This window comes from Tasmannia lanceolata, unplaced genomic scaffold, assembly GCF_043159265.1.
Source record: "Tasmannia lanceolata isolate RefF3 unplaced genomic scaffold, GAP_Taslan_0.1 ptg000007l, whole genome shotgun sequence".
NCBI lineage: Eukaryota > Viridiplantae > Streptophyta > Magnoliopsida > Canellales > Winteraceae > Tasmannia > Tasmannia lanceolata.
This window is the reverse complement of record NW_027518684.1, coordinates 5,972,828-6,105,633: the sequence shown is the minus strand read 5'-3', so window position 1 is coordinate 6,105,633 and position 132,806 is coordinate 5,972,828. Positions and strand designations below refer to the sequence as shown.

General features: G+C 38.9%; 10 protein-coding genes, 1 long non-coding RNA gene and 1 pseudogene across 17 annotated transcripts; 5 read left to right on the top strand and 7 right to left on the bottom strand.

Annotated features, from left to right (window-relative positions):
• Positions 1-2,175: 2,175 nt before the first annotated feature.
• On the top strand, positions 2,176-12,651 carry LOC143881608 (uncharacterized). The gene is made up of 8 exons (XM_077384791.1): positions 2,176-2,556; positions 9,175-9,322; positions 9,412-9,562; positions 10,782-10,907; positions 10,999-11,079; positions 11,191-11,383; positions 11,510-11,777; positions 12,261-12,651. The coding sequence occupies exons 1-8, from the start codon at positions 2,338-2,340 to the stop codon at positions 12,494-12,496; spliced, it is 1,422 nt and encodes a 473-aa protein (XP_077240906.1). The 5' UTR covers positions 2,176-2,337; the 3' UTR covers positions 12,497-12,651.
• A 172-nt stretch (positions 12,652-12,823) lies between these two features.
• On the bottom strand, positions 12,824-13,913 carry LOC143881609 (trihelix transcription factor ASIL2-like). The gene has a single exon (XM_077384792.1). It carries the CDS (start codon positions 13,833-13,835, stop codon positions 13,002-13,004), a length of 834 nt encoding a protein of 277 aa, XP_077240907.1. The 5' UTR covers positions 13,836-13,913; the 3' UTR covers positions 12,824-13,001.
• Positions 13,914-20,580: 6,667 nt separating this feature from the next.
• LOC143880860 (uncharacterized) lies at positions 20,581-24,777 on the bottom strand. The gene is made up of 3 exons (XM_077383835.1): positions 24,596-24,777; positions 22,814-23,343; positions 20,581-20,949 (listed from the first exon to the last, which is right to left on the bottom strand). Exons 2-3 carry the CDS (start codon positions 23,256-23,258, stop codon positions 20,879-20,881), a joined length of 516 nt encoding a protein of 171 aa, XP_077239950.1. The 5' UTR covers positions 23,259-23,343; positions 24,596-24,777; the 3' UTR covers positions 20,581-20,878.
• A 2,809-nt stretch (positions 24,778-27,586) lies between these two features.
• On the bottom strand, positions 27,587-29,863 carry LOC143881281 (pectinesterase PPME1 pseudogene; annotated as a pseudogene). Its single transcript, XR_013251916.1, has 3 exons — positions 29,375-29,863; positions 28,860-29,066; positions 27,587-27,877 (listed from the first exon to the last, which is right to left on the bottom strand). The product of XR_013251916.1 is annotated as a pectinesterase PPME1 pseudogene (transcript).
• Positions 29,864-32,668: 2,805 nt separating this feature from the next.
• On the bottom strand, positions 32,669-35,845 carry LOC143880859 (putative pectinesterase 63). The gene is made up of 4 exons (XM_077383833.1): positions 35,264-35,845; positions 34,775-34,981; positions 33,652-33,887; positions 32,669-32,984 (listed from the first exon to the last, which is right to left on the bottom strand). The coding sequence occupies exons 1-4, from the start codon at positions 35,744-35,746 to the stop codon at positions 32,819-32,821; spliced, it is 1,092 nt and encodes a 363-aa protein (XP_077239948.1). The 5' UTR covers positions 35,747-35,845; the 3' UTR covers positions 32,669-32,818.
• An 11,379-nt stretch (positions 35,846-47,224) lies between these two features.
• Positions 47,225-59,192, top strand: LOC143881606 (phosphoinositide phosphatase SAC2-like). 3 transcript variants are annotated; one of them, XM_077384790.1, is made up of 17 exons: positions 47,225-47,595; positions 48,174-48,585; positions 49,588-49,792; positions 49,896-50,061; positions 50,715-50,937; positions 52,105-52,181; positions 52,353-52,540; positions 52,626-52,723; positions 52,954-53,087; positions 53,182-53,310; positions 55,086-55,431; positions 56,628-56,749; positions 56,919-57,008; positions 57,437-57,565; positions 57,721-57,903; positions 58,060-58,162; positions 58,704-59,192. In XM_077384790.1, exons 3-17 carry the CDS (start codon positions 49,597-49,599, stop codon positions 58,791-58,793), a joined length of 2,274 nt encoding a protein of 757 aa, XP_077240905.1. In that variant the 5' UTR covers positions 47,225-47,595; positions 48,174-48,585; positions 49,588-49,596; the 3' UTR covers positions 58,794-59,192. The 3 variants fall into 3 exon arrangements, with proteins under 3 accessions (XP_077240905.1, XP_077240903.1, XP_077240904.1); XM_077384788.1 differs by lacking the exon at positions 48,174-48,585; XM_077384789.1 differs by lacking the exons at positions 48,174-48,585; positions 53,182-53,310.
• A 2,113-nt stretch (positions 59,193-61,305) lies between these two features.
• LOC143881605 (small ribosomal subunit protein uS2-like) lies at positions 61,306-67,098 on the bottom strand. Its single transcript, XM_077384787.1, has 5 exons — positions 66,832-67,098; positions 63,514-63,776; positions 63,226-63,423; positions 62,070-62,277; positions 61,306-61,689 (listed from the first exon to the last, which is right to left on the bottom strand). Exons 1-5 carry the CDS (start codon positions 66,956-66,958, stop codon positions 61,586-61,588), a joined length of 900 nt encoding a protein of 299 aa, XP_077240902.1. The 5' UTR covers positions 66,959-67,098; the 3' UTR covers positions 61,306-61,585.
• Positions 67,099-73,443: 6,345 nt separating this feature from the next.
• EDA25 (CCAAT-binding factor) lies at positions 73,444-99,976 on the top strand. The gene is made up of 16 exons (XM_077384786.1): positions 73,444-74,251; positions 76,246-76,321; positions 76,679-76,798; positions 78,273-78,348; positions 80,176-80,244; positions 80,498-80,578; positions 80,942-81,013; positions 82,897-82,989; positions 87,517-87,672; positions 89,379-89,462; positions 90,153-90,296; positions 92,596-92,685; positions 94,877-94,959; positions 95,116-95,502; positions 96,614-96,851; positions 98,978-99,976. The coding sequence occupies exons 1-16, from the start codon at positions 73,522-73,524 to the stop codon at positions 99,695-99,697; spliced, it is 3,219 nt and encodes a 1,072-aa protein (XP_077240901.1). The 5' UTR covers positions 73,444-73,521; the 3' UTR covers positions 99,698-99,976.
• Positions 99,977-101,890: 1,914 nt separating this feature from the next.
• On the top strand, positions 101,891-103,850 carry LOC143880858 (uncharacterized). Its single transcript, XR_013251802.1, has 3 exons — positions 101,891-102,925; positions 103,050-103,066; positions 103,232-103,850. It is a non-coding gene; the product is annotated as an uncharacterized LOC143880858 (long non-coding RNA).
• Positions 103,851-109,178: 5,328 nt separating this feature from the next.
• LOC143881603 (ethylene-responsive transcription factor RAP2-12-like) lies at positions 109,179-114,497 on the bottom strand. 2 transcript variants are annotated; one of them, XM_077384785.1, is made up of 3 exons: positions 114,118-114,497; positions 109,698-110,546; positions 109,179-109,515 (listed from the first exon to the last, which is right to left on the bottom strand). In XM_077384785.1, the coding sequence occupies exons 1-3, from the start codon at positions 114,353-114,355 to the stop codon at positions 109,508-109,510; spliced, it is 1,095 nt and encodes a 364-aa protein (XP_077240900.1). In that variant the 5' UTR covers positions 114,356-114,497; the 3' UTR covers positions 109,179-109,507. The 2 variants fall into 2 exon arrangements, with proteins under 2 accessions (XP_077240900.1, XP_077240899.1); XM_077384784.1 differs by having other exon boundaries at positions 109,638-110,546; positions 114,118-114,493.
• Positions 114,498-118,359: 3,862 nt separating this feature from the next.
• LOC143881601 (uncharacterized) lies at positions 118,360-126,186 on the top strand. Of its 3 annotated transcripts, none has more exons than XM_077384779.1 (8): positions 118,360-118,510; positions 120,800-121,782; positions 121,888-121,971; positions 122,314-122,478; positions 122,593-122,658; positions 123,893-123,958; positions 124,043-124,111; positions 125,424-126,186. In XM_077384779.1, exons 2-8 carry the CDS (start codon positions 121,072-121,074, stop codon positions 125,874-125,876), a joined length of 1,614 nt encoding a protein of 537 aa, XP_077240894.1. In that variant the 5' UTR covers positions 118,360-118,510; positions 120,800-121,071; the 3' UTR covers positions 125,877-126,186. The 3 variants fall into 3 exon arrangements, with proteins under 3 accessions (XP_077240894.1, XP_077240897.1, XP_077240895.1); XM_077384782.1 differs by having other exon boundaries at positions 118,444-118,510; positions 120,804-121,782; XM_077384780.1 differs by lacking the exon at positions 118,360-118,510 and adding an exon at positions 118,945-119,031.
• A 431-nt stretch (positions 126,187-126,617) lies between these two features.
• On the bottom strand, positions 126,618-129,292 carry LOC143881602 (E3 ubiquitin-protein ligase RSL1-like). The gene is made up of 2 exons (XM_077384783.1): positions 128,305-129,292; positions 126,618-127,019 (listed from the first exon to the last, which is right to left on the bottom strand). Exons 1-2 carry the CDS (start codon positions 129,099-129,101, stop codon positions 126,950-126,952), a joined length of 867 nt encoding a protein of 288 aa, XP_077240898.1. The 5' UTR covers positions 129,102-129,292; the 3' UTR covers positions 126,618-126,949.
• Between the last annotated feature and the right edge of the window lie 3,514 nt (positions 129,293-132,806).

The following is a 132,806-nucleotide window of genomic DNA, read 5'->3' as shown; positions in this document are numbered from 1 at the left end:
AACTCAGACACCATGGAAAATCAGAAGGAGGAGATTTTGAAGCGATTTCTTTTGCAAGTTGCTAACTCAACGTCCATTTTGGTCTTTGCTTTGCTCAGCAGGCACGTAAACCCCCTAGTTCCCGTGGATTCCAAGCGAATGAGAAATTACTGAAACTCTGGTTCATCTGGGTCCTCCCCCACCCCTCTCAAGAGCAATACTAACCGTTAGATCTCGTAATTGAATTTGGGTAAATAATCGAAGTTTTTACCTGCCCGAATTCAGGCCACCAAGGTAGAATTGGGATCATTGCATGGGTGTAACTTTTAGGCCAAGCATCTCTAAATGGCCCCCGCTAGGTAAATGGTCCACATCATACATAATCGATATCCCATGGTAGGCCTGTCTCATAAAAGACATCATTCTCTTGTTAAAAAACAAGCTCCTTTCCAATGTCATACTAAGATGATGAATGCTACCCACCTTAAAATGAGAGCCCGAGTTAGTTGTGTTGATGTTTTCTTTGTTTAGGATTGTTGGATCCGTTTAGATTGCGAGAATTGGAATCGACATCCTAATTTTATTCCTATTCTGGCCAAGTAAGGTGTGCTTTCTCAACTAATCCATGCACTACATGGTGCCAAAACAAGCTGCCGTCCGTTCTGTCATGGCATTGTGCCCATGGCCTTTTTCCTATTCCGATTCTCATGGAAATATAATAGAAAAATAAAAAATTTAATTCAAAAAATAGAATAAAAATCACATTCTGACTGAATTCTTATATCTTGGCCGGCGGCAAACATTCTGGCATTTCCCCTTTAATTCCGCTACGTCATCAAAAAGTTTACTTTTTGCAGATTTTCCTATTTTTTAGGGCATGGGCTTATGTCACTTTGATGTTTGCTGGGGAAAACCCATCTGTTATGTCCCCTTCTCGGTCGTACTCTCGGTCTCCCTAGCATTAGTCAAGCCAAAATCGAGTGAAATTCGAATAGAACGTGGATTCTAGCGCCAAAATCGAGTGAAATTCGAATAGAACGTGGATTCTAGCGCTTAATTCCGGCAACCCAAATACATCTATTTCGATCTAGGAAAAATAAATTTATGGATAATAATTTTTTTTATAAAATTTATGGAAAATAAAATTTAGGAAAAATCCACAACTCACACTCTGTCCTAGGCATGATAGAAACCCTGAAGCAAGGGACATCCCACATCGAAGAAGGAAATAAGAACATGGAAGTTCCATCCTTCCATTTGGATTCCAATCCCACTGAAGAAGGCTCATGGCAAAATATCCAAGGGAAAAAGAAAAAAAAAGGAAACCGTACCATCCTCTTCTTCATATCTTAGTCGACAAGTGGGCCATCTTATCAACCCCCAATCGCTCAGGAGTTGAGGAAAAGCTAGAGAATAAGGAAATATAGCCAGAAGATTATAGGTCTCTTGGATCACAGTAAACAAGTCTTCACCTAAGTGTGGAATCCTACTCTAGGGATCACATGTCCACATCATGTATTTTCTCTTCTCTTGATTGTTTTGAGTTTGTCTCCAAAGGTATTATGTCCTTGTTGTTCTGACCTTTCCCTTAGACATTATTCTAAAAATTAGGCAGTGGTCTTCTTCCTCCTATTATATCATCTTTCTTTCTTTAATATACTAGTATGGGTCCGCCAAACCCCGGCTTACCATTCAAAAATAAAATTAAGGGTTCAGTAAATTAAATCAACAATGAAATCACCCTTGATCAAGCGGCTACAATCAAAATGATTAGAGATTTTTATAAAAAAAAGCAGATTTTTCGTTCACGAACGAAGGAAAATCAACAATGTCTCATGATAATTCACAAGATCAAGAAAATATTCACAACACTTTCAGTAGCGCTTAAAAGATTAGCAAAATTAAAAGTGATTAGCTAGGGTCCACGATGCATCCCGAGCACATTTAGCAAAATTAAAAGGGATTAGATAGGTAATTTAACACAAATCCATTTCGCGGCTCACTTTTGCAGGAGAGAACAACCACACAGGCTCACTTTTAAGCAGATTTTGTCTTACTATTTAATTCATACGAGGTGGCTATTCTCACCTGCAAAAGTGAACCGCGAAATTGCTTTCCGCGATATTGCTTTCACCAATGGGCCAAAATATTGGACCAACAGCGATACATACATATCGGTTATATCGGACTTTGCAAACCTTGACCAAACCCCAAGACAATGCTTTTATCCCTCGCTTTCATATACTCCAACCGTGAGCGGTGAAAAAAACTCCTGTTCTTCTCCTAATGGGAGAGGAAAAAAAACCCTAACCTTTTTTTTCCCTCCTTGTTCTTGATTTCTCCCTTTGGCGAGACAAAATGGAGAACAAGAAATCTCTTCTCCGTCTTCGTCTACGTGTGACCGCTAGGAAACGAGGGCATGAAATAAAACCCAACAGTTCCGTGAAGAAGCTTCGAGAGAGCGATTGCTGTAACTCCGTTAAGAAGCTTCTAAATCGTGAGATTGGGGGAATGAGGAAGATGGGCAATGGATCCTCCTCTATTGCTCCAGAGAAGTTCAGAAATTTCCAACTCCAGGTTAGGGTTTTAATTTGTTTCAGTTTTTTCAGTACCTCCCTTTTTGGCGATTTCTAGGGTTTGTGGTGAATTTGGGCGTACACTTGAATTTCGATTAGGGTAAATTTGTGTCTTTCTAGATTGAATTCATGTGTAAATTGGAACCTAAAAAAAGGCCCAATGTTACAAATTTGTGTTTTGTAGAAAGATTTGCAGAATTTGGGTCTTAGGGGTTGGTCTTCAGGTAGAGCTTTGGCTAACGTTTTTTTTGAAGAGCTAGGGTTTTGATTGCGGTTTTGAATTTTCTTAACCCTGGATAATCTGTGAAACTTGTTCTCTCTTTAATTTCCCATAGGGTTCCTTAATTTGAAAGCACTTGTATTTGTTGTTAGGGTGGAATTGTTGATAAGAGTCTTATTTAGTGGTGTAATTAGGGTTTTGGATTGAAGGTTAGTGTTGATTTTGACTAGCATTATAATCAGGGATTGCAATTATACTGAACATTTGTAGCCAAGCGTTGAATGCACAATTCATTGCTTGTATGAAACATTAACACGAGCTCCGAGTGCATGAATTGCGTGTTGACTTGGCTCCCAAATTGCAATTGGGTTGCACGCCCAAACTGACCATTTGGTTTTTTTATATCAGGAAGAAACAAACCTAGTTGTGCTGTGATTTGAATGAATAGATTGATGTGAGCTTTTTGGTGCCAAGTGTATTAATGTGAAGTTTGTAACAGAATGTTCAAATGTATCTATCTGGACTTATATTAGCAGTTCATGGTAGTTTAATTGAATCAGGTGATAGCCATTGTTTTTACCCGCTAGCAATTCAACTCGGTTTGGATTATGCTATGAAGTTGTAGATGAATTCATTTTCTTCCTTTTTTTCTCTTTTATTCTATGCAGTTCCCATTTTTGTTAGTTAAGAAAATATGTTTGCAGATGTTGGAAATTGAAACCAACATGCTGGAGCTCATATCAGAAGTGGGGTGAATAGGTTATTCTCTTCAGTTGAATTATTCTGATTTGTCAAGCCAGTTTCTAATTTTTAATTGCAGTTTTACATTATTGTCGAAAATGTGATGCTTTTTTTACATACTAAAGCGATTTCAGAGTTGTTTCGTGTCTGGTATATCAAATACGCAAAGTGTTAATTGTGCCTCTATTACTTTATTCATCATTTCGGATTTAGAGATTCCACACATCGATTGACTTATGTGATCATCATCAGTTGGAGAGTGTTAGCAATTAGTGAATGTTAATAATCTTTTGGGACTCCATTTATGAAAATTCAAGAGAAATGGCCATCAAGTATCTATCTTAGCATTATGAAAAGAAGAGAGAGTTTTCTCATGGTTTACTTTGAATTTTGTGATATTGACAGCTTTTGCCTTTCAGTATTTGGGAACTTATACACTAAATAAGTGGATGGTAAAAAAGATGGTCACAGAAAGAATAAGAAGAGGAAGGAAAGAAAAGGGAAAGAGAGAATATGTTCTTGGTGTCTTGTGTCTCATGTCTTTCACCCATAGACAGATGGGAATACGAGAGTAGTGAACCGAAGTTTAGGAAGTCTACTACATTGCTTAGTTGGAGATCTTGAGTATGAAATAATGCATTGCCTATGGGAGAGTTTGCTTACAACAATTCCATCAACCTTTCTACAGGAAGGAGCTGATTCAAGATAGTTCGTAGTGTGTAACCCAAGAAGCCAATTGATTGGTTCCATTACCTCCAGGTGCTAGGCCAAGTGTCGAAGCTGCAGGATTTTCTAAGCATATGCAAGAGTTACATGGTGAAGTAAGAAGGAAAATAACTTTGAGTAATAAATCTTACAAAGCTAGAGCTGATCTACACTGCAAATTCATTGAATTCCAAGTGGAAGATACGGTGATGGTTTGTATCTGGTCGGAAAGGTTTCCTAAAGGTGCGCCCAAGTACTTACACTCAAGGAGTGCCCTTACAAGATCATCAAGAAGATTAATGCAAATGATTATGTTCTAGGGTTTCCGAGTGACATGGGTATTAGTTCTAATTTCAATGTGGACTACTTGACTTTCTACCATGGAACAGATACAGATATTGTGGATGCCGAACAAACTCTTCACATTCCAGCAGTCTAAAACTCAGAGAAGACATTAAAGATGTAATCGATGATCAAATTTTGTCTACTGTAGGGCCCTGTTTGTTTCAGATTGTTGCAGCCAATTGTGGACCCCAAATCGATTAATGGACTCCAAACTAAACGTAATTTGGAGTCCAATAGTCCAATAATCAGTTCAGGGCCCACAATCGGTTGCCACAATCTGAAATGAACAGGGCCTAAGTGAAGGCTACCATAAGTATCTTGTTCATTGGAAAGGTTGACCATTTTCGAATTGCACGTAATCATTGCTATAGAATTCCATCAGAGTAATCTCAGTCTCTATGACTGCGCTACCAACTGATTTATTCAGCATACTCGAATTCTTTTAAGTCGGGGAGAGATGGTAGGGATAAAATCAAAAGATACATTAGAAGGCAGCAGAAAAGGCAAAATAGTCATCTATAGGGCTTAGAAAGTCAAAAGAGCCAACCCCAAGCTTTAGTTGGAGTGTAAAGATGGATGAGCCCTATCTGGGAGTTAGAGGGTAGCTAGAATGTGAGTTATGTCTTTTTAGGTCAATAGGGGTATTCGTATCTTTTTTTAAGTTCACTGAAGTCACTAAGTCACTTTTGTAACTTCGAAAAGAGGATGGGCTCCATTACTTCCTTGACTTGTTTAAGTTTGGGGAAGCCTTATTTTTTAGTTTTTGGGTTTTTTTTTTTGTGGGTTTAAAAATGTGAGGAGCTTTTTAGAGTTTAGGGTTTTGAGTCGAGAGGGCTCGCATGTGAGTTTTGAGTTGTAAGAGAGGTTTAGAAGTCTCAAGGGGAAAATTCTATATATACATTATAGAGCCATAGGGCTATAACACGATGCTTGTGATATGAATACAAACTTCTTGCTTTGCAAAAGATATAGAACTTCTCCTGGGCGATCTTGGCTTGGTGCTTTGATCCAACCTAAGGTGTGGGAGATCTTGGCTTGATGCCTTGATCCAACCTAAGGTGTGGGAGATCTTGGCTTGATGCCTTGATCCAACCTAAGGTGTGATGCCCTGGAAGTTATACCATTTCTTCCTCTCGTTTAAGATATTCTTCAACTTTTCTGTACTTTTTTACTTGTTGGAAACTTGAAATCCTCTTTCTTGTTATGATTTTAAGATTCAGAAGTAATTGTGGGGCATTGTCTTAGACTGCGAACATCCTAAAGATTCGAGTGATCAAATCTGATCTTTTATTTTTTTGAATGGCAATGATCAAATCTGATTTTGAATCCCATAGATTTGGTTAATCTCAACCTTCAGATTTATTTATTGACTTGATCTTAAATCCAATGAATGGATTTGAGTAATTTTTGTTTTGGACTCTAGTGCTTGATGCCATCCTTGAAATCACCGACTAGATATGCTGATGTAAATGAAAACAATCCATACTCTAGCAATCAATTGAATTTTATTGGATTTTTCTTACAATCGAATTGTTTGGATCTTTACTCGCGCTTTAGTTTTGCACCGAATCAAATTTCTTTAATGTAAAGAATGATATTTGGTAGGCAACATCATTCGACTGCATGACAAAGTAACCGTATCCTATGCATAAGATGTCAGATTGGCATAAGACCAACATCACCTCGTAACTCTATGTGGTATTGACGTAGAGTTGGGGTTATTGAAGGGATGAATGGTTGTTGTACTTTCTTATAATTCATTACATTGTACTTCTTTATTGACTTTACTGTTCCAGACATGTGCAACAATGCATGTCACTAGATGTTTGATGTGATCAAGCCATTATGGATGACTTTCTTGCTTATGTGTTGGTTTCTAAGTATGTATTTGCACCTATTCTATCATTTCTCGAAGTTTCATCTTAAAATTTCATAATTTGCATATGTTTCAATGATTTTTACAAGATTGCCACCAAAATTTCCAACCAAAACCAAAATGTTTCTATTTCCGTGTCGACCAAAACCGAAATTTATAACCTTGTTTCTAAATAGGATAATGTGAAGTTGCAATAGCTAGTGGTGAATCTTAAATTCTTATAATATAACATGTGAATTCAGAAATCTGGATATGCTGTTAGCGTGAAACCAAAAACTACAACTATGATATTTGAAAGGGGAGTGATAAATCGACCTTCATCTATCTTAAATCGACTGCCTATGTGTGTCTCTCTCTCTCTAACCCAGAGGAGAGAGAAAGACACATAGGGAGTCGATTTATCACTGCCCTATTTGAAATTAAAGCTATTTGTAGTTAACAGTATCATAAAAAATATTTCCTTGAACAATTAAGGAATCCTCATTTTTGTGTAACAATAATAGTTCTACTTCCACATATATAGTAACTGAAGTTGTCCCTGGCATTTTTTTTTCTTCTTAATAAAAAGAGTTGTCTGCAGTTGCTTTGAGAAAAAGCAGGCATGTTGGTTGTGAAGCTTATTTGAATTTCTCAAACTAGGCATGGGGAGCATGCTCTGAACCACAATTAGCCTTTTCTTATTGTACACATTATCTGGTTAGGTTCTGATGGAGAATCAAGGAATATTTGTACTTCTTGAGTTTGCAAGGAACCGCATTCTTTCTATTCAGTTGGAGACAGTCATTCCTGGTCACACCAATAGTGATGATGATACGATACATATGGTAGACCCAACTTGGGTACCAGACCAAATGTCTGCAGATGCATTTTCTTTGGATATTCTTTTGTGACAGGAGGTTATCCTCCAAGAGCAATAGGCAAAAATCAAAATCCAAATGCAAGTTTTTAGGCAACACCATTCAAAGGCGTTCCCTATTCTTAGACACCTATCCAGGGTTCTAATGCATTGGCGAGACCCACATAACCTTTCAAATCGTAGGTGCTCCTGCTCAAGGGGACTGTCTAGAGCCTGGGTAGTCAGCCTTGAATTGGAGCGGTAAATACTAACTGTTTGGTAACTATTTAAGAAGATTTTGTTAATGGTTTCTTGAAGCGTGATTTGATGCTTTGGTTATCTATAACTTTTTAGTCTACTCTTTTCGGTCCAAGTCTGTTTCTTCCAATTGTCTTATTTGGTAAATATATAGACATTTAATTATTGAGAAAACGGTTCCTACACATATGTGTAGATAAGCTATCTACACACTAGCTTAAAATACAGTGGGGGCCACATTATTTGGGTGATCCAAACCATTCATTTTTAAGGCCCTTACATAGATAGGGTGTCCACAAAAAATCAGATCCATAGGATCATCCTAACCATTCGAACTGTGGAGGCAAAAAATGCACTAATTTGTGAAGGTTTAAAGACATCCATTTTACCGCCACAAATCGTAGGGTTGGGATGATCCTATGGATCTGATTTTTTTGTAGACACCCTATCTATGTGAGGGCCTTTAAAATGGATGGCTTGGATCACCCAAACAATGTGGGCCCCCGCTGTATTTTAGGCTAGTGTGTAGAGAACTCTCTACACATATGTGTAGGAACCGTTTTCTCTTAATTATTATTCAATATATATATATATAATTTTCTATAACTATTTTCTCATTTTCACTCATCCATGAAGATTCACAAGAATGTTGAACCGATGCAACTATCCATATTGCACAAAACTGCTTAGCGTGGACAGTTGCGTGCTTGCGAAAATGATATATATATATATATATATATATATATATATATATATATATATATATATATATATATATATATATAGAGAGAGAGAGAGAGAGAGAGAGAGAGAGAGAGAGAGAGAGAGAGAGGAGAGTGTTTCTAAGCACATGCTTAGAAACACATGTGGCCCACATTTTTTGGGGGATCCAAAGCATTCATTTGGAAGGCCCTTCCATGGATAGGGTGTGTACAAAAAATCAGCCCTATGGGATCATCCTAACCCTGCCATTTGTGGAGGAGAAAATGGACAGAAACATGGACACACAGTGTCTGTCCATTTTCCACTCCAACTTTGATTGGGTTAGGATGATCCTATGGGGCTGATTTTTGTTACACACCCTATCCATAGAAGGGCCTTCTAAATGAATGCTTTGGATCCCCCAAAAAATGTGGGCCACATGTGTTTTTCAGCATGTGCTTAGATAAGTTTATGTAAGCACGTGCTTAGAAACACTTTTCTCATATATATATATATATATATATATATATATATGCAAAGATGAGTGTCTTTCCCCTTATATATACTAGAACATTTTTTTTTGCATTTGGACTCCTTTTACCTACGTCCCTACTGCCTATGGAGGGCTGTTTTCTAAGGTCACCCATGGGCACATGGTTTGTAATTCCCTGGGAACTCACAAGCTGGGACAGCAAAAAATTTAGAGGGCAGGAAAAACTGTATGAAATGTTTATAATTGGATTTCTCATTGGACATCTATGCCTAAATTTTTGCATTCCAGGATGTTACTTGTGTGGTGTTGTGGTCTGTTATGTATTTTGAGATTTAATGAAGATTTAAGCCATGCTCATCTTCATTGCCAATCATAATCCTCCATTAATCAAATGATGTCAGTTATGCCATGACCTACTAAACCTTTTTTCACCTTACCCTCCAGGAAGAGTTTGATACATATGACCCAAAAGCTCATTGGTTTCTAAGGTTACAATTTCTTAAGAAGAGATCCAAAATTATAGAGATTGTTGCAGCAAAGGATGTTATATTTGCTTTGGCACAATCAGGACTCTGTGCCGCTTTTAGTCGGAGTAAGGATTTGTTTTTTAGATCTGCAATCTATTGATTAAAGTTTGCATGGAGACTAACTGCATTGGCATCCTGTTCTTTGATGTTGCAGCAACTAACAAGCGTATATGTTTCCTGAACATAAGTCCCGATGAAGTGATTAGAAGTCTTTTCTACAATAAGAACAATGATTCACTCATCACAGTATCAGTTTATGCCTCGGATCACTTCAGCTCCTTGAAGTGTAGAACTACTCCTATAGAGTAAGAACCTCTACTCTCACTCAAGCGTGATATGATGGATGGAACAGTGATCTACTGTAGTTTGATAGTTGCAAGGTTTTAAATGTCGGTTTTGGTGTAGGCCGAAATATTTTGGTTTTGGCAGAAATTTCTGCTGAAATCATGTAAAATAAAAAATAAAAAAAATTCAGTTTTTCTAAAATTTCGGTGTTCCATCGAAATTTCAGAAATTTCTTCGATGATTTCGGTTGAATTTTTGGTAAAAGGGGTAAATTCTGAAATATCAACTGAAATTTTGGCGAAATTTCTTCGGCAAAATTTTGCCTAAATCTTGTCAAATTCCGATTTACTGTGAATTTCGTTTCAGACGAAATTTAAAACCATATATAGATGAACCTGTGATCTCTTGATTGAGTTTATGAATAATGTTAGAACCAAGGAAGAAGGATTCTTCCCTGGGAGCGGGGAACCGCGATTCCCCCGTTCGCGAATCCGAAACGGGAATCTTCTCGAATCCCTAAAAACTGGGAATCCCGGTTCGGATTCGCCGGAACGTGGCTTATGATTCTCCGGAAACCCGATTCCCACTTTTGGGAACCGCGGTTTAATGTTATGTGAAATGCGATTTTCCGGCGATTACCCGAAGATTCCTAGGCGATTCCCAACTCCCCGACGATTCCCGGCGAATCTCCGACGACTCGCTGGCGACTTCGCGATTCTCGCTTCCAACCATTCCAGGAGCCTTCGATTCCCGCTTTCGATTCCCGCTCTGGCAACCTTGGTTATTACATCTCTCCCAGCAAGCTGTTGGCTAGCCTGCTTTGGAGCAAAACTAGATGTGAAGTGATGGCTAAGTGAAAAAGCTAATTAAAGTGGTCAAAATTGGCTCCTTTCAGTAGATCAAAAGCCATCACTATATCCAGATTTCCAAAGTGGGGCTGGTCTTTCCACCCATAAAATTAGGTGTGCAACTCATTAATTTTTCTTATTTGGAAAAAAGAAGTATATCAAAGAGGCCAGACTAATTCTTTCAAATTGCCTAAACTTATGAGTTCCAATACCAGGTCTACTTTTCTAAATGTTCTAGATCTTTTTTTATAAAACTAAAATAATAGATTGGTTTGTATTTGGCCTGATTGCAGCAACCTGAACTGGTTTCCCAATCCTGACCAGCTAGCCTTTTCTGATTGATAAAAGATTTTTAAACTTTCGCCTTGACGTTACTATATAACTCTGGCAGGTATATTAGGAGGAATCAATTGGATGCTGGGTTCCCTCTTTTTGAAACGGAATCGCTAAAATGGCCTGGTTTTGTCGAATTTGATGATGTGAATGGAAAAGTACTAACGTATTCCGCACAGGATGGGTAAGCAATTCCTTGAACTCATTCACTTTGTGATTCAGATACCTAGTTTAGCAAATACTGATTAGAAATGTTTCTATATCAACTCTTGCAGAATTTACAAAGTCTTTGATCTAAAGAACTATTCTTTCCTCTACTCAATATCTGATATAGATGTTTCAGAGATTAAAATAAGGTTCAATACTCTCTCCCTCGCTCTCTGTTAAAAAGTTTGGTCATTATTTATTGTTTTTTATGGTAAACTTCCATCATAACATCTGATTTTGAGAATATCTTGTGATGACAGCCCAGGAATTATGCTGTTAATATTTCAAAGAGCCCCTGGTTACGTTCCTCTCAAGATACTTTCCATTGAAGATGGAACTGTGTTGAAATCTTTCAATCATTTACTACATCGTAACAAGAAGGTTGATTTCATTGAGCAGTTTAATGAGAAGCTTTTGGTCAAGCAAGAAAATGAGAACCTGCAAATTCTCGATGTAAGCATCTTTTATTTTATTTTTTATTTGTTTTTGAATGGTATGTAAGCATATGTTGCTTCCATTTGCCTTCCCTTCTCTTTCTTGTTTCTTTCATATGGTAATGAGATCTGACATTTTGATCAGGTTAGGAACTCTGAGTTGACTGAAGTGAACAGGACAGAGTTTATGACTCCGTCGGCCTTCATCTTCCTTTATGAGAATCACCTCTTCTTGACATTCCGGAACAGCACTGTTGCCGTATGGAATTTCCGAGGAGAGCTGGTTACTTCTTTTGAAGATCACTTGTTATGGCATCCTGACTGCAATACAAACAACATCTATATAACCACTGATCAGGACCTTATAATCTCCTACTGCAAAGCCGAAGAGGGAACAGAAGAAGATGGAGAAGGTCTGAATAATCGTTGCTTTTCTCTATCATTCATTTAATTTGGGCTATTTTGGCTCTGCAATCTAACATTTCGTGTCCATTAATTACAATTTTATTGTGATCACCCTCACGGGATTGTTTATTAGTCGCCTCATGCGAAGCACTATCATCATGGGGATCATTTTCTCCTCAAAATCAGTTTGTGGTTCAACAGGTCAAATAGTGGCTCAATTAGGTCTAATAGTGGTTTTACAAGTGAAATAGTGGCTCAAATTGATATAATAGTGGTTGAACGGGTGAAATAGTGGCTCAGGTTAACTTTGCAACCTGATTTATCAACAAACCCATTATATTATACTCTCAAACTTGTCCTTTTGTGTTCCTGATACATGTTTTATGGTTTATATTAATTCTTAGAATCAATGTTTTAGTACAAATCATTTCCATTAGCAAGTCCATGACTTTCTTTTCGTCTGCCAACTTTTGTTCCCATGGTTCTTGCAGTTTGTGCAGTTGGATCCATCAATATGAGCAACATCTTAACAGGAAAGTGCATTGCGAAGATATGTTCGAGTGACCCGCGTCTTCAGATTAGCCCTCGGGGCAGAACGGGGCGATCTTGGATTCGAAGTACTGTCCGAGAAGCGCTTGAAGACGTAACTGCCCTCTTCTATGATGAGGATAGGAACGAAATATACACTGGCAACAAACAAGGTCTGATCCATGTGTGGTCAAATTAGATGTAAATTAATTACAAATTATATGGGTGGGAATTTGCCCCCCATGATTAGCTGAGCTTGTAACATATCTCTATCTTCTGACTTAAGTACACTTATGTATTAAACTGGTAGTCTTTAATTCCATGATCAGATATGCTTTGTGTGGTTTAGTTTAAGCTTGACCAGTTCTCCTTAAAAAAGAATCTTCTTTTGAGTTGCAGTGTTCCCAAAGCTTTTTTTAATCTCATCTGGCTGTTGACTGCAGTCATTAAACTGTTATTTAGTATTTCTCACATCATACAGAAAAATCTAACAAATTAACCAGATCATGATTTCATGTTCAACCCATTTCTTAAGGAAACAGAGATCTATCCATAATTTTATATCTACTTGAAATCTCTTTTACAAATTCCCATCTGGGTTACAACAAGGACGTCTACAATTCCTCTCCACTAACACCACCTACAGAAGCCAAATTATTAAAAAAAAAACACAAAAAAACTAATCTCTGTTATGACTGTTATTCCTATTCCCAACCTTCATGCTTCAACTGACTAAGCTCCAACTGGGTCTTCATGAAGAACTGCATTCTCTGCAATTCAAGCTCTCTGGTAAACCCCATCCGCCGCTTCTCCAACTCGATCACCTGTTCCAGCTTCGAACTCTCTGCACGCTCATAAAGCTCTCCGAATTTCAGAATCGCCCGAGTCAAGTCTCTCAGGGAATTTGCAGCACCGCGGACTCCATTCTTCGAATTCCGCCGCCTCTTCCCATTTACAGTCTCCGGCGGCAAACTATCCGTCGAATCACGCGATGCTGAATCCAAGCTAACAGAGTCCAGCAGCGGCGGAGGCCGGAATTGATGGATAGGGAATTTGGAAGCAGAAGGTTGTGATGGCCCACCAATAATGTTGTTCTTGACGGATGGTCCGATGAGCTGATCGAGCTTATGGAAGAAAACCCATTTACTGGGTTCTCCGGCCCCGGATAAGATCTTGGATTTCTCAAGCTTGTACTTCTTCTTGAGGGTGTCAATTCGATTTTTACATTGAACATCAGTTTTGGGTGGCTTGGTGTAATGATCACGGCTACTTACTGCGTCGGCTACTTCCTGCCAATGCTTTTGTTTGAGGTTTCCGCGGCTCAGCTCCACATATCGCTCCCCCCAGGCCGCGATCAGGGTCTCCGTTGCCCCCTCGCTCCAGCAATCCTCGCGCCCCCCGCCGCCACCGGCGACCGGAATTCTCTTCGGTGGCGGCTTCTGAATTGGCAGAGCTAGGGTTACTGTGTGTTCTGGCGGCGGTGCCGCTACCATCTCCGGCGAGTTGTTGGCTGATTGGGTGTCTTGTTCGTCTTCCATGAGAGGAGAAGGAAGAGGTGGGAAAGTTATGTTTTTTTGTTCTGTTGACCGACGGGAGTTTTGACGGGTTTTGTATTTTTTTGGTTTCCTTAGTGAAGGAAAACGAGATCCCGGTCAGATTCGACACGTGCCGTGGTTTCATTGGTTGGGTAGCTAAACTGTTTACCAGTGCGGGTGGCCGAGATGCCGTTACCGTGGGCAGCCGGCTTTTGCAGGTTTGGGATAGTTAGTAATTTTTATTGGGCAATGATAAATTCGCACCCCTGTAGGATAATTCACACAACTTGAACGTTAAAAAGCGTTAAAGTCTGCCGCTACTTTAACGTTACGGGGGTGCGAATTATACTACAGGGGGTGCGAATTTATCATTGCCCTTTTTATTCGCTTAAATTTTCACACGTGACTGTAATGACAAAACTGCCCCTTGACTTCTGCTGACTGACTGGGAGTTCACAACGCTCACACAAAATTAAAGTGAGCCCCAGATATTTTGGTAATCGAAACCGGTCATTCGTTGTTTCACGAGCGTAGATAGGTCGTATCCTAAAAAAATTTCTTAGGATATTCTATTTCGGAGCAATGATACAGAGCCCTCCCTTTATGCAAGGGCTAAAGAAGGGCCATTGAATATATCCACGCCATTAAGTGTGATGGGGTCCAAAATCTGCAACCAATCGGATGTTGACACGTGGCCCTCAAAGGGACCACTGCAAAGCCAACACCTGTCCCTGCTAGGTGTGACATCTGGACCAATCAGGGACTTCCACCTGCCCCTCCTAGGTATGAAACCTGGTCCATACAGGGGCTACCACCTGTCCTGGACAGGTGGCTCAGGATCACTATAAATAGCCCTCATTTGTGCTAAGGTGAGGGATCTGAGATAAAAACCTTAAGCTTTTTGCTCTGACATTGCTCTGCACTCCTGCTCATACTGACTTGAGTGTTGAAGCTCCCGTCCGGAGCACCACTCCGGGTTGGTCTTCTGACCCTTTGTATCCTTGTCTGTGCTTGTGCAGCGCAGGACTCCATTAGCTCTTCAGCTGTGGCTTGCCAGATCAGCTCGTCCGGCCCTACCATAACCTGTTACCAATTTTAGACCTAACAGATTTGGCGCCATCCGTGGGACTCCGGAACAAAAAGCTGTTCGGAACCTCACTCAAGCAATGGTAGGAAAAAACGGAAAGCATGTGCCAACCTCCCGGACGACCAGGGCTACGGCCCCCCGCGAAGGAAGAAGCGAGCGACTGGCCTCGCAGATAGAGGCCGGGGCGGTCGGGGAGCAAAGTCCGACTCGCTCGGACCGCTCAGACCCTACCCCGACCCCAAGGGAGATGCGGGCCCTTTTCCAAGAAATGACTGCTGTGATTGCGCAGTTCAGGACTCCGGCCCCCGCACTGCAGCAGCACCCAGTCGAGGCTTCTCAGCCCACCCAGAGGAGGGGAAGCTCCCGCAGAGAGCACACGCCCCTGCCCTGGGAACAGACTCGTCACTCCACAAGACGAGATCACCTCTCCCGGGACAAGCATGTGCGCCCCGAGCCTCGCCTACATCACCGGTCACGATCTCCTTCCGTACAAAAGCATGGTAGCAGGAGAGACCCCATGCACGGAGAAGGATCGCGGCACCGGCGAGGGAGTCCGGCCAGTCAGTCCGGCTCTGCTATGAGCCCGCCGGCAAGAAGAGAGAGGCCCGTCCACCGGGCAGAGAAGAGAGACGACCCGATGTTACTAAGGATCCAGCAGATCAACCACCAGATTGAAGAGCTCGCCAGAGAGCAGGGCCGGCCTGTCTCCCGGATCTTCACAAGCACTCCCCCATTCTCGGACAGAGTGCTCGGCGCGGCAGCCCCCGCGGGCTGGAAGATACCGCAGATTTCGCAGTATGACGGGACCACCGACCCCGTGGATCACTTGGAGACTTTCAGGACTACAATGCTCCTCCACGGGGCGTCGGATGGATTCCTTTGCCGGGCATTCCCCACCACATTGACTGGAGCCGCGAGGGACTAGTACTCGCGGCTCAAACCCAGGTCCGTGGACAATTTCGATGACTTTGGGGACGACCTGGCCCGTCACTTTATGAGCAGCAGAAGACCCAGGAAGACGACGGCTTCGCTGATGGCCCTCAGGCAGGGAGATGATGAGGCCTTGAAAGTGTTCGTTGGTCGCTTTAATAGGGAAGCCCTTCAGGTTCTCAACCTGGATCCCTCCGCGGCCACGAATGCCCTTCTGGCCGGCGCCCGATCAACTGACTTCAGACGAGCAGTGGCCCAGCGCAATCCGCAGTCCCTCGTAGACCTGATGGCCGGGGCAGAGGAGTACATCTCGATGGAGGAAACTCTCGCCGCCCTGGACTCTGCTAGCAGGAGAAGGCCTGAGGAGAAGAACCCTACCAAGCAGCGTAGGGACGATAAATCTCAGAAGAAGGAGAGAAGCCCTTCCCGAAAGGGGAGAAGCCCCACCCGAGAGAGCATTACACGCGGCTGACCGCGTCCAGAGCACAGATCCTGGCAGCCATTCGGGAAGAGGATTTCATCCGGTGGCCGGAGAGGCAAACCTCGACGGGGAAAAGAAACATGTCCCAATACTGCAGGTTCCACAAGGACCACGGCCATGACACCACGCGTGCCTTCATTTGAAGGAGGAGATCGAGCAGCTGATCAGCAGAAGGTACCTCAGAAGGTACTTAAAAAATAATGACAACAGAAGAGAGCGCAAGGACAAGCCGAGGACCAGAGGCAGAAGCCCCCGGGGCGCTCAACCTCTGGGCGACCGCATCCAAGCTCCTGCCCCGGCCAGCCCCCCTCCTCAGGTACCTCAACCTCAACCTCATGGTGTTATTGGTACCATTTCAAGAGGGCCGACCGCATGAGGAACCTCTTCATCAGCCCGCAGGACTTATGCCCGGCAGGTCAACGCCGTCCATACCTGCAGCAAGAAGGCCAGGCTAGAGAACGAGATATCCTTTTCAGATGCAGATCTCGACGGCCTGATCCTCCCGCATGATGATGCCCTGGTCATCACCATGCTGGTGGCGACTTTAAAAATGACATGGATCTATTCAAGGGCCCTTCTCCAGCCCTTGCATAAAGAGGGCCCCTTGCATCTATCATTCCTCTCCATTTCTTTGATTTGTGTTGGTTTCCATTTTTTTTCATTTTTCAATTTTTGAGCCCAAGCCAAATGTATAGTTGAGGTGGGGCTCATCATAGCCTACCTCCATGGTGGGTGCAACCAAATGAATAGTTTAGATCATCAAAACAGGTGGACCCTACTTTTTGTTTATTTGCATTTACTCTTGAATAGACTCTCAACGTATAATATAAAATCTTATTTACATTCTGAGCCGTACAGCATGACTAGCCTCACAGCTGTCTTATAAGACTTTTCCTTTAACTTGGTAGGAATTTTACGGTCGCACAGAACTCCTGAGGCAAGCTTCCACTTCAACCAACCGGCTCTTATTCTATGGTTAGCATCCTCTTCAATCTCTCCTTATATAGAATTGAACCAAGATAGCGAAAGATATCCCTCTTAGGTACCTCATGTCCAGTCATATTTACTACTTCCTCGTCCCACCTCCTTACATTACTAAAGTTGCATTCTATATATTCTGTCTTAGTACTTCTCAGTCTAAAACCTTTAGATTCCAAAGTAGGAGAATTTATATGATGAGTGGCCGTGAAAATACGTGAAGTCTAAAAAAGTAGGTACGGCCCACTTTTTTTTAATGATCCAAACTGTTCATCTGTTTGGGCACAACACGTAAATATGTTGTGCCCAGAAAATCATTTCCATAGGATGATCCTAACCCTCCGATCTGAACTGATTTGAATATGGAGATTTCCAAAAATCATTTATGGAATCTTCTACAGATCGGAGGGTTAGGATCATCTTTTGGAAATGATTTTTTGGCCACAACCTATTTACATTGTGCCCAAATAGATGAACGGTTTGGATCATCAAAAAAGGTTGGCCATACCTACTTTTTTTAGACTTCACGTGTTTTCACGGCCACCCATCATATAAATTCTCCTAAAGTAGTTCTCCATAGCTCTAATTTAGCATTTACTCCTGCTTTGATTTTGTCGATTAATACTATGTCATCTGCAAATAACATACACCACGGCACCTCATCCTGAATACTCTCCGTAATCTCATCCATAACTAGTGTAAAAAGATAAGGGCTTAGAACTGATCCTTGGTGGAATCCTATTGTAATTGGAAACTCACTAGACGTACCATCCGTGGTTCTGACGCTAGTTATTGCTCCATCATACATATCCTTAATCGCATCAACATATTTAGTAGGCACTTTTTTCTTTCAAGGACCCACCACGTAACACTCCTAGGAACCCTAGCATACGCTTTCTCCAAATCAATGAAAACCATATGAAGGTCTTTTTTATTTTCTCTAAATCTCTCTATTAGCCGCCTAATCAAGAAAATAGATTCCATAGTCAATCGTCTGCTCATGAAGGCAAACTGATTATCTAACACATTAGTCTATTTCCTTAGTCTATGCTCAATTACCCTCTCCCAAAGCTTCATGGTGTGACTCATTAGCTTAATTCCCCGATAATTGGCGCAACTCTGAATATCCTCTTTATTCTTATAAATAGGTACAAATGTACTCTTCTTCCACTCATCAGGCATCTTCTTAGTCTTCAAAATATTGTTAAATAATCTAGTTAACCAAAAAAACCCACATCATCCAAGCATCTCCAAGTCTCAATAGGAATATTGTCAGGCCTCCTAGCCTTACCTAATTTCATATTTTTCATAGTTACTCTTACCCCTGATGTTCGGATTCTACGAACAAACCTCCGATTTGTATCATCAAAAGCATTATCAAGTTCTCCCAAATTCACTAATGGTTCTCCATTAAACAACTTATCGAAGTAACTTCTCCACCTTTCTTTAACCTTGTTTTCTTTTACTAACAATCTTTGATTCTCGTCACCATATGTCTTTAGACGGCGGCCCACTTTCTCTAGATGCTCCAAGTACCCCCTGGCCACTTTCTTGATATAACTAAACATCCCATTCCACATAATATCAGTCTCCTCGTCAAGACTCCAAGGTCCTTCTTTAAGCAGTCTATCCTTAAACATCTTTAGTTTTTTCCCTTTGAGATCCCACCACCTAATACTCGGATGTCTAACATCTTTATCTTTTCTCCTCAAACGTTTGATGCATATATCCAATACCACCAACCTATGTTGTGTGACTAAACACTCTCCGGGTATGACTTTACAATCTTTACATGCAGCTCTGTCCTCTCTCCCAGTGAGGATAAAATCTATCTGGCACAGTTGTTGCCACTACTAAAAGTTATCAAGTGTGAATTTATTTTCTTAAAAAAAGCATTTGTTAACATCAAATCATATGCCACTGCAAACCCTAAAATATCCTCTCCAGCCTCATTCCTATTGCGAAAACCCAATCCTCCATGAACCCTCTCAAAACCTCCACTAGTTCTTCCCACATGACCATTTAAATCTCCTCCTATAAACAACTTCTCTCCATGTGGTATTCATTGGACTGCTTCATACATATCGTCCCAAAATTGCCTCTTGACATAATCATTTAATCTTATTTGAGGGGCATACGCACTAATAACGTTAATCTTCTCTTCACCTAATACTAATTTAATTAGAATAATTCTATCACCCTTCATTTTAACATTTACAACCTCATCTCTTAGGCTCTTATCTATTATGATCCCTACACCATTTCTATTCAACTCTTTCCCTGTATACCATAACTTGAAACCCGTATTTTCTATTTCCCTAGCTTTTTCTCCTACCCATTTAGTCTCCTGAAGACAAGCTATATTAACTCTCCTTCTACTCAATGTATCAACCAATTCCCTCAACTTACCTGTTAGTGAACCTATGTTCTAACTGGCTAAACGAATCATACTCTCTTGGACTAGCTTCCTCGCCTCCCGCACCCGTCCAGTAGAGTGCGAGGATCCTTGCCCATTTTCCACGACGCCCGGGCGCCGATGTGGAGCGTCACTAAGGGAGTGACAGGGCAGGACTCGCCTCCTCACCCCCCGCACCCGCCCATGAAGGAAGGACCCTTGCTCATTTAATTCTACATCCAGGTGCCGATGTAGCATGTCGCTAAGAGGGTTATGCCCCAACAAATTTTCTAAAGGATTCATTTCATAGAAGAGTGGCAAAGTTTTTCGGCCGGCTGCCACCTCCTTTATCCTAGCTTGGGACAGGCTGTGAAAAACACAGGTGGAGTTACAGGGGTCATGCATATAAAATCAAGACAGTTGATCTTGTAGAAGATAATGGGGCAAGCAACATGGTCTAGATCCCATCCCAAATAGACATCCCATAATGTATTAGGTACCTAACGAATACGCCAAAATCTCCAGAGGTGATGGACGCATTAAGCTGGGCCGCCTTTTAAACCTCTCCCATAGCAGGATGGGTCCCACCTAGTCCCATACTAAGGTAGACACCTACTCGGGACCCTTATGCCTCTCTCTCTCTCTCTCTCATGCAAGAAAACCAAAAGAATTAAAGAAGATATGCAATTTAGCCTTTATATAATTAAAGAAGATATGCAATTTAGCCTTTATATATGTAACAACTGACGACGATTAGTTTGTTAATAATTTTTCCAGCGTTTGTCAACGAAACCAATTGAACCATCTGCGTTGGTCAACCCATATTTAAAAAAAAAAGGACACAAAAAGAAAAGAAAAAAAGGAAAATTCACATAACTAGCCAACAAGAGCATTGCTAAAGCTTAATTAATAATCAAGCTCACATGTTAACAGAATCTTTAGTCAAAAGCATCCAATTAACATCTCATGATTCCCGATACACCATATGTGGGTCAGGTTCCCTCAAATACGACAGAAGGAACTGTTTATACTGCTCTTTTTACCCTTTAGCATTAGCCTGCTCCGAGTAATACGCCATATTCTGGGCAAATTAACCCACAGAAAAACTTCCTAACTAAGCTCCCTAATTTTAGCCAGATGATTAACAACTGGATTACCAGGCCGCATTTAGATACTCAACTCTTAAAATTTGTATCTCTAGACAAATCCATGTCTGATTCGTCGTCTAAGGTTGAAGGATTTCCATCTGCAAAAAAAAGAAAAAAGAAATATATATATATATATATATAGAGAGAGAGATTAGTAGGATTCTGGATGATAAAAAAAAAAAGAAAAAACAAAGGGAAATGATATCAGCACAACCATGCTTTAATAATTGCACAAACCTATCTCATTTTTTCTTTTTCGCCTGTGAGAGTTTTTTGGGAATTGTAATAACCATTGACATCTTGTTCGATGTTTTTTGGGAAATGATTTCAACTCAAACATTATGTTTTGATACAAAACGCTCATGTTTCTTGTCTTGTAGTATTTAAAGAGCTGGAAAGGGTTTTTACGGTTACCAAGAAGCACTTACATGACAATTAAATGCTAAAAGACAAGATACATGAGCGTATGTATCAAAACATAGTTGTGCTGAAATCATTTCCCTTTTTTTTAGGGCGCTGATATTTCTCCTCCCCCCGACTGCTGGCTAATGTTAAACGTTATGAGTTAACGTATATGTCACTTTCCCACCATTTGACCGGTCTCTCTCTCTCTCTCTCTCTCTCTCTCTCTCTCTCTCCACACACACACACAACAGGAATAGTTGGTGGGCCCAACAGAACCCTTAGTGGAATGGTGGGCCCATCTTTGAACATCTTAGGCCCCGCCCATACCACATCATAGGATAATCCAAACCGTCCATTTGATGGGCCACAAACATAAATAGGTTGCGTCCCAAAATATCATTTCCATAGGCTGATCCTAGCCCTCCGATCTAAATAGAAACTACATCTTATGCAACCTCTATAGATTGTAGGGTTGTGATCATCCTATGTAAATGATTTTTGGGGCACAACCTATTTACATTGTGGCCCATCAAATGAATGGTTTCGATCATTCTATGGAGTTGGTCGTAAAGTAACATTAAGGCCCGTCCACAACATAGGACGATCCAAGCCATCCATGGTTTGGATAATCCTATGGAGTTGGTCGTACAGTAACATTAAGGCCCAATCGTAGACCCCACCGATATTTTTTCAAATTGAAGCGTACTGTCCACAACATAGGATGATCCAAGCCGTCCATGGTTTGGATCATCCTATGGTGTGGTTCATATAGTAACATTAAGGCCCAATTTAGGCCCCACCCATATTTTTGAAAATGAAGTGTACCGTCCAGACCATAGGTTGTGCCCAAAAAATCATTTCATTAGGATGATCACAACCCTACAATCTATAGAGGTTGCATAAGATGTAGTTTCTATTTAGATCGGAGGGCTAGCTAGGATCAGTCTATGGAAATAATATATTTTGGGACGCAACCTATTTACGTTTATGGCCCATCAAATGGACGGTTTGGATTATCCTATGGTGTGGTATGGGTGGGGCCTACGTTGTTCAAAGATGGGCCCACCATTCAACAAATGGTTTTTGTTGGGCCCACCAACTGTTCCTGTTGTGTGTGTGTAGAGAGAGAGAGAGAGAGAGACCGGTCAAATGGTGGGAAAACGTTAGCCAGCCGCCGGGGGGGGTTGTGATATCAGCGCCTTTTTTTTATGTTAAACATTTTTACTTGCAAAATATTTAACATAAAAAGAGGGTTATACCAATTTTTAAAAATAAAAAATAAAAACAAACCCAAGCCCATGTAGTTTATCCTCTAATGTACCAAATCAATGCCACTTCCTAAGTTCCCATATGTATATAATGGAAATAATATTTCCACGCCCTTTCTCACCATCCCACACCCAATTTCGTTTGTCTTTTCCTAAAATGATTTTATTTCCATGAAACGACAACCCAAAGTAGGTAGAAAATTGGAAACACAGCCAATTATAGAAGAAAAACAACAACAGAGAGGTAAAAAAAAATCATGTCAGGTTAGGAAACTGAGAAATTAATTACCATGATCTTCTTGCAGCAGGCCCTTGTTGTGCTTAATGCACTGAAGAATGTACTTGAAAGTCTCAATTTCACAAGGGAGTGTGAGCCCTCCTTTATGTTCAAAACCAAACTCTTCTTCAGCTTTTTCCAGCAACACCTTGAACACAGGTAGACTCAGATAGGTTGTGGGAATAATAAATCTCCTAAGCTCTGGCCCCACGTAAACCGCAAGATACCCTTTTGGGACATCCGGTGGAGGCTCCGGGCTCTGGCACGTCTCCTCGTCGGAATCACACACGTAGTATGAACTCCTCACCCGCTTTTCCACCGCCGGAGGAATGCCGGAGCTTTTCTCGTCGGGACTCTCTCTCGAACTAATCGTCATAGATTGCCATTTTTGGATCATTTCTCTCAGTCGAACTATTTGCCGGATTCCGGTCACCCTCGTACCATCTTCGTCTTTCATTTTATATAGTGTCAATATCAGATTTAGAGGTGGGACTGATAACCTTTGATTTGTGATGGGTTTTTCTCATCAGATCTTCCACCAGCTGCGTAAAAAAAAAACAACTGATTGTTAATTTTACCCCTTGTTTTCGGATCTTCTACTGGTTCTTGTCTTTACTTAGAAATACATAGCGTTTTACAATTCTAATAAGCTAGGGAAAAGGGCAAAACAATTACGTGGTGCATCTAAAAGATTAAAAAAAAAAACATGTGAGTGTCGTTATTAATAACTAGGGGTATTTCTGTCATTTCCATAGAGAAATCAGGGGTATATCCGACTTAGCAGTGTATCTATGCTCCACTTACCACGTCACAACCGTTCATTGGAATCATTATAACTTAGTGTTAAATTTTTCAATAAATTAGGGAAGGTGAAATTAAGGCTCACCTGTATTGGTAAATACACACCCTCTATTTTTTATTTGGCTGGTATAGAGAAATAGAACATTAGATGATCCGATAAATATGAGGACAGCTAATGGTGCGTTGCAGCTACGAAAATGAGGGGTATCCGTTCCTTTTTAAAGCAAGCAAGGAATGAAAGACAGCTAATAACGCATGTTGAAATCTCAACATCCTCCGTTATAGCTAGAGAAAAGCATGCAATGAATGTGAGAAGAATTCCCGTTTGGAATGCTTCATAAAAGCCGGAAAATTTCGGTACAAGTAACAGATTTCGCCCAAAAAATAACTTTTTCAAACGTAAACCGATCAAATAATCTGCACCATTGGAAGAGTATAAAATAATAAAAGCCAAAAATAAATTAAAATCCTACTTCCTCCTTTAATAATAAAAGGGAACTGATATTATATTCCCCCCCCCTCTGACGGATAAAATCCCCCCCTTTAACGTTATCTGTTAATTTTCAAAAGGCAAAGAAAACCGTTAAAGGGGGTGAATTTATCCTCAAGCAGTAAACCATTCTCACAGAAGCCCTTAAGAGAGAGAGAGGGGGGGAATGTATTTCCCTAATAAAATAAAAAAGAAAGAGCTCCTAAACAATGGTAAGATCCATAAAACTTGAAACACCTAGAGTGCACCTCTAGTGCTCGATTAGTAGATCAAACTCTAGGGAAGACATCTACAATTTCAGTCAGATCGGATACTTCCTAATTGAGAAACAAACCGATATTGATGAATATTTGAGACGATAAATCCATCAAAAATATTTTTAAAAAAAATTATTTTCATTTTCAACAATAGGAACAGAAAGATCAGATCCAGATCGGGAGAGAGAGAGAGAGAGAGAGAAGAAACAAAATGTAAGAGGAAAATGTGATTTTAAATTATAGTACCTGGAACGGCAAGGGAAATGTCGTCAACAGCTAGAAGGGAGTAGAAACGAGCATTAGAGCTCCTGAAGCTTTAGAGAGAGCTCTGGAGATTCAATTCAGAGATGTTTCAATTGGGAGAGATGTCTTCATTTCCCAAAAAGGCACCCACAAAATACATTTATTCGCTTCTCCGCATATTTCTCTTTTGATGCTCCCGTCGGTTCCGGATCCAATGGAGGTATATTTATACCGCTGGCTTAGTCAATTTAACACGTGTCAACTCATGTGAACGTTCCCAAAGCAACACCCAACGGTCTCCCTTTCAACGTGACTATCTTAACTCCTCTTTTAAGGCAATATATGGGAACTGGGAAGGGTGTATGTATAATGTATGTGAAGCCTTAATATCACAACTGAGAAGCTCAATCCACACCCTACATTCGGTAGGCTCCAACGGTGACGATGACATGATTAGGAAATCCCACTCATCCCACTTTTTTTAATGATGTAGGGTGTCCCCACCCCACTTTGTAGAGTGGGACTAATTCCCTCCGGATACGCGCAATCTGATACCCACCTATTTCAAATTCTAGCTCTACTTAAAACTCTAAGTCCGCCCCCACTTTCCTAACCAGACCTCCGTTTGGCTCCACTTTTTCATACCCACATCCACTTAAAAAAGTCAATTATTCTCCGCTTTTCAATTACTAAGCCTAATCTTTCCATTACTCATTTTTGTAGAGATTTTCCAGTAGCAAGACCTCCATTGAAGCTCGTGTGTTTAACGGAAAGTGCAACCTCATATGCCCCATACTTTCTCCATGTTTTGAAGTTTTCTTCTTTCTATGGTTCTTATCTCGGATGTTGTTATGTGATCGGATCCATCTTTTTTGGTGTATTTTCTTCTACTTTGGTTGTGGATCTTGGCAAGTGTAAACTTCAGTTTTACTATTTGAGAAGCCACCCTTTTCGATTTAGGAGCTCCATAGTATTTGGTTACAATCCAAACACTTTTGGACCTTAGGATATGGATCCAATAGACAGACAGATCCAGGTGTTGTGCTCAGATCCTATCCATTAACGAATCCTTTTGGGTACATCCGACCTTATGGGTCCATTGACAGCCCTGCAACTGAGTACGATGTTGCCACACCAATTATCTTATATCTATATTATATTTGCAATTATAAAATGAACCAGAAAGGACCTATGGTCAGCAAGGGGGATTGAAGATTTGGTGATCGTCTCTCAAGTCTCAACCACAAAATAAGGGTCTTTCCGTCAGAAAAAAATTACATAGTTTATTATTTGGGTAAAACACCTGCATTGGGATTAAAAGTTGAGATGTGATCTTCCAATCCAAATAGGGCCTAAGATTTGATAGGCCTCGGGTTTCTGTGTGCGATCTTGTCATTACTTCTCTTTTTGTTATGCACATTGCTTCATTTGGGATTGGAGCTGGCCTTCTCTAGGGAGTTTACAACAGGAGAACTCGCAATACTTGGCACGTGAAAGGTTCATATTAATCATGGTGTGACTGTGCCTCGTAGTAATACGATTTATCAAGGGTGCATTTGGGTTTTTTTAGTAAACCGTAGCCTTTGATTATGATCTGATCAGTTGATCCTAATTGGACGGTCTGATCATATAAGAACGCATCATGATTGGATGAGGTCGATCACGAATGGGTGAGTTCTGAACCATAGCATCACGTTCATATATTAAAACTCTAGTAAATTTAATTTATTTACTAGAGTTTTGTGACTGTTACAAGAGATCTCCATTTGAAGGATAAAAACGAGGGAACAAACAAAGAAGAGAAGCAGAGAATCACTTCCATTTGCATTACACTGTTACATTTTATATCATTGCTGGAAGTGTGTTGTATGAGCCATGGGCGCATTTAGCAGTTAGGCCTATTAATGAAGCGTGGGTAGGGGAAGAAGCCACTTGTCGGCCCGGATGTAGGACATGCTCAAGAAGGGTTGAACTTGTCTTTCCTTTAGAAGCTTCCCAAAACTCACACGGTCTTTAGTGCTTGCCCCTGGTCCCTTGCATTCATACTCTCCATAGAAAACAGTCCTACAAAACAAGAGGTAAATAATTTCAAGTGAACTCTACAAATCCATCAGCAAAAGTGGAAGAAATAATAGCACTGCTAATGAAAGAGAGACCATAGAACTAACTTTTTTGGGCAAAAGTTGGCCTTCTTATGAACACAAAAAAGCCATTGAAAATACTTAGAATTCGTCCTTATGGCTCTGTTCACTTGCGTTCCCGGGAAAGCAAATCCCTGAAAAACAGCCTCTTTTTTCCTCGACAAGACAGAATTCTGGTGTTCACTTGCTTTCCTGAGATAGTAACAAGCCTAGGTGGAAAACGTCAAATAATGACATGGAAATTGCCAAAAATAATGTGGAAATGTCTCTTTTCTCACAAGTGTGGGAAACCAAATCCCACTATTTTGGTCGAATTTACTTCCAGGGAAAACTAGTGGAAAAAGGTGGGCAAGCAATTTCTCGGGAAACCTTTTCCTGCACAGTTCCTACGCACGTGAGCAGGCGCGGGAAATGTTTTCCTACACATTTTCCTTGGATTTCTTTTCCTAATGCCACGTCAGATTTCTAGGAAACCTTTTCTTTTCCTTTCCCGGCCTTTTCTTTTCCTTTCCCGGGAAAACAAGTGAACATAGCTTATTAGGAAAATAAGGCTCTTTTTATCTTGGGAGCTGCATGCTTGTGGGACTAAAACTGATTGTTCATAAAAAAAAATACGATTAATTTTGAGTCCAGTAAATTGTTTTGGACTCAAAATCAGTTCTAAAAATCCAAAACAAACATGGCCTTATAAGTAAGAAATGAGAATAGAAGATTACACTTCACACAAATTCCAAAATCTCTACCCCTTTCGTCGTATCTTTTCCTTAAAAAGATTGGTATTTCCAACACCTTTTGATCTTTTCTTAAAAAATGAAATTATCTTCAAGAAAGACAAACAAAAGGAGGCAGAATATCATTTCAAGTAAATAATAGTAGTAGTAACAAGGAGCAAAGAAGGATGGGTATACCGGTCACGGTCGAGAAAGCCCTTGTCATCCCAACCTCCAGGGTGGACAACGGTGTCCAAGTAAGAGTAGGCAAACACCACCCTTGAGCTTGGCATCCACGCCCGGCTAAGGTAGGATTTCCCGCTACCTGTAATATTGCAATGGACGAAGGAGAACCCGCTCTTATCTGCCACACTTGTCCTCCCTTGTGCTGTGATCGCTGTAACACCTTCTGCTACTGAATGCAGCACACAGTTCTGCAACCACACATACATACATTACTTTAACGAGCCAAACTCTACCATCATGCAACCTGTATTGTGTTTTTTTTTCTACTAAGATATGACAAAGTGACTATGTTCAATTAGATGTGAAAGTTGTGGTGATACAATTAACTAATTCAACTCATTTTAAACTATTTTAGCGTAAAAATGTGGTGAAGTAAAAATGATTAAATAATACCAACTCGAATAGCTTAAGCTTTTAGAATAATTTGTTGTTTCAAATGGTATCAAAGCTACTGCCTCGAGCTCAAAACCCAACAACTCCTTGATATTAAAAATCAGTGTGTGTAGCCAACCCAAAATGGGTGGGGGAGGGGTAGGAGAGAGGCTTCAGAGGCACGATTGAGATAAACATGCTAAAAGTCAAGAAAGAGTTGATCCTATTTTGAGAAGAGTTTTTTGTTTCTTGATTTTAGCCTCTCATCACTTGGAGACACTAGTTTCCCGATTTTAGCCACTCCGCCCTCGTCTCTGCTTGGAGACACCGATCTATCATGAAAAACCGATTTATCATGAAAAAAAGAAATTGATTGTAGCCAAGCGTGCCCTAAATGATTAAAAAACACTTACACTTACAGCAAAAGGTTTTGGGGTAATTGGTTGCTTCACAAAATGATTGTAAAGTAGAGACAATTTTTTGTATCTATGTGATTAATTATGTCTTCACTTGTGAGAAGGGTCCATTAATCTGTGGACCCTGTCCATTTCACTTTGTGGTCCCGTTCTCCTATTTTGAAATTTCTGACTCATATCTTTACCCTCTTATTTCAACCTAAGATGGGCATAAAACAAAATTGTATGCCCTTTTTGGTGGAAAAATGGGCGTAAAATATGTTTCACTCCCATTTTAATTTGAAAGAAAAAAACCTAAAAGCTTGCATGTCTAAAACTAATGGAGAAAAGCTGAGAGAGAGAGAGAGAGAGAGAGAGAGAGAGAGAGAGAGAGAGAGAGAACCAGGTAGATACTCCTCCCATTGCCAAAGACGAAATCAACAGTGCCCTTAATGTAGCAATCCTTGAAGAAATGCTTGCCCAATTGATCAAGAAGTGTATCTTGAAATCCAAGAAACCTACAGTTATAAAAGGCTGCTTTATCACCTGCAATTCTCAAAGCAACTGCCTGACCATCTGGTACTCCAACAATCGGCATCGGAGCTGTGTTCTACACAATCAAAACACAACAAATAAATAAAATATTTGGAATGCTAAATTGAAGCGCTACTTTTCAAAAACCAGTGGGGTGAGCGCTCCATTAGATTCATGCAATCAAAGTGCATTTATAATAGCACAAAACAATCCCTAACTCGGAACATGCGAAGGGAGAACCAAGGCTCAGCACATATGCGTGAAAAACACTAAGCCTAAGAGATCTAAATAGAAAAACCTCTCGACACAAACAAAGAAAAGAAAAGGAAAGAAAAGGAAAGGAAAGAAAGAAAACAAATCCATTTCAAAAAAAAACAAACGAACCTTGAAAATGATATTGACAGCCATGAAGTGAGTAGAATCGATGCCAACGGTGGCGCTATTGAACGTGCCACCGCTGTTGGCCGCGGTATCCCCCCAAGATATAGTCGGCATCGCGTCAGGATTTCCGTTGAATGTAACGAACGGTTTCCATCTATCCACGATCACCTTCTCCGTGTAAACCCCCGGACCGATCATTATAATCGTACGCCTCTTATTCCCCGACGGAATGCTGTTAACGGCGTCAGTCACCGTCTTGAAATCTCCCGTTCCGTCTTTTCTCACCCTTATAACCTTTTGCCTTTTCTCGGCAGCAACGAGTCTGGGGTCGAGCCGGGCCGTTTCCGATAGGGTTTCGGAGAACCAGCGGTGAAGATCCGCCGAGTTGGCGGGAATGGACACTTGGCTGCTGAAGACGAGGTGGAATCCGAGGATGAATGTGACAAGAATCGATATCACAGTAGCCTGAGTAAGATTTCGGGCCATTTTCGGTTAATCGGAGCTGAAGAAAGGACAGTGATGGGTCCGAACGGGGGCTCCCGGTGGGGTTTTAAGGTGCGTATGGATATGCCAAAAAAAGGTACGTACAGATTGTTTCCGTTTTTTCAGTTTGAATCTAACGCGAAGATAGCCTTGATTTTTATGTAAATATCGAGGATGGCATTATCTGTTATTTCACAGTTGTGTGTGTTGGTTGAGAGAGAGAGAGAGAATAAACAGACTTTGGTTACAATGCACTTACCACGTGTACAATTGTCCATATTTGTCCAAATTTGTTCTTTAAGAGGCCGATTCACATGCGTGTCGCCACAGAGCGCTAATCCGTTCGTGGCCCATCTCATGGCCGTAGGATTGTTTGAACGGAGGAGATTAAATGTCTTAAAGCACACTTGAACCTGATTACTGGTTCTGACGCCTCCTTCGCTGGCGGTGGCTGATAGAAGAAACTAAAATGTTTTCCTCGCTCGTCCCAGGGCTGGGTTTTATTAGGGCTGCAACTCGAGCCGGGTTTTACCCGACCCGCATCGACCCGACCCGAAAATAGCCTGGGTTGGGTTCAGGTTTCATGGGTTTCGGGTCGAGCCGGGTTGAGCATTCAAAAGCCCGCATGAATCTCGGGTCGAGCCGGGTTTGAAGGGGCCCGACCCGACCCGACCCGACCCGAGTTACATAAGTTATAGTATGTACATTTTTTCTATTGTTAGTTAAAAGTTAAAAGTGAAAACCCACGCACCCACTGTCATTGTATGTGAGTGTAATTTCTGCTTCTATGAGTTGAGTTGATTCAAGTGTTTGATTGTAATTACAACATTATTTGATTCAAGTGTAATGTGAGTGTAATTACATCATTGTTTGATTCAAGTGTAATGTGAGTGTAATTTCTACTTCTATGAGTTGAGTTGCCTTGCCAAACAAGAACTTTCCTTAAAAAATTGCGTCAACGTGAAAAAACCCAACCCGACCCGAGATTTATCATGGGTAGGGCCGGGTTTGGGAATCGTGGGTTTTCCGAAAGAAAACCCGACCCGACCCGACCCGAGATATTTCTCGGGTAGGGTTGGGTTCTCCAAAACCCGACCCGCCCGACCCCCAAGTTGCAGCCCTAGGTTTTATGAATGTATTCGATTATGAAATTTGAATGTCGATTTAGCCATTAATTTGCAAGCTATTGATCTGATAGCGTGGGGAAAATCATCCATAAGTATGATTCTCTCATCATGTCATCTCCTTAATAGGGCAGGCCTACCAAATGAAGGGTCCGGATCATGTCAATTTCATGCGGGTAGGCCCCAATTTAAGCTTTTCATATTATTTAATTAAAAAATGAGGTCATTTAAGAAGCGTATAACTGAGCTACGACTGCCTACGCGAGGGACAAAAATCTTCGGTGATTTCGGCCTAAGGTTAATGAAGATGAAAATTTGAGTTAATTTCTGATCCTAATTTCCTAATGCGATCCAACGGGATTTTTTTATGAGAAAACTTTTTATTTCAATGATTCAGAGGGAGATTATGGTGATATTAAGGGATATACTCATAAAGTCAAAGTCTCTCCAAATCAAAATTGAATAGGATTGGTTCAAGTTATCTCATTTCGTGTGTTAAAAAAAGGATAGGAAACTTTAGGAATATTTTCCTTTCCAAACTTTTCCAAAAAATTCAAGGGCGGCTAAAGGAATGGTTAATTAAGAAAATTTGACAAGAAATTTATTCAATTTCTCTTATCGAAATTGCTGGAATAGAGTTAATTTGATGTTATGTCATCTACTTGTTGGGCCCACTGGATGAAGGATCCATATCATTTTGAAATCATGAGTATTGATGTGCTGCATTTGCCAAACAAAGTGGATATCCAAAGTGGATCGGATCCACATATGTCTTGGTCGATTATGATCTCGTAGAGGAGGAATTATATGGTGCCCGACCATGTGGACGGTATGTTAAAGGTTCCTCTTGCGTTTCTTCTCGGGGTTATTCTCTTGGGTTATCTTTCGAGGTTTTCTCCTGGATTTTTCTTGTGTACGTTCTTGGGTGAGAGAAGCAAGGAAAGGGCTGCGGGTTGTGGGTATTGAGTTTAATCTATTGTAGTTCTTGTATATTGTTTTTCACATAGTGGGAGATCGTTTTTCTTACCTGTGGAAGTAGGCTTGGCCAAACCAACTAACTCTCGGTGTTCATCATGTAGCTTGTTTTATTTTTTTACTTTTCCGTTTAATTTGTGCATGATCAGATCAATTTGCCTGGTGAATTTTCTCAACAGACAAGCCTAGGGTTTTCGTGTGTGATCTTGTGTTTACTTCTCTTTTTGCAATGCACATTGCTTCATTTGGGAATGGAGCTGGCCTTCTCTTGGGAGTTTCAACTGGAGAACTCTCAACAGGTGGCATGCGAAAGGTTCATATAATCAAGGTGTCCCCCTTAGTAATACGATTTATCTAGGGTGCATTTGGGTCTTTTAGTTATATATGATCTGAGTTGATCCTAATCGGATGGTCTGATCATATAAGAATGCACCATGATTGGATGAGGTCGATCACGAATGGGTGAGTTCTGAACCATAGGATCACGTTCATATGTGTACCGATGGCTGGGATTCGAACAAGTGCAATCTTGACCTCAAGATCATTACCAGACATCTACCAATTAATGATCAATAGCAATCTGAACCGCAGATTCACGATCTCTATTTGTATGAGAAAGCACTATATATCATTTTCACACAACATTTGAAGCTCTTGCTCGAAAAAATTAATTTATATTAAAAAAATTAATTTATTTAATAAAGTTTACGGATTGTTACAAGAGATCTCCACTTCAAGGGTACAAACGAAGCAGCAAACAAAGAAGAGAACCACAGAATCACTTCCATTTGCATTTCACTGTTACATTTTATATCATTGCTGGAAGTGTGTTGTATGAGCCATGGGGGCAGCTCAGCAGTTAGGTCTATTTGTTAAGCATGGGTGGGGGAAGAAGCCACTTGTTGGCCTGGATGTAGGACATGCTTAAGAAGGGTTGAACTTGTCTTTCCTTTAGTAGCTTCCCAAAACTCACACGGTCTTTAGTGCTTGCTCCTGGTCCCTTGCATTCATACTCTCCATAGAAAACAGTCCTACAAAACAAGAGGTAAATAATTTCAAGTGAACTCAACAAATCCATCAGCAAAAGTGGAAGAAACAATAGCACTGTTAATGAAAGAGAGATCATAGAACTAACTTTTTTTGTCAAAAGTTTTCTTTTCCTTCTTATGAACCCAAAAATGCCATTGGAAATACTTAGAATTCGTCCTTATTAGGAAAATAAGGAGTCAAAGCGAACAGTTTGACCCTAGATAATAATAATAATAATAATAATGACTGATTATTACACTACAAGAAAAGCCACATTTAGTGACACCTAATGAGAGAGATACAACATAGAGAGATACCAAAAGTGATTATTCATCTAAAAAACATTCGTTTAATTTTGAGTCTAGTAAATAGTTTTGGACTCATAATCAGTTCTCAAAATCCAAAACAAACATGGCCTCATAAGTATGAAATGAGAATAGAAGATTACATTTCACCCAAATTCCAAAATCTCTACCCATTTCGTCGTGTCTTTTCCTTAAAGAGATTGGTATTTCCAACACTTTTTTATCTTTTCTTAAAAAATGAAATTATCTTCAAGAAAGAAAAACAAAAGGGGGCAGAATATCATTTCCCATGATAGTAAATAATAATAATAATAGTAGCAGCAGCAGCAGCAAGCAGAGAAAGAGCCAAGAAGGATGAGTATACCTGTCGCGGTCGAGAAAGCCCTTGTCATCCCAACCTCCAGGGTGGACAACGGTGTCCAAGTAAGAGTAGGCAAACACCACCCTTGAGCTTGGCATCCACGCCCGGCTAAGGTAGGATTTCCCGCTACCTGTAATATTGCAATGGACGAAGGAGAACCCACTCTTATCTGCCACACTTGTCCTCCCTTGTGCTGTGATCGCTGTAACACCTTCTGCTACTGAATGCAGCACACAGTTCTGCAACCACACATACATACATTACTTTAACGAGCCAAACTCTACCATCATGCAACCTATATTTTTTTTTTCTACTAAGATATGACAAAGTGACTGTGTTCAATTAGATGTGAAAGTTGTGGTGATACAATTAACTAATTCAACTCATTTTAAACTATTTTAGCGTAAAAATGTGGCGAAGTAAAAATGATTAAATAATACCAACTCGAATAGCTTAAGCTTTTAGAATAATTTGTTGTTTCAAAGGTATCAAAACTACTTCCTCGAACTCAAAAATCAGTGTGTGTAGCCAACCCAAAATGGGTGGGGGAGGGGTAGGAGAGAGGCTTCAGAGGCACGATTGACATAAACATGCTAAAAATCAAGAAAGAGTTGATCCTATTTTGAGAAGAGTTTTTTGTTTCTTGATTTTAGCCTCTCATCACTTGGAGACACTAGCTTCCTGATTTTTAGCCACTCCACCCTCGTCTCTGCTTGGAGACACCGATCTATCATGAAAAATAAAGATCATTGTAGCCAAGTGTGCCCTAAATGATTAAAAAACACTAACACTAACAGCAAAAGGTTTTGGGGTAATTGGTTGCTTCACAAAATGATTGTAAAGTAGAGACAATTTTTTGTCTTCACTCGTGAGAAGGGTCCATTAATCTGTGGACCCTGTCCATTTCACTTTGTGGTCCCGTTCTCCTATTTTTAAATTTCTGACTCATATCTTTACCATCTTATTTCAACCTAAAATGGGCATAAAACAAAATTGTATGCCCTTTTTGGTGGAAAAGTGGGCGTAAAATATGTTTCACTCCCATTTTAATTTGAAAGAAAAAAACCTAAAAGCTTGCATGTCTAAAACTAATGGGGAAAAGCTTAGAGAGAGAGAGAGAGAGAACCAGGTAGATACTCCTCCCATTGCCAAAGACGAAATCAACAGTGCCCTTAATGTAGCAATCCTTGAAGAAATGCTTGCCCAATTGATCAAGAAGTGTATCTTGAAATCCAAGAAACCTACAGTTATAAAAGGCTGCTTTATCACCTGCGATCCTCAAAGCAACTGCCTGACCATCTGGTACTCCAACAATCGGCATCGGAGCTGTGTTCTACACAATCAAAACACAACAAATCAATAAAATAGAGGAATGCTAAACTGAAGTGCGACTTTTCAAAAACCAGTGGCATGAGCGTCCCATTAGATTCATGCAATCAAAGTGCATTTATAATAGCACAAAGCCATCGCTAACTCAGAACATGCGAGAGGGGCGAACCAAGGCTCAGCACATATGCGCGACAAACACTAAACCTAAGAGATCAAAATAGAAAAACCTTTTTGACACAAACAAAGAAAAGAAAGGAAAGAAAGAAAGAACGAAAAAGAAACGAACCTCGAAAATGATATTTACAGCTATGAAGTGAGTAGAATCGATGCCAACGGTGGCACTATAGAACGTGCCACCACTGTTGGCCGCGGTATCCCCCCAAGATATAGTCGGCATCGCGTCAGGATTTCCGTAGAACGTAATGAACGGTTTCCATCTATCCACTATCACCTTCTCCGTGTAAACTCCCGGACCGATCATTATAATTGTACGCCTCTTATTCCCCGACGGAATGCTGTTAACAGCATCAGTCACCGTCTTGAAATCTCCCGTTCCGTCTTTGTTCACCGTTATAATCTTTTTCCCTTTCTCGGCAGCAACGAGTCTGGGTTCGAGCCCTGCCGTTTCCGATAGGGTTTCGGAGAACCAACGGTCAAGATCCGCCGAGTTGGCGGGAATGGACACGTGGCTGCTGCAGACGAGGTGGAATCCGAGGTTGAATGTGACAAGAATGGATAGCACAGTGGCCTGAGTCAGATTTCGGGCCATTTTCGGGTAGTGGGAGCTGAATAAAGGACAGTGATGGGTCCGAACAGGGGCTCCCGGTGGGGTTTTAAGGTGCGTATGGATGCCAAAAAAAGGTACGTACAGATTGTTTCCGTTTTTTTCAGTTTGAATCTAACGCGAAGATAGCCTTCATTTTTATGTAAATATCGAGGATGGCATTATCTGTTATTTCACGGTTGTGTGTGTTGGTTGAGAGAGAGAATAAACAGAGTTTAGTTACAATGCACTTCCCACGTGTACAATTGTCCATATTTGTCCAAATTAGTTTAAACTGTACTCAGCCGTTAATCAAACTCTAATGGGTTTTCGTTATTTAATTAAAAAAATGAGGCCATTTCGGAAGCGTGGGACGAAGAATCTTCGGTGGCATGGAACGATTTCGGCCTAAGATTAGTTTTTTTGTTCATACTTTGGGCCCGTTTGGATATTACTGATGCTAATCCAATCCAACTAAGCCGGAACAGGATTTTTTGTCTATTATTGGGGCAAGTTTGGCAAACCTTCAAATTTGGATTTGGATTTGACACTAGGAAATTTTTGGATTGGAAATCCACACCTACCAAATCCACAATCGTTTAGATGATCCCATGCTATTCCTTGGATTTACAATGGCTAACTGACAATACATAATACCCTAATTTTGACAAACTTGGTATTTTTAAAGAGAAAACGGTTCCTACACATATGTGTAGATAAGTTATCTACACACTAGCTTAAAATACAGTGGGGGCCACATTATTTGGGTGATCCAAACCATTCATTTTTAAGGCCCTCACATAGATAGGGTGTCCACAAAAAATCAGATCCATAGGATCATCCTAACCATTCGAACTGTGGAGGCAAAAAATGGACTAATTTGTGAAGGTTTAAAGACATCCATTTTACCTCCACAAATCGTAGGGTTGGGATGATCCTATGGATCTGATTTTTTGTAGACACCCTATCTATGTGAGGGCCTTTAAAATAGATGGATTGGATCACCCAAACAATGTGGGCCCCCACTGTATTTTAAGCTAGTGTGTAGAAAACTCTCTACACATATGTGTAGGGACCGTTTTCTCATTTTTAAATTTCACAATCTTCTTAATTTCAATCTATCTACCTCCTTGCTTCATCTTCTTCATCCTCAAGTGGCATTTCTACGCTTCGTACCCTAGGGATCATAATAAAAGAAGAGGAACAAACGATCATAGGCGATCTAAATTCTTCTAACATTAGAGAGAGAAACTAGGGGAAACAGGAAAACAATTGGTTTCCAAAGATCCAATATATGCTGTGGATGTAGCTTAATACTCAATGGATGGGTGTTGAGTTACATAATCAGCTAGCTTGATGGGTGCATGTTGGGATCTTTGGAAATGTCTTTGGCAAGGAATGCGCAGGCATTTATTCTTTAGGACCTTCTACCGTGGTTCACTTTCATGCTTCTTTCGAACCTCTTGCCATGGCTTTATTGGGATCGCTATGATCTGTCGGGACATATTTGTCTTGTGCCATCTCAGCCTCATCGGAAGAGCCTGAAGCATTACTATTTACCTCAGATATAGTCTCCCCTTTTCCCTGGGAGAATGTTTAACAATCGATTGAACCATCTTCATTGTTGGATTGGCTTTCACTAACAGAGTCTACCTCATTTACTAGTTGATTGTCCGGGATGGAGAACCTAGTTGCTTCGATGGAAGGGTATTGTACCTCCTACCTTTTCTGTTCATGCTTTCGTTTTTCACTTCATTTGTTTGCTACGCTTGTTATATTTTGTTCAAGCGGCTTGGGTTCCAATGCCCATTTTTTATTAAATCGCTTACTAGAGCATGGTCCGGGAGACCTATTTCCACTAGAACAGTGACCTCTTACCTGTAGCTGATCGGGCCATTTCTAAGCCAGGGACAATGCTACAAAATGAGTTTAAAGGTGAGTGAAAGTGAGACCTCTAGATATCTCTCAAAAAATTACATTGGGCCACGTTGTGAAAGTCACTTAACCGTTAAGTTGGGGATACATGTAGAGCCACGTAAAAGTAGAAATAGGGTATGCTTATGGGCCCTCATGAATGTACTCGTAAAGTCTACACATGTGTAAACTGTAAGTGGACTCATGTTGTGTTAAGTGGACTCATGTTGTGGGGCAACATATAAGTACAACTAAGACGTATTAATTGAGGGTGGGCAGGAGAGGGGAGACATGAAAATAATAGTGGGGCTTACTTATGTGGTCACATGAGTATAAATGGGGCCTGATTGTGAGCCCACGTATAAGGCCCACTCATGAAATCAGGTGGAGTATTAGTAGATCTTATTTTTCTATTTAAAAACACCCTCCATCCTCCATCCTCCATCCTCCATCCTCCATCCTGGTAAAGGTGCAGTCCTCTACGAAAAGACATAAATACCCCTTCCTTAGTTAAGCCGTCCTTTTCTCCAGGGTGACGATTAGGACGTCCCTTCCCAAGCTCGACGCAAGGATGACCAAGGATAAAAATATGTTCATTTTATTTTAGGCTGCCCAGCAAAAATGAAATCCGTTTTGGAAAAAAAAAAAAAACTGAATTTCCTGTCGTGACACTTGCGTAAAAAACAGAGTAAAGAGCCCGAATCTCAAAAAAGCAAAATACTAAAATGGCCAAATTAGTGGTCATTTTCACTTTCTCCTTTATTTTGAGAGCGGAGACCGTTTTCAAAGAGTTTTCAATTCTTGGAGAATTTATATGATGAGTGTTGGATCAAATATCAAGGGTCTACGCCCCACAAGTGTACGTGCACACCTTCTTTCTATTCTTGTAGGGAAATGATATCTGCTACACGACAAACAAGTGGAGCGCATGTTTATCAAAACACTTGGCGCAGATATCATTTCCCTTCTTGTATTATGAACTGTTGAAACCTTCAAGAACACAATAATAAAGAATGAAAGTTTGCTAGGTTGCCGATGATTAGTCAATTTTTGTCGGCTAAAGTAAAGTAAGCATCTCTAATAAGCCAATCATTAACAATGGCGATAATTAAATTCATTGCTTTTAGGTTTCGGTTTTCAACACGAAATGTTAAAAAATTTAGGGCATGTTTGGCGAATAGGCGCTTTAGAAAATCTTACTCTAGAAAATGGGTTTTAATTCCAAGGATTGGTAATATGCCCTTATAACATTAATAAAAACACTTTAAAACGGAATCCATTTCAACCAAAGTCCGCCAATGCTTGCAATGGACCTAAGATTAAATTATGGAAAATGATTGCAATAAAGTTACTTTTATGCTCCTTACTAAAAGGCAATTATTGGGCTGCACTTGATAAGTACAATGTAAGCCCAATGGTTTCCACCTTGGCATTCCCATCTTATTTTGATGATTCCAATACACAAGTGATTTATGATCATTAATGTGTTTGATTGTCTAAGTTGTAGATCACATTGGTGCTAAGACAACATTGCTTGGATTGAGGTCAAGAAGATCTCATTGGACCACATCATAAAGGCCAAAGACATCGTAGTCCAAGACATATGAAGACTTGAACAATCCATTGAAGATCAAAGTCATATTTGAATGTATAAGATTCAATCTTAGTTTTAGATTTTAAGAGGCATAATTAAGTAAATAAACACACACCCTAAATGTATAAGAGATTGTCCTTGTGGTGTTCCAACAATGTGGAACCCTCATAACAATCTAAACTTGGTGTAAAGTTGGAAGCCCAAAAACAAGAAGTGAAAATCTGCTCAACATAGGCTTCTCGGAACTCCGAGAGAATTCTCAGAGCTCCGAGCTCGGAACTCCGAGAAATGGTCCGAAAGATTCCTCAGAGCTCTAAGAAATGGTCCAGTAACATTTTTCTCACTTCTGTTTGTATTCCCAGAACTCCGAGATTTTTTCTCGGAACTCCGAGAACACTATAACAGTCGAATTTTTAGCCGTTGGGAATTTTCCAAGAATTACCACAATGCCACTGAACGGTCATATTTTGGTTTTCCTATATATATGGGCATTCTAAACTTCAAGGCCATCAATCCTAACACTCTTAAACTCTATTTGAACATCCAAAGAGTGAATCAAACTTGATTATGCCTCTCATCCTCTAAAGATTAGGATTTGGATCATAGGCTCAATTTGTACATCTTCTACAATTCTTGTAAACCCTTGTGAGGGATTTTTTGTTCTTTCTTTCTTACTCAAAAAACTTGTATTGGGCGAGTGTTCGGAGAAGCGTAGCCCACTCTCCGTGGTGAAGATTGCCACCAAGGTTAAAGGTGATCGAAATTGTAATCGGCACCGATCTTCGCCGAAGTTAAGAAGATCACATAGTGAAGCCATCAACGGGTTTGGTTGGTGGAGTGGAGTAGGCCTCGTGTTTTGAGGACCGAACCACTTTAAATCTCGGGTGCACTCTTTCTTGAACTCTTGCTCTTTATTTTGCATTGCACCTTTAGATTTAACTTGTGTGCTTGAATTTCATTGTTAATCTCTTAATTTTCAAATTGGGTTTGAGTTTTTAAAAGGATTAAAACTTGCTAGAAACCTAATTAATATTCACTCCTCATAGTTGCCGTACTCGGGACCACCCTTGGAATTTCATGCAAGTTCAAAAAATGGCAGTGCTAATATTGGTGGCCTAAAATAAATAGCAAAACATCTGAAGAAAAACAGATATATGGCAAGAAAAATAAATTAATCAGCCAAAAATGAAGAAAATTCATAGTAACAAGGATATTAATAAAATTTGAGTATGAGGATTTAATCAGCCAAAAATGAAGATTTAATCAGCCGAAATGGAAGATATATTGGCGGAATCATATATTGAGTTGATTCATGTTAGAAGGTCTGGTAACGAGAAGGCGGATGCGTTGGCTAGAAGAGGGGTGGTATGCAACTCGATGAATTGGTCTGATCAATTTCCTATTTGATGTCCTATTTATTGTGCAATTAGTTTTTTATTTTTTGTTCTGTAGCTTTGGGTATTCCCTTTCGGGTGTCCCTTCTGATTCTTTTATAAACTTTGCCATTTCAAAAAAAAATTTAATAAAATTTGAGTAAAGAAAAGGAAAAAAAAATACCAAGTGCCATACTATGCCCATCATGGCTCTCTAAGATTAGCCTTCTAATCAAGTGGGTTAATCCTCATTCACCCTCCAAAGGGAGTCTTTTTCCTCTTTTCCTAAACTACCCTCACATGAAAATTATTTTCTTACCCCTCCCTAAATTTACAATTCTACTACGTAACAAGTAAACATTAGTAAACAACAAATGACCCCCTCTGTGATCCTTAATTTGCCGGGAAGAATTCAACAGGCATACAATCCGGCGAGCTCGTGGAGAGATTCCGGAGGTGGGTCGGCATTCTCGAGCATCCAGAGTAGGTGCTCGAAGAGCACGACCTCACACCCGACCGTCATTCCGGTGGACTCACCAGAGGACTTGTCGATGAGGACGTGGTCTGTGAGTGGGAGCTTATGAGGTATCTCCGGCGAGATTTCCCGACGCAGACCGCCCGCATTTCTCTGGGACTTTATGGCCGGGAATTGACTTCGGTTGCCACGTGTTATCGCAAGGATTAGCCGCGATGGTGTGGGTCCCGTTTGTTCGGCCAAGCTTTGCTCGCTCATTGCCATTTCTTTATCATGCATCTTAGCTTACCAAAGTTTGGAGAGGTGAAAGATGGCTATTTTGATTCTTGGGGCACAAGAACGGGGTCCACAAAAAGTATCGGCGGGATAAATTCAGAAAAATCCAGACGGAATTTATTCTAACATCAAGGAGGAGCTCTTCGAATGGTCTAGCTTTTGTGTAAATTAGCGAAAGTGCCACTCTGCCAAATTATTTTGTACAATAGTGTCTAAATTTGGGCTATGTGACCCGAGTTAAAAAAATTTACTACACCCAAATTTGGTGTACGGACTACAAAACACCTCTAATGTCCAAAAATTAGGGCGCTGATATCCCCTCCGAAACGGATAAAATCCCCTCTTTAACGGTTTCTGTGAGAGTGGTTCACAGTTCTAGGATAAATTCACTCCTTTAACGTTTTTCTTTTGCCTTTAAAACCTAACGAATAACGTTATGGGGGAATATCATTTCCCAAAAATTATACATGTCTTTGATCTGGAGCGCCTGACTGTGTGGGCCAATCCACGGATTTTGGTTTTCCTTTGCCAATGATTTTCATCCATTGTGAAAAAGTAGCCTATTTATTTAGGGGAAACGATATCCCCCCCCCCCCCCCCCCCAAAAAAAATCTATATACTATATAGTAGAAGAGAAAAGAAGAGAATTTTTTTAAAATTCTATGAGAATTACACATCACTTTTTTTGACTTTTTTAACAAATGCACCCATTCAACCCACATATTTTCAATCTTACCCCCTCCTTTATGCCTTTTAACAAAGGCACCCATTAAAGCCACATAATTTCAATCTTACCCCCCTCCTTTATGCTTTTTTAATAAAAAAATCTATAGGGTGATCTTAACCATTCGATTGAAGAGGAATTATAGAAATCTCTATAGATTAGAGGGCTAGGATCAGCCTATGGAAATGATTTTTGGGGCACAACCTATTTATGGTGTGTTCCATCACATGGACGGTTTAGATCAACCTATGATGTGGTCTATACAATTCTTTGTCGGCCCATGCATCGCACGGGGTTTTTTGCTAGTATATATATATATATATATATATATATATATATATATATATATATATATATATATATATATATATATACATTCGTTAAGTTTTAAAGGCAAAGGAAAACGTTAAAGGGGGTGAATTTATCCTCAAGCAACTATTTATGGTCTGTTTTGGGGGGGGGGTGGAGATATTATTTCCCTTATTTAGTGAATCACTTGGAAGTTGCTGTGTCACGAAGTATAAATGATTAAACAACACCGACTCTAACACCTTAAGCTTTGGGATTAATTGGTTGTTTCACATGGTATCAAAGCAAAGGTCCCTAGTTTAAAACTAATTAATATTAAAATCCACAAGTGATGGCCAACCCAAAAGAGGAGCCATGTGTAGGCCAATCCTAAAAAGAAGGGCCACACTTGGGGATGTCTTAAGCTGTTGGAGTAATTGGTAGTTTCGCATAATATCACAACTATTGCCTCTTGGCTTAGTGTTTGTAGCGCATATGTGTTGAGCCTTAGTTCTCCCCTCTAGCATGTTATGAGTTAGGGATGGTTTTGTACTTTTATTGTATCATCTTTCTCTTTATCTAATAAATCAGTAGAGGTCCCCGTTAAAACCCAGCTTACCCATCCAGAGAGTGAAAGAGAGAGGCTACATGTGAGGGGGAGTGTTGAGGTATAAATTATTAAATAACACCAACTCTAACAGCTTGTTCAGTTTTTTTACTATGTATTGGACGGTCTGGATTGATTGGGATTTGCGCCTAACAGTAGGGTCCACCCGAAAATTAAGCCACACGTTGATGGGTAGATCAGAGTGAATTTGGGAAGTTCTATTACGACAGTAATCCTGGAACATGAAGGTGTTTTGGTCATTTACAAAATTGATGGTAAATTAGTAATATCGGACGAAGTAAAGGGTGTCCCCATCGTAGTTAGGTCGCTAATACGCAGCTAATAACCTGTCATAAGTCATTAATTATAGTTTTTGTAATGAAAGGGACAGACTGTGCGAAGCTCTCCAGCCCATTATGAGACGAGTATCAGAAGCCTAATCCAATCCCCACCCACATGACACTAACGTAATCCAGACCTTTCATTTGTATACTTGGTCGTGGAAATTACATATCCTAAAAGATCACACTTATCAAATGTTCTTAATTTCCCGGTTGCAAATGGGTCACATTCAAATCTTTAATGGAATGGTCAGAAATGACCGTTAAAGAGAGATTTTAGTGAGCTTCTATAGTAATAGTATTATTCCCTCACGCTTGCCAAGATTTCCTTGGCCGCGTCTCCAAGGTTCAAATCTAAGAAGAAATATTTTAAATATCATATTTCTATAAGGGCCTGTTTGTATTTGGATTTGGAATTGAGTTTTGAATACAAATTGAATAGATCCGATAGAGAGGGAAGGGGGGTACTTCCTAGTGGAGGGGAGAGGTTGAGGAGCAAAGAGGGAGAAGGAAACTGCCACATCTGTGGATTTCCTATTTCTTATTTCCACAGCAAGTTTAGAAATCTGATTGTTTTCACTGTCAGTTGCTAAATTAGAAATCCAAGAATTTGATCCGATCCAAACGGGCTAAATCAAAAGGGCTACAAATGTGAGAAATCCAAATCAAAATCTTCTCAGCATCCAAACGGGCCATAAGGGAATTGCTAGTGTCCATCGCAAAAGGCATTTTGTGGCTGGTCTGTCGCATGTCAGACCAACCGCCTCGTGAATGGAGACAAAAGCTGTTGTCTCCATTCGCGAGGTAGCTGGTCTGGCATGCAACAGAGCAGCTGCGAAATGCCTTTTGCAATGGATCCTAGCAAATCCTTTTCTATACAAGATTTTTTATATGCAAAATTGTCCAGCTGTAGAATCACTTCATATACATACAATACATACCTAATTTTAGGAATGTTTTTTCTAGAATAAGAAAAGCGTAACCTTTTTCCAGCATCTCAATGACCACTTGTTTGTCTTTGTAGTAACTAGTAAAATGGCTGCATTCCCAGTTTAATTTTATTTTTACTTTTTTGTCTTTGACTGAACCTTAAGTTATTTTCATAAAAAAAAAAAATACAAACAAAAGGGAGTAGAAATGCTGAGAAAGGCGGTAGAACTGTCATTTCCTAAGGCCCTATTTCTGATGGATTTTTTTCTCCCTGGAATTTTTTCTTCTTCCCATAATTTAGAGGGAAATCATATGATTATAGTTAATTTAGAGGAAGAGGAAAGTTAAACCGAAGGACGCCCTTGCAGAAATTGGATGAAAAGGCGCCCCATTGGTTGAATGCTATTAAAATACATTTATAATATGTAAAAGTCAAAGAACATGAATGGCAATTTGGTGACGTTCAACCAATGGGGCGCCCATTCGAAGGTCCTTTAAAAAAATATATGAAATAGAGTTGTTCAAATTATATTTTTTGGATTCGGGTATGGGCCCACATTATTTGGATGATCCAAAGCGTTCATTTGATGGGTCCTGACATAGATAGGGTGTGCCCAAAAAATCAGCTCCATCGGATCATCCTAACCCTTCAATCTATGGACGAACCTTCAGCTGAGGGGGCAAACCTTAAACAAATTGAAACTACAGGGGTGTATTTGTCACTTTTTAAACTATAGGGGTGGAAGTGGATGTGTCAGAAACTAGAGGGGGTGTAAATGTAATTATCCCTTTATTTTATTTAATCTATTTTTTTACAAAATGTTGTTGGGTAACTTGGGTTTCAATTTTTTATAGGGATGGAAAAGTTCAGGGAGGATCTAATATATGAATTTCTTTGCCAAGAATAAAGGGTGGTTACATAATTACATATCAGAAATACGATAAAATAAACAGAAAGTAAGATGTTTTTTTCATTTATTTACTTCACATAATAAAGTTAGTGAAGATTCTCTTACGTCCTAATCTAAACAATACTTTACATTTTTTTTTTCCACGAGGAAAGTGTTCCTAAGCTATAGCTTATCTAAGCTATAGCTCAAAAACACATGTGGCCCCACATTTTTTGGGGGATCCAAAGCATTCATTTGGAAGGCCCTTCCATGGATAAGGTGTGTACAAAAAATCAGCCATATAGGATTATCCTAACCCAATCAAAGATGGAGTGGAAAATGGACAGACACTGTGTGTTCACGTTTCTACCCATTTTTTCCCTCAACGGATAGCAGGGCTAGGATGATCTTATAAGGCTGATTTTTTTTACACACCCTATCCATGGAATGGCCTTCCAAAATGAATGCTTTGTATCCCAAAAAATGTGAGGCCACACGTGTTTTTGAGCTATAGCTTAGATAAGCTATAGCTTAGGAACACTAAGTTCCTCTTTTTTTGCTTTTGTATTTTACTGTAAAAGAGAGACGAAGCTCGGCCTGTCGAAATCAAGGACAGATGTTATTTTTGTATTGTAATGCAAATTGATTTGCTTGAACAGAAACCAACAACACGACCAATCATGGTCATCTTTCTATCTCTAGATAGGATTTTTAGAGGGGAAAGCATGCTCTTTGAGGATATGGTTTAGAGTTACATGTCAGGTGCTTGAACTGATGATTGCTCCCCCATGTGTGTTGAAAGCGAAAATATGTATAATCATTCCTTCAATCACCTGACAAGGAACTGTGGCTACACTGATGATTCCTCTCTCTCAGGTGGGTTTTATACGGAAAAATATGTAGTGTCCAATTCAATCACCTCACATGGGAGTTTGGCTGAGCAATCTCCTTCGGCACATGTTGGAGGCAGTAGAAATCTTACATGTAGATTTAGCTTAATATATATATAGCCCTTTGGAGTAGGGGACCTAGGGGTGTAACTTGGGTTGGGCCCAACCTGAACCGGACTGGTTTTAGGTTCCTCTTCCCTCGAGTTGGGTTGGATTAGGGTTGGGAAAAGCCAACACGATTTAATTCTAGGTTGGGTTTCGGTTGAGGCCTTGGACAACCCTACCAGACTCCAAACCCAACATCATCCCCCTAATTATATCATAATTTTGTTCGACCTGACCTTGAACCCAATATCCTTTTTTTAGTTTTTGCTCTACACAAATGACAGAGTGGATTGAACGCATTGAATCTTTGATACCAAATAAAGGAGTTGCTTAACGAGAGCAACTTTTGATCAAGAAACTAAAGGGTTTAAGGAACAAATTGGTGATTCTAATAGTATCTATCCCTAAGGGTGCAACTCGGGTCGGCTTGGGTCGGGTTGAGGCCAACCCGACCCAACCCGAGGAACCCATTTTGCCAACCCGACCCGACCCAACCCGATTTCTAACCCCGCCCAACCCAACCCGATTTGCAATTGGGTCAACCCGACCCAACCCGATTTCCAATTTATTCACATGTTTTTTATGGGCCCTACTGTTTGTTTTTTTTGCTCACATTCCCACACAGGCATCCACCATATAAAAACTAACTGAAGGATAAATTTATGTTGAAATTTAAGCACATTTCTAGCTTCAATGGGAAATGTGTTCAGTTGAAATCGGGTTTTAAGCATATATCGGAATTGGAAATCGGGTTTCGGGTTGGGTCGGGTTGCCCGACACCCCAATCCGACCCGACCCGATTTCCAATTCGGGTTGATTTTTCCCAACCCAACTCGATTTTGAAAAAAACCCAACCCAACCCAACCCAAATTCGGGTTCAACCCGTCGGGTTCGAGTTCAACCCGACCCAAGTTGCACCCCTATAATGACAATTAGGGATTTTTGTCAAAAATCCCTAATATCCCTATATTTTTGTCAAAAATCCCTAATTTAAATGCATTACCATACAAGACCCTATTAACATGTTTTTACCTTCTATTTATGAGTGTCCAATCGTCCACGTTTTACTCCTCTCCTATCTCTTTCCCATTCCAGCTTTCCTGTCTTTTTTAACCGCGACTTTTCTAATGTCTATTATATTCTTCAGTAAAGAGAGATCCAGTTTCCCAATTCGTGTTTGTTTTGGATTCAAGCTTGTTTCTAGCTTTCCGTGCAGCCTTTTAGGAGATCAATCACGAGCCTTGCTATGTGAAAGAGCGAACAAAAAAAAACAAAGAGCTTGTCTTCTTATTTGTAATGAAAGAGGAGGAGTTCAAGTGAGGGATTTGGTGATCTCTCTGTGTGATTTTCTCCTGAGCTTGAGGCTCGGGATCCGAACCATGAATACAGAGGCTCGGATCGAGGGGCCGTTCTACTTGAAGAAATTCAAGCTCTACGAAACTAGATCGGTGAGCTCATTTCTCTGTTTTCTCGCTTTTTCTTCTGTTTATCTGCCTATATGCGAATGAATGTCTAATATTTAGTTTTGAATTTTTTTTTTTTTTTCCTTATCCGTAGACGAGTTGAATGATGTATTCTTCTTCTTTTTTTCTGTGTTCTTTCTAAAGTTATGTGTTTTTATTGCTGATTTGTTTCGGATTCTTTATCTGTTTCTGAAATTTCTGAATTCCTTTGTTATTGTGCTTAAATTTGTTATTTATTTCAATTATTCGTTATTTATCGTTGAAGATTTCTTTTGGTCTCTTCTGTTCAAATTTTCTGTCTTCTGTCTATCTTTTATTTTATGCAGATGTGAATTTTACAGTTTTATGCTTGATTTTGTGGGTAGAATTATATTAAAACCAGGTTGTCTGCTAATAGCTTACAATTTTCATTTATCAAACCATATTTCACATGGTAAGATGGTTCTCTTGTCCAATTTCTGAGAAGTTTCATACCATTCATGGCATCTGTGTATATGCTAAGTATTGTTTGGTTACATATGTTCGGCAACCATTAAAAAAAATGGTTTCCACTGATTTTGTAGGTGCGGAAATGAGAAAAGCAATAAAATCCCGAACATCTTGTTCAGGAGCCATGGCCCACAAAGCCCATTTACTGTTTCTCCTCTGCAGAGAAACTCGGAGTCTCATCCACAGATTCTCATTAATCTCTTTCTGCCCCTGGCGAGAATGAGAAGCCTTGCAGAACACACCCTTAATGGTCTTTGTGATACTCAAAAACAATTTTCCAGTCATATATGGCTTCGATATCTCTTTTTTTTCCCTGCCTTTTGTGTACTGATTTAGTTCTTCTTTAGTAGTCATTGTTGGCAGTTGGGATTTCGATATCTCTATATTTTCTCTGCCTTTTGTGTACTGATCTAGTTCTTCTTTAAGAGCCATTGTTGGCAGTTGGGATCAGAGAGAGAATTTCAAACTTTCAGTGGAACTCCCTAGGTATCTTTGTGATTTTGTCCATACCATATTCTTCTTTATGACTTCTGTAATTGTAAATTTGGAGCTGATTTTTTATGATTTAGAATCGTTGTTTGTGATCAAACTCAGCTTACTGGGATTTGACTACAGGCAATAGTGCAAGATCAGTTAGTTTTGATAGTAGACAAACGGTTGTACTTTATTTTTTGTACGGTCATTACTTTTGTCACTACACTTGTGTTTCTTGCTGAATTAGGCTGTTCTGCTAATGTTAGAATTTGACTATTATGCAAAGTTTTGTGGAATGTATTCTTGAATACCGATGGCATTCGAATGGTTCTAGAAATGTACCATGGTTTCTATTGTATTATTTAGGGTGGCATATGCATGAAGCTTTCTTACACTCTTTTTTTCATGATGAAACTACCAAAGTTATCAATTCCGATAGGATTATAATTTATTTGTTTTCTGTGTACGCACGGACAGTTATCCACTCTAAAATTTATGACCTGTAAACACGGTGCATCTTTTCTTCTCCCTCGATGACATGTCGTATAGCGGTGTACCCTATTGTTGGAACTTCGTACTAACGGAAACGTGATATTCTTTCTTAAGGTATTTGATGCCTACTAAGTTTTGGTTTTTTCGCTTATGAGTACTGTCAAGGCACATTTCTCGAGTGAATTATGGGTTTGAATGACTTTGTTGTATCTTTGTTGTTTTGTAATTTTCCTGACAAAGGTTTTACCACAAAAGAACTCCTGGTCCCTAATGCTATTCCAATATCAGTGAAATCTGTCACTTTTCAAAAAAAAAAAAAATTTGATGATACAGTCTTCCTTTTGTGGTGAAATGTTTTTACCCTAACTGGTTGCTTAACGTCCTCCATTAGGGCCTCTATTATGTGTCTTAATGAATTATGCATGTGCTGTCACCATTTGGTTTATGCTACTTAGTATTCTAGGCTTTGCATGTTATACAAGAAAAGTTATATAATCCATGTTTGATTTCGTTATGCAACAGAAATTTTATATGCTAGGAAAAGACAAAAGTCGAGCTCTATGGAGAGTGTTAAAGATCGACAGATTGGATCCTTCTGAGTTAAACATTTCTGAAGATTCAACCACATACTCTAAAAGTGAATATTGCGACCTGTTGAATCGGATACATGAAGGAAATAGGTCTACAGGTGGACTGAAATTTGTCACCATTTGTTACGGAATCATTGGTATGTACAATTCAAGTGCAAAATCTCATTGAGTGCCTCTAGAGATTCACTACCATCATTGTAGTATTTTTACAAAATCATATGATTTGTTTTTGTTTTTCAGGGTTTGTCAAATTTTTTGGGCCTTACTACATGCTGCTTATCACAAAAAGAAGACAGATTGGAGTCATTTGTGGCCATACAGTATATGCTATCGACAATAGCATGATGATTCCACTTCCAAATTCTAGTGTGCTGTCCAATATGGCTTATTCTAAGAATGAGAACAGGTCTTTTGTTCATTTTTGCATGTAAATGTACCATATCCATGGTGCTTATAAAGGAGACTGTAAAAATTAGTATTCAAAATCCTTGACTGCCCCTTTGTATTGTAGAAGAGGGAAATGATTATCAATGTGATTTTTAATTCTGTATTGCTATTTAAATTCGTTGATAATTGGAGGACTTTTCTCGCTAATGAGCAACTCCTATGTATTATGTAGCAACTTATTTCAACGGTAAGATCTAGAGATTTGAAACTCTGTATTGTATTTGTTTGATAAGCCCATTAGTTTAAAGTCATTGAGATCAGCCCATTTACCTTAAATTGATTTCACATGTGTTATCTAGTAATATTGGGTATCTTATTAATGAAAAAATTAAAAGCAGTTGCATTTGTTAAATATAGAAGATTCCAGTTACTGCATTTTTCATACTTTAAAATTTTCAATCTCATTGAGCGTGTTCGCCAAACCAGTTGATGCAAATCTACTGAGGCAAGCTTCATGCAGTAATGATGCTTATATAAAATTAGATGAAACAAGGTATTGGGAGCTGAAGTATTAAGTCATTTTCGTACTCATTAATTAAGGTATTATCTCCAATGTTGTGTACATGCTTACTCATTTCAGTCAGTGTTTTGTGTTTTTTATTCGTGGCATAGATACAAGAAGCTCCTATGCACAGTGAATCTTACCAAGGACTTCTTTTTCAGCTACTCATACCATGTTATGCGTAGTCTTCAGAAGAACTTATTTGATGAAGAGACAGGGCAAGTTCTCTATGAGACAATGTTTGTCTGGAATGAATTTTTAACGCGTGGAATACGGAATATCCTCAAGAACACTCTCTGGACAGTTGCACTGGTGTACGGCTTCTTTAAACAGGTAATTTTCTGAATATGAGTGACTATGGGGGCATCCATTAAAAAAATATAGGAAAATGCTTGCTTAAACTTTTAGAATTTATTTCCCCTATAGCTGCTAGATGAATATAGAAAGAGAGAGGTAGATCATACTATCTTCTCCATGCCACACTTTTAATAGCATGCAGTAAACATGCATTCTCTCATTTCCTGAATGGGTTTTTCTTGCAGTTTGGAACAGTTGAGGGAGGTGGCCTGTGCAACAATCTATTATTTGCACAGGAATAGAGCATGCATCTCATAACTGCATTTTGCTTCTGATTCAACAGGTCAATCTATGGTTGGTCTAGTATCGGTACTGAGCAATTATGGAATTGGAAAATGGAAACTTGTGGATTAAATATTGGTTTAAGGACATTTATTTGAAAATAAATGGGAAATTTTTGAAGAACGTGCTAAGTGGTAACCCCCATGCAAACAAATAAAAAAATATCAGGGCTCAAAGTTATCTTATAGAGTTCTACTTAGAGATATATCTTGTCTCTGCGGTTTTAAGAGGTAAAATCTGTATTGGCACTAATAATATCAAAGAATTTCATACTTCTCGTGTCTTTCAAATTCCAGCATTTAAGAAGCTTTAATTGAATGTAGTGTTTATACTATTCTTTCATTCCAACCTAGTTTTTAAGACTATTCTTCTAGACAGGTGACTGCCGCCTTCTTGGACGTACTTGTATTTTGGATTCTCTTCTCGTAAACATGTGTCTTCTTACAAAATAAAAACAGAGCTTAATTCCAGTTTGTTTGGTTTGATATGTGTACACGTTATATTCTGATGTTGCCTCTTGTCATGTCATGTTGTTTCTCTATCATTTCATATGTACATGCCTTGTACTGCTTATTCAATTTTCTGAGTTACTTTTTTTTTTTGCAACAGCCTCATAGGTTAACCATCTCTTGTATTAAGGAGATCTTATCTGTTAAATTAGTTCCCCATGAAGAGTTTCCTTTCATGGTTTATTGAATTTTTTATCCTGGTTTACATGGTTGCTTGAAAATGATTTAGGTGTGACGTTTGTGTCATAGTAGTTCTCGGTAACTAATTTACCTGTCTTTATGGATTGCTCTAGATACTTTTTGGATTTCTATTCTTAAAGGGTTAGTGGTGGTTTATGTTTTGTGAATTCAGGCTAAACTTTCGATATCGGGGAAGGACTTTAATCTGACACTCATTGCTAGGCGCTCACGTCATTATGCTGGCACCAGGTTGGAATAGATTTGGGATTGTATGTATAGCTTCATAAGACTTGAAATGTTTGATGAACTGTTGCTTAATGAGGGTTATCAATTTCTAACAATCATTATTTCTGGTAACTTTTAAATATTCAACTATGAATTTTTCCTCATTAGCGTTTATTGCTTTCTCTTCACTTCTAGATATCTGAAACGAGGTGTAAATGAAAAGGGTAGAGTAGCTAATGATGTCGAGACAGAACAGATCGTGTTCGAAGATGTTCCTGAAGGATGTAAAGCACAAATAAGTTCTGTTGTGCAGAATAGGGGCTCAATTCCCCTTTTTTGGTCCCAAGAGAGTTCGTTCCTGAATATTAAGCCCGATATTATTTGTAAGTTCTAGACATGCTAATTTAGAAGTTAGCCCTGTTGATGTTTGAATGTTCTACGTATTTACATATTGTTGTCTCATTCCAGTGCTTAAGAAGGACATAAATTATGAAGCTACCAGACTTCATTTTCAAAACCTTGTCAAGAGATACGGAAATCCAATAATCATTTTGAATTTGATTAAGGTAGTTTCTCCAACTTGATTGTGGCAAGAAATTCTCCTTGTTGCTCTCTTCATTCAGTGTGTGGTGTCTGATCTGTTTGCTTTCTATTAGAAAATGCCAGATTTGCTTATATATATATATATATATATATATATATATTTAAAGAGTTATATGCATCTGTATCTGGATTTCACAATTATCTCAGTGTTTCTTCCCTGCCCCTTTCTATCTACATGACTTCTTCTGAACAGACGCTTGAGAAGAGGCCTCGAGAATCCATACTCGGCACTGAATTTGCAAATGCAGTTAGTATTATTAATAAGGATCTATCCGAGGAGAACTGCTTGAAGTTCCTACGTTTGGATCTACACAAACACTCTAAAAGGTATTATTTACCTTGCAGATTCCAGCATACATTTTAATGTTAATGCTACTGGTTGGAGATATCTTTCTGACTTGAAAGGGAATGTAATTTTCAGAAAAGTTTCAGATGTGTTGGCATTATTGGCCAATGTCGCTACATATGCATTGAACTTTACAGGCTTCTTTTATTGCCAAGTGACACCAGCATTGAGACTTGACGAGGCTCTAAAATGGCAGTTCTTTGAGTGAGTACTTACATTGCGTTGCTTTTTGATGTTCCATGTTGACCATCCCTTTGCTCTTTATTGTACAACTTGTCTCCTCTCTGAGTCCAGAGAAAGAAAAAAGAAAAAGAATCCCCAAATTCTCCCCATTTTCTCGTTCTTTCTTCTTTTTGTTTTCATCTTTCTAAGATCATTTCTTCCAAATGTCTGAAAGGTCCCTTTGTTTGTTTTTGTGTGTGTGTGTGTTGAGGGGGGGGGCGGGGGCTCATTTTCCTAGTCAGACTTGGGGGAGGTGGGCAATTTGGTACTTTCCTATTTCCGGTTAAACTAAATTGGATCATGGGTTGACTGTGTTTGCCAATGGTGACCATGACATCAATTTTTCCACTCCACCAATTGGTTAGGTAGGGGAAAGGTCATCCATAATGTTGGGGGTTCCACGTGAAAGCAAAGATCCCACATCGGTAAAGTTGTAGGATGTGGATGGGCTTATAAGGATTCGGGCTCCCTCCCCTTAACGGCTAGCTTTTGAGGGCGAGTTCTACCCAGGTCCCAACAAATGGTATCAGAGCCGGGCCGTGGTAACCCCGGTATGCCTCCAAGGATGGAAATATCCCTCGGGGAAGATCTCGGTAACCCTGGTATGCCTCCAAGGACGGAAAAAAATCCTCAAAGAAGATATCGTAGTTCCCATGTTGCACCCGTGTGGAGGGGCGAGATTGTCAACGTTGCTTCCACGTGGAGGGGGAGATTGTTGGGGGTTCCACGTGAAAGCAAATATCCCACATTGGTAAAGTTGGAGGATGTGAATGAGCTTATAAGGATTCGGGCTCCCTCCCCTTAATGGCTAGCTTTTGAGGGCGACTTCTACCCAGGTCCCAACACATAAGATGAGTTTGATGTTGAATGCAAAGTATTTCCTATAAATTAATGCTAAATAGATTATAGTGTAAGAAAATTGAACTGTGATATACATGTTATACATTGAAGTAAATTTCAATCAACTGCTGTGATTTGTGACAACCTTTCAAGTGCATTTTGTGTTTATCTTCAAATTTATAATACTATGCTAATTAGCCCAATCAACTGCACCACATCAGCCAATTGTCTCATCTCTTTAGGTGTGGGTCTCTAGTTCAACGGGGCTGTTTGGATAAGTGGATTTTGGAATCCAGGTTTTAGTTTGAAAACAGTGTAAAATTCTGGATTTTACAATCCATTATCCTGGATTTCAAATAAGAAATCCAGGTTTTAGAAATCTCTCCCCCATCCTGAGATTTCTAAAACCTGGAAACACGGGTCGATCTCCTACTCTCTCGCTCGATGGAAAGAAGGGCAAGAAATCAGAAAACGAAGGACGAGTCCTTCTCTCGTCTCCCATCCAGGATTTTGAGGAAATCCAAGATTCTAAAATCCGTGTATCCAAACGGCCACTACATATTTTTCCATTCTATTATAGGTCTTGTGTCTTGTACAGTGGTTAAGCCTGTTGTGTTTTGATATTGGTCTTTACATCTTAACGTTTTTTTGTTCTAAATTGAGTGTTAGGCTTGCAACCTACCTTACAAACAAAAACATGTTAGTTTTTTACTTTTTTTCAACTTGCCCATGTTTCTCATTGCACACCCATAATCATGCTAGTTTTCACTCGTATCCTGAGAACTACAACCAAATCTAATTTTTGGCCCAGACACTTTACTGTAGTTGCTCAGAAATGATATTTGGGATCACAAAAGCTTATCTGCATTCTTGTAGTTAACTTTTTTTGGTTTATAACACGGAATAATTTGTTACAGGAAGACTCCTCAAAATCTTTGTAACAATAACGCAGGGGATGCTGATGTTTCAGAAAATGGAACACAACAAGATAATATTGGCCTTAACGAGAACTACTTGGTCAAGTCACCGGTGTTCCAAAAAGGTGTCCTCAGGACCAATTGTATAGACTGCCTGGATCGCACAAATGTTGCACAATATGCCTATGGTTTGTGTGCTCTGGGGCATCAACTTCATGCCCTCGGGTTCATAAATGTTCCAAACACTTGTCTGGATTCCCCTTTGGCTGATGATTTGATGGGGTTTTATGAGACAATGGGTCACACACTTGCGCTCCAGTACGGTGGTTCTGCCGCTCACACCAAGGTACACTTGAATAGCTGTACTCATTCTTGAAAACATAATAACTTGGTGGTGCTGAAATTAAATATTTACTCTTGGTGTGAACAATTTCTTATTTTTAAGTTCTCTAGGTTTAATGAACATTAGATGTCCCCTTTAACACTGGTTACTCAATGTCTAATAATTCTTATCAGAATTTTAATTTAGAAACATCTGTGGGTGCTAATGTTAGTACCTTCCTGTGATTAGTATAGATCAAGGCTGACAGGTGCTAAGGTGACCATTTACTTAGTTTTTTTACTATCGATTTTTTAATTTAATTCTTTAGTAGGGTTTTTTACAGCCAAACTCGGTATTACATTATTGGTAAGAGCCTCACAGTGATTGTCTTGCTTTTTTAGTTTTTTCATCATTAATTTGGTCACAAAGATCACAAGTCACTACAATTGTGTTTGAAGTTTGAGCCTGCATTTCACATTGAGGCCTGGTATATATACTAGCGTGAGGAGACATTTAACCGTGTGTGGAATGATTCTATAAGCATCAGCTATTGGTAGCTCTTTAACGGCAAGGCTTCATGCTTCGGTTTTGGTATTCGTTTTGATCATGACAGAAATGGAAATATGTCGGTATCGGATAGAAATTTCTGTTGAAATCCTATAAAATTATATATACATGTGGAAATATACGCAAATGATGAACATTTAAGATGAAACTTCAAAAAGTGTTAGAATAAGCACAAATACACACTAAAAACCATCACATGAGGAAAAAGCCACTCATAATGGTTTTAACATCGAACACCTAGTGACATGCATTTCTGCGCACGTATGATAATTCAGTACATACCTTATTCCACATTTAATTCATATAAATATTTATACGAAAGAGAGAAGTGTCTCTACAAAATACATGTACCACATTTTATATACTACATACAAAAAACAGGCAATTCATATAAATATAATTATGTAATACATTCTGGAATAGTATACCACTAATACCCTTACAATTTTTTGTTTGTGTGCACAAAAGTTCATAATAATTTTCCACCCCGTCCATTTTCTTGAATAATATTTGTTCGTCGTCATGATTTTTCTCTGCTTTCTGTTAAAGCTGTCTCATTTTTTCCTTTTTTCATACTAGTAAAAAAGTCCCTTTTCTTTATGAAATTGAGTAATAAGTTTTCTGTTAATTGTTGGATTTGTGATGTTACCTAGATATTCTCTGAGAGGAGAGGGCAATGGAAAGCAGCAACGCAGTCCCATGAATTCTTCAAGGCGCTCCATCGGTACTACAGCAATGTCTACATGGATCCTGAAAAACAAGACGCTATAAATGTGTAAGTTTATAACATTTATAGTACAATCTCACCGCTCAACAACTTATTTAGCACCGAGTTTATGCCCCCTTATTGCAATTTGATAAGTGAATTTATTTTCACCTGCCTTCACTTCCAAACTATCTAGGATCTAATTTCATTGCATAAATTTGCTTCCCTGGACAAGCAGGTTCCTGGGGTACTTCCAACCCCAACATGATAAACCGGCACTCTGGGAGCTGAAGTCAGACCAGCATTATAATGTTGGTGAAAATGCAAGGTACTAAATATTGGAAACTATAGTGTTCATCAAACTCTTTTGTTTTTGTTGATCAACTTCATCTTTATTTTTTAAAATTTATCTTTACTCTGCAATAATGGGAAAATAGAGCCACTGATCATACTTGTGCATGGGAGAAATGCAATCAATATACATTGATGTTTTTTCTTGAAAAATGTAACGAAAGTGAAAGTGCCACAGGTGATAGCAAAATGCAATTAATATTTTGCTTTCTTCAGTTTCTTGTTACATCTAGGGTTTATTTACAATGTTGATGAAGGTGGACTTATCTTATTTCTAAATCTCAGTTCATGTATTGTGATGTTTCACAGGCCTCTTTTATGGTTTTGCGTGCTTCTATCTGACAGTTGGGATTTTTTGAATTTATTTTTTTAATCAATAGTCATTAAGTTTCCATGTTTTTATAGGTCACTTTTCCAAAGATCCCGATCTGTTGGCGACAATCTATGTGAAAGCAACACGCCTGTATCAGGCACAAACGGTGGAAGCAACACGCCAGAAATCTCAACTTGCGAAAGTGATATATCATATTCGAGGTTGGCCTACTTCTCTTCACCCCTTCGTTTTTATTGCATTAAGTTCTACTCAAAGAATTGCCTTTTTCAGACGCTAAACTGCTGGTTGGGATTGTATTTTCTTTTTTACCCCCCTAACCATTGCTAACTTTTGGCTCATTATCTGTCTTTTCTAGGTACACCCGCTCGGTGAATTGGATGCAGCTGTTTGCAGATATGCAAAGAGATCGGTGCCTTAAAAGTGATAATATTCTTTTCAATGAGTATGGAGCAGGAGATGCCTCAAACTCTTCAAATTTCCTTGACCTCGACTGGATTTCTTCTTCTGGTAACTCAATTGAGGAAGAAACATATAAGAGGTAATTTTTGTGGTTGGTAGTTTTGCATGTTATATTGCGCTAAATGCATTGCCTGCTACTGATCAATTGTCTACTATGTTTTTAAATACAAAGTGCGCAACTGATTTAAATTATATAAGTGATCTGAGTGATTTCTTCCCTTTTCCATTGCTACAGACTCACCAATCCCTCAATCACTAGCATGTCATCAGAAAATGTCCGTAGCAGCTTAAGTGTGGAAACAACCTTACCTTCAAGTGAAAATGGATCTAGCACCAAGGTCAGTATTCTTGTCCGTAGCCATTGCCACATTTTTGTGTCTACAAGTAACTTGATCATGTTTTCTAGTTTTTTCTAGTGCTCAATCGCACTCTTCTTTTGAGTTCCTGATAGAGTTTCCAAATGCTGCAAGGACTCGTATCTACTTTATAAGTAAATGACTACTTTATTAGGAAAACAGCAACGTAAAAATTATAAACAGCGAAATCAGTATGATTGATCTCTACTTTAATTGAAAAAACAATGTGTTTTTTGCTATGTAAAAATAATATTGCTCTGTTATTAATAATTAGGGATTTGCTAGCGTCCATCGCAAGAGAGCAGCCACATAGGCTTACCTTTCAACAGATTTTGAAATTATTCATGAGGTTGCTGCTCTCTCATGCAACTGACGATTCCGCGAAATGCCTTATGCGATGGACGCTAGCAAATCCCTAATAATTATAATCAGTTGTGTGTAATGACCACACTAAGTATAAACCTTACTAGATATTAATTCTTTCATTGTCTACTGAACATTTTCGAGTCAAAATGTTTTGCAGGGAAGAAAGCAGACAGAAATCGATCAGTCCTATGAATTTTCTGACAGTTTCGTGAATTGGGTTACATATGGAGGCACCCTATGCCGTTGAAGAGGTTGAATTTTTCAATTCATATTTATGTCCAAGCGCCATCTGATCCTCTCTGCACCAAAGGATAGAGCAGACAGAGAAAACAGAAGAGAGAAAACTGGGCCACAAAAGCAGTGGTACCATCATTCTTTGTAAATTCCTGTTCTCAATAGCATTCTTTAGTTCTCCTTTCAAAAAAAAAAAATAGCATTCTGTTAGCACATGTAGGATAGCTTCAACCCTGAAAAATGCTCGGTTGGAGTCTGATACAAGTAGGAGAAAATAGCTTTTATTTTTTTTTATTTTTTGACCACTATTTTGATTCACCACAGTTTATGAAGTCCGAAGTTTCAGCATGTAAATATATATTATGTAAATTTTCTCTGTTGAGCTTCAAACTGTCAGTAGCATTATTTTGTTCATTGATGTGTCATTTTATTTAGGGTGAGGGTACCACACCGACATCCCCCCCCCCAACACACACACACGCGCCTCAGTACACATTCGCCACGTGATTTGACTTCAAAAAGCGTTAATTGCCCACTGGTCACGTTATAAGGGGGTGAATGCGTACTGCAGCGGAGGTGAAAATATCGTCTCCTTTTATTTATGATGTGAAAAAAGTATAAAGCCTTCTGGGATGAAGCTCCGATGCCAAAAAGAGAGCAATGCAGGGTGGGCGCTTTTGACAGGCAACTCTGAAGATGAGTCAAAACACGGGGCTTGTTCGTGGGCCTTTTGACAGGGCAAAAGAGAACTTGGGGTTGTTCGAAGGCCTTCATTGCTTGGGAGTTGTCCAGTGAGGAAAGCTCGGATCAGATCCTACCATGCCTCAAAACTGAAACATGTTATAGAATGAGTTTTGGACTGAAGCAACTCGGGTTGGGGTTTTCTAGAACCCTACTCTATCCTTACTTGATCAATTATTTTGAGTTGGATTTTTAATGATTAGCTTAGGATCGTAACCAAATTTCAAAGACTGTAGAAAACAACAAATCTTTACACCAAAAATCTCTAAATTTAAATCATCACGTTAATTTAAGAAGGAAACAGTAGAAAACAGCAAATTTTCACACCAAAAAACCCTAAATTTGAGTCATCAATTGCATAATTTTCACACCAAAAAACTCTAAATTTAAGTCATCAATTGCATAAAATCAAGAAGGAAATTACTTTCGGGTGATGATTTTTCACCTCCTGTAGGATAATGCCGGCCCAACCGAATGTGAATTGTAGAGACTTTTAACGCTTTTTGACATCAAATCTCGTTAAAAGGAAAATCACCGCGCTTACTTTTTCACATCACAAACATGATCACTTAAATGAAAACAATTAGAGCCCATTTGGATAACTCATGCATTTGTATTTTGATTTGGATTTGAGTTTTGGATGCAAAATACATCCATCATCTTCATGAACATGTTTTAAGAGAGAGAAAGAGAGAGACGGAGGGAGGGAGGGATGTCTCACTGCTGCCGAAGCAACATCGAGGAGCAGCGACGGTGAAGGAAGTTGCCACAAATATTGATTTCCAAATAATGTCTCACGGAAAAGATTTGAAAATCAGAATTTTTGCACAGTTATAGCTGATTTGGAAATTTTTAGGATCTGATCTAGATCAAAATGTCAACTAAATCCAAATCTAAATCTTGTGGGTATCCAAACGTGGCCTTATATCAATGTTTTGGAATATAATTTTTCATGTTTCTCAAGAGATATTTAAGAAAGTTATAATGCACCTATAAGGATCGGGTATCATTTTTATTTTTTCTTTAAACCAGGCCCTACATTGCATTTATATTTATCAAATATAAATAATCATTTTACCTTTTACCCCAGAACTTCTAGATAACCATTTATAACCATAAAAACAACCCAACCCAGACCCGTGATTTCTAAACCCTCCCCAGTCAGGTCAATGTGGGTTGGGTAAAACAGGAACCAAGTTGCAACCTTAGTCACAAGGATGGGGTCCAACGGCGTCAGCAGATTGGGGTTGTCAGCAGCACGAGATCTAAATGTGCCAACTGAAAGACATTGACTCCTTTGAATAGAAGTTGATTACAATTTTGAAATCGTGAGATGAAGTGTTTTTGTCTGAAATTCAGGGGTGCCATCTGAAGATCCTTTTGCTCAGAAAACTGAGGGGTACCTTTCCATGTGGACTCTAAACTAATACCTTTCGAGATTGTAAGGTGGAACTTTCCCTTTTCTGTAGACGGGGCTCTTGAAATGTATAGATCTGATGGCAATGTAAGCTTCCTCTCCACTTTGATACTGCTACCACAAACAAAAACTCGATGTATTTTGTGCTCAAATCCTTGCTTGATTGAGCTCCGCCGGATGAATGTCAGTCTCATCACTCTCAGATGTTCCCAACCATCTGGTCACAATATAAACACCCCCAAAGTAGGTAAGCTGGGATCGAACCTGCAACCTCAAGGTTGAGAAACCAAGCCTCAACCAATGAGCTACAAGCCTACAAAACTAAACACCCCCAAAGTTAAATGCCATCCATAAATCAGCAACTAAATTACACCCCCAAAGTTAAATGCCATCCATAAATCAACAACAAAATTCCTCAGTTTCTTACCACAAGGCAAAAACATAAGAAACTCAAAACATCCAGGTTACCTGTATATTAAAATGAAGTACATTCCCCAGGAAAAGAATGCTTCGAGACTAAAAGAATTCATAAGAGCTCCACATAAAACCTAAACTACAAAACAGAACTAAATAACAGATGCGCAAAGAAGAAGAAAAGCCTCTGCTGCAGGATTCTGTTACAAACCCAACTTTGATACAAGTTTCCCTCACTGCCAGCCTGTCGGAGCATCAACAGGAGGAATGCCGTCTACAATGGGCGCAACCATTGGTGGTGCAGCGGCCGCATCCCATCCATCACCTGTGACTACTACTGTTGTCCATGAGAAAGTACTGTTAGTATAGTTAATAAATACCGAACAGTTACAATAAATAACATATCAAAGGGTACAAACAATAACAAAATTGTCACCAATAATCAACCGTAGTTATTCTAAAAATCATTAGATTCTGAAGTGATCTGCAACCAAGAGTAATAAATAGCCTATATCTAGGAACCATGAAATTCCAAAGCAAGAGTGGCACCCTATGAGAGGCTCCTGCAAGGCTGCAACTATGGATATTTGCATTTTCGTTTCCATGGCCTTCCCATATTATCTTCTAAAACCATTGAAATTTTGATCATCATGTGCAAAAATGTAAGGATCGCAGATATAAAGGGATCAAAGAAAGGTAATAGCTAACTATTCTGACCTGGATCAGGGGTCCAGTCAACACCAGGGACAGAAGGAATGGCAGGAGCCACAGCCACATCTGCTCCCCACTGGGCATCACCCATTTGGGCTGGCCACCCAAGAGCAGCTGCTGAAAATTCAGTGACTCCGTAATCAGGGGCCGCAACAACACCATCTTCCTCCTGTTCTTTGGCCTCTTCCGGCTCCCGATAGAAAAACAGATCCACCTGCATACACAACACCACCAGCATCAAAACCAAAACCAGCCACTTTATTTTTTTTTTAAAAACAATCAGTAACAGACACCAGTGAGATCACAACAAAGCTAGAAAATAGTGGAGTCAAGAAAAGGAAGAAGTTTTAATAAATTACTTTCACAATTACTGAAAGGACTGGCATATTTAAATTTCACATGGATTAATTAATAATGTATTCATTTTCAAAGAAAAATTAATAATGTATTAAAATCAGAATATATCTTTCAAGGGTATTTTGTTCATTATGCAAATTATAATGTATTCTGGGATATTAGTGATAAACTTAGAGAAATACCTAAGAACGGCTAGTCACATGCTTATTTTGTACTCATTTAAAAGAAAAATCCACACCTCCTGTTGAAAGATCTCAACTATTTAAACACCAAAAAGCCATGGATGTGAAACTGTGTCAATAGATAGGCGACCATTTTTTAACTAAATGTTCAGAGAATTTAACTTTGCGTTACATCATTAGAGGCCCAGGTTAGACACTTAGACTGTGTCATAAAATCTGATTGTAAATGGTAAATTTTTAGAAGTTATTACAAGAGTAATAGCTATAGTCCACATAACTTCGCTTTACATCAAGAGAGAAAATTTACAGTTCTGGAAAAAATCTGTGCGAAAATAGTTCACCAAATGCTGGAAAGCTCACATTCCATGGAAAATTTTCTCTGAATTCAAATAACCCCTACCAGACAGGAAGGGAATTCTAATACATATTTTTTCTTTTATTATTTCTGTTTTAGCAAACTGGTATCATACACATGAACACAAAGTCACTTTCGACAATGTACCATCAATAGAGACATGTCCGACTTCACTTGACATTGAAAGCCTTATTTACTACTAGCTTAGTAAACAGAGCAGTAAATATAAAACGAATGGTGGGAGCTGTTATTCAAACTTGATTCTTACCATCACATCCCATTTCTGTCCAGGAAGTATGGTACCACGCATCTGCAAAACCATCCTGGCTAACAGCCAGAACAGACAGCCAATGCTGTGCTTCCCCTTGTTGTTGGCAGGAATGCCAATGTCAACATACCGCATTGGGGAGTCTGTGTCGCAAAAAGCAATGGTAGGAATGTTTCCAAGGGCAGCTTCCTTAATAGGCTGCAGGAAATTTAAGGCACCAATGAGTACCAAATAGTTATGTACTTACGTCCATGTACCACACCAAAATTATATACTAGAGAGGTTTACCTGGTGATCAGTTCTAGGATCGGTGAGGATGAGAAGCCGAGGCTCACTGAATGACGTTTGAAGCTGATTAGTAAATGTTCCAGGTGTGTGGCGCCCTGCAATTGGATGAGCACCTGTGTACTGCGCAAACTTTAGAACTGCTCTCTGGCCATAAGGTCTTGCAGATTGAACAATGATCTCCTGAGGGTTTTCAATAGCAACTATAACCCTGGCAGCCAGCTGCAGTTTCTCCCATGTTTTACCAAGGTTTATGATGTAGATACCTGAGCATTAAAATCGAATGATGAATTGCAAAAGGGTGCCTGCAAATGTTTTTTGAATACATATCCCAGTAATAGGAAACAAAGTCTTCAATCTGTCTATACTGTAGGCATGCATTGAGTTCCATATTTTGATATGCTATAGGCATTATCTATTGTTTCAAAGATACACATGTGTGTGTGAGAAAACAGTTCATGCGCTCAAGCGCAGATAAGCTTATCTGTGCTCGAGTGCAAGAAACATGGTGGGCCCACATTTTTTGCCCCATCATGAATGGGGTGTGTACCAAAAATCAGCTCCATTGGATCATCCTAACCCTTCCATTTGTGGGGTGAAAAAGTGGGCAGATTTGTGGACAAACAGCATCTGTCCATTCCCCCCCACAAAACAATTGGACACCCTAAGATGATCCAATGTAGCTGATTTTTGGTACACACCCATCCATGATGGGGCCTTTCAGATGAATGCTTAGGATCACCCAAAAAATGTGGGCCCACCCTTGTTCTCTCTCTCTCTCTCTCTCTCTCTCTCTCTCTCTCTCTCTCTCTCTCTCTCTCTCTCTATATATATATATATATATATATATATATATATATATATATATATATATATAGAGAGAGAGAGAGAGAGAGTGTGTGTGACAGAGATGGTGGGCATATTACTTACAAGTTCTAACCTATATTGTAAAAAATAAAAAATAAAAAGGATAAAGCGATTAGTGGAAGGTGACTCTTCGAATGTGATCAGATGGCTTTCGGGATTGGTGGCTCCCCCTTGGAGGTTCTTAGTTTCTTTGAGGAGATTACTTCAGGTTCTTCTATTGTCTTTAGGCATGTTAGGAGATCAGCTAATGATGTAGCTGATTCTCTCACTAGATCAGGGGTGGTTAGGTTGGATTTGGAGTGGTTTGACTTCCGTCCTCCGTGAGGCTTTTGTTTTTCTTCTTTTTCCTATTGTAATCCTTTTGAACCATCTCGGTTCTTTTCAATATATCATATTACCATTTCAAAAAAAAAAAAAAAAGGATACAGCGAGCATAGTATAACATGTACCGTAGATAAACAACACATATTACAGCATAACCATACTCTTCTTCTTCTTCTTTTTAAAATGATTACAGCATAACTATATTCTGCAAAGAAAACTTATAACATATATCTCTATTGCTGGCTAAGATTATACATATTTAGCCAACACGTGTCCGGTAACCCACGTTACAACCAGAACAATACACTGAACTGTTCATTGCTGCAGCAAGAAGTAAATCTAAATTCTCCCCAATTTTGCAAAATATATGGACTTGGAAATCAGCCGAATTAAACAGATTTGCTTGGAACTACTCAAAAAGTGGGTGGTTCGTGAAAGACAAATATCAAAGGTGCATCTTTTGAGCTTCATTGCATATTTCTTTGTTTATTAGGTGTGCTAGTCATGATTTGAAAAATGTTAATCAGTTTTGGGTCAAAATGATTTCTGGGTCCAATTCCAATGCTATAAATAGCACAATAAGCATTCTAATAGTTTAACTAATCAACTTCACATCAATACTGCCCAATTTGATTATTTTAATCAAATATAAAAGATGGACCATTCACTTCTCCATTCTATCCATCTTGCCATGAAGGCTGGCCAGTGGAACAAATCATGTCACAACAATGAAAATTAACCATCAAAATCCCCCCAAGGCTAAGATTATGTCAACACTGCTAGGAAAAACGTAGAAGCTACATCAGGCAAAACCAGACTCTCCCTTTCAAAATCATTTGTTCAATCGGCAATATTTCTTTGCATAACTATATTATGCAAAGAAAACTTATAACATATATCTCATGTTATTGCTGGCTAAGATTATACATATTTAGCCAACACGTGTCCGGTAACCCACGTTACAACCAGAACAATACACTGAACTGTTCATTGCTGCAGCAAGAAGTAAATCTAAATTCTCACCAATTTTGCACAATATATGGTTGCACAATATATGGACTTGGAAATCAGGCGAATTAAACAGATTTGCTTGGAACTACCCAAAAAGTGGGTGGTTCATGAAAGACAAAAATCAAAGGTGCATCTTTTGAGCTTCATTGCATATTTCTTTGTTTATTAGGTGTGCTAGTCATGATTTGAAAAATGTTAATCAGTTTTGGGTTAAAATGATTTCTGGGTCCAATTCCAATGCTATAAATAGCACAATAAGCATTCTAATAGTTTAACTAATCAACTTCACATCAATACTGCCCAATTTTAATCAAATATAAAAGATGGACCATTCACTTCTCCATTCTATCCATCTTGCCATAAGGCTGGCCAGTGGAACAAATCATGTCACAACAATGAAAATTAACCATCAAAATGCCCCAAAAAAATCCATGGTGATTAGCTCCGCCTTGTAAAACAATAACATATGTTTTACACAATCATCCGTCACTCTACATTATACAGTAGACATAAAATACCTCATCATCCAAATCATACAATATATGCAACAAGGACAGATGTGCCCGAAACAACATGCCCAATACACTCAAATGAACATACAGACACATTATAAGAAATAATATATCTATAAAAAAAAACACCTAAAATTAGGATATGGATTATAAGTACTAGACCAGTGCTGAGCCATTTGACTCCCCGCTCATTTACATATGTGTCAACACTGCTAGAAAAAACGGAGAAGCTCCATCAGGCAAAACCAGAATCTCCTTTTCAAAAGCATTTGGTTAATCGGCAATATTGCATATTACGAACGACAAAGAGATTGAGACAGAATTCAAATACAAACTTCTAACCAAAAGAAGGTAAATTAAAAAAAAAATGTCATTCTCAGCTAAAACCTATGTTCCATAAATTCAACCCAAAATTGTATTTCATCAGCATCGATAGCACAAAGCGTACAAAACCCGAATCTCCCTTTCAAAAGTCTTTCCCCTCCACTCTTCTTATTACCCTCGGTACCCGCAGGAGCACATAAAACTTATCATATCTTTGTTTCCTAAGAAATCTACAGACGGGAAAAAAACAAAAAAAAAAACGCATGAAAAAAGAGATCTTTACCGTCAGTTCTTCTTTTGAAAACGTAGCGTTCCATCTGGAAATCGCAATTTTTGGTGCCGAGATGAACATCAGCGGCGAGCATCATCTGAATGTCCGCCTCTTTTTGCGATAATCCTTTCGTCGCCATGGCTAGGGTTTCGAGGTTCTTGATCAACTAGCGCTTCAATCTGAAGGGATTTTAGGGTTTCACCCAGAAGAATAGGTTTAGTTTGGGGTTTTTGCAAAAGAAGCCTTCAACTATGCAAATAGAGTCGCTAGGTTTGAGTGACTTTTGCAAATCAGGTCAAGCCAACGGTATGTGACCAAAATACCCACGGCATAATTTTTTAAACTCCCTGAAAAAGACCAAAATGCCCTGATACGTGGAAAGGCCAAAATTAACTATGTAAAAAGATGGAAATATCCATGACACAGATCTTATATGATTGGGCGCCATATAAACCCGTATTTTTCTAAATGTACGGTACGGCCCACTCTATAGGATGATCCAATTGGTCCATCTGTTGGGCCACCAGGTAATTAGGTTGTGCGCAAAAAATCAATTTCACAGGATGATCCTATAAAAGCTTCCATAATGTGCGGTCTCTCTATGGATCGGATCATCGGAGAATTAATTACGTTGGGGCCCAACAATTGGACGGATTGGATCATCCTATGGAGTAATAAGTTTTCAATCCAGCGTGTGGGAATTTCATTTCTATATATACCAGCTTTTTATGCATGGGTGTAAAAAGATGGGCCCACTCCATCAAAACGTGACATGTAAAATTGTGGACCCACGATGCACATGGGCTTGGTGGAAATTGTGGGACCTACGCATCAAAATATGAGGCAAAATGGCAGGCCCCACCCTTTGCATGGGTTTGAATTGAGCTGGTGGGACGGTGGGACCCATCCTATCAAAACACATCACTGACGTAATTTTCACATTTTCACATATAAGGACATTTTGGTCTTTTGCGAGTCAAAAAATCTGCCATGGGTATTTTGGTCACAGATTGATGGAATGACCTGATTTGCAAAATTCACCCAGACCTTGTGACTCTATTCGCAAATTGTGGAACTAGAAGACTCTTTTGGCAAATAAAGCAAAGCAGTAGACTTTTTTTCGGCAAAAACCCCTTCTTTTTTTCTAAGAATGAAATGCTGACCCCAAACCCTAGCATGGCTTGGAAAGTCCCTCTAATATATACATCGTTGTAAACCCTAGCATGTCTTAAAGAGTCCCACCAATATATACATCCTTCTACGTGAGATGATCTGAACCGTCGGTACTAATCATCACATTGATTGGACAATCCTGACCATCCATTGTTGGCTTTTAATTGAACTCTTAGACACCTGAATTTGTCAAAAGTCTAAAAACAATAGGGTATAATTTCATTTATATGGCTAGGATAATTTCTAGGATTGTAAAATCAGATTTTACAAGTTAAAACTTGCATTTTATAAGCACCTAGATTTTACAATCCTAAAAATTGTGGGGTATTCTTTATGTGAAATATGATTGAGAATACACTGGTGATGGATGTGCTTGTGAGATTGGGTTAGGCATTAGGCCCTGTTTATTTTGGATTATTGGCGCTCGAAAATTGTATTCAATGGGATTTTGATCGATTTAAGCCAGCTCCTTTTAAGACTCCATTTGTTTTGGATTATGAGAATTGATTGTGAGTCTAAAACCGATTACTGGACTCCTCACTTTGTTTTTTCACCATTTTATTAGTTTTAACTACGACGGCGACAGTACTCCAGATGCTATCAACATGCAATCAAAGTGTGTACGAACAGAGTGATTAAAATATGGTAGTGCAAACATCAGAAGCCATTTTTTTAAATACTCACATGTAAGATCGGCCAGTCGGCTGTGATGAAGACAAAATCTGCTGAAAAGTGATCCCGGGTGGCTGGTCTGACATGCAACAAACCATTTGCGAAATGCCTTCTGCGATGGACGCTAACAAATCCCATTATGAAGACTATTTTTGCAAATAAAGACTTCTTTTGCAAAAACCCTTTTTTATTTAAGTAGGGATTTTTTCTGGAATCAAGTAAAAAAAGGGGCAAGGGGACCTAGTCTAATAATATATATATATATATATATATATATATATATATATATATATATATATATATAATGTAATACAATAAGCTGGGATGAAAAGAAGATAGTTTTTTCCATTTTTTTGAAAATCACATGAGAATTACACGTCACATTTTTTGACTTTTTTGAACAAATGCACCCATTCAACTCATATAATTTCAATCCTACCCCCCCCCCCCTTTATGCTTTTAACAAAGGCACCCATTAAATCATATAATTTCAATCCTACCCCCTCCTTTATGCTTTTAACAAAGGCACCCATTAGAGCCATATAATTTTGATCTTACCCCCCTCCTTTATGGTTTTTTAATTAAAAAACTATAGGGTGATCTTGACCATCCGATTTAAGATAAGAAGAATTATGGAAACATCTATAGATTGGAGGGCTAGGATCGGCCTATGGAAATGATTTTTGGGGCACAACCTATCTATGTTGTGTTCCATCACATGGACGGTTTGGATCAACCTATGACGTGGTCCGTACAGTTCTTTGTCGGCCCGTGCATCGCACGGGTTTTTTACTAGTATATATATAAGTAAAACATAATCATGCACGTTGTGAATGCGCCACGTGCCACTCCCTCTATGTATCAATCTTATCATCTTTTAAATTCTCCATGAAATCTCTTAAAATCTTGAGACACGAAACAAATTCCCACTTCCCACGTCGTTTACTCCTTTTTTCCTTGATATTAAGCGCTTTATTAACACTGGAATTATCATTCTGGGATCAAGCTATTTTGGAACCCTCCCCGAATGGTAAAGTCTCCTTCGAGAGTGCTTGGAATACCGCCAGGATCCATAACTAGAAACTTCCATGGACCAAGACAATTTGGTGCAAAGGTCATATCCCCAGATACTCATTCACTGCTTGGCAAACCATGAACAATAGACTCAACGCTATTGATAGACTTTTCTTCCTTCGACAACTTAGAGATGCCAGGTGTTTTTTATGTCATCCATAACCGAGACAGTCATTCTTCTCTTTCTCTTTTTCTTATTGGGTTCTTGCTATTTTTCTTATTGGGTGTGGAGATCCATCTTATGGCATTTTAATACCCAAAGGAATCCGAAGAAGACGTTAGTGGAAGAGGAGCTCTAGTTCAGAAATAATTTCCCGGGTGCTCCTCAATCCTCTGTTGGCATCAAGTTAGCCTTCTCTACTGCTATTTACTACATTTGGATGGAAAGAAATAGCCGTATCCATGGAAAACCAACCAAAGCACAAAAAAAGATACCCATCATCGAATTCTAAGTTCAATTCGATACCGTCTTTAATTCCTTGGGCTCCATGATAATGACCGCCCTCGAGCTCATCAGATTGCCTTGAATCTCCATTGCCCTCTTCTGGTTCAGCAGCCCAAAAGTCAGCAATGTCAATGGAAGAAACCTGGCCCAGGGACTATTAAGCTAAATTCAAATGCTTTGCTGGATGGGGATCTAGCCTCCATTGGAGGCATTCTTAGAGATCATGATGGGACTCCGGTAGCTCTTTTTTTCTTTTTTCTTTATAGGTAAATTGGGGTTAGGCAAGACACCTACCAGATATCATAAAGAAAATGAGAGATACAACCAGAGGGGGGAGGACAAATGGTCCTAACAGGAGGGGGGAACAGGCTCCCACCTAATACAAGGAACAAAAAAAAAAAAAAAAAAAAAACTCTACAGCCAGAGGGGAAGGTATGGGATCCTACTGGTTATGACCGGGTATAGATGGTCCCTGAGAGGTCTTCTCCACCAACAGGGAACTCGCATCCATCCAAGAATTGGAAATTGAGGCAATTCACCTTGGAATTGATCTAGCTATCAGAAAGAATGTCTCCAACCTTTGGATCGAATTTGACCCCTCCTAGCAATCAACATCATCAAGGGCCTGTTCAAATGCCTTTGGAAAAAAAGACAGTCTGTTGGATAGAATCCATATCTTAAGAAGCCCAAATACGATTCTTAAGACTGTTGGATAAAATAGACGGATCAGATTTCTACAGATCTTATAAACAAATAATGAAAGAATGATATATGGCTTAGTTGAACCCAAAACATTTTACTTGAAATGAAAACATGTTACTCGACCTCAAAACAGTGCAAGTCGAAGCCAAAAATCCATATATTGTAAATTAAACCACAATTGAAATAAAATATAGAAAAACATATTGCATTTATCTCTTTTGATGGAAAAATATTTATGGGAAACCCGATTAAGAAGAAGAAGAAGGCTGAGTCGTGCCACTGGTCACTCTCCTTAAGAATCGTATCCGCATCCTACCGGTGCAACCGGGATCCGCGAACCGATGCTCCAAGATAAAACAGCCAAAGTTGGCTTTAGTCCACGTGCACTCGCTAACTGGTCCACCCAGAACCACCTTAGAATTGTGCTCAGACACGGAAGGAACAGAAGGAGATGGAGCAAAACCAGAAAACATAACCCTTTTTATGTGTAAACCTCTTTATTTTTCTGTTGGCAAAAGCCACCCCAAACGTAAACCCCAAAAACTCTTAGCCTTACCCAAATCGTATTCTCTTCTCCTTTTTATAGACACCAAAGTGTCAGTTGGAAAGAGCCACCATTTATGAGTATTAATGTTGAGAAAATGCACCATTAAGAGCCTTGAACGTTTCTCTTCCAACATTTATATTTGTGACCGTTGGAGATGAAACAGTTTTGCAACTTTAATAGGCGTTATTATCATAACCATTTAGCAATTAATGGGGTAAAATGAAAACCGTTTTGGGCATTAAAAATATTCTTTTCATTTAAAAAAACACTCAAAAGTCACTAGCTTTTGAAATAAGAGGGAAACCAAAATTCGAATCTTTTCCTCTAAATTTTAAAGACAAGGCAAAAATCACTTTTGGCTTTTCAAGTTCTTTAAAATTTCTAACACAGTCGCTTTACAAGATAAAAATTAAGCTCGGCTGACAATCTCCCACGTTTGGAGAGAAGCAAACAGAGGAGCCGACTTCCTATCACTTTCTCTTCAAATGTTAATCCCCAAACTATTCATGGACTAGAGCTGCAAGCTGTTTTTCACGGAATATGTGTCGCTACTCAGCCCTAAGTTAAAAATCTTTGGATTGAAATTCACTCCCTTCTTGCTGTCCATATCATCGAAGGGAAATTGGACTGCCCGTGGAAGCTAAAGCCTCTGCTCTTTAATATTCAAATGAACCTCAGATCTCTCATGTCTTGGAAATTTTCACATATATGGAGGGAAGGTAATGTCGTGGCTGATTTCTTATCCAAAGTCTCTTGCCCCATCAAAGGAGAACTTGTAGACTCTAAGGCCATTCCCCCTGATCTTACAAGGCTTATTTCTTTGGACTCTTCGGAAATGTTCTTTAACAGATTGTAATTCTCGTTTTCTTTTCTTTTAATGATTTCTGGTCGGGGTGTGCCTGACCCTAGGTTACTTACCAATAAAAAAAGGGGAATGATATTTCCCCCCCTTTGACGGATAAAATCCCCCCGCCCTCTAACGTTATTCGTTAAGTTTTAAAGGCAAAGAAAAACGTTAAAGGGGGTGAATTTATCCTCAAGCAGTGAACCAGTCTCACAGAAACCGTTAAAGGGGTGGATTTTACCCGTTTAGGGGCGCGGGGGGGGGGGGGGGGTATCAACGCCCTAAAAAAAATACTCTTTACTTTTACCTGAACGCAAAACTACACAAACTATTGGTCTTCTCTTTCAATACATCACTTTCAAAATTCATTTCAAACTTAATGACTTTTAATCATCCTTTAATTTAGGAGTTACACATTATTCTCTCTAATGGAATTTAATATTTCTTTTGATTTAGCAGTTCAATCCTAAAAAATTCTCTATGAATCATTTCTCCATCTCTCTCACAAAACACATCCCTTTTCAAGTGTAATGGCGCTTAATAGTTACCTTCTAAAAAAATCTCCTCTTTATCGTTTCTCCCACTTTAAGGTTCGTAACTCATTTTTCTTATTTTCCATCTTTCTTCTCTCTTCAACTACTCTCTCTCTTTTTGTTGCACGAGTTGCCCCACTAGTTATAAACTTATAATTCCAAAAGTTCAAAAGAATGTGGTTACAATCAAGGTTTTAAATTTCAGTTTCGGCCCTCGCAGAAATTGAAATTTCAGCCAAAATTTGGTAAAAGTGCTCGAAATTCGGTTTTTTGGGCCGAAATTCTGTAAAGAAATAAAAATTTAATATTTAATTCGGTATATTTCGGGAATTTCGGCTTAAGAACGTTTTGGTTTCCGGTCACGACTAAAATCCGAAATTTCGGCCGAAATTTAAAACCACTCAAACAGTACGGACGACCTTCACGAGGACTTCCTTGCATATATTCTTTACTTGGAGAAGAAAAACACTTTGAAAACGGGATTCCGTATGGAAAAAAAAGACGGGACTGAAATGATCCTTGATCTTACCCTTTTAAATGTGTGTTTATATTTTGTTTTGATGGGGATTTGAGCCCTCCATTCGTTTGTTTTTTGTCTCAAAACGGAATCCCGTTTTCCTAGCAGTGCTCACATGGAAAATAAAACCCTCAAAACCTCTACTTGACCTCCGGACTGTAGAAGCCTCTGCTTCTCTGTGCTCTAAGAAGAAAAATGGCGGCCGAGACACCGAGAAAGAAATCCAAAAACCCTAACAATGGCGATATTCTGAAGTCCAAAAACCCTAACAATGGCGATATTCTGAAATCCGAAGTCGCCTCTTTCGCTTCTTCGATCGGTCTAGCTCCTGCAATATCTTCTCTCCCAAGTTCCGGTTTCAACGACTCCGATTTCAGAAAAACAGGCCCTCTCAAACCTAAAACACCTGAAAAACCCTCCAAACCCAAACCCTCCAGAAATAAAATCCCTCATTCAAAGAAAGAAGAGACCGAGAATAAAAAGAAAAAGAACAATCAAGCTAGGGTTAGGGCACTTCCTCCTCATCCACCTCCTCCAAGCCATAAAGATCAGAGCTTCGAAACTAAATGGAATTCAAAGAAGAATCTCCCGAAGCTTCCTTTGATAAAGGCGAGCTTATTATCAGGGCAGTGGTACGTGGACGCGGCTGAATTGGAATCGAAGGTTTTTGGTTCTGAAGGGAGGAAGATTGAGGTGAGAGATGTTGAGGATGTTAAGAGATTGGTTATAAAGAAGAAGGAAATTGCAGAGAGGTTGTTGGATCAATATGCATTGGATTATGAGGCGTCTAGGGCTAAGAGCGGCGATATGCGGATGGTAGCGTCTGCTCAAAGGTCGGGAACGGCCGTGGATAAGGTTGCAGCCTTTACATGTATGGTGGAGGATAATCCAGTTGCCAATTTGAGATCACTTGATGCCTTACTCGGTATGAATTCCCTTTCTATCCACTTATTTATCTCGAATTTTCTGAAGAAGCAGAGTATTGGGTTTTCTTTGATTTTGCTGTTCTTTCATTCTTTTTTCGTATATTTGTTTTCTGCTATTGGGAGCTATTCATTCACCTTTTAAGTTGAAAGAACCACCGGAATGGAACATTCCACTAGCTATTTAGTCACTGTATCCTTATGATAGAACACCGTTCTATCAGAAAATAAAATAGAGAAGAAGATGATAGAGAAAAGGGAAAGAATAAGTTAATTCGAGGAAACTCAGGCCTCCAATGAGTTAATTTGAGGAAACTTGGCCTCCAATATGCTAATTGCACTAAATTTGATTATTCCTTCCTGAATAGCCATACAACATGTACATTATAGAAAACTTGGGGGAAGCAAAATAAGGGAACAAAAATCAGCAGAAAAAAGAAAGAAAAAGGAAAGCTACTCTAATATGACAATACTTAAATAAAGAAAAAGAATCTAATTTAGGAAAACCGTTCTAACATTACATTGATTTGAATGTGGACGGCAAGAAGTATTGCTTTCATAACAAGGGTGTCTGAAATTTGTCATAGACAGTAGGTATTAATCCGTGAATGAGAACACACGAGTTGTTGGACTTTGTAAGAATTTATATTTTCATTTTCTCGTGAATTTTTGGAAGCTAATGAAGTTGCAAGCTACTTGCAAAAGCAATGCATTTATTGACCTTTTCTCGTGCTTTGGCATTGTCAGATTTCTTCTTTACTCTTTTTAGTAATTATTTTGGTCATTTTTATAAAAGAAAATATTGGAGCATAATTGGATATTTTCGCCAACTGCATAATGACTTGATTTGGTTTTCACCTGTCTTTAACTATGGAGTCCAAGCTTCAGTCTCGTGGAACTGTGAGTTTTTTTGTTTACTCAGTCAAGGCAAACTAAGAAATAGAAGGTTCCATTCATTGTTTCAATGTATAAAGTATAAACAGTATCAGGGATTGTTTATGTCCTAGGATTCTCACTATTGGTTCCACCTATCCTATCAAGATCATTTTCTCTTCCTTCACACTGGAAATAAGTGAGACTATCTGAGCAAGCCTTTACTTGCAATAAATGGCACCTATGAAGTGGAATCCATCTGTTTTGTCTTCCACCTAATAATGGAGCTGCGTCCGAAGGACTACAACTCTCCACGTAAAAGATTATTTTTATGGACCTTTGAGCTCAACTTGTTAACTTGAGTCACAGACTATGGTTGGTTTAGTGATATGTTGCCTAGTATGCCTTTTACAAGTAATATCGAGGTATTATAATACATGGGCATGTTACTACTACTTACCTTTCATAAGTGGGTTACAACTGCATGAATCTTCTTCTTAGGGTCTTGCATTCACTTGGGAATCCATCAAGTGTTGTATGCCCCAGGTCTTAATTTTTTTCTAGAAAATTATGTTACCATTCTAGCTTATGTACCCACTTCTCTTCGTAAGTTCCTATGGCTTCTGGTAGTTAAGGGGTAAAAGTTCCTACCACTTCTGGTAGTTGAGTGGTATAAGTTCCTATGGCTTCCGGGAGTTGAGAGCTGAGGTACCTAGATGTATTCTTGCATTTGTACATAAGAGACTTCTGTGGCTGGTGTGTTGGCCAATCTGGGTGTATCTTTAATGGATTATACGGTCAGGGATTCCTTATGGTTTTCCATTTTTTTGCTAAACACTTTGCTTTGAAAGAGTTACATTTGTGCGTTTAGGCAATTTTTTTTTCCAATAAATTACTATAACGGTATAACCAATGTTTAGTAAAATCAGAATTAGTTTATGCAAAGTTAACACCAGAGACGAAGATGATCTAATCTTTTGTTTCTCCTATCAACTATATAATAAGAATTTTTTTATTGTTCACATAATCTATTTATCAAATCATGCTTTTTGGTTCAGATATTTTGTGCTTTATAGTTTATATGCAGCATTTGGTTATTAGTGGAGCTTACAATATGATGCAGCTATGGTGACATCGAAGGTGGGAAAGCGCCATGCACTGACTGGCTTTGAAGCATTGAGGGATTTGTTTTTGTTGAGGTCAGGATTTCCTTTTGTATAGCAAATTAAACACCTTTTTTTGTTTGTTGCTGTTTTGAGGTGCCGATCTGAGTGCACTCTTGTGGTCTTAATCTTTCTAACAGTCCTAATACAATAAGACTGGTATGTTGAAACCTACAATTAAATATAGAATAACATCTTTTGTGCCGATCCCAACTAGTTTGGGACAAAGGCTTAGTTGAGTTGGGGGTAATATTTGTTGTATTATCTGACTGTTTGCTTCTTGTCTTCTGAATTGCATTTTTTTCATCCCCCCTGCTTACTGGATCAATCTTATTTTTTGACATTTTGTAGTCATTACTTCAAACTGCATCTGATCCAGTTTTCTTTGCTCAGGCTATTGCCAGATCGCAAGCTGAAAGGCCTTTTGCAGCAGCCATTGAATCATCTGCCTGAATCGAAAGATGGTTTCTCTCTTTTACTTTTCTGGTATTGGGAGGATTGCTTAAAGCAGAGGTATCCTCTAATTAGTTCTGTTTCATTTTTTCTTTTCATGACCAAGTTAAACATGCATAGATACGCTTAAAAATTTGACAATTTTCTGAACACTAAAAGCAGTCTACAGCTATGCATTGCCATAACAAAATTTGGTTTTACTATGTATGATTTTCTGTTCGGGAACAAGGCCATGTGTGTTGCCTTATGATGTTCTATGAGCATGTTTGCATTTACCCGACAAATGGTATGCTTTTAAACATGCCAGATATGCTTCGATGATTTGATAATTTTCTGAACACATAAGCAGTCAACGGCTATACATTGCCATAACAAAATTTGGTTTTACTGTTTATAATTTTCTGTTTGGCATGAACCAATGCCATGTGGGTTGCCTTATGATGTTCTACGAGGTTATGCGTCTCAATCGCACAACATGTCCTTATGTGGAACCCAAAATTGCATGTTTGCATTTATCCCGACAATGTTGGTCTGTCTGGTCATTCTCTTTTTGAAATACCCAAACTTCTTTCAACCTGTTTGCCCATTCAAGCTTCCTTGAGTACACTGAAAACTAGCAAGTGCCTGATAGAACACTTCATCTTCACCAAAAGCCTGTGACAATTACATGGTAAAGTTATGAAAGGATACACAAGACAGGGCAAAGGCTGTGTTATTGACAGTTGGCAGGGGGGGGGGTGTGGTGGTGGTGATGGTGTTAATCTTCAGGCGAGAGGGGAGATAACACAATGGGCAAATGCAGAGATAATAGACAGTTATAATTCGTTGATCCGAGGGTTATGGTCCTTATGGAACTCTTAGATCTCGATCGCACATGTACTTGTGTGGGACCCGAAATTGCATGTCAGCATGTATCATGACTATCACTGTCAGTCCAGTCATTCTCTTTTTGAAACATCCAAATTTTTTTCAAACTGTTAGCCCATTCGTCCGTCTCGAACACAATGAAAGCTTAGAGATTGCAGATAGAACAACACTTCATCTTCACCACAAGCCCGTGAACTTAGTGTGTGCCTGATAGAACACCACTTCATCTTCACCACATGCCCGTGACAGCTAAAGGGTAAAGTAATGAAAAGGATACACCTGAACATTTGATATTCACTTTGCAGCTTTTGACAATTCTGATATATCTATTTTTACACAACATGTCAACCTTCACTTTCACTTCTATGGAACATGATTTTATTAAGGTAGAAGGCAAGTAGTGAACCATATGCTAAAGAATTTGTGAGGGGTTAAAAACTATCGCATAGTGTGTCATTGAAGTCCAAGCCATGCAAAAAATGTGCCTGATTTTCTTCATGCACATTTGGTGGTCCATCCTTATACAATGTTAACATCTGAATTTGGATTATCAACATTTCTTATCTTGCATGTTCTAATACAGTACAACATTCCCTTCATCCATTTCATTACTTAAACCTTTTACGGTGTATGTTTTGAGTTTGTAAATATTGGTTAACTAGTGCAGGTACGAACGGTTTGTTGCTGCACTTGAGGAAGCATCAAAAGATATGTTACCTATTCTCAAAGATAAAGCATTGAAGGTTAGACCAATTTTTCCCTAACCCCAATTTGTTTCTTGCAAAATTAAATGGGGGCTATTTTATTCTTTTTTTTAAAAAAATGGCTGGGGGCTATTTTATTCTATTATTCTTCTATTTTGTTTATTGGTCATCCTTGAATGGTTAGTTTCTTTTTTTCTTTTTTCTGGATTAGTATGAAAAGCTTATCAGTCTTTTATTGATTTTATACCTTATCTTTATCTCCATTTCAAGTGATTTCCCTCCTACTTCCCAAGCAATCTTCTCTCTCTCTTGTCTTGCTCTTATTAATACCAATTTACTCATTCTTTCTTTTTTGTTAAAGCATATGCAACCTACCTACTATGCAAATTTTATGAAACTATACGTGAAAGTTGTTTTTATGTAATTCTATCATTGGGGTGAATGTTGATACTTTTATATGATTTTTCTTGAATGACCTAACTCTTGTGGCTGCAAATACTTCAAGTGGGCATTTGGATACAACGTTTTTGCTTTCAGTGAAATAGTACTCTGCTGAATACTTATTTTATATAAGTCATTAAAATAATTTGGTGAATATTCATACCTTTCCTACGTGATCTTTCTTGAATGAGCTATCTCTTTTGGGCTCAAATTCTTTTAGTGAGCATTTGGATACAGCGTTTTCGCTTTCGGTGAAAGAGTAGTCTGCTGAATACTTATTTTATGCGAGCCATTAAAAAAACACTTATTTCATACAGCTTGGATAGTGCTTTTCTTTCAAATCTATATTCAATGGTGTTGAAATTTGTTTTTGGGGGCCTCCCGTGCAATGCCAATAGTAAGTCCAGTTTGGCTTTTCCTGGTCCCTTTGGGGTGTGTGACTCTAGTGCGGTTGAGATGCAAGCTCTACTCATGAGTATTTGTCATACTGACCATGATCTTTTGGATGCCCTTATCGTCGAAGGGAACTCCCTTAACGTGATTAGATGGATTAACGAGGGTGGAAAATATCCGTGGCAAGCTGGTGCATGTGATTGAGGAAGTCAGAGGCGAGGTGGAAAGTCATTCAATGGTTTTTCAACATGTTTGGTTCTCTGTCAATTCTGAGGCAGGCTCTTGTTCTCGATCTAGAGTCACCATGATGGAGTTAAACTTTTGATTTCCTTCCTCCTTGACATTGGGAAGGGGAAGTTGTGTTCCTTTTGTATTTCTATTTTTCTTTTCTAATGCATTTATTTGTTTCAACCACCTGTCTTCTTGCCTTATAGTTAATAAAAATTACCATTAAAAAAAAAACACCACAAAACTTTCTCAATCATTGGTTAGCATAGCAAACTGAGCAACGGTTTGTCAAACCATGATTCGTTGTTTTCCCCACGTAATTATTTTCTCTATAACACTCAACCTACAACTAGTGTCAGGATTAGACTTTAGTCAATTTGAGCTGGGTAGATCCTTTCACCTTCTTCATGAAAATTTTCTAAAGGATTCATTAGCTGACCCCAACTAGTTTGGGACAAAGGCTTAGTTGAGTTGAGTTGAGCACTCAATCTACACTTTGTTTAGCACTTGGGACGTTTGGAGCTTAGCAATTCCAAGATCTGTATTGACGGGTAAGGCAGTCCTGGATCCAAATGTAATCAATAATCATAAGAACATACAAAAGAAATGCTTACATTCTCCCTTTCCTAGAAAAACTATTGGCATCCGTTCATTGGTCAAGTCGATTATTAACTGTCAACTTACCAGATTGATTTTTACTGGATATGGCATTTCATTCCCTGTTTGTAATAAATCCAAAATTTGAGATTGTATCTAGGATTAGTATAAGCACCATTTATTACGTACTGGCTGATTCTTTTGCAGACGATGTATGCCCTACTGAGGAGTAAATCAGAACAAGAGCGCAGGTTGCTTTCAGCGCTTGTTAACAAAGTAAGTTCACGTTGAATTGTTTGTTTTGAGCAAATTAGTTATTTAGGAGCTATTTTTCTTACATTAAACCTTCTGGTTTTAGATTTTGATGCAGTATTTCTTCTGCCTATGTGTCCATCATCTTGCTTTTGTCATGTACATATGTAATCTCCATGTGAATCTTGAGTTTACCTTTATTGAAGCTCTTACTGGATCTCTTAAAACTCTTACAAATTTGTTCTAGTGGTTTTCTTAATTTTTGGGTTACATGCAGCTGGGCGATCCAGAACGGAAGGCCGCATCTGGGGCAGGGTATCACTTGTCATGCCTTTTGTCTGCTCATCCAAATATGAAGGTAACCATTCAAAAAATAAAAAAAATAAAAAAAAATCCAAATATGAACCAGAAAAAATGTTATGTTCTACACTGCTAACCCCAATGCTTAATGGAATAGTTCTTATCCATTGTATTTATTTTGAATGACAAATCTTTTCAAAAAGAATAAGCAGACTGAGATGGTCCATACAAACAGAACAAAGAACAGGCTGATAAAAAACTCACAAAGCCACACCTCCCCACCATCAAGGAGGGAGGAAGTAAAAAACCTTATCCAGCGTAATGTTTTTGTCTACTTTGTGTAATTTGCAATGCATTCCTAAACTTTCTAGAAGTTTTGCATTTCATATTTAGTGCTGACCATAATGGTTGTGTTCTACAGGCAGTAGTGATTGAAGAGGTGGATTCTTTCCTCTTTCGGCCACATCTCGGAATGAGATCTAAATACCATGCTGTATGTTCCATCATTGGTACCATTAACGTCATTAGTACTGTACTTATTGGATTGGAGTAAATCAGAACTTTATGTAATTCTATACCACCTTAATGTGCATAGGTGTTGGTCTTCTGTTTTTGTTATTCACATTTTGCTGCTTTCTTTAGGCATCTTTATTTACTTCTCTCTGCAGCTTTTTTCTCATGCGGAAAATATAATATGCACATTTTTGAAAAGTATAAACCATGTAACAAATGAAATCAGATGAACTTTAGTCCTACGCCAATGAGATCCGTGTGTATGGTTAAGATCTATTGTCAAGTTGGGGTTTAGGTTTGGTGTGGGAAGGGGAGACTGGATTAGGCTTTGGGAGGATATTTGGTTTGGTTATGTCCCGTTATCTAATGAATGTTTTGAGTGTGTGCATTTGGTGTGCTTGGGGGGGGGGGGGGGGGGAGGGATTGTGAGTGGGCGTATAGGAGAAACTTAAGGTTGTGTGTGCGCGCTTGCGTTTGAGTTAGCTTCATGATGATTGTGGGAGAAAGACAACTCCTAAGAAGAAGAGCAATATACCTCAATCTTCCCAAAAATCTCAATGGAGGAAGCGCTTCTTTAGCCACTTAATTGTCACCATACAATCACCTTCTACTTGAACTCCAGAGCAGCCAAACTCCTTTATTCATTTGTTACTGTTTTTAGGATCAATTGAACATATTCACTTGATGTGGACATCCCTCACATCTAGGATCAATTAAACATGAATGAAACACTAACATAAAGCCTAAATAAAATAAAAAAAACAAAATCTGTCCACGAAATAAATAATCTTAATACTAGATTACATCATCAGGACACAAAATTCTACATTTTCCATTTTGAGCAATTTGTGTTGTGTGTGAGTGCGCGTGCATCTAAAATGATTGATTTAAAATGATTGAAACCAAACACACATGCATGCGTGTCCGTTTGTGCTGGTAAAAATATAAAAAAACCCTGTGCATCCAAAATGATTGATTTAATCATTGTTGGTTTTATTTTTCATGCCTTCTGGTACTATATATTCCCATTATCTTGTTGGAGGAACTATGCTAGAAAAACATGTACATTTTACATTATGGTGGCCGTGCTGCGCGTGCGTATCCTACTAAAAACAGCAAAAAACTTTTACATCTAAAGTGGTTGTTTTAATCATTGTTAGTTTTGTTTTTCATACCTTCTTGTACAGTTGTACTATATTTCAATTATCCTATTTGAGGAACTAGGCTAGAAAAACATGTACATTTCACAATATGGTGGCTGGGTTTTTGTCATTGCTGGCATAAGTAAATGGTGATGCACTAGATTATTTGAGTATTTATGTTCAATACAGGAGAATTGCGGAGTATTGTCCTTAACACCCATGAGCTAAGAAACCAAACACACATCAGGTCCATGTCTTAACAGTTGAATTTGTGAAATGTCGGCAGTGAATTCATAGATATATCAACAGCTTTGTGGGATGAGAATTGACAAATCCTATAATGACAAATCCTATAAGGTCCGTTTGAATGTGTAGTATAGATGTAGGAGGAAAGGAATAGAGATTCCCATTTTTGTACTTTTTCTCTTGATTTGAGAGGAAAATCAAACTGTGGAACACGGCTTGAATTTGGAATTTTACAGCCGAAAAGGTCTGCCATGTGAATAGTAAGTGGCAACCAACGACTGCTAGGAAATGGAAAATGTGTTTTTCTACTTTCTTTTTCCCATTTTGGGTGCATCCAAATGGACCCATAAGGTTATCCACCTTCCACAATGATGCATAGTGGATTTCCGACATGCTTGATGGGAGATTCCAAATATAGTCTCCCAATCCAACTACTATAAGTAAAGTTCCAATTCTTATGTCTGCTATTATGCAGGTAAACTTTCTGAGTCAGATTCTTCTCAGCAGTAAAGGAGATGGCCCCAAGGTAGCAAAGCGCTTGATGGATGTTTATTTTGCACTTTTTAAGGTATAATGTTGGATTTTCCCCATTTTCTGCATATGTTGATTAATCTTCATTTCTTTGTATGCATTGGAATGATTTTATGCAACATTTTAGCCATTCTGTTTTGCTGTATTAGCTGTTCTAGTTTATTTTGAAAAATTGTTGATGAGAAACTTATATTTGGTGGGAAATCATTTTGCTGAGTTCACCTCAACTGCTATTCTACTTTCCCATATGATCTGTCATACCTTTTCCTTTTCCTTCTTTTGATGGATCATGTGATCTTTCACTTGGTAAAATTGGGTATTCTTCTCGGCCTTGCTAGAAGCCTATAGTTACTAATCTATTTGGAGAACCATTAGGCATAACAGACCAATTTACTGAGTTTTCAACTCATCTCTGACCCCCATTCTCCCAAGAATGGCCTAAACGTCTCAATCCACATTGAGAATAATTTCAGACAGACCGGTGGGAGGTTATGGGAGTTACTCCGCTAGCATGGCGTGAGAGTAATTTCAGACAGATCGGTGCTAAGATAGGCTGGTATTAGCCGCTGATGAGTCATGCAACACTGGTCAAAAATACGAAAGTGGGAAGCTGTTGATGCAATCATCTCTTGCATCCCTGGAGACATTGGCAATCCAGGCGGTCATTGATGAACTCTTCGGTGTGGCAGCAAGACATTCGGGAGCTTTTGTCGTCTACGGCTCGAGAGGTCAAAGAAGAGACGGTGGTTGACAACAACCAAAGAGGGGAGGTTGCCTGATGGCTAGAATCAAGACTAATGGCTTGAACAACGACGAAGTCAGAACCAGAAGGCCGGAACAATGTAGCATACCGCAAATTCATCGGCCGTCGGCAAGGGAGGCACACGATAGCCGATGTATCTGCATTTTAAATTTTGAGAGGGGCTTATAGGATGAGTTTTAAGAAATGAGGAGGGATTAGTCAAGTGGGCTTATGCAGGACCTATTGGAGTGACAGATTTGAGTGAGGTGGAGGTACGTGCAGCTTATCAAGGCATCAAGCTGCTGGAGGAGGATTTCTTGGAAAGCATGGTGGTAGAAGGGGACTCCCTCAATGTTATTCGTTGGCTTAGTGGGGCACACGTGTCCCCTAGCAGATTCGCCGAGCTTTTTGACGTGATAAATGACAACGTGGGGATAACCAATATCTCCTTCTGTCACATTAGGAGATCGGCCAATGGGGTGGCAGATAAGTTGGCCATGGATGGGGGTGCTTTTGTCGTCTTTTCAGCCTTTTGATTTCTTGCCCCCTTGATTTTCTTGGCTTTTGTTTGTTCTTTTTCCTATCTTTTTTTTCTTATTCGCGCTCTTGTACTGGACCATCTCGGTCTTTCTTTTGAATGAAATCTTGACCATTCAATTATTTTTTTTGAAAGGGGCTTGGTATAGAGTGCCGAAACCCATCCAATGATAGAGGTTTACGTGGGAGAAATTCCGCTTTCTTTGTTGGGTGGGGGGTGGGGCGTCACTAGGATTCGATTGAGATCAAGGCATGGCGTTGGGGGTAAACGTGGTAGCTTCTGGCAGAGTATCAGGGACACCTTCTGCAATACGGGGTCTCACTTGCATCTGTCAATGGAGCCTGATATGGGCCCGAATAGCGGCAAACCCATCTCTGGGCTTCATGGAGCAAAATGGCATGTCGTTCAGGCTTTTCGATGGGCTTGACAGAGCCAGGCCTGCTGAGTTAACTTAGTGAGATCTTCTATCGATTGAGTGAACTCGGATGAAGTGGACCTTGTTACTTTCTCTCCGAGATTACAACTAGAAGATCAACGCTGCGTGGAAGACTGAAGAGCACTCTTCTCAACCCACTCTTGATCCTCATCCGCTGGTGGAAAACTTTGCAGGTATCATGGATATAACCATAAGATCCGCTTCAAGTTACAAATTGTAGAAGATCTCCGTTAGCAATACCAGAGGTCTTACGCAGTTAAGTTGCTGGCATTGAAGCTAAAGCCTATACTTCGATGCTACGAAGCAATGACGGGGCAAGTTGAAACTCTTTGGAATCCATATAGCTGAGGATGAGATAGAAGGGCTCGCAGGGATCCTTGGGTGCTCGATCGACCATTTCTCATCGACTTATGTAGGGCTTCCGGCCTCCAAAGTGAGTTTGGGACCTAATAGTAGAAAAAATAGAGGGAAAATTGGACACATGAAAGCGGAATCTAGTTTCACGAGGAGTATCACCTTCATTAAGGCAGTTTTGTCCAACATTCACATATATCATTTATCATTGTTTAGTTGCTTGATGAGCGTAATCAACTGGATTGAGTAGATACAGTGAAGCTTCCACTAGGGCAGCTCTGATGATAAAAGAAAGTTCCATTTTGTCAGTTGGGAGGAGGTATGTAAACCTATTAAAGCAACCAGTGTAGGTTTCACGAGATTGAAAGTATTAAACAAAGCACTTCTTGGGAACTAGCTATGGAGATTCATGGAAGGAGAACATTTGTGGACGAGGGTTATTGAAAGTAAATATGGCTCTTTACTGGGACATTGGGCGCTAGATGACAGGTTATATAATGTTCTGACATTTTAGAGAGACATTCTAAGTCAAAGGTACAAGTTCAATGAGAGGATAAGGTATATGATCTACTTGGGTGATAGGATTAAATTCTGGCATGACAAATAGTGTGTGGAGCCCCCCTTAAAGGATCTTTTTCCTGACCTGTTTGAGGTGGTGCTGGACATGGAAGCCTTTGCTAAAGACTACTTTGAGCTGGAGGAGGGTAGAATATCACGGAAGATAAGGTTAAGATGGAACTTCTTCAACAGGGAATTGGATCGAGTGGTTAGATTCCTAGAGACTTCGGTGTCAGGCTACCTCAAGAAGACTGGCAATGATAAAAGGGTTTGGGTCTGGTGTTCCTCCTAGGTTTTCAGTGTTAAATCATTCTATTATCATTTGGTCCCTAATCCTATAACCTTGATCCTAGCCAAAGTATGGAGCATACCAGCACTACCCGGGGTTTGTGCGTTCGGATAGACTGCCTTTTCCTTGACAAAATTCTCACTGTAGATCACTTGCGAAACCGCCATATGCTTATTGTCGACCATTGTGCTCTGTGTGTGGAGTCATGGTGAAAGTGGACCACATGTTCATTCATTGTAAGACGGTCATAGATGTGTGGTCCATGTGGAGTTGAGTTGTCAAGAGATTCGGCATGGTATGGATCTTCCTATCCAGGATAGATCTCCTGGAGTGTCAGTCCTTTGCTCCATGGAGGAAAAAAGGAAAAACCCTCTGGAATGTGGTTCTGCTGGCTATCACGTGGGTTCTATGGAAAGAAAGGAATGCTCGATGAAGTCGAGAGTCCACACTTCATATTCATGAAGGTAATAGCCCGCCCCGTCTATATCTTGGGTGCTGGCCCTCCCGAGTTTCAGATTTGTCTCTGCCTATGACCTTTGGTACGGTTGTAGAGAGATCTGTATCAGCAGTGAGCGGACTGAGATACAAGCCCCTAGATGGGATCCCCTGGTCCTGATCAGCTGAAACCCAACTTTGACGGTTCTTGCATGGGCAACCTAGGGCCAGCTGAGATTGGTGGCATTCTCTCTGTATCAGCAGTGAGCGGACTGAGATACATGCCCCTAGATGGGATCCCCTGGTCCTGATCAGCTGAAACCCAACTTTGACGGTTCTTGCATGGGCAACCTAGGGCCAGCTGAGATTGGTGGCATTCTTAGAGAAGAGTTTATCTCGACCAAGTGGGCCTTCTCGGGTTTAATCAGGATTATAAATTCTAATGAAGTGGAGGTGAGGTCCATTCTACAATGCATAAGGCTCATACAGAGTGCTGACATGAATAGACTGATAGTTGAGGGAGACTCTCTTAATGTCATTACATGGTTGGAGGGAATACAACCCCACTCATGGAGATTTGCCCAGATGTTTGATGAGATACATGATGAGTGGCGGGTTTGTCCATTTCTTTTAGGCACATTAAAAGATAAGCTAACAATGAAGTGGACAGTTCAGCCCGATCAGAATTTGATAGTGCTAGTTTGGAGATTTTTTTTTTCTCCTCCTTGACGGATTTTCCATTATTTGTAAGGCTTGTCCTTTTCTTTTTCTTCCTACTCTTGTTTGTATTGACCATCATGGTCGCTTGTTCTCTCCGTTTTTCTATTAATAAAATCTCAATCATTTAAAAAAAAAAAAAAAAAAAAAATCCTCAATCCATATGATTGTACGCTTTTCCGATTCATATAATTTATATAGTGCCTTTCTATTATCTGCTTCTGCTCCATGAATCACTCAGTCCGTGTGTAGGAGTATTGAATCTTTTTACTTATGTGTATGTTTGTGTTATAATTTATGCTTCAGTAAGACTATAGTAAGTTACATATGAAACCCTATTATCCGATCTCTTTTTAACCTTACGTGGATTATTTCAATGTATCTACTGAAACTTCCTTTAGTGTAGTAAAATTCTGTTTGGATCTGCTTAAAGTGGCTTATTTTCAGAAAGATTGCGTAGGAAATTATTTTCATTGTACTTGCATTCACTGTCAGGTACTGACAACTGAGGCAGATGGTGGTCAAAAAATGAAGAAAAACAATAAAAAAGAGGATAAAAAAGTTGTCAGATCTCTTCACAACAGCAAAAGAGAAGGTCCTTTGCAGTCTAATGTCGAAATGGATTCGCGGCTTCTCTCTGCACTCCTAACTGTGAGTTTATGTAGCTTTCTTTTACCTTTGAAGATTGTGATTCAAAATGTTTTGATTATTTTAAAAACATGGTGAATCAAGTTATTAAGTTTGATAGATGAGTGGGTTTTGTTTTGGCATTTTTACTGGCTCCATAATTTCTTTTTGAATTCTTGTTTATTTTAGATTATAGGCAATTAAATACAAAACATAATTTTGTTTTTTAGAGATGTTTGAGCTTCACATGTTTATTCTAATATTCTGAGGGTATTTATCTAGTTGTTTTCCACACTCTGTTGCAGTGTATAAAATGGTGAGATTATATCATTATGGGATTTCTTTTTTTTTTTTCTTTTTTTGTTTGAATGGTATCATTATGAGATTTCTAAGTGTTGGGAATAGCAATTAAACTAGGAATTTAAAAGTTTTTTAGTTTTTAAAATTGCTAGAGGTTGAGTTGTTCTAGTATTTTTATTTGAATGGTTTTTTGTCTGGACCCATTAGTTCTCATAAGTTTGTGTTTGGAAGTTTAAGACAAATTTGGTTGGAATGCTCCATGTCATTGTACATGGATACATAAGTTAATTGAGTTTGGACTTTATGTCTTTAATAGGCTTAGCTATTTTCGGAGTTTCTATAATTTGCCTCTGGTTTGATTTATTGGCCTCTATTTTATCGAGTGGATTTTGTGTAAAATAGGAAACTCCCTTATATATGGAGACTTTGGACTTATGGGGTGCTATGAGTTTAATGTTGATATTATTATTCTATCAGATAAAAATATGTTAGCTAACTACTCACCTTGGTTTTGCTTGTGTTTTTGTCTGATATCTGATAGCATACCATGTCATAACATCTCCATAGCAGTTTTTTTTAGTGCTATAACATCTCCACAACTAGGGTGATTTTATGCTTCAGACTTTCAGATATTAACTTTCGTAGGATCGGATGGCATTTCTATGTGCGTAGAGCAATGAGTGGTTCCAGGTTTCAATGAACGATTTTGCATTTGTTAGGATTGCATGGCCTCTTTCATTTTTTTAGGAATGATGATTTTATTTATTAAAGAAAGTATAAAGACCCACGACTGAGATGGTCGGAAACAAAATACAACACACATAATAAAAGATGACAACCAGGCCCCAAACTCAAGGAGGCAAAAAATACATGGCCTCTTTACTCTACGGCCCATAATGGTGTGATTTTGTATGTGTTTTGATTACACGACTTTTTTAATCCAAGTGCCTAACACAATATATGAAGGATTGAAGGGTTTCTCTCTTGTACTTACATCAGGAATCTAGGCCTTTAAATTGTTCGAAAACATCTCTTTGGTTCATGCTCTTGTATTTTTATTTCATTATAAAAGATGAACGTATTAAAGGTAGAAAATATCATAACTATACGGTTAAGCTGATATTTTGTTGAATTAAACCCCTTTTTGCCATTGCAATAACATTCAATTTTCAAGTCTTTTCTTCCCCTTGTACTTTGTGGACAATCTAGTTATTTTATTTGCATAGGGCTAATGCTTTGTTTCATGCTTGCTAGTGGTCGATGTTATCCCAAACTCTAACTTTTATTAATATGCCTGTTCTTTCCTCTTACTCCGAATTTTTTTTCAGTGATGGAAATATATGATATGCTATATTCATACATTTTGTTGTTTTCAGGGATTTTGTGAAAATTCAGCATAATGTGTGTTTTGTTTCCCTCCATCCTTACAGGGAGTTAACAGAGCATTTCCTTTTGTTGCAAGTGATGAGGCCGATGATATTATTGAGGTTCAAACACCAATATTTTTCAAGTTGGTGAGCTCGAAACCTGGAGATAGTACATTCTTTTCCTTTTTTTTAATGGTGAAACAATTCATTAAAAGAAAACGACTGAGATGGTCAAATACACGAGAGAGGGAGAATACACACAAGATAGCTAGAATAACAAACTCCCGCTAAAGAAAAACAATAAAATAGATCAAGGCAGAAGGAAATCATATTTGCTCCAAAACCTCCAACTGAAACCCTCTTCTAGCTAGGTTATCGCCACCTCGTTAGCCGGTCTTCTCACGTGACGGTTACACTTGAGTCGCCCACTAAGTTGTGAATTTCCTCGAAAAAACTGAGCAAAGCGCCAAGGACACACTTGAGTGCCATGCAACCGACGGATCACATTGAGGGAGTCTCCCTCCACCACCGCTTTATTAAGATCTTCACCCGCCAAGAGTTGCCTTGATGGACCACCTGAACCTCCGCCTCACTAGAATCGGCAATGCCTAAAGGGGCTGCAAAAAAGCTCACTTCACACTACCCGCATCTTCTCTAAGAACGCCCTCAATCCCAGCTGGTCCGAGGTTGCCCAAACTGGAACCATTGAAGTTCAGTTTCAAGAACCCTAGAGATGGAGGTTCCCAGGCTTGGATGGTTCCAGTTTTTATTAAAATTCATTTAGTACAATAACATTTTCTGTAAATTCTGGTGACAAAATATACTTTTTATGTGCAGGTACATTCAAAGAATTTCAATGTTGGGGTTCAGGCATTGATGCTTCTATATCAGATTTCATCCAAAAATCAGATTGCAAGCGACCGATTTTACCGTGCTCTGTATTCAAAACTCTTGATTCCTGCTGTCATGATTTCTTCAAAGGTATTTTTCATTTACCTTTTCTGTTTTGGATTCCATACCCGTCTCCCTGACGTGCTTCATAATGATATTTAGTTATTGTGCATTTCATTATCAACATAAACCTTATTCTTTGAAAGGTTAACACTGAAAATTTACAAAAACGACCCATTTATTCCTCAAAATCTGTTGGTTCCAGAGATCCTTTGGTTTCAAACACTTCAGCTGTAGATTTTATCTCTTGTTGAATGTCAAAATTTCTGTGATGGGCAACATTCTTCCCATTTCACAAAAGTGAACATTGAAAATTTACAAAAAAGATCCATTTATTACCAAAATTCTGGTGCTTCCAGTTATCATTTGCTTTCAAACACTTAACAGGAGTTTCCTAGACTGATCCATTCTTAAACCCCTGAAAATTGACTTGTCTTTCACTCTGCTCCTGCTCTGACCATCTCCAGAATCTGCTCCTGGAGTCTAAGATAGGGTAGACATGAAGTAAACAAAGAGGTTGGATGAGGAAGTGACTGGGGTTTCTCGTGTAAGTAGGGAATGCAAATTACCCTTCCCTGACGCTTGGTGATTGAAATTTCTCCACCTGAGGTTTTCAATCTCGTGCACCGAATAATCCCACCTCAGCACTAGTAGTAGCAGCAGATCTTTATAGAGTAGCCAGCTCAACTGAGACCCTGCCAATGATCTTGTTGCTGTTAAAAAAACACTTGGAAGTTGATGAACTATAAAGATAGAATAGAAGAAAGAAGTGTGAACTCAGTTCAAATCTTCATTTTTGTTTAGTGTAGTGTTTACACTGATATCTATACAGCATGTGGTCAAATGACCAGAATACCCTGAGTCACATAGACCTTTTTTAATGCCCCCTAGAAGCTCTAGTGTTCTATGGAGCTTGTTCAGCTTGTCAATCAAATGTGATGATGATCAACTATGAAACCCTTGTGAATACATCAGCCACTTGTTCTTTACTTGAGACAAGCTAGGATAATTTTCACCGAGACACTCCCCTGCCAAACCCCCTCCCTTACGACCCTTGATAACACTCTAGGGACGGCCAAGAGAAAGAGAAATCTTTCTTGGTTTGTCTCCCATGATGCAAAGATAAATGTTCTCCATGGCTCAGAGCATCTCTCGAACCTGTATCCCATGAGGCATCATTTCTACAGGAGACTGCATCTGAACCTATTCTTCTCGACCAGCATCTTGCCATCCACCATCCCACGGTCCTTCTTCTTGCAACCATTTCCTTCTGGAGCCACCTCTCCAAATCAATTTGCCCTCTCTACATCTTTTGAAGTTTGTTGCTCTTACGTTTATCAGGGAAACAACTATTTGCCTGACTCTTTAACCACTATATGGTGAATTTTAATTATAAAATATCCCATGTGTCATTGTGATACATTACCCCCATTTCTTCTTCCATAGCCTCGATCCATCTGTCAGTGTAAATTGCCTTACTGAATGTTTCTGGCTCTTCTACTGATTCTATAGTTTGAACGGTTAGGCTTGCTGAAATTGCCTTGTTTTCAACAAACATAGTGCCCAGACAAGGATGCCATGGAGGATCTTATATGTGGTTTTCAAGTCATTCATCCTTCAAGCTCTTTTTTCCAGCGACTGAGGATGGTGTGTAAACTCCAGTGTGGCTGAAACTGAATTTGTAGTCTGGTTTTTTGTATTGTTAGTATTGAGAAAAAAGAGGCAGCTTAAGGGACATGGATAACCTTATTGTGGAAGGAGACTCCCTTTACGTTATCTGTTGGGTGAGCAAGGGTGCAAGGTATTGTAGAGGTGTGCTACTGCGATTGAAGAAGTCCTTGATTGGGTCTAGGGCCATCTTGTTAAGTACTTAAGTTCCAACATATTTAGAGGTCATCAAATAGTGAGGCTAACCGTTTGGTTCATTCTGGAGTTGCCAGATCTGATCTAGAGCCTTTTGACTTTCTCCCCCTTGATTTTCTCTATCATATCTTTTCTTTTCTTTCTTTCTTTGTTTTTTTTTTTTTTTTTTTTGTAATTTTGCTTGTACTGACAATCTCGGTCCCCTGGCTTTGTGCTGTTTTTGCTTAATAAATCGTTGCCATTCAAAAGGAAAAAAGACAGCCTTAAATTGATAAACATTTACAGGTCAATGTTTACCCGTTTCTTGTATTCTTATGTTAGATGCTTTTTACTAAAAAAATTCACTTTTTTTTTAGATCTTGCAATTCTCTTGTTCACCGATATGTGCTTACTTTGAGCCAAACACACTTGCCCTGAGTTTTTAATAGACTTCCGTAGCAGGTCTAACTGACTTCCTGCCATGCAGCCAGAAATGTTTCTTGGGCTACTCTTCAAAGCGATGAAGAGCGATGTTAACTTAAAGCGGGTCTCGGCCTTTTCAAAGCGCCTCCTGCAGGTTAGTCATGAATGTTGGTGCTATTCCCAAAATCTGATTGCTTAAAGTATTTGCGTGTTAAATTTGTAATGTGTCTACACTCTACACAACTGTACTTTTGGGGTTTAATTTTCTCTTTCATGTTAGAATTTTGGCAATGGATGCACCGTAGGATTATGCACATTTTAGGTAATCATATTATCGTTTAACTAAACATTTCTTGTGTATTCCACATGACGATTACACACGAATTTCTACTTATTATCCTTCATTAGTTTGGATTCTGACTCCATTTGTTTTGGAAGCAGTTGAGCATTGTCAATAGGAATGCCTAATAAATTGAATTGAGCAATTCTTCTCAAAATGTTGCTGACACACAGGGACCTCTGTAACAAAAGAGAGACCAAAAAAGGGTTCAAATCTGGTTCAAATGGTTGGAATTGTGAAAATATACTCTTTTCTTTTGTTAGTAAAAATGTGTCAAGGGGTGGTGGGTTTTCTTGGAGGGCTTGTGTTCAAGTGTGTTTTTCGAGATCAAGGGAGGGAGGGATGACCATTTTGCAAATGATGAGGCTGGCAAATGGCGGTGACGATGGAAGCCAATAGTTGATGGGAAGTGGGTGGACGAGGCCGTGGGCAAATTGTGTGGTGTGCAAATGACCAATTGGGCAGATAGTGAGGTTGTGACACTAAAGTTGGCAACGTGGGTGGTTGATGAGGTCTAGGCAGCGAAGGAGGTAGCCAACCAGTATTTTAGTATTCAAAATCCAATGGAAATCAAAATTTATGCTAGTAATGATTTATAGTGGTTGATTGCAATAAGAGTCATGCAAGGAAACACCGTTAACATGCCCTACTTAAGGTGCCCTGAATGAGTGGGCTGCTGTGAAGGAGTGGAATGATAGGATGTGACATGGAAAATGTATACATGAGCTATTCTACTTACTATCAAGAAAAACAAGCCATTCTATGACTTGAATCAGCAAAGCATCATGAGATCCCAAGTCTGTCGTTGTTGGCCACGATGTGGGTACTATGGAAAGAAAGGAATGATACAATCTTTGAAGGAAGAGCTAAATCATCCTATTTTCTTTTCATCAAAGTAATAGCTTTAACTATTGTTTGGGCCAAGTCTCTCCCTCTTTTCCGCTTTGTCTCGGCTCTTGAACTTTGGGATGGTTGGAGATTGATATGTAACAGTGTGGAAAATAGTCCTTTGCTTGTACAACAATGGCAACCTCCCCCTGTCGGGTTGTCAAAGCTAAACTTTGATGGTTCCAGTTTTGGGCACCCCAGGCCTGCTGGTATCGGGGGTGTTCTTAGGGACACAATGGGAGAGGTTATTTGGGCCTTTTCAGGTCCTATTGGTTCTTTGTATGCTAGCGAAGTAGAATTAGAGCGGCTCATCATGGCATAATGCTCTTGGAGAAGGATAGTTTGTCTCAAACTATTGTCGAAGGAGATTTGCTAAATGTGATTAGGTGGCTTAGAGGTTCTTTGGTTCCTCCTTGGAGACTTGCTTGATTCTTCGATGAGATTAAAGATAGAATATCAGGATCCTCCATAACTTTTCAACATGTGAGGAGGTCTGCTAATGGGATAGCTGACATACTTGCTAGGGATGGAGTAATTAGGCAGGGCCTAGAGTTGTTTGATTTTTTACTACCTTGATGGGGATGTTGGATTGTATGAGTTGTTTTCTTTTCTTTTTGTGCTGTCTTTGTATCTTTTGGGAAGTCTTTCTCAGTCTTCCCCAGTTCAATGAAAGTTGTTACCATTCAAAAAAAAAAAGCATCATGAAATCGCATGGCCATTTGGAAGAAAAAAAAAGAATCATGTGATCCCATAGTGTTACCGTATGTAGAAGTTTTGTGTAATTGTAGTTAGGGAACCTATAAACATAGTGTTTCTCAATGCTTCGGAACTTGCTGATTTGCTTCAGTAATCCATTAAATCAGTTTGGCTTGATTTTACAAAGATATCTAGCCAGCTAAAAGCTGCCGTGAAGACAAAATCTCATAAGTTGCCCTAATCAATCCAAATCAACTCTGTTTTGCCTGATTTTCTTCATTCTTCTTGAGCAAATCAAATGTAGTGGGTAATGTAATTTGGGTTTGCCATATGGGGGTCTGGACCTGTGTCTTACTATACCATTTCTTCATCTTGCCACTGCACATGATGAAATACTGATACACTTAAGTTATTTGAACAGGTTGCGCTGCAGCAGCCCCCTCAATATGCTTGTGGCTGCCTCTTTATCATATCAGAAGTTCTGAAAGCAAGACCACATCTATGGTAAGGTTTTCTAGGGTTTATTAAATGTATAATCTATGGTAAGGTTTTTGAGGGTTTATTGAATGTATAACTTCGTACATGTATGTAATAGTGTTCTGTTTGTAACTTGTTTATTGGTTTAATTTAGTTTAGCTACTAATGGACCGTCATTTGCAGGGCTATAATGCTACAAAATGAGTCTGTGGATGAAGATTTCGAACATTTTGAGGATATCATAGAAGGTTCTCAGAATATAGTTGGCACTGCTCCCTCAAGCAAGCCAGAAAATTCCGATGGGCCTATTAATGTAATGACTAGAAATAATGGTGTCAAGAAAGACGGTGATCCTTCTAATTCTGAAGATAACGAAGGCCCACCAATGTCTGATTCTGAAGAAGATAACAGCTCTGAAGGAAAAGACACCATAATTGGAGGTGATAATTTTATCAATGTCGAGAAATTTGAAACCGTGTCTGAACATGAGGCCAGACAAGCTCAAGTACCCAATATAGGATCATCATCACCAGGAGGATACAATCCGCAACACAGGGAACCTTCTTATTGGTATTGTCCTGTTTCTCAATTTTTACTTCTGAACTAGTGCTTCATACGGTTACATCTTCCCTTGGTAACATTCCTGGATCACATGTTGGCCATCCCAACATCATCCAATAGGTTTTTTTTGTGTGCATGTGTATTTGATATTTATTTAGATGATATACTGCAAACTTTTTAGTTGGAAAACAATAAAAACTTTCATAAAAATTTAAAATAAGGAGTAAAATATGAGAAATAGAAATGAATAATCAACAGTGTTTAAAACATGAATATTAACATATATACACATCAGGGATGGTAATGGGATGTTTTTCATATCACCAATAAAAAAAATATTCAATACGCATTGTTGGCAACAGATGCGGAGGTTCAAGCGCTTTTGACTTGGATTCACATAATTGAGATTGAAGATCTTTTTTTTTTTTTTGAAAATTGACAATTTTTTAATTTGTAAAGAAATAGGACGGAACAAGCTGTCCCTTCCCAACATTTCCTCTGTTAGTACGCCAGCCTTTGCCAAACCATCTGCCGCCTCATTAGCCAACCGCCTCCTATGCTCAATCTTGGGGTCCAGAGCTCTTATTAAGTCCAGGATTTCCGGTAACAGATTTTCGATTCTCCACGGGCCGTTCGATTGCCCAGAAGATCTAGATCAGCTAATCATGGAAGGTGACTCCCTAAACGTGGTTTGTTGGCTGACCTTACGGACTAGGTACCCGTGGAGGTTCACAAACGCTATAGAGGAAGTCCCGGATCTGGTAGAAAGCCACCATGTCACGTTTCAACTTATTAGGACTTAAGAGATCTGTTAACAGCGAGGCGGTTGACCTGCCTAGGAGTGGATAGATTGGGTCTAGAGCTATCAATAAAATGTTGCCATTCAAAAAGAAAAATGCTTTGTTATAGACTGTTTTTCTAACTCATGGGTTTGTAAAAGCTTCATTTCATTTTGGTGATGAAATTGCTATTGTTCTGGAAAAAGAGATTTTGTCCGAGGACTCTTTGTGAACAACCAAAGGTGTTGGGATGTGGTTTTAGAGATTGATAATTAAGATACTGTTTAGGTTGTTGAAGAGGAAAAAAATAAATAAATTTGTTGTGTTTTAAAAATGGGCAGCAACGCAGACCGCACAAGTTGGTGGGAATTGACAGTGCTGGCATCGCATGTGCACCCCTCAGTAGCAACTATGGCACGCACCCTTCTATTTGGGGTCAACATTGTCTATAATGGTGACCCCTTAAATGATCTTTCGCTTGGTGCTTTCTTGGACAAGTTCATGGAGAAGAAGCCAAAGCCAAACCGGAGATCCGAAGGCATATGGCATGGTGGTTCCCAAATTGCTCCTGCAAGAAAGGTATGTTTTTCAACCAAATAATCTTATTTCAGTTGTGTTTTCACCATTGGTTCCTTTTTAAGTAGTCCACATTTTAATGTCTTGTTTATATTCCTTTTCCTTTTCCTTGCACAAGTATCCTGCAATGTCCGAAACCTGAAGAATATCTTGATTTGTTGCACATGTCTTTCGTTATTTTGCTTGAATACACCTTTATCTTATAATATATCTGCATGATTATGTGGATATGATTGCCAAAGAGGGTTCAATTGCCCCTCCTGGGCTGTCTGATTCTCTCCCTTTGGCCTTGTGGCATTTGGTTTCGTTCGTAGATGTTTTCTTACGCTTAAGTGGTTGCCACTGGAGCTCCTTCTGTCCTCTTTAAATGTATCTTTCTTATTATTCAAAAATCATATATCTATATGAATGCCAGTCTTTGGTCTCAGAGATACATGAGACACATTAATTTTTGCAACTCCAAAATAAGGTCTGTTTGCAAAGGACAATGTAATTGCTGATATTGGTATTTGCTTTGGGGTGCATGTTATACTTTACTTGCATTCATACATGCACATGTTTGCGTGCTTCTATCTATATGTATTAAATCGTTGAGTAGACAATGAAGGCATTTGGAATCTCCTGTCTCAACTCCCTTCCAAGAACTTGCTAAATGCATGATGTCACAACTCATTTTTTTATCATGTTGTAGTGTCTCCCAAACAGGCTTCATTAAGAAACACCTAGTGATAGACGCTGAACGCTGTGAATGGAAGACCTCTCTACTTCCTTTTAGGTTATTTTTTTCAATGGACTTTTAGGTTCGTAAAAATTACTCTTTAAGCATGTTGATTGGTGAAAGTTGAGTGAAGTATCCTCTGCTTTTGCAAACACACATCGTTCATGTTCTCCTTATCCTTTTCTTTCGAATAAAAGCAATTAAGTTTTATTAGGAGAAATGAAAGGGGAAGCTCAAATGAATGAGGTAGTCTTGCAGAAAGGAAAAATAATATCATAAAGAAAACTCAAACCCCCTCATTGACCGCCAGGAAACATAGTGAGTGGCTTAAGATCTCAAAGCCAACCTTACTTTTTCCAACATGTTTGCTTCCAAATTAACTTCTCTGATCTCTCCAATGTGGAAAATGAAAACCTGCAAAGCAGGGGTAAGGCTGCGTACATCTAGCCCTCCCCAGACCCCCCAATGGCGAGAGCCTCGTGCACTGGGGCACCCTTTTTAATGTTCTAGTTACAAACTTATGATAAATTCTAAAAAGACACTTGCTGTTAGGCTCGTTCCTAACAGACAGTCTTTGGACCCCGCTTGTGCAACTTCTATGTGATTGGATCCGATGGTCAGACTGGCAACCACAAGTCAGGCCAAATGCCTTGAGAACAACTTGATCTGATGATCCTAGGTTCTTGATCCATAGAGCCTCATTTAGGGTTTCGCTAACAAAAGCTAAATGGTTGATTTTCGTAATTCTTTATCTTATGCATGGGACCAAGCCTTGTGTGTCACCTCATGTTATTAAACAAAATCCAAGGTTTTGATTGTACATACATGTCCGCTTTTGGGACCCTAGAATTGTTCTTCACCATTGATCCCAATGGTACCGTCTGCCTGGTTCTCTCCTATTATTCCTCTCCTTCCAAATAGACCACTGCATGGCCAACCACGTGACATCTAATGAATATTGTCCGTTGCTCGTACGCTCTTGAAGGTGTCTACCTCTAGCTGGCATTGGCACTTCTAAGTTTCACAGGATGTGTACCTCTAGCTGGAAAAACCGAATCCATGTGGGGAGTTTACCTCATCCATTACTCCTAGTTATAATGCATCTCGCTTTTTATTGATGAGTTGGTAAGATGAGTCTATAAATGAAGATAAGGTTCAATCATGTAATTAGATTCGGTATTTCTGTTACTTTTTTTAAGTTGGCACAAATTTTGATTCTCATGATTCCCAACTTAAATTGTTTTGCCCAAAACTTAAATTCATTTTCCTTTCAAAAAAAAAAAAAAGAACTTAAATTCATTTTGCTTTTAGCTTTTTACTGCCCCATGCATTAGATAGGTTTCTGCTTGCTATGTTGTACATGATTTTTTTGGTTCTGCTCAGTTGCCAATGTGGTTTCCTTTCTTTGCAGCTGGATGTGAGCAATCGTTTGATTGGGGCCGATATACTATCACTGGCCGAGGAGGAAGTCCCTCCAGAGGATCTGGTCTTCCACAAGTTCTATGCGAGTAAAATGGGTTCATCAAAGAAACCAAAGAAGAAGAAGAAACAGGGTGGGGATGAGGACGCAGATGAGTTATTTGATGTGGATGACAATCCTGAGAGTGACAGTGAGGAGATTGACGACATGTTGGGATTGAGTCATCTGCCTTCGGACGATGAGCGTGATTATGATTATGACGAACTTGACAAAGTTGCCGGCAAAGAAGACGATGACTTGCTTGGAAATGGGAGTGATGCTGACATGGATTCTCCCGCTGATGATTATGATGGCGGTAGTGATGGTATGGAAGATGGTGATGATTTTGATAATGGCGATGATGGTGCTGATGGATTTGGTAAATCTATTAGTAAAAACAAGAAGCGCAAGATCGGGGGGAGGTCTGGAGCGTCCCCGTTTGCCAGTCTTGAAGATTATGATCATCTGTTGAATGATGATGGTAAAGAGAAAAAGAGGTCCAAGTCGAGCAAGAAGCTTAAGTCTACGGCCGATGATTATGATGCTGGTAGTGACGGTGTTGATGAAGATGATGATGGGTTTGTTGAATCCAGATCAAAGGAAAGGAGGGGAAAGAAATCAAAATCGATTAAGAAGTCTAAATCTGGTAAAAAAATGCGGAAATCCAACTGAACTGAACTGCTTTTCCAGTGGTGTTGGAATTGCAGAAACAGTGTAAATTATAGTTTATATTCCCCTTAATTTTCTTCTGTATGTCTTGTTGTGTTATTTGTGGTTCTCTTGAGGTGGGAGGGCGAGATGCCTGAAATTTTGACCTTTTATCTATTTTGTTGATACTGATTTCCGAGACAGATGCATGAAAACAGAGAATCCAAATATTTATTTGCATCTCAGACTTTGTAACAGGAGCCTTCTCGTTCGGGTTTTATATGGAAATATGCTATTTTTGAACTATGGCTGTGATTAACTTTCCTGATCGATAGATTACTCCTCGTTTGGGATTCTCCCAAAAGGATCTGAGCCTTTTAATTTTTTTAGGCCTTAATGGTCAGAACAGGACCAGGATCGGATCATTTGGGCCACCTTAACAGGCCTGAATCCTGTTTATGCAAACATGTGAGTCCTTGGAAAACCAAACGCTTGATAACATACTATGGAAAGCTTGTGTTCTTAAAATGGATTTCTCTTCTTACATGGGTGGGAGAAAGCAGTTTCCAACAAACGAGCCAAGTTCATAGCCTGGTAAGTTCCGGTGCTTTGTTAAAAAACAAAATCAACGGAATATGGAGGGCAGAATTGACCCCATGGTTGAATTAAAGTGGTAAATACATCCATTTGAGTTGGGATTGCTAATTCACTAGTTTCCATTTGTAAGTTGAGGATCTTATGATCTGAATACTAGTCATGAGCTCAATCCCTATGTGAAACCCATGAAGGTGATAATTTATTTAGGGCAGAGTGATAAATCGCCCCCAAATATCTTAAATCGACCCCCTATGTGTCTTTCTCTCTCCTCTGGGTTAGAGAGAGAAAGACACATAGGGGTCGATTTATCACTCCCCTTTATTCAATGCAACTGCCAAATGGAGTGTTAGGAAGACTAGGTTTTTTAAGTTCCGGGTTGTAGCAGAGATGTTCTTAAACCACTTGGTTCTCCCTAGTAACTCTAAAAAAAATACAAGCACAGGTTCTATATTTAAGTCCCACGACAACCAGTTACAACTGATTACTTCAATTTCCATTCATTAAAAATCAGACCTTAATCTTGGATTAATTTCTTCATTTCCGATCAGATATTCAACAAAATAATGAAACAACATAAATATCATCCTTACCGAGATCACAGATTCTTATTCATGTTAGTTTGCTATGAATGCTGCTTGTTTTCATCACCCCAACTCGAAAAAAGAAATTTACGGTAATTTGGTTTGAAATTCTGAACCAAAATTCCGAAATTTTGTATCACTTTCTTTTTTAATAAATAATGTCATTAAACTGAAATTACTGAACTTTCGGACCGTCCGAAATTTGGTAAAGGGCGAAAAATGGAATTTCGGAAAATTCCGGTTTCGGTCTCCACCGATATCCAAAATTTCGGATTTCAGTCGAAATTTTAAACCATGATCCAAACCATTCATTTGATTGGCCCTCACATAGATAGGGTGTCCACAAAAAATCAGCTCCATAGGATCATCCCAACACTACAATTTGTGGAGGCAAAATGGACTTGTATAAACCTTCACAAATGTGTCCATTTTTGCCTCCACAGTTTGAAGGGTTGGGATGATCCTATGGAGCTGATTTTTGGTGGACACCCTATCTATGTGAGGGCCAATCAAATGAATGGTTTGGATCACCAAAACAATGTGGGCCCATTGTATTTTAAGCCGGCGGTGTAGCTAAGTTAGCTACACCGGCGGTGTAGCTTCACTTTCCTCATATATATATATATATATATATATATATATATATATATATATATATATATATATATATATATATATAAGAGGAATTCTAGAGAAGGGAGCCCTTGCAAAAAAGAGGTGAAAGGGCTCTCCTATTGGCTACACATCACCATAATGCATTAATAACGGCTGAAAAGTCAAACATGATGGTGATGTGCAGCCAATGGGGGAGCCCTTTCACCCCTTTTTTGCAAGGGCTCCCTTCAGTTTAGACTTCCTCTATATATAAAGAGGAAAGGGTCTTTTACTGTTCATTCTAACGTGTCAGCCTCCCCTTCGTCTTAACATATATTTTATGGGTTTTTGCTTATTTGAAAAAGACTTAAAAAATATATATATTTCCTTACATGTCAGCCTCGCCTTCGTCTTCACATGAAGAGAGAGAAAACAGAAGCCGAAATAAGGATTGCTCGTGATATGCCTAAAATCTCGGCCCCAGCTTTACGATACTCTCTCTCTCTCTCTCTATGTTCCCCATCTCAACATGTCACCCCCTCTGCAGCCAGTTTTTATTTTCTGTTTTTCTTCCGCTAATGATGCATAACGCCTTCCAAATACATATATCCTATGTGTATAGACAATTTATATACACACAAATCTATATATCTATATCCCGTGGCGATATACGTATTCTCTGTGTATAGCCGCTTTGAAGAGCGAGGAATTCCAAAAGTCAGAATACCAAAAGTCAGTTTCCTATCTACGTGTGTTAGTGGAAAATTCAACAATATCTAGCAATAGTTCATCTACGCCATCTCTCTCCCCATACCCAGGGGCGGAACCAGGAATTTACACCCGGGGGGGCCGGACTAGTTGTAAAATTTTTTTTTTTTGCAGGTAGGGTTTCGTCCAACCAAAAAGGAAGCTTTCCACAGGATTTTTTTTAACACAGGGAGATGGGGAATTGATATTTTCACCCCTTGGGATTTTTTTTAACATAGGGAGATGGGGAAAGTGTGAAACAATTGATTTTTTTAATGATTTTGCAAATCTTTGGGGGGGCCGTGGCCCCCCCAAAGCTATACGTAGTTCCGCCCCTGCCCATACCCTGCAAAATTGACATGAGCGTTTCCACCACAACCTTCTGCCCTTTTTACGGCGGCTTGATATATACTGTGGGTCCCTTTTTTAGGTAATTTCTCTTTCTCCCGTTACAAATAGGGGTTCTGCTGAGGTTTCTCTCCAATGAAAATCAAGGCCAAGTGTGGGAAGCATTCTCGAACGATTCCATTTTTATTTTTTTTTGGATAATGGCTGCCAGGTGCCAACTGATGTGATTTGCATGGTCTGGATAATGGCTGCCAGGTGCCATCGTTAATTTGGGAGTTGATGTTTGACTGATGTGATTTGCAGATGCTAAACATATGTTTTGACCAATTGTGTTTTGAGTATGTTTCATGGTGCCATTTGAAAGTGATGATTTCCCAGAGAGAAGGTAATTCTACTCTCTTATTCTACGAATTTCATTGATTAACTTATCTTTTCTTTTTCTATTATGTTATTTGGTTTGATATGTTTCCTTTGCCACCTTGTGCATCACACATCCACATGGGTTTCAGGACTCAAGATGGAAGAGGTATGCAATTTATTTTGTTTTTCCTTTCTTTGTTGATCATTATATTGGGAATTGGTTTTGCTTCGCTTCTTGAAAAATGGAATTTTTTTTCTTCTTTTTTGTTATTTATGTGAATCATCCCTTCCTTTTTTCTCTACTTACGTATTCTTTTTTAAACGAATCTAGGATAAAAAAATGAGATGCGGTCTTCTTCGGATGCAAAATGGAAGACAAGGTCTTCGGAATCGATCTTGGTATGTCTAATTTCTTTTATTAATATTAGTAAGTTGTTTTTTGTGCTATTGCATTTGGTATTTTCTCTCTTTTATGTCTTATCTCTGTTTCTTTCATTTCTTGAGATGGCTTCATATATTTCAAATTCATTATCCATGTTGATAGATAGGCCTAGACGTGAGTCTCTACATTTCCACTTTTGTACTTTGTATTCAATATCATATTTGCATATTACTATTTCTATATAGACTTTAGCATATCACTCATATCATGCCAAGCCCATGCAATGATATTTCTATATCATCTTTTTACGTCGTAAGAGAATTTCTTCTAAGCTGTAAGAGCTTGAAATATGGTCACATAATGTAGACTTATTTGCTTTCTTAAATTGATGTGAGTTCATCTTCTATTGTGATCATTCAATTACGATCTTGCTGTAGGTGCCCGATTGATACATGGAAATAGGAGTAACTATAGTAAAAAAATGATACATGCCGGTGGGAGTACCAATTGTTATATTTTTTTAAAGGTAGATTATATATTCTTCTCTTTTGATTTAGCTATTGTTACAAATTGGGGAATTTCTTTCTTAATGTCAGAAATGAACGATGGTTTTGAACTTTTGATTTTTTTTTTATATGGCTGTTGCTACAAATTTGGAATTTTTTTGCCATTAAAAGAAATTGGAATATTTTTTCCGGACGCCGGGACAAATTTGGAATCAAATACAATCCATAGAATTCATCAAGCATCTTTCTCGTTTGTTTGAAAAGTCAAAATACATGATATTTTAGGTGAGCAATTCATAAGATTGTTGTTAAAAAAGTTTAGTCTAGCATAAAGAGACTCCAAAGAGCCGACTCAACCAAAGCGAGGTGGTCACTTCGCTAGAACATCGTTGACTTCACATGCATTTCAAGAGATGGATAATAATCTTCTTAGAGATATTCAAGTTGCTGCAAGAGAGCGCCATATCACCTTTCATTCTATGTCTCCAGTTCTCGCCAATTTATTTCCAAAACAACTAAATAACGCAATTTTAGGTATGTCAGGATTTTGTGCAATCGTTGGTATACAATTGTTGGTATTTCAAAATTTTAAGCAATCGTTGGTATTTCTTATAGGATTGAACTCATCTTCAGTTCACTGCAATGGATGTTGGAGTCAGTATATATTCTCTTACGGTTTCTTAATGCACTTTTTTACAAATTATCGTGTCAATATCACTTAGTGCAATGCAAACATTTTCTTACGTCTTTTTTTAGGAAGATATAAACAACGTAGTGGTATTAATTCAGTTATTGGAAAGATGATACTTGTTACATATGACATTCAGTGAGTTTTGTTGCTAAGGAGAAATGAGAAAAAGGTTTCACATGTTGATCACTTAGTCATTGTATTTAAAATCCTGTTTTACTTTGTTCTTAGCCCCTGTGCATCGCACGGGGTTTCTTACTAGTATATATAAAAAGCTGAATGTGGTAAGCTGGGGTGTGCCACGTGGCACGCTATATATATATCTATATACTATATAGCAGAAGAGAAAATGAGAGAATTATTTGAATTTCTCCCAAATTTCTATGAGAATTACACTTCACTTTTTTTTTACTTTTTTTAACAAAGGCACCCATTCAACCCACATATTTTCAATCCTACCGCCTCATTTATGCTTTTTAACAAAGGCACCCATTAAAGCCACATAATTTCAATCATACTCCCTTCCTTTATGCTTTTTTAAATATGGAAACCTCTATAGATTGGAGGGCTAAGATTAGCCTATGGAAATGATTTTACGGGCACAACCTATTGATGTTGTGTTCCATCACATGGATGGTTTGGACCAACCTATGATGTGGTCTTTTTTACTAGTGTGTGTGTGTGTGTGTGTGTGTGTGTGTCTATATATATATATATATATATATATATATATATATATATATATATGAGGAAAGTGTTGGTGAACTTAAGCTCACCAAACTTATGGTGAGCTTAAGCGCCCAATCACATTGGGGCCCACTTTGTTAGGATGATCCAAAGCATTCATTTGAAAGGCCCTTACATAGATGGGGTGTGTACCAAAAATCAGCTCCATAGGATCATCCTAACCCATCCATTTGTGGAGGTCAAAATGGACTGACATTATTTGTCCACAAATCTGCCCATTTTTGTCCTTCACAAATGGAGGGGTTAGGATGATCCTATGGAGCTGATTTTTGGTACACACCTTATCTATGATAGGGCCTTGCAAATGAATGGTTTGGATCACCACAGAAAATGTGGGACCCATGTGATTGGGGCGCTTAAGCTCACCATAAGTTTGGTGAGCTTATATATATATATATATATATATAATGTTGAATGTGGTAAGCTAGGGTGGCGCTACGTGGCACCCTCTCTGCATACCACATTCAGCTTTTTTTTATGAGAAGAGCTTTAAAGAAGGTGTTAATCGTTTTTGCCCCCTCTTTCGAACGTCTCTTATCCATCCGACTTGGCAGTTTTACACGTCACTCAAACGTGGTTTCTATCCAATACCCATTGCATCCCGCGGCACACCCATCTTCTGTGTATAGCCTGTGTATGACCACTTAATACAAAAAAAAATATACACGCATCATCTGTATGTACTACCAATTTCTATATTTCAGCACTACGTTTCTATTAAACCGGCAGTAAAGTCCCTTTAATTTAGCAGAGATATTATCCTCCAAAAATCTCTCTTTATTCACACATCTGTTTATTCGTAGAATTTCAACAGAATGTGAAGAGTCCTTTGTTGGAAAAAAAATTGAGGGTACTGTTGATAGAAAACAGAAACTTGTTGCTTCAAGGCGTGATATCACTTTCCTTAAGACAAGATTCGCCCCCACTAGTAGTGTGCAAAGGGGATCTGCGAATTGACTCCAAGATACAATGAAGCCTAGTAGGGAAGCCCTACTAATGTTTGATGACGCGTAGCACTAGCGGAATCAAACCCGAAATGCCCTTCCGAAATTTCAAGCCTTAGAGAAATTTCTAGATACTGTTTCTAATCTAGAACAGTAAACAAAAGAAAAAATGTATGTAGAAATACTTGGGGATTTTGTAGGAGTGTAGAAGAGAGTGTAAAGTCTGTCAGAATTGTAAAGTCTGTCAGAATTGTAAATTCGTTTTCCTGTTATGAAATGACTGAATTCTGCACATTTTGTAGACCACCTGGTGTCTTTTCAGTGTGAAAAACACCTCTACAGAGCACATTTCCAGAATGTTTGAAATCTGATCGTCAGATCGCACCCATTGATATTGAACGGTCCTGATCGATCCTAGAGGTGACTGTTGGTTTGAGTAAAACCTCTCTCCAACCCAGTCATCGTTAGATCAACCATCTATGGTGTGGATCGCACCCCCTTGGCACTTGACCGTTGGGGGAAGGGACACAACCCATTTGATCACACTCTTTGACCGTTGGAGTTATGGGCCCGTTGGGCCGACCATTAGGCCCGAACGAAGCCCAACCCAACCGAACCATTTGGCTTGATGGGCCTACGAACTATTTGACCCACCCATCCGACCGGTCCACCTTTATCTTGATCCAGTGGTGCAGATCAAATCTGAAAAAATTAAAGGCTCCAATCGCACGTGCGAAGTGCAAAGTGTGCATTCATCTTGATTCAACGGTGCAGATCAAATCTGGAAAAATTAAAAGCTCCAATCGCTCGTGCGAAGTGCAAAGTGCGCCTAAAAAAGCGCCACTATGCACCCTATAGCCCATTGTCCACGCCGCGCGCACGGGTGTGCGAACGATGCGTTGCCCCGTCCCGCGGGTCCAACCATGGGTTCAACCCAATGTGCAATCAACAAGTATTAGAGAAGTGTAGTGCTTTATAAGCCCTTCTCTTTCCTTTTTCTCATCCGGTACGGGACTATCTTTTCAACTACAATTCTACATCCTTTTGTAAAAGCAAATCTTTCCAAGAAAATATTTTATTTTTGCCAAACGCTTTTGATAAAACATTTTCAAAAACACTAAAACATGCAAAACACATGATTTTGAAAATCCAAAATCACTAACATCCTTTTCGTAACGTTAAAAACTAAACGTATTCTCTAACTAAATATCCAAAACGTGTGGGAATGATACGTTATCAGAGATCATCCTAAAATTTCTCCTTCTCTCAATAGCTTTTCTACTTCGTACCCGTAAATCTCTCCCCCCACAACATGTATTGCCAGGTAATTTCTGTTTTTAACATTTCCCTGTTGTTATTTTCATGGTGACTTCCGCTAAAGAGTCCTAACGTGCCGACTGGAAAAGGAGCATTATCCTATTTTGTTTGTATCTCTTGTTATCTTCGCGAGATTTCATTCTCTTGCTTTCGATGGCTCATGCCTAAAATATCTCACTAATCCTCAAAATTATACCCGAGAATCTCTAATATTTAGTTTCACTATAGAAGTAATATAAAACTGAGTCTTCATGAATGCTTTCTCACACCATTAAATGCAACCAGTGGATCCATTCACAAAAAAACTAGCTTCCACCACCGTTTTTTGTGTGTTTCTTAACTACACCGTGGGTCCCTTATAGATTGGAGGGTTAGGATCATCCTACGAAAATGAACTGTACGGCAATGTGAAAAATCGGAATTCCAAACGTATCTCTACGTTCAAAGTAGGCATTTGAAAGAGGACTTCATATATATATATATATACACCGTGCATACAAAAAATCAGCTCCATAGGATCATCCTAACCCCTCCAAAACTGGAGGCCAAAATGGGCAAATTTGTGGACAAACACTGTCTGTCCATTTTGGCCTCCACAAATGGATGGATTAGGATGATCCTATGGAGCTGATTTTTGGTATGCACCCTATCTATGATGGGGCCTTGCAAATGAATGGTTTAGATGCTCACCAAAAATGTAGGACCCATGTGATTTGGCACTCTACCGTACCTAACTTTAAGTACGGTCGAGCGTACAATCTTAATTATATTGTGTATTTAACATCATCTTTATATTTGATTAAAAGAGGGCAAGTGCTCTCTTTTAAGATGCTCATATAAACTGCGTTTTTCTTTGTTTGAAATTGATGCTTCTTTTTTTTAAAAGATGTGAGAAATAAAATTAAGCTAGTACAATTAAGTCCTTATATTTTTTTCCAGTGACTTCAAACCATATACGATTTTTTTTTTCCATCTCTAAAGGACCGTTCGGATACGAGAATTTTAAAATCATGGATTGTATAATCCAGGATTTTACAAGCTAGAACTTGGAGGACTGCAACTAGCATGCTTATATGTTGCTGTCGTGAAGGTTTCTATAATATGCCATCCATTTTAAACATCCACTAATAAGAATAGTTAGGATCATCTTATGGGCGCCCATTTTTGGGGCACAGTGTATCTGGGCACACCAACTGATGCATGGGTGAGTAGAGTTGGCGGGACCCACTTTATCAAATCATGGTTTAGAATGATGGACCCATGATTTGATGTGGAGATGGGCCAACCGATGGGTGTAAAATGGTGGGCCCACCATATGCATGGGACTGGGTGCAAATGGTGGGCCCACCCAATCAAAACATTGTATAAGATGGTAGGCCGTACCATATCACAATATGAGAACATGATACCTCTGTTCTTCCCCGGGCCATCCCATCCCTTGGTAGTGTGAGAAGCATGCCATAAATATACGAGGGGGTGGCCCAGGGAAGAAAAGGGGGCGAATATATCACTTCCCTTGAAATGGCGGATAAAGGACTAGTTTCTGAAAGCCACGCTATTGATCATGGTATGGCAAAAAATAGAAAGAAAAACAATTGTTTTGGACATATAAACCTAAAGAAAGCTGAACCCCAATAAACCACATTCCTGTTAAAAAAACTCCAAGAAACCACAATGGATTTACAGCAGAAACATAACAGAACTCCATGCTCAAATATATAGGTTTTGAGGTATAGGTTAAAATATATGGGTTTCCTTATACATATTATTCATTATTCAAAGAAAGAAACAAAGGAAGAAGCATCCCACCGACAATAACAAAGGAACAAACAACAGAAGGGTTTATGAGTTTCCATCTCATCAGATCACCTCGTACACATTATTTAAATTCAAATACCCAAACTACTAAGTAAATTAGAAAAGCACAACAATCTAAAACTATACCCACACCTCCATATAGCAGACTGACTGAAAATTCATCATAGCTGAAGCATATCTGTCCTCCATTCCTCCACCATGAACATTAGATTCCTGAAACAAAAAGAAACTTTCAAGAAGACTGAAAAAAGTAAATAAGAAACCCAACAAGAAAAGTATCTAGGGAATAAGGATTAAGAGGACAAGAGAAGAGGAGGTGGTGAACTTTTACTGACATTTTATCTTTTATTCACAGAGCAGTAGCAAGCAGAACCAGCATCTTCAGTAACCACTACCTGCGTTCAACAGGTCGTCAAAATTCCAGAGGTCGATTGAGCTCCCACTGTCCTGAGTTGCATCACCACCAATAAGACTCTCGATTGAAGGGTCCGAACTTCCCTCGAGGTAAGGGATCTGCAGGAATTTCATGCAAAACTCAAAGGCTGACAGCTCTTCAGACAGTTTCGTTGCCATATTTTCACCCGGCGTCCCCACATTCTCAGAATTTCTCTTCAGTTTCTTCTTCGGGTTTGCATCTTCTACGAATTCAGACTCGCCATCTTGAAATATTGTCGCACAAATGGATGTAATCTCCGGTGTTTTGGGATCCTTTTCCCATACAAGGTCAGAACAATCAAAAGAATTGCTCCCTTGATCTGAGAAAAAATTCACCCCCTCACCATCAGCATGCACATAAGATTTGAATGCAGTTGGCCCAGTGGACTCAACAGAGTCTTCCCCCATAAACCCACAAGTATTGTAGAAATCATTATTCATGTTGTTGCTGAAATTGAAGGTTTCATTAAGATCACGTTTCTCAGATGAATTTGCTTTCAGTACTTCCTGAGAGTTCAGTTTCATGGGCTGTTTCTGAGTGGCCAGGGGAGATGATTCTTCAGGGAAATTCACCTTGGCTTTCTTTCCTCTGATCCTCCTAGCTTCGGCATCATAAGCTCTTGCAGCTTCTTCAGCAGTATTGAAGGTTCCAAGCCATACCCGAACTCCTTTTCTCGGGTCCCTGATCTCGGCAGCCCATTTTCCCCATGGACGCTGTCGAATTCCCCTGTACTGATTCTTTCTCTTCCTTTTTGAAGGTTTCTCAGTAGGCCCATTTAATTCTACTGATTTTACAGTAGTAGTTTCTTCTGCAAAGTATGTAAATAATACAAATGAAAAAAAAACATGCACTGGAAAACAAAGAAATCATCAGAAAAAATATTGTGTGTATATATCTGATACCTGTAAATTTCTCTATAGCTGTTATCTCATAAATGTAAGTTTCTTTAAAACTATTATTTACCTTATATTGTTAAGCTCTGGCCCTATTTTTACATCAGAAAATGTCATAAAAGAACGTATTTTTCCCATGAGTAACGTTTGAGCAGGGTGTGCCATTTCCTTGTATGTATGTGCATGCATGCATATAAGAATTCTCAATGTTTGTTTTAATTTAATTCCTATTTAAGAAGACAATTATAATTCATAAAAAGGGATTGCTAGGGATTTTCGCAGAAAGACATTTCGCGGCTGGCTGGTGTTGCATGAGAGATCAGCCACATCAGATGAATTAAATGAAGAAGACAAAATCTGCTGAAAAGTGAACCTCTGTGGCTACTCTCTCATGCAACAGCCAGTCACGAAATGCCTTTCTGTGAAAGTCCCTAGCAAATCCCCATAAAAAAAACAAAAGAGAATCGAATAAAACCACCAAAGGGTAGAGGCAGAAAAATATTACCTTGTCAATTAAGTTCTTGATGAACACGGCTACCAATCTACAACAATAATGCAATAAAATACTTCCCTTTTGCCTTTTTCCCGATTCGATGACCAAAGGATGGAGTTTTCGATGACCAAAGGATAAGAGTTTTTATTTCGATCGGGGGAGAAATTTTGAAGAACAAAAACCTTAAAATTGATAGGGTTAAAACTAGAAATCAAAAGAATTAAAAAAATCCACACCTATAAAGAACCCAAAAATGAAAATATTCGCATAAGTTAGGTGAGCTACCCTCCCTTTGATTAATGAAAAGAGAGTGGTTAAAACAAGAAATTGGAAGGCACAAAAAATCCAAATCTATAATGAACCCAAAAATGAAAATATTCTTATAAATTAGGTGATCTACCCGCACTTTGATTAATGAAAGGGAGTGTTTCTATAACTGATAAAGAGAGATGAAGGATTGTAAAATCCTAAAACAATGTGCCAAAAAGGAGCAAATGCCAAACTATTATTTGCATAATCCAGAGGTCCATAAAATGGTATGCCAAATAGGAGATTACAAGGAACTACCAAACTTTAAAACAAAAGAAAAGAACACACAAATATGTTACAGTCCTAAGTCCTAAGAGGGGGCATGCCTAGGCATGAGACTGGGTGTATAGAATAGTTTTAAAGGGCTTAGCTTAATATGTTCCATCGGTCCCTGGGCTTTTGGCGTATTGGTTAGTACCTAACATTGGGTATCAGAGTAGCCACCACGCATCATTGGTAACCGACAGTGAAAAGTTTGTTCACCACATAATGGGCCGCCCACCTCCGACTTGTGGAAATGGGTGCTTGGAAAAAAAAAGAGGCCAGATATCATGGTCCTGAATGGGGGCCTACCTAGGTATGGGACTTTGGGACCCATCATGGTATGGGATAGGTTTAAAGGGCCTAGCCTACCACGTTCTATCAGCTGTGGAGCTTTTTGCGTATTGGTTAGGTACACAACATTTGGTGTCAGAGTAGGTCGATCCGGCCTCATGTCAAAGAAAATCGAAGAATCAATGAATCAGTGGGATGAGACAAGGAGGGAGATAAAAAGACATTCAGCTTCTATGAATGCCAAGTTCAACAAAATGCCACAGTCACTTGGGGTGAAGATAGATGAGGCCTCATGATTGAAGGAGCTGAATGAAAAGTTCAACGAGAGCACCGTCGAGAAGGCTAGTATGGCGGGAAAAACAAAACAGAAAAAGTGGAGAAGAAAAAGAACTGAAGAAATTGGATAGAAGAGAGAGAGAAAAGGCCACAGAAAAAGGCAGAGATGATTTTTAGTCTCGTCAAGTTTGATAAGGTCGTCGCCAAAAAACTGTCATTCCTCTCAACATTTCCAACGTTATCGAGAAGATCCTCATCCAAGACCAACTGTGTGTCAAAATATCAATCATTTTTAAAAAGTACGGTAAAAGAGCTTTGATGAACAACACGATGAGATTCGTTTGAAGATGGAGATGATGCAGCCTTTGATGACGACATGCGAAACGATGACTCATTGTAAGACAAAGGGAGGAAGAAAATGAGAAGGGAAGAAAGAATAAGAAAATGGCGAGGGAAGAATTTCAGAAAGTCCTGCACAAGAAGATCTCATTTTTTACCAACTGGCCAACGCTTAATCTCCAACTTTGAGGACAAGGTTGATTTCAAGGCGGGTGAAATGTTACATGGCTAGATGGGTCCTGCTTGGGGTGGAATATATAAGATTAGATTTTGTAGTTTGTGAGATTTGCTTTCTTAGTTCTTTGGTATGGGTAGGGATTCTTATAGAAAAGAGTTATGGTTTCTAGATTAGATAGGGTAGTAGTTTTAGAGGAAGTGGTCAGGTGACTGCAGAGTGGGTTTTCCATTTGAAATGAATACGATGCACACAGTCTTTTTTCAAATCAACGAAGAAACTTATTCCGGAAAGTGTGTTTCCGCACACAGAGGAGGACCAACCCTTCCTTCGAAGTGGGTCGAGAGGCCGATCTTCCCTCTAAGAAGATCAATCACGGCAAACCTATTAAGGTGAGTAACAAGATTAATCATGTCGCAAACCGATTCGGGTTCGTAACATTTGGTATCAGACCAGCCACCACGTCCCTTGTTCGAGTCGTGGAATGGGTGACCGGTGGAGAGGACTACCTTGTAAAAAGTCAGAGTTAAAGCTGCCGTTGAAGTTGCCACAAAGTGGGCTGCAGTGGAAGCTGTGACCTATGGAAAGGGCCACCGGGAAAAAGGCCGAAGTGAAAGGCATCACATAGTGGGCCGCCAAGGACGGAGTGTGCGGAAGTGTGGTGGTATGTCACAGTCGTGAATGGGGCCTACCTAGGTATGGGACTAGGTGGGACCCAGCATGGTATGGGACATGTTTAAAGGGCCTAGTCTAACGCATCCCATCAGCTTTGGATACCTAACACCAGATTGAAAACCACCACAGAGTGAGATACGAGGACTGCGGATGCGGAAGCATGGTGAAATGTTATGGTCCTAATTAGGAGCTCACATAGGAATGGGACTACGTGGGACCCTTGCATGAAAGGTTTAAAGGGCTTAAGCCTAAATAAGCAAAGCGTTCAATCAATCCTAGGGCTTTTGGTTACGAAAATTTTCTGATGAAGCAAAACAAGAAATCGAAGGGAAAGCCTAATCAAGATTCAAGAAAATAGCAAAGATTAAAACAAGAGCACAAGAAGGAAAGATTAAAACAACAGCACAAGATGGATCCGTCTTATGAAAAACAGAAAAAAAAAAAAAAACACTGGAAAAAGCAAGAAAACTACGACAAAAAAGAAGAAGAAGTAAGACATAGAAAACAGAAACTAAAAGCCAAACCCACTTCAGTATAAAAAGGAGAGAGAAAAAAGAAGACACTCCAAACAAGGCAGAAAAACAAAACCCATTTCGCAAAATGGGAGAAGATAAAATAAAAAATAAAAAACATACAAAACCCTAAAAGCAAATCACTTGAATACCTCGAAAGAAATCCGATTGTGGAAGGATGAAGGGTTTAAAGTCTTCCTCCTCCGATTCGTCCTTGAAATCCTGAAAATCAGCCTCGAAATCCTCTTCAAAATCGAAGAATGGTGATCCCAGAGGTTTTGAGTAATAATCTCCGGCAATTTTCTTCAGCTCCGGCCAGAGATAATCGGACGTCACTCGCTGCGCTTGTTTCGTCGGGTCATAATCCGAGATAATCGCTCCCCCACACATATTGAGAAAGAAAAAAAACTAGAGGGTTTTTGTGACTAGCGACTGTACAATGGTTGGGTTTTTATAGATAGGGAAATAGAGAGAATACGTGTCGATAAAGAGGGTCTTAGATCGGCAAAAATCAGAACAAAATAAAATCAACATTTCAGAGCTAAATGTCCGTTCTAGAAAGGACTGATGTGATTTTTAAAGTGAAGTATCTCCATAAGTCTCATTCTATATTGTTTTTCAAATACAAGGTTCATTGAACTCTCTTTTCTAAAGTTCTCTTGGGTTCAACTCATTCCATTCAACTGAATGTAATTCTTAGCCTCATAAGAACTGTGTTATTGAAGCCTTCTTTCTTTTATGACTCATCATTCCATCTCTGTCTCATTAAAATGTATCCAACTCTTAATATCTCTATTAAGGCTGTTCTCCATATGGATAGAAATCTTGGTGTAATTGGTTCCTAGGATTGGTTATCCTGTTTCGATAATTTTATCTTGAATAAACCTATAGAATTGGCTACATTACTTGTATAGTATATAACCAGTGTGTGAACTGAAGATAACAAGCCTATCCAAGGATAAAATAAACTGGATGTCTTTTATTAGGGGACATTAACATACCAATAAAAGGAGAAAATATAGTTTTTTCTTAACCAAACGCGTTGCAGAATGGGACGTTTAATTCAATTTGTCGCGCGGAGCGTGTCCTTTTGCATGTTTAGAGTTTCTCTCTTTTGTCGTCGTTTAGGGAAATGATGTGCATGATAGCAATGTGCCATCCTGATTCGTTTCGATTTCTTTTTTATCGGAAAATATTTTATTGTAGTAACGGATTTCGTAGGGTTAAACACGAGGCAAATATAGCATGCCATGAACACCAGCCCAGCAGGCATGGCGTGCATTTGTGGCCTATATTCCGAAGGCCATGATTTATGTGGCTCACGTGTTGCACCATGAGTATACGTTCGTTTGTGTGCGTGTGAGCATGGGTGTGGGTGTGAGGGGATTATATATTTGTCTTATTTTCTTCACTTAGCCACCCCCTTTAGTGTAAAAAGAGTAGTCATGAATACACTGGAGAGTGAAGAGAGTGAGGGGTGAATATACCACTTCCCTTTTTTTTTTGGAGCCAATGTTGTGACAAATCATATATATCCTACAAAAAAAATGACTCAAGGCTCTGGCTTCTAGTTCTTTAGCATTGCTAATTAAAAGATTATTGATTTGATCACTTAGCATGTTTGGTTATGAAGGATTTTTCCATTAAATTTGAAATTTTCAACATTTTATAACTATATTTAGCTAGTTTGCTTTTCAAATAAAGATATGTCATCGAAAAAACTTGAAAAGAAAACCCCATACCATAAAATTTTCAGTGCAGCCAAAGTTGCCAAATTTGTCCTTATTGCACTGGTGTTTACTTTTAATCCCCACTTTTAATAGCGTAATCTAATTCAGAATCTATGGAAAAGGAAGACAGAAAAAGAAAGTTTTTCTTAACTAATCTCATTTTATCACAAGAGAAACCAATTTTAATTAGAGACTTGAACTAATCTCATTTTACCACGCCCCAAGGCAAGGCCAGCCTCTTGCTAACAATTGTATTTTAGCATGAAGCACGGACAGGTATATAATTTCAACATAATAGATAGAGCAAAACACAAAGAGCATTGCTAGCAAAACGGATTCCCGTTTTGTAAAATAAGATGGGGACACATCATAGCTACACGTCCACAAAAAATCAATAAAGAGGGCTCGAATCGCGAAAATGACCAAATCACCGGTCATTTTTACTCCCTTTTTTTGTTTCCCGTACTGGAATCCGTTTTGGAAGTGTTTTCCTCGAACAAATGAACTTACCTAACTCACTCCCTTAACTGATGTAAAAAGATTGAATGCATACTAAACCAACAGTTGAACACGTAAAACATAGAAAGACGGATACCGGTATCTTCTAGAACTGTGACTTCAAAGGAGATGTAAAAAGAATGAAGTAGAAGAAATAAAAAAAATGAAAGTACTGGCACCTCTCCCTCTCTTAATTAATCATCACCGGTCTATTCAAGGTTCCAAACTCAATAATGACAACTAAAGACGAACGGTTGCACTCGTTGCAGTACAGGTACTTGACCAAACTCACAAGCTGACGACAGCCATGCAACCACTTGTTTCCGAAGGTACTCTCACTTTCAAGAAGATTCATGGCACGTCGAGCCCTAGTTAAATTCTTTGCTTTGCATTGAATTAATCACAAGCTGGCCCAACAACGCATTATGTCAGGTACTCTAGACAGGTTTTGGACAAGAATAATGAATTGGAAGGGGAGTGGAACCCCGAACAAATAGCCGTTCCCCCCCCCTAGCAATCTGTTTTTGGCTTTTTGATTCCTTAAATTATCAAAAATACACCTCCTATGCCATATGGCATGGGGTGATTTGTTCGGTTCCACTGTCTGTTCCACTCTCGGTTTCGTAGCAGCACTCTCTGGACTAACGGACATGACACGATTTGCTTGATGCTCCACTAAACATAGGGGTGCAACTAGGGTCGGGCTCAACCCGAACCCAATGGGTTCAACCCTATTTTGGCTCGGGTTGGGTTGGGACAAGCCAACCCTATTTACTTCCGGGTTGGGCTAGGATTGAGGCCTTGGCAACCCGATCCGACCCGAACCCGGCCTCCGTCCTCCAATTTTAGCTTGATTTTCTTTGGGTTACTGTAACTTTCTGTTTGGCCTAAGATGCAACTGAACCAACCTTACTCCAGCCGACCCGATTTTGGGTTAGATGGGTTGGGTTAGGACTGAGAAATTTAGAGGCGGGTTGGGTTAGGGTTAACCATCCCCAACTCGAGGCTCGGGTTAGGGTTGATGGAATACTATATCGGGTTGGGTTAGGGTTGACCTCAACCCGATCCAACCTGACCCGAGTTGCACCCCTAACTCAACAGGAACATGGTAAAGGGGTCTCAAATTGAGACAGCCTCTGGCTGCGTTCCCTGCATGGGGGCCACACAGCCCATGTGGTCCTGTCCCACACGCGGGACCCTCAAATCAACTTCCTACTCATTTTGTATAAGCTTTCGTATCTAATCCCAACAAAATTGACCATAATACCATCAAAGATCTCAGATGATTTGGTCCGGAGAGTGATAGTTTTCCGAAATTTTAAGGGCATTTCCGTCTTCCGCGAACGTAATTCAACATTTTAGGCGAATGACCAAAACCTCCCTAGTTCCTGGAAACCATCCAAAGACTTCTCCAACTTTCCAAGGGTAGTTTCGTCATTATAGTCGAACAACCCCACTCAACGCAAACTACTGAAACCACTCCGCATTATCCGGCCCGAATTAGAGAAAAATGTAAGTGCGAAATTACTATAATACCCAACAAGTCAAATGCTTTATAGTTGATCAATCGCTATCTAATAAATCTCTATACTTTCCGACGGGAGAGATTCTTCCTGGGTGGGCCATCTTTATTAGGTTCTGATAGATGAACGTATTGGATCATTAAGTTTTAAGTGGACCCCGTTCACATGAACAATTACTATGCAACATCTCTTCAAATTACCGTTGATCGTGAGATTACTTTCGTCATTTCCACATTCCTCAGCGCATTTTCCGGATAAACCCTAACTTCTACGCAAAAAGACTAAAACACCCATGAAAAATGGGGCAGATAGGGGTAATTTCGTGATTATCAGATCCGTTTTAGCTCATAAAGCGTCGAACCTTTTTTGACGCGTAACGACAATTTTAAAAGGGAAGTGATATTTACGCCCCTTTTTATCACCGGGGACACCCAGCGTCAGTGTATCAATGGCAAAAAGGGGGCTCATGTACTTTATGTCAGAAAAATCCAGAGGTTTGATTGCAAAGTACACTGGCAAATGGGTGTCCCTGGTGATAAAAGGGGCGTAAATATCATTTCCCTTTTAAAAGAGGGATTGAATTTCGCTAACAGCACATTTGAAAACTGAACAACAGAATCCTGACTTTGTGGTCCAGTAAGATGCTGCCACGTAATTGAAGATTTTTTTTCGGTGAAAAAGTTAAAATGAGATTAAATGAATAATAACTTCTTCTTCCGATATAAATGACCAGTTTTTCCTTGAAGAACGGTAACTTTCCATGCTCAGAGGTTACTACTCTCTTGGCTTTCTCTGTTAGTCCTCTCTCTCTCTATGTCTCTCGGTCTCTGAATTTTCTTGAAATTAGAAGATATTTTTACTGATGGGTTCTGGTATTTGAATTTTAATTATTTGATTTGCTCTCCTGTTCTTTGTATAATTAATTACTCTGCTTGTAGATTGTTTGTTTTTATCTTGTATTTCAAGAAGAATGGAGAAAATAAGTCTCAATTTTGGGGTTTTTGTTTCAATTTATCTGTTAATAGGAGGCATGGCGTGTTTTATTTTTCTGGGTTTGCTCAATTTGTTGTTTTTTTTTCTTTTTCTCATTGCTTAAAAGGGTTGATTTGATGGTTAGGGTTGTTGATTCGGGGTTTTTAGAGGGGTTTTAAGGCATGGTTTGGTGGGTTATTTTTGTTAGTCTTTTACTTACTTGCTTTGATTTTTTTTTCTTGTTGATTCCTTGCAGATACTTTGGGGGATTTCTTCTTTCTATACTGTTGAAGTTATTTTGTGAGCATTTGCATAATTTTGGGAAATGGGAATTGTTCGCTGAGTATGTATTTTGGGGTGTTTTTTGATTTAGGTGTTGATTGGAAGTTCTGAGACTCTCATGTTATTTTATTCTTTAGGTTTTTGCTAATTTCCTATTTTTTCCTAGAAAGGGTTGATTTTCTGATCAGCATGTTTGTGGCATAATTTATTGGATTCTTGAATTTGCAATTCCTTATCTTGGATTGTCTTTTGATATTTGAATCATTACTGATGGTAGTTCTTGTTGGGAGGTGGCCACATGCCCTCGCCCAAATCGATTGGGAGTTATAAGAAAACTCCCAAGGAACTGAGCGCAGCCCCGTCACCAGCCTCATCTTTTTCTCTTCTGAAATCAGAATCTAGCTGTTCTTTTCTTCTTATTATTTTTCTCTCTCTAGCAGTCTAGCCTCTTCCCCTGATTTTGTATCATGTATTTTGAGAGCATTGGCACCAATGGGGATATAACAATTGCTCAAGGGAATAAACATTTGGATTATTGTAATATGATTTTAGCTGTTAATTTTCAGAGTTGACTTGCTTTGTTCTGTCGGTTCTGTGTGAATTTTTCAATGTTTTTTTTCTTCTATTTCTTCTAGAAATGCTTGATTTCATGATTAAGGTTGTTGAGTCAGTGTTTTAAAGGAGTTTTAGGTCATCATTTTTTTTTCAGATTTTTTATTAGTTTCTCAGATGCATTTTTTTATTCCTTGATTGTTTTCGTGAAATTTTTCCTTCTCTCTCTGCATGGGCGTGAGCACTCATTTAAGAAAATGAAATCAGGATTTTGGTATTTCTGTTTGAATTCAGATGCTAATTTGAGGGCAGATGTTTTTTTTTTTTCATTCCGTAGGGTTTTGTGAAACTTCAGTGTAGTCATTTTTTATTTATTTCTTTCCCTTTTTTTTTTCTTTTTCGTGAACTGGTTGATTTGTACGACTTATCATCAAGATTTTAAATGCTGATATTTGAATTGAATTTAACGAGGGCCTAAGTTCGAGTTGACCTGGAACTTTGTCCAGGATTAGTTTTCCATCTTTTGAGTTTAAAAGGCTTATACATTTGTAAGATAACTTATCCTTCTTGTTGCGTTTTTTGGGAATCTTTTACTGATTTTTTGTATGCTCTAAAAAGAAAAAAGAGAATCCCTTTAAATCAATTCCAGTCCTGATCAGATGGAGAGATTTTTGAGTACTTGATCACCTTTAAATGATAGGATCTCTTGGCGAAAGAGTATGACTTGATCACATCAATATTAAGGCCCTGTTCGTTTGAGATTATGACAACTGATTGGGAGCCCCCAAACCGATTATGGACTTAAATGTACATTAATTTTGAGTCCATTGATTGGTTTGGGGGCTCACCATCAGTTGCCATAATCTGAAACGAACCGGGCCTAAGTATATTTTAGGATTTTGTAAGATGTTACTTTAGTATTGATTATCCCTCCATATGTTTCTTCATGCCCTTCAGCGAAACAATAAGATTATATATGGTGTTTGACAATTAATGGTTTCTTTTAACGAATCTGCTTTATTTGTATTTGCATTCCTGGAAACTTTCTTGACAATAAATATTTTCATGATTGTGTAAGAGGCAAGCATGTGGTAAAGGTTTCTATTGTTCATTTTCTCCACCTGAGGCCTTGTCTGATTGTTTTATAAGATATTTTTTGTTTGTTAGGATATATTATTTTCATTTAAGGTTCCATTATGATATATTGTTTTGTAATCTGCTGCACCACTAACCAGGGCATACTGAGAAACTAACAGCTGTGATTTTCAACATGTTAGGTAGGAGCCAAGAGAATATGAGGAGAAGCAATTTATGCTTACACATTCTCAAGCTGTAAGGTCTTATTTACTTTAAAATTCTGGAGAAAATGAAAGGATTTTTGAAAGCGAGTTGCAGTGCCAAAGGATAAAAATTTCCCCTGTTAAAAATTGCAGTCCTGGGAATAATTATTTTATCTGAGCAACCTTATTGTGCTTAATTCATGAACTTCTTCTTCTAGCTATTGTTGGGCGGACACAAGTAGAGCTCCACTAACAGAATATTTTTTATAATGGATGATTTTCTCGATAACATCCTTCTATCTCCATCATGGCAAGATACGAATGCAACAAGTAGGTCATCTTGGGTTGGCAGTACCACAGCTCAAACAAATGGCTTACTTGCTGATCCAGTGGGAGTATATGAAGGGGATGAGAAGAACTCACCAATAGGTGTAATTACCTCAGGCCATATTATTGGGGATTCAGCTACTCAAGGGTCGATTAGACATGCACCATCTGATACCTGTGTCCTCATTGGTGGAAATTCGGAGTATGGCCTCATCAAGGGGTTATTTTCTGGAGAAGCTCAACTGCAAAAAGAGTCTACAGACAATGTGTCAGTTCCATCTGGGATTGATAATGGCTCCCTTGAAAGCAAGCTCTTATTGCAGGGAATGACTGAAAGCAACCCCAAAAGTGGATCCTTAGCTCTTAAATTCAATACTCCGTCCAAGTCATCTTGTGCACTGTTCGAGTCTGGTTCTGTTGGAGGCACCAACAGCGAGCCATCTAGTTTTCAACAATCCCTTGAAGATTCCCATTCCATTGAACCATTATGGCCTCCATCGTATACAGGCGTTTCTTCTCTGGCTTCGGTTTTGGGGCAAAGGAAACTACAGGGCTTTGGTTTGCATGGAGAGTTTGTGGAATGTGAAAGTGATGCTAATATTCTCGAAAACAAATTTCCACAACTGGACGGTTTTCCTGCGGCATCAGTAAATGTATAAGTTTAATAGAAATGTTTTTGCTCTCAAGACTTCTTTTCTCGGTTTGGAATATAAATATTCATATCACCTGACATTTGATATGATTATGTATCTTGGCAGGAACAAAATGAGATGCACCCACTGTCTTTGCCTTGTTTTGCTGCCGGGCCTCCGATAACATTGACAAGAACTCCTCAACAGCAGGTGCCATGTGCACAACAGTTATTTTTCTATTATATATATATATATATATATGAGAAAACTGTTGGTGCACTTAAGCTCACCATTTTTTTGGTGTGCTTAAGTTGTTATAACGCCTCCCATTCGTTGAAATGTTTAGGTCCCGCTGGGTCCCGCTTAAGCGGACCATTTTTGGTGCGGTTAAGCTCACCAACAGTTTTCTCTCTCTCTCTCTCTATATATATATATATATATATGTGTGTGTGTGTGTGTGTGTGTGTGTGTGTGTGTGTGTGTGTGTGTGTGTGTGTGTGTGTGTGTGCTTACTCCTTGACCGTTCTCCTATATTGTCCGGTTCCCTTCCAGTTACAATCTGCAGAAGCAAACTCCATGAAGCATTATCTAAACCATTCTTCTGTTTCACAATTGCAACCTTCGGCGGCTACTGCTGGTGGTTGTAATGGATCTGTTAAGCCACGAGTGAGAGCACGACGTGGTCAAGCCACTGATCCACACAGTATAGCTGAACGGGTTAGTATGTGGTTTCAACATCATTTGAGAGAGGAGTTTTTATTTGGTACAGTTGATTCTATCTTTGTAACATAGTTCATACAGTATTGCCTCATGCTGTTCATAAAAATGCAGCTTCGGAGAGAAAAAATTGCAGATAGGATGAAGAATTTGCAAGAACTTGTACCAAATTCCAATAAGGTAAGTCTTACATTGGCATTCTGAAAGATCTCTTTCAATCACGGTTTTCACATGAAATGCTTGAAGAATTCTTTTTTGTCCTATCATTATGAAGTTCAGTCATTGAAACATGTGCTACTTTGTTGCCACCTGTGTGCCTTTACACTTGGTATAAGAGTTGTACAGGGTTATGGCACTGATTTTGAAGCATCAAGGAAACATGGATTAGGATATCAAGCCTTGTATCCTAGAAACCTTCACTCTTAGTAAGGTAGATGAAGTTAATATCTGTAGAAGCTTCAAAAGAACTTTGTTCAAAATTCACTTATTCAATTATAGATATGCAAAAAGGACCTGACTATATGCCCAGGAGTTCTAGTAGAATCAAAATTTTATAGTTTGGGAGAAAGATAACGTTGAGGATAGGCCACTTGTAAACACCTCACACCAAGGAAGAGTAACATACTTCAATCATAAACTTAACTGGATAGCTCTTGAAATCTTGATTTTTTTCAAGTACCACTACTTTCTTTCTTCTCTTAACATCACTTTGGTCCAACATTGATCACAATAGCTTGTACAACTTTACAATAGTCTTCATTCTGTGCTTGCATCTTGAGAGTAGCTTATGCCTATTACTCACTTGTTTTAGGTTCTGATACTTTTCACTTGGAAAAACGAAGGCAAAGGGTCATATAATAGCAACTTCCAAACCCTCTGGGATCTGATTCGTGATGTTAATATTCCAAATTTTTACAAAACTCAAATATTACCTACCCTACGCAATTCATCATATATCCAATTCACATCACATGGAAAATATGATAACCCTTTAGTATTATGCATGACATAAGCAATTAAAGCATGGACTGAAACTCTGACCCCAATGTCATATATGCTTTGGGTCACATTAGTAGGAGAACATCTGAGCTTCATGGAAAGGCTGACAAATGAATTATCACCTCATTATTCTGTCCTAAAACTACGAACTTTTTTGAAGCAAATTTGGAATGAAAATTGTAGTAGTAGAGTACGGTAGAGGGTAGCCGACAATGTAATATTGTAGAACAATTGTACTTGGTAAAAATTTCCTTTAAATTCTTGGTCTTTTCCCAATAAAGACTGAGGATACACCAGGTTTGTACCTGGCATTACTAGTTAATTGTTTGTGTTGTCAAGATGTCATCACAGTTCTAATTGGTGGTTGAAGCAAAAAAGAGCTGTTAGAAGGCTAACTTCCTCATTTTTTTTGCAGACCGACAAGGCATCGATGCTTGATGAGATCATAGAATATGTCAAATTTCTGCAGCTTCAAGTCAAGGTAGACATCAATTTTTAGTGTGACAAGATAACTCTAGCTTTATGACCTCATTGATTGGCCTGATCTTTGGTACCTGACCTGTAGGTTCTAAGCATGAGCAGGCTAGGTGCTGCGGGAGCTGTTGCTCCCCTTATCACAGATGTTCAAACCGAGGTGAGTACATCCCTTTTCCTTTCCATTTTCTTGTACATATGTCCGGGATTCATTCTGTTTTATAAGCAACAAATATGCATATGAGCTGGCTGTTCTCATTCTAGGTGGTTTTTTTTTTTGGGAGAAATTGTTTTAGTTCGAACCTAATTTAGTAATAATCAAAACTTGTCTCCATGTTCAATTCGCTTAAAACTTAAAAAAAACGTTCAATTAGCTTAATCACAACTCGTAATGATTCTTGATTTTTGAGCTCGATTCGGTGGGTCAGTGAAAATCTTTCTCATTGTATAAAATATAAATAGAGTCCAAGAAGCTAATCATTGACTTGACTGGTAAGGATAACATAGGAGTTAATACTCATTTCAAAAAAAAAAAAAAGGAGTTAATACTTTGTAATTGGACCCTTCCAAATCCGGAAAGTATTCAGTAGAGTTCCAAGCCAAACTATGAGTTCTGAATATTACTTAATGGACCAATTAGAGGTTACTCTCTTCAGGGTAGGGTTCATATCTCCATTGGAGTGCTATGGGTCACAACCTTGTGAGTCACGCGTTTAAATATCATTGCAAATATGTATTCTAAATGGCATAAGCTTTTTTTTTTTTTTGGTTCTAGTGGAAGAAACAATTTAACTGACAAGCTGGATGTGACTTGTTTCTTCGTTTTCTTCTCCTTGTTTCCTTCACAAGAAGAAAAAAAACATTTTGTTGAGGCCATTTTATGGTCTTGAACACACCAAAAGAGTTCTTTAAGAAGGGAACTGATAACACTCCACGCCCCCCCCCCCCCCCCCCCCCCCCCCCCACACACACACACACACACACACCCCCAATGGTTTATGTGAGAATGGTTCACTGTTAAAGGATAAATTCACCCCTCTTTAACATTTTTCTTTGCCTTTAAAACTTAACGAATAACGTTAAAGGGGGGGAGGAGTTTATCCGTGGTGGGAGTGTGGGGGATATCAGTTCAGTGAGCCTTTTTGGTTCTCACAAGGCAACTTTGGGTGTGCAATCTAATTGGATTTCAGGTGCAATTTGTGTGGAACAAGCAATCTAAAAAATAATAGCCATCTACCTTTAAAAATAAAATAAAATAATGGCCATCTAGTTTCCACACTAACTGTACCCACAACCCAATAAATTGCAATCCCAAAGTAGCCCTTTAAGTTTTCAATATTCTGTTTTTCCCATGAGAAAACAATGGCATGCCAACAAAGATAAAAAAACAAATATCAGAATTCAACGGTGATTTTGTAGGAAATTTTTTACAAAGCCAATTCAAATTTTCATTTTGAATTGTCTGTATATAGGGATCTAGCAGTCTACTCCTTTCAGCATCAGTTGGGCAGGGAGTCGATTTATCTGAATCAGGGGACAACCGTACTTTCGAGCAAGAAGTAGTGAAACTGATGGAATCTAACATAACAGCCGCCATGCAATATCTTCAAGTCAAAGGTCTCTGCCTCATGCCCATTGCTCTTGCAGCTGCTATATCTAGTGAAAAGTTATCATCAAACACCATTTTCTCTGACCGAAAGAGGCCGGGCATGGCCAATGGTGGTCTAGTTTCACCGAACAGCGGTTCATCAAGTGCTGGAACCCAGTCATCATCTTATGGCAATGAGAATATGATGAGGGAGAGCATGGCCAGGGACAATAGTAGAGAGGAAGTCACGGCCCATGGTTGTAATGGGTCTGTTTTTAAGCAGGAAGAGGTGCAGAAATCTGCGGGAAGTATGAAAGAATTGAAACCCAAGGCATAGCTGAACTGGTAATCCATTTCCCTGTTTTTATTTTTCTTTTTGAGATTGGAGTTTGGTAGTTGTAGTTGTAATTCACTGTACTGGTCTGGGTTTTCAGTTTTGGAGTTTAGATAGCTTTTGTATAGATCTCAACAACATGCATACTTGTATAGATGTATGCATGTATTTATATGAGAGATATGTAATAATTGTCTTGATTTCAGTTTAATCCCAAAGGATAGCTGAACTGATTTAGCTGCCAGTGTAACTCCACTCTACTGAACTTGGTTTTGAGCCTTATAAAATTAAGTAGCTGTCGTATGGATGTCAACATATTGCACTAACTCATCTTGTCTTTTATTATTTAAACAGCTTACTTTGTGAGATTGCCAATTAAAAGTTCTCAGAAAGCGAATTAAAAAAAAGAAAAGAAAAGCTTACTTTGTGAGATTGCACTATCAGTAGCCTATGTAAATGGTAGTGCAGACCCTCATTTTCAGGAGAGAAGTGCCACCTCATATGAATTAAATGAATAAGACAAATTCAGCTATAAGGTGGCTCCTCTTGAGAATAAGGGGCCGGGAGAAATGGCCTTGTGCCTAATTACTTAGACAGACACTCCCTATATAAATTCACAAAAAAAAAACCCCTTAACAACCAATTAAAAAATAAAAAATACAAGGTGATTTCTCCCCATTAGCAAAACATGGTAGTGTGAATATTAGTGGCCTGAATAGGAATATAAAAAAAAATCATGAAAAATGTTAGTCAATGTTCGAAAATTCATTTTCCACGAACTAAGTAGTAGATACATCAACAATCCTACAGCCTTTCAATAGCAATCACTTCAATGTATCAGCACTAGCAAGCTCATTTGTTTTGACTAGTAATATTAGAAGACAACCCATCCATTCTCACCCTCAAATGTCTGAATTTAAAAACAGTACTAAAATATATGCATTTGTTTGAGATGATGAACATTGATCACCATCCACAAATGATGGAATATAAAAACGCTCACTATATTATGTCTATTGATTTGGTATTATCAACCTTCTGATTGACCATAGCATTCTCCAGCTTTTGTCCTCTCTCTATGCTGAAGCACAACCACCATGACCATTCCAAGATGCTCCGCATCCATAGCAAAACTGAAGTCCACATCTGAAACCCACATGAACGCAAGAAGTGATTGTAGTGCACTAAAAAAAAGTAAAATAATCGTCAAATGCACCTTCAGTTAACAGCTGTACACATACAAAAACAACTTTTGGGGGTAATTAGTATGATGATTACTTAAATAACTGAAGTAAATATGAGCCAAGTCAGGGGCTTGTACCGGATCTTTTCATATGGGGCAATCTTTACCTCCAAGTGCACTAGTAATCCATTCTTATTTTTTTAATGTATTGTTACCTTTATTAAAAAAAAGAGTAAAGACAAACAAGTAAGAAACACAAAATAAAGTAATTGAAAATTGGGCTATGAGTGAATAGAGAACACAGGCCACAACTCAAAAACAAAATTAAAAACTGAGGCAAGGCAATCTACTTGAGGCTCTACGAGAGAGATAGATGAAATCAACCAGATGGAGGGGAGAAGATGAGATTCAAGAGAAGAATAAAACCCAGGTTGTTGTACTGCTTAAAATATTTAAATTTTACAGAAATAGCTTATAGCGGAAGCAAATAAAATGCCCAAATTATAGCCATCCTAATCCAAGCTAACAATTCTTAATTAAGCTTTCTTAAGCAACCACTAATACACTATCAAATGCAAAACATGAATGAATTAAATAATAAACAATTCCAAAACAAAAGCTCAAGTTCAAAGAATATAAACTCCCACGAGAGTAGATTTCCAACAGAGCAAAGTCCCAATATAATAGGTCCTAATGTAACAAAGTGTAGCTGGTGAAGGTGGCAAGCTCCAAGTATGTAGCAAGTTCCAAGAGTGCTCAATGCATGGTTCCCTGGCATTCGCGTGTGGAGTGTGAGGAGTTTCAGAGTCTGAATGTAGATCAGAGAGGGAGAGATGATCTGATTGTGATGGAGCTTATGTCCAAGGTCCAAATTGGTGCAAGTTGTGAGATCCCACATCGGAAAAGGGGGAAAAGTTTCTAGGCTATATGTGGGGGAGGGCCTCACGGAGCGGGTCAGGCATGATTAGTGCTGTTGGAAAACAAAACCGAGGGTGGGAAGACCGGACAATATTTACACAGTGGGTTGGTGCGTGACACAAGTTCTATGTGGAAAAGAACCAGGGTTGTCAACATATTACGTGAAGAAGAAGTAGTACTGTAGTAGTAGTAGTCAAAATTCACTGCAAATAAGACCCCTAATCCTCCTTTCATGGAAAGTAAAAAGATATGAAAGCTTTGCTTATCAGTGACTTCTGATTAAAAGAAAGCAATTGTGATAATTTTTTAAAAAACCCAGTAACTACTAACCTGCAAGTAATATGTTGACAACCCTCATTCTTTTCCACATAGAACCTGCACCGAGGACATCTCTTCCATTTACTACTCTTTGCAAGCTCCATCACAATCAGATCATCTCTCCCTCTCTCATCTCTATTCAGACTCTGAAATTCCTCACACTCCACACCCGAATGCCACGCAACCTTACACTGAGCACAAAACAATCGGTGACACTCTGGGCACTCCGATTGTGTCACAACTACTCCTCCATCATCAACCATAATCGCTGAACAGTCTTTGAAAGGGCAGTAAAATCTCTCAAAAACCATGGACTCAAAAACCCCATTTTCCCATCTCTCGAATACTTCAACAGGAATGATAGCCCGGCAAAATTCGGGTTCCAACAACCCTTGACAACCCAAATAAGGACATTCCACCATTGTTATGTTTTGTTGAATCTTTGCAGCAATATGTTTGCTTATACAGTCAGAACAGAACACATGAGAGCAGTTCTCATTTCTGAACATTTCTTCATGGGGTTTTGTCTCTATGCATATCTGGCATAGGCTTCCAGAGGATTCTCCTATTTCGGCTGTAACGAATTTTTCTGAATCTGTTGATATCACTATATCCTTTGATGAAAGGACTGTAGTTTCATGAGATTGGAGAAGAGAAGATTGAAGTGATGATATGATAACTTCTTGGAGTTGTAGTTCTTCTGCATAATTCTCATCTGAAACTTGAAAGCGCTCCTCTTCAATGAAAAGAGTTGTTAAGCAGAGATCATCTTCATCTGGTGTGACAGTTGGATTTGATGATTCTGCCATATCTCTCTCTGAGTTAGAGGGGTTCTGTTATCTTATGTATAGGAGATTTTGATTGCTTAAGATGATGGGTTTGGGTAGGAAGAAAAGGGGGCGAATATATTGTGGCAGAAAATTCCAAGAAATTAAGGCGGTTCTTACTTTTTGGGAGTGGGGTGATGATGAGTACGACAGATGGTGCTCTCTCTCTCTCTCTCTCTCTCTCTCTCTCTCTAAATGAGCAGATATACTTAGAGCACAGACTCCGAGGAAACCACGAAAGATGAAACGTTTCCTTTCCAAGACTTTCATTGCTTAGGGTTTAAGATTATGAAGCGCAAGAATATTCTTTCGCGTGATTCAGAAAAAAAAAGCAGAAAAGAAATGAAAAGATGATTACTAGCCTAAAAATAAAAGAAAAAGTAAACACATTTAGTCACTTTCGTTTTTTATGGGTTAAGCAAGGCTAGTTGTGAAGAGTTTTTTGAGTCCAAAACTGATTGTTGGACTCAAAATTAAACGCAATTTCCGGCCCAATAATCAGTTTTGGACTCAAAAATCTGTTCTCAAAATCTAAAACAAACAAGGCCTTTGGATTTTGAGAACCGATTTTGAGTCCAAAACTGATTATTAGAATCAAAATTTACTGCAATTTGCGGTCCAATAATCAGTTTTGGACTAAAAATCGATTTTCAAAATCCAGATGCCCTGTTTATTTTAGATTTAGAAAATTGATTTGAGTCCAAAACTCATCACTAGACTCAAAATTAAACGCAATTTCAGATCCAATAATAAGTTTTGGACTCAAATCAATTCTCAAAATCCAAAACAAACCGCCCCAAAGAACAGGGCCTAAATGCAATTTTTGAGTCCAATATTCAATTTAGGACTAAGAATCAATTCTCAAAATCCAAAACTAACCGGGCCAAACTATTTGATCTCAGAACTCGAATGTGGACCATTACTAATTTTATAACCATCCATTTGAAATCATTTGATTGAACGCTTTGGATCATCCCGTTAATGCAACATTTTGGTCCACATAATCTCCATGACAGGCCCTACGAATCGAAGGGTTTGGATCATGCTAATACCATGTTGGTGGGCCCAGATTAGGCTTATTATGCCAAATCCGTGCACAATGTGGGTGACTACAATATTGCCACATGGGTGCACCACGTGGGTGACTTTTAATTTTGCTCTCTGTCTCATCTTAAGACTTTAGAAAAAGGTGGTGTAAGCTTTAGATCCTTATCAATGAAGGAAAGGCTTTTCTTCTTCTTCTTTTGTTTTTTGTCTAATAAAGCCATGCAAAGGGGTGCATCATCATAATAATAATGCAATTAAATCCTATAATATAATACATGCAGGCCCTACCTTGATAGATTTAAATAATCGACCTACTTGTCTACGGTCATTTTGATGGAACAATCCAAACCAATTTGATCAAGAACCTACAAATTAACCTAGAAAATTGTAGCATGCACATTGCATCATAAAAATGAAAATGAATCAAAGGGGAGTGGCCCATATTCGAAGCATTGAGAGGAACATCGGATTGGATGGATGGGTACTTGGGTTTCAACAGACTTCTTTGGTTGGTATTTAAGGGCCCTAATAAGGGGCCATTAGTAAGGTGCTATCCTAGCTTCAAAAGTACCATACTAACAAGAGCATTTAAGGGCCTAATAGGCGCCCATTAGTAAAGTGCTAGCCCAAGACATGATAGAGGGGTTCCACTTCATAGGAATCATTTACGTCGCGCGAAGGCTTGCTTAAAACATGTGCTATGGTAAGAAAGGAAGCGCAACACTGAAAGAGAAGGAATAGAATGAGCAGTAATTGTTGACTAATCTGGTTAACGACGAATTTGGTAAAATGAAATGGTTGAATGATTGAAAAAGGAGATTGATTATTCAAGAACATACACCGAATGATGAGATTACACATTGAATTTCTTGAGTGGCTCGCATCCCTCTCCTCTTTGATCGGAGAATTGGTAGCATCTCATCTAGACATGCTTTTGTTTGATCCAAGCCATCCACCTGATAGGCCCTATGTTGAATCTCCAATAGACGAAAATTCATGGAGATAAGGCAATCTTTTTATCCAATAATATGAAATTTCTGCTATTAAATGTGCTCACGTTGTTTATTCGAAGGTTTGGCCAACGACCAAAAAATACATTTAATTAGATGTTAGGAAGACCCAATTGGGGTGACCTTGAGGCCATTATATATAGATCTCAGATGAAAGGTTTGAATCATCTTAAAAATGGGACCCACTATATAATAATGGGGTCCTCATAAAAAACCTAGACCTATGTGTCCCTTGAAAAATAAGGGGTTGGAATATGATAGATCTAGCTATTGTTGGATTAAGATTAACGAATAACGAATTCGGTACCATTATGGAAAAAAAAAAAAAAAAAAACTACTGATGCCTTTTTCAGTACTTGGGACACCCAGTCCGGTGTAGGATGCCAATCAGGTCCCTTCATTCCTTCCCATGTGATGTACATCAGCTACTTTGCAGTGATAGATACAGGGCAGCTGGGTGTCCCAGGTAATGGAAAGGGGCGTGTTTATCATTTCCCCAAAAAAAGGTAGGTCCCATGATTAGGATTTAGGAGGCATCCAATGTAAAGACGGGACCCACTATATAATAATGGAGTCCCCATATAAAACAAGACCTATGTGCCCCTTGAACAATGAATTCATCACCATTCAGAGAAGAAAAGAAAAAAAGGCAGGTCCCATGACTAGCAGGCATCCAATGCATAAGATTATTACAAAAATTGGCAGTTGATCTTTTCCTTAGCTGATCAAGGGTCTCTTATCATCTTATCAAAGTTGTGTTGAAGAGTGTAACAGTCACCATCTTTCTAGCAAAACGGAAGTCTGTTTTGAATCAGGGAGAGAATAGATGGAGGAATTTATGGCACCATCTATTTTCTGCCCAGGAGGTTCTTATTCGGGCAATCCAAACGCTCCTTTATAAGGATTAACAAATATGGGTTCAGATTGAGCGATGTTCATGTGGGTGAGACCAAATTGGACTTCTCATGTGCTTATTAGCACTCCCCATCATATATTTATGTCTCCATCTAATAACATTATCTAGTAGAGCATGTCTAAGTTGAGTTATTATATGCTTAATATATTTGTCTAATATTTGCCGCATGCATCCAAAAGAGGATTAATACGAATTTATATAAGGTTATTCGAACGGATTTTGTTTGCCGTTTTTAGGGTGCCTCGGTGAATTAAAAAAAACATGTCACACGACCGTTGGCCGATTAACAACCTATTTAGGCTGTGGCCCATCTAATGGACAGTTTGGATCATCCTATGGTGAGGGCCATACCGTACTTTTAATAAAGCGAGGTCCTCAAAAAAAAATACAATAGTGCTGATAACATTTCCTTTTTTTTTATAATCGCTTATATAAAATCTCTTATATAAGGGCTTACACAGTATAAAATCTCTTATATAAGACCTATTTCTCGTGCGAGGATGCAACAAAATAGATTTGTAACGTGCCCAACTCCATTCCACATTTGTAGCAAAGGGAACACCCACACCGGGAACAAATTAAAAATGATCAAACAACGGATATGAGAACCACACAAGGAAGAGATAAATAAAAAAGGATAAGAAGAGTGCTGCAACAAAAGTTTGGAATCATCATATCCGTCACCAAACCTCAGGTTGAGGTGGGTCAACCCTA

Coding starts and splice junctions, on each gene's coding strand:
- LOC143881608 (XM_077384791.1), top strand. CDS start 2,338: ATGGAGAACAAGAAATCTCTTCTCCGTCTTCGTCTACGTGTGACCGCT. Junction 9,563..10,781: donor TGTAGAACTACTCCTATAGA/GTAAGAACCTCT, acceptor TAACTCTGGCAG/GTATATTAGGAGGAATCAAT. Junction 10,908..10,998: donor ACGTATTCCGCACAGGATGG/GTAAGCAATTCC, acceptor CAACTCTTGCAG/AATTTACAAAGTCTTTGATC.
- LOC143881609 (XM_077384792.1), bottom strand. CDS start 13,835: ATGGAAGACGAACAAGACACCCAATCAGCCAACAACTCGCCGGAGATG.
- LOC143880860 (XM_077383835.1), bottom strand. CDS start 23,258: ATGAAAGACGAAGATGGTACGAGGGTGACCGGAATCCGGCAAATAGTT. Junction 20,950..22,813: donor CCTGCTGCAAGAAGATCATG/GTAATTAATTTC, acceptor TTTTTTTTGCAG/ATGGAAATCCTTCAACCTTA.
- LOC143880859 (XM_077383833.1), bottom strand. CDS start 35,746: ATGGCCCGAAATCTGACTCAGGCCACTGTGCTATCCATTCTTGTCACA. Junction 34,982..35,263: donor CTGTAAATATCATTTTCGAG/GTTCGTTTCTTT, acceptor TTGATTGTGTAG/AACACAGCTCCGATGCCGAT. Junction 32,985..33,651: donor GGCTTTCTCGACCGCGACAG/GTATACTCATCC, acceptor CTTGTTTTGTAG/GACTGTTTTCTATGGAGAGT.
- LOC143881606 (XM_077384788.1), top strand. CDS start 47,275: ATGTCTATTATATTCTTCAGTAAAGAGAGATCCAGTTTCCCAATTCGT. Junction 52,541..52,625: donor TATTAAGCCCGATATTATTT/GTAAGTTCTAGA, acceptor GTCTCATTCCAG/TGCTTAAGAAGGACATAAAT. Junction 57,566..57,720: donor AGTGATATATCATATTCGAG/GTTGGCCTACTT, acceptor TGTCTTTTCTAG/GTACACCCGCTCGGTGAATT.
- LOC143881605 (XM_077384787.1), bottom strand. CDS start 66,958: ATGGCGACGAAAGGATTATCGCAAAAAGAGGCGGACATTCAGATGATG. Junction 63,777..66,831: donor TTTCAAAAGAAGAACTGACG/GTAAAGATCTCT, acceptor TTTAATGCTCAG/GTATCTACATCATAAACCTT. Junction 63,424..63,513: donor ATCCTAGAACTGATCACCAG/GTAAACCTCTCT, acceptor AATTTCCTGCAG/CCTATTAAGGAAGCTGCCCT.
- EDA25 (XM_077384786.1), top strand. CDS start 73,522: ATGGCGGCCGAGACACCGAGAAAGAAATCCAAAAACCCTAACAATGGC. Junction 80,579..80,941: donor CTGCTCATCCAAATATGAAG/GTAACCATTCAA, acceptor TGTGTTCTACAG/GCAGTAGTGATTGAAGAGGT. Junction 89,463..90,152: donor CACCAATATTTTTCAAGTTG/GTGAGCTCGAAA, acceptor TTTTATGTGCAG/GTACATTCAAAGAATTTCAA.
- LOC143881603 (XM_077384784.1), bottom strand. CDS start 114,355: ATGTGTGGGGGAGCGATTATCTCGGATTATGACCCGACGAAACAAGCG. Junction 110,547..114,117: donor ACAATCGGATTTCTTTCGAG/GTATTCAAGTGA, acceptor CATACTTTGCAG/AAGAAACTACTACTGTAAAA.
- LOC143881601 (XM_077384779.1), top strand. CDS start 121,072: ATGGATGATTTTCTCGATAACATCCTTCTATCTCCATCATGGCAAGAT. Junction 121,972..122,313: donor CAAGAACTCCTCAACAGCAG/GTGCCATGTGCA, acceptor GTTCCCTTCCAG/TTACAATCTGCAGAAGCAAA. Junction 122,659..123,892: donor TTGTACCAAATTCCAATAAG/GTAAGTCTTACA, acceptor TTTTTTTTGCAG/ACCGACAAGGCATCGATGCT.
- LOC143881602 (XM_077384783.1), bottom strand. CDS start 129,101: ATGGCAGAATCATCAAATCCAACTGTCACACCAGATGAAGATGATCTC. Junction 127,020..128,304: donor TGTCAACATATTACTTGCAG/GTTAGTAGTTAC, acceptor TGTGGGTTTCAG/ATGTGGACTTCAGTTTTGCT.